The following is a 144,179-nucleotide window of genomic DNA, read 5'->3' on the forward strand; positions in this document are numbered from 1 at the left end:
AATTTATCCAGCAGATATTGCTATTTGTCTTTGGGTCAGGCTATAATCAATACAAAATTTACATTTACAGTATTTGGCAGATGTCCCAGTACAAACAGATCAGGGTCTAAGAATGCAAGCTAAATCAAGCTAAATCCCTGGTCCAGAGTAGTTGTTTTCCAATCTCCTGCTGTTTTGGGTTCTTTTTCAATTTTCACATTCTCTTTGGAGGTGACATGACACATATCTTTGTACACCTCACCTCCACAAGCTACAATACAGGGCCCTGCCATGACCACACAGGAATGAGCATGTGCACACGCTGAATACTAGAAGTGCACAGTAATACAGTAGTATGTTAACATAACATTTTATAAATAGGATTTCCTCTGAATATTTAAAAGAGCATAATAGTTCACTCATTAAGTACCACACAGAGGCATCCTAAATATTCTTTAGAATTCTGATAAAACCACACCAATAGTTCTTCACCGCCCTGAAACACTGGCACTGTGGGGTGCGATGGATTGGAACCCTATCCTGGATGACCACTGCCTTGTGCCCAAAGTCCCCTGGGATAGGCTCCAGACTCCCCCACGACCATGTGTAGGATAAGCGGTACCGAAAATGGATGGATAAATAGATGGATCGATGGATAGATGGATAGGCGGATGGATGGATGGACGGATAAACAGACGGATGGATGGATTGATGGATGGACGGATGGAGAGATGGATCTATGGACAGATGGACGGACGAATGGATGGATGGATAGATGGATGGACAGATGGATGGCTAAATCAAATAGTGGTTTTATTGGTGTGTTGCATTAATTAAAGTGGGTTGTGTAGTTTTATTAGAGATCAGGAAGTTGTTTGGGATGCTCATTAGAAATCTACTGTATATTCTGTGTATGCTTTGTGACAATGCTGCTTTTGTATTGTGTTAAAACTTCCAAACAAATGTAATTTTACTCGCTAAGCCTGTTTACAACACAATTTACAATTGTGGGTGCACTTTTCAGGCCTCTGTGATCTGAAATCAGTGCTCTTGCCATTAAAAACCATACTGCCATCTAGTGCAATTAAAATAAACCATCAAAATAACCTCAAAAACAAGAACCTATCTTGACTGTCACCCTAGATACAAGCATAAATTTAACCCTCCTGTTGTATTCTGGTAAATTTGGACAATTTGTTATTGTATTCATAACTATGGTTTCTCTCTTAATGTCTTTGTTTGAAAATCTGCATTCTCTCTCTCTCTCTCTCTCTCTCTCTCTCTCTCTCTCTCTCTCTCTCTCTCTTTCACTGGAAATAATGCTTTACAGCACAACAAGCCAATGTCAAGCCTCTCCAATTCAGAATAATGAGTGTCTATAAATTTTTTGGGACATCACACACACACACACACACACACACACACACACACACACACACACACACACACACACACACAGAGGGAAAGAGGGAAAGGAGGGGCTATGGAGTGTCCATACTAGGTGATGACAAAAGGGCCTATTGTAAACACTGCAAAAATAATAATAATAAAAAAAATGTGTGCCTCACAGTGAACTTCTTTCCCAATAGAAGACGTAACCCTCACCATTTTCAAGGCTTGGGACCGGCACTGAGAGTGCATTGGCTTGTGCAACCCCTCCAGTGGCTGGGGTTGGTTACATTTGTAACCAACAAATGGTTACAATTGTAACCAATCCATTTGTAATGCTTAAAGAGCAAGAATCTTGGCTAAGCTTTGACATAGCAGTCAAGCTATGTCAAAGTTTTTTTTTTCTGGTCTCTAGTCTACAGTACCCTCAAGTAAAATATAAACTGGGCTTATTTTACTCAAAAACGAGTTTCATAATTTCATGTAATTGAGGATTATTTAACATAAATTGCAAAAAGGAATGTAAATTTTATGATGTGATGACTAGAAAAAAGCAACAACATGTGATAATAAATATTTAACAAATGTTTCATAAAATGTTTTGAGGCTCTGTCAGTTTTTACAAAAAACACCAAAGATGGAAGAATGACTCAAACACAAGCATAGCGTTCCAAGGAAACTCCTTCTCAGTCGTCTTGTCATCTCAGAAGCCTTGCTTTTAATCGTACTTAAAAGTACAGTGAAAAAAGGGAAAACACAAAAAAGAAACATGTTTCATGTGAGGCCCTGTTTTCAAACATCTTCCAGTGAGTCCGTTTTTGTCATGCATAAGATTCTCTTGTTTGTCCCTTCCCCTGTAGTGGTTATTAGTGTGTTTGATTGCATCATTTAGCTGAAGGAAAAAGGGAGGGAAATATTATAAAACCTTAGGTCATCCAGACACAGGACTTTGGAATTGTGGTGTTGGAAACATGTCAACGGTTAAACTGTGTTATCAGTTTGGTCCACGTTGTACATTTGCACTTCCATCAAGGTTACTGTGTCCTACCAGGAACATCATCTGGTCAGTGACTACCTCAGAGCATGCAGCTGATAAGCAGACTGTCGTGTTCATATGGGGTTGGTTTACACTGAAAGTCCACTTCTTACATCAGAATTAAACTCTGGCTACTATTAGGCAACACACAGTACGTCTTATCATCCTCACCTGGTGATTAATAGGCCAGTTTATTGTAAATATGTGCCTTGTAAGCTATATAATTCTTGTAACTATAATATGAAATTGTCCATGTAAGTCTAAAAGAAACAAACAATGAATAATATTTGCATGCAGATGTCAGTTATCAATGTCATTATTCATCAGAATTATCTGGTGAATCCACATTACATAACCTTATAAATCATCATAGGAATTGGCTTTATGGTATCCATTATGTATTTCTCAACAGATTTTAGTATTAAATAAATCTGACTTTAATGTTTCCTACTGGTTCATGGAAGTTTCTATCTATTAGACATAATTTTATTTAAGTTAGATATAAGAAGTGAGATAAAGTAATGGTTAATTAAATGAATATTACAATAAACATTATTACCTCAAATTTTCATTGTAAATAAGGACAAGCAATCAGGATGCTTTGGTTTCTGCTGATTTATAGTTATTTTTACAGTTTCAATTGACATTTCAGCTAAATCTAGATTCAGTGGCTGGTAATTGTATTATGTATAGTACCAGGTTGCATTTACAGAATATCTGAATGTCCAAATAATAATATTACGGTATCTTACTGTTTTAGATTCATATTTGCTCTGAAGTTAATACTCAGTGGAGTTTGTCTGAATATCCAAAACTGTACAATGATTCGAGTCAACACAACAGCATATGATCCATTAAGTATGTATGAAATGTACAGGAGTAAAAGATTTCTCAGGGACCAATTGTACTTGGTTAGAGGAGGGATGACGATCAGGTTGGCAGGATGACTTCTAAATGTACAGCTGCCACCTGTGTTACCCATGGGACCATTATGGGAATTTGCCTATTAGTTTCTATTAAGTATTATCAAACAGATTCCAGTATTACTGATGAATGGCATGATAAGCAGATAGTCTCTGTGATAGCGTTAAGAGGAAAAAAAGAAGGAAAAAGCCAAGAATCCTCTGGAAATCCTAAATAGTTTGATATCAAATAGTCTTTATATCAGAGATACCTTTTTAAGGAAAAACAAATGTGGGTTTTGATCTTATAACAGCTGAAGGACTTTCAACCAGTGCCTTCTCATTCTTTATAGCAGGCTATTTTTAGTAAATGTGAAAAATGTCATAATCCTTTAAAGCGCACCTATTATGGTTTTGAAACATGACTAATTTTGTTTTAAAGGTCTCAGACAATAGATTTACATGCATACAAGGTCAAAAAACACTTTAATGTGCTCATAATTTAAACTGCAGCATTACCTTTTTCCCCCAGTGTCAAAAACGACTCGTTAAATGATCTGTTCTAAAGGATTCATTCTAAGCTCCTCCTTTCAGAGAGCATACTCTGCTCTGATTCATCAGATATCCCAGTCTGTTGTGATTGATCTACCTGTCAGCGGGTTTCATAAAGGAAACACCCACTACCATAACGAGTTTCAGCTCCATCTGTCAGCAAGCAGCCGATGAAGACCAGAGGCGGGGCCTTTTGTTACAAACCTATGTAGGTTAGTACAGGAAGTAAAGTCTGGCATTACTAACAACTCATTTCAGCTGTTCTGAATCGCTTCCTTCTTTTAGGGGTCAATAACGCTTTGATTTTTTTTTTAAACTTTGCAGACTTTTTACATTCACAAACAGCTCTATAACACATTACATGAAAGGTAATATTAGAAAAACCATAATAGATTCACTTTAATGCAGTAACAGCAGGACTGGATGATGAAATATTGGGCTCCATTTACATCAGCTGTTTTTGGGCTTTTTGTTGTTTTGTTTTTTTTTGACTGTATTACTGTATTAATGGGTTACATACTGTTAAATTCTGTTGAAATAATTAATATACTAACTAATTATAATATTAACTATAATAATTAATTGCTTATTTTCCGTGACCAACGGTTAAAAAAAGTTATTATTTGACAGATCGACAACTGATTTTTTCGCCTTCCTACAGCAGATGTTGCATAATCTACATGCAAGGAGTTACACGTAGCTCACAAACGGGAACTGCCTCAAGCGGAAGGGGAGTCACACACTGCCCCCTGCTCCATACTCGGGGGAGGCGGAGCGGACAAAAGAGTTATGACTGGGTTGCCAGATTGAGCTGGTTTAAAGACACTCCGATTCCTCCAAGATTGTGTATTATAGTAAATCATCTGAATTCAATCAAATACATTTCTAATACAAAGTTAAAGTATAAATGTAGACAGTGTATATATATGCTATACAGAACCATTTCTATTATAAAATATATTGCAAAGATCTGAAGAGAAAAAGGGGGATTATGGAGTGGATAATATCCTTGCATCAGAAATACGTCCGAAATAGTTGTTTCCCTACGCAAAGGCTGAGATAAAGAAGGACAATGTCTTCCTTTTGCATTACCCAATTTTCTAGGCTAGTGTCAGCTCTTTTGTGTTGTTGTTGAAGTGTAGATGGGCTGGATAATTTGCTGAAACCTGTCAATCCTGATAAACAATACCTCGAACACAGCTGAAATAAGGTATGTCTAAAACTGCTCAAAACGAGCTGCTGGACTGGATGAGTGTATTCTATGTTGAAGACTCTCAGCTGTCTATTACAGGTTTACTCTCAAACCTCACGCGCCTATAACGTATGTCAGGTGTTACAGCCTCGCGAATTAATTTTGTATGAGACTGTGTGGTTATTAATGTCGTGCTCACGAGACTTCAGACTGGGTTGTTTATTTTATTATTCTTTTCTTCTTCTGACAACACTGAGACACACTGTGCTACAGTTACACGTCTGTCTTGGGGTCTGTATTTCATCAATTTATAGTCGTCTTCTGTGGGCTGACAGAGAAAGAGGTGAAGGTTGAGCGAGATTTTCCTCTGTAACACAGCACACTGACACACAGCGGATGAATACGTCATGACACGTGACAGGCCGTCGATGTTGCGGTTTATTGTTTTCTTAGGTTTTTCGAAGTTACTCAGGTGTTATTCGGGTTATAGGACAGCGATTTTTAACGATTACAGGTTTTAAACTTATTAATAAACTACACATCGCGCTTTTTATCTGTTTATATTTACATTTAATTAAGATAGTTCTTGTTATCACTTAGCAATGTAGCGGTTATAAACAGCTGCACCCGCACCGCTCTCTCTCTCTCTCTCTCTCTCGCTGAGTTAATAAGACAAAATAACAATAAATCAAACAAATAAAAACGCATGTTGTCAAGTCACCGAGAACCGCAGTCTTCGGGAAAATTATAAGCTCAGACAACAGAGACTCCTTATATAAATATTAAAGGAACGCTCTTACACATAGAGAAATCTTCACTACATCAACTTTTATACGTTTTTCTTTGAAAACGTACAAACTTTCTTTGTTTTTCTTTAAAAAAAACAACAACATGGGTTATTCAACATGTTTATTATTAGTCTTGGATTATGTGGAGCGTCACCGTGAATGAGTTGTTGCTATAGAAACATCACTTATTTCAGTGCGGTTATACTTCAAATTAGTTCACACCTACGGACCAATCAGATTTGAGAATTCAGCCACGCTGTCTACGTTTCTTTACAGCAGGCCCGGATTGGCTGTGAGGAGATTCCAGGTGGTCTGTCCTGTCATGCGACTCCTAACCCTATGTAATTCATGCGACTCCTAACTGTATGTAATTAAGATGTATTAACGGCAGTAAGGGTAGAAGGAGGGCAGTGATGCAGTGGGTGGTGTTGCTGCATCACACCTCCGGGGCAGTGATGGGAAGTTCGGATCATTTTACTTACTCGGATCTTTGAATCTCGTTCAGGAAAACGAACGAATCTTTTTCCGAGTCATTTCGTTCATTTCAGCAGAATATAATTAAAATGTTACATGTTAAATTCCCCAACACATCTAGTACTTAATATACTATCAAATAAACTATAGGCTAATGCAACCAAGGCCGAATTATGAGAAATTATTAATTAATAGCTTAGCTGGTCTTCAGGCTATGCAGTCTTTTAGTTCACTTCACCTCCGGATATGAGTCATTCATTTTATTTGTCATGTCACATTTGTCACGTCTGAACGACTCGAACCCAAAGACTCGAGACGTGCACTAATCATTTCTGTTTCCTATACAAAACCTATATTGGGATGTTGCAGCGCATGTGCGTTTAAAAAATGAACGAATCACTCTCTAAGACAACTCGTTGTTCCCGAGTCATATTAAAGATCTGTTCAAAATGAACAAATCGTTCATGAACGACACATCACTGCTCCGGGGTCCCTGGTTCGATTCAGAACCATTCTCCTTGTGTGCACGTGGACTTCCTCTAATCTCCCGAAAACAATGCCAATAATAATTCTGAACAGCTGAAACGAATCGTTAGTAATTCCAGACTTACTTCCTTTACCAATCTACATAGGTTTGTAACAAAAAGCCCCACCTTCGGTCTGCATCGGCTGCCCACTGACAGTGGCAGACCAATCACAACAGACGGGGACATCTGACCAATCAGAGCAGAGTATGCTCTCTAAAAGGAGGAGTTTAGTTTAGTGTGAACACTTTAGAATGAATAATTTAGAACGGATCATTTAACGAGTTGTTTGTGACACTGCGGGAAAACAAGGTAATACTGCAGTTTAAATTATAAGTACATTAAAGTGTTTTTTGACCTTTGATGCATGTAAAGCTATTGTATGAGACCTTTGAAACAAAATTAGGCATGTTTCAAAACCATAATAGGTGCGCTTTAAAAAATGCCATGATTTGATGTAGTATTGTAGCCTATGGCCTTATTTGGGAAAGAGATCAATTCAGTGAGAGCTGAGATAAATACAAAGTAGTAGTTCCTGTTAGAAATGAACGCAAAAGAAGAGAGATATTACTTTCCCAACATTTGTTTTATTATTGTTAAAGGTAATGTAACTCATGCTTTTCTTTTGAGATACACACACCATACAAATTATTAGGCACTTAAAACTGTGCATTCTGAGATGCTTTTCTGCTCACAACTGTTGTACAGAGTGGTAGTTTGAGTTAAGTATTTGTAGCCTTCCTGTCAGCCTGAACCAGTCTATCAATTTTCCTCTGAACTCCATCATTAACAAGGTGTTTCCACTACTGTTTAATGCTCACTGGGTGGGTTTTTTTTCCCATTTTTTTATTATCCATGAAAATCCGCAGTTTCTTAATTATTCAAACCAGTCTGTCCGAGACCAGCAATGAGGCCAATGCCAAAATCACCCAGATCACTTTTTCCCCCATATTCTGATGTTGAAGATTAACATTAACTGAAGCTCTTGACCCATGCCTACATGATTTTATACATTGAACTCATGCCAGGGTAATTATATATTTGATCGAATGACCAGATGTACAGGTGTTCCTAATAAATTGGTCACTTGGTGTACTGGGTGGCCTGAGTTGGTGTAAGATTCTCAGCCTGATTTTTGTCCCAGTTCAAATTTGCTTTACAGCGTTATTCATTTACACACACACACACACACAAGCACACAAAGATTAACTAACTCTCTCTCTCTCTCTCTCTCTCTCTCTCTCTCTCTCTCTCTCTCTCTCTCTCTCTCTCTCTCTCTCTCTCTCTCCCCCTCCCCCTCCCCCTCCCTCCCTCCCTCCCTCCCTCCCTGTGTGTGGTTGTGTGCATATGGATTTACAACTGGGAAGTGGCAGTCAGTATTTAAAAGGGGGGTGAACGGATGACTGTCAGTCTGACAGTTTGACTATCAGATTATTACTACTTACTAATGTTTGAATAGACTTTTCAAACAATATAGCCTCTTTGTATTTTGAATCTTGTATAGTAGCACAAGTTCAAACTTTTTTTCACAAATTATGGACAAAGGTAAGAGCGCAAGAATATTTCACAAAGTGACAAACTTTATGTATAAATTTAGATTCATTTGCTTTTAAAGTTGTGGTTCGAATGACTTATAGGCAATGCGCACGTGTGCGTTATGTGAGTGCATGATTTGACTGACCGCTGTGCTTTTCAATGGTTTACCATGATTCATCAGTACTTCAGCAGCTACTGTGTTTGTGTGTGACAATGGTGGTAAAATGTGTTTACTTAGCAAACTAATGTTTTTTTTTTTGTGTGTGTGTGAGAGAGAGAGCGAAAAAGAGAGAGCATGTATGTACCCCTCACTATGTGAAATAAAAAGTTAAGTGAATTGGAGACTCTGTAAAGCATTAATTGCATTATAATTATACTAGTGCAAACTGCCAGATGCCTGTAAACAATAGCAATAATCAGATTGACTTTTGCTCATGTGTAATAAAATTAATTGTGTAAGAGCAGTATTTGGGCCCATGAAACACTTACTACACTACATATCAGGCTATATCAGCAGTAAACATTTGTATTTGGTTTGTTGTAATTCTTTCTCATTTATCCTGTGATAATTCATGGTAGTTATAAAGCACTCTGGTGCACATTTTGGAGAGTTTTGGTTTACCTTATATTCTGGAGAAAAGGCTTTGTATTAGACACAGAAAGACTCTTTAAAGGATTCTTCTTAAAGGATTGCCAATAGCAGCACCTGATCTAGAAGATTAATTATTCACAGTATATAATTACTGGGATTAAAAACAGCATGCCGGGGAACATATAATGGGCATGATATCAAATCAGTACTATGGTTGTGGCTGACAAATGTGTTTATGCAACTGCATAATTGTCCAAGCTGTACATCATCTTGATTCAAGTGTGCTTTATTACAACCCTGGCCTGTGAATCAAATATAAATACAGTGACCTTAGTCTTAGCTGGGGCAGGATAATATTAAAAACAACACAGCGAACAACAAGTGAAACTAAGTCAATTAAGCAGTTAATAATCATGCTAGACTTATAATACAGGCTACTATCTAGTGAATTTTAGAGTAACGCTGTAATAGGACATTGAGAGTTGACAATACCTGAATGAACTTGAACAAAATTTTTTTTATTTTTTTTCTAATGCACAAATTTGTCAATCATGACTTTATTTAAATCAGATCTTATAATTTAATAAGCACTTGTCACAATTATGATGGTTTCTGGTAGCTGATAACTGTGCTCCAAAGACAAATTAACAACCTAGCTAGTTGCTTAGCTAGCTATATAACTATGTAGATTAAATTTGCTGATGACCTCCTTTATAATCAGGGAAAAGACTTTTTTTTTTTTTTTTTTTTTTTTTTAAAGATGGCACTGTTCATTTTGATCATTTACATTAAAATAGATTTTTATAAAAAGAAATTAAACTCTGGTTGATGTAGCCGGTGTGTTTCCCATTGCGATTGTCACAGTGTTCTAGATGAACACAGAAGAGGTAATATTCAATTCAGTCAAATTAAATTTTACTTATATAGCACATTTAACAATGTACATTGTCACAGAGCAGCTTAACAGAAATTTGGCTATAGACTTGATCCCTAATGAGCAAAGCAAAGTTGACAGTGTCAAAGAAAATCTCCCTGAGAAAATATGAGGAAGAAGCCTTGTGAGAAACCAGACTCAGAGGGGGAGCATATCCTCTTCTTGTTGAAGAGTGCTGGACACTTGATTATGAGTCATTACTCTTTCCCAATTATGCCATAAAGTCAAACAATAGTGTTCTAAAAGGGTCCTCATTATGAGCATTTTGGTACTTTTTTTTTTTTTTATTTCAGTAGAGAATTTAACTTTAAATCTGTAGTATACAAATAAAGTTATAGACTGAAGAATGGATGAGACTTGTGCATAAATTGTTTTCAGTAAGTGCAATCTTTAGGCTAAGTGAGACCATTCACAGGAATCTTTAGGTCATCCATGTGGTACCATCCATAGCAGTCTTAAATGTGTCCATGTGGTACCATCCACAGCAATCCTCAGGGTGTCCATGTGATACAGCATTAAAACTTTCCAGTTTACCAGAACTCCCTGTGCCCAGGAATTCCCCAGATATGTGACTTTACCTAAGAGAAATGCTATCTTTAAAAAAAACTTGAGTAACCAAATGGATTTTCAACCTAGACTTATAGATTGAGGCTGTCTTTGAGTCCTAAACACTAATTGGAAGGCCATTTCATTGGTGGGGGGCTTTGTAGATAAAAGCTCTGCCCCCTGCTGTAGTTGTCATTATTCTAGTTACTAATAAAGAGACTGCCTCTTTGTCGACACATGAGGGTTATAATAGACCAAAAGTTTGCTCAGGTACTGTAGAGTGAGACCATCCAGTGCATTATATATCATTTGTAGTATTTTAAAATCAATGTGACATTTTACTGGAAGCCAATGCAGTGTGGATAAGCCAGGGATAATGTGATCAAATCTTCTGGTACTACTAAGGAAATAGCTGCTGCATTCTGGACTAACAGGAGCTTGTTTATGCACCTACTGGATCATCCAGACAGCAAGGTGTTACAATGGTCCAACCTAGAGGTAGCAAACTAGTTTTTCTGCATCATGTAGTGACATTCATTATTATTATTATTATATATATATATATATATATATATATATATATATATATATATATATATATATATTTGAGATGAAAAAAAAGACCTTCCTAGTAACAATATCTACACAAGCTTCAAATGAGAGACTGGAGTCAATAATCATACTAAGGTCTGTCACTTCTAGCTGCCTGTGACCCTAGCATAAGTTTTTCTGTCTTGTCTGAAATAAGAGGAAGTTACTCAACATCCAGTGAACTTTATACATGCCAAAACTTTACAAAGCTGGTGTATATCATCTGACTTTGCTGAAACATATTCAGTAGCTGTGTGTCATTAGCATAGCAGTGAAAGCTAATACCATGTTTATGAATAACTGTAATAATCTAGGCCCACTGCGCATGTCTCTATATGTGATACTTTTGGTTGTACCTAGAACAGAACCATGTGGAACACCCAATTTTAGTTTTGTATGCTTGGGAATTCACCATTTACGTCTTCAAACTGATAACGATCGGTCAAATAAGACCCGAGCCAGGAAAGAGGCATCTCCAGCAACACTTTCTAATGTTTATAAGAATATTGTGATCTATGTTATCAAAAGCTACACTAAGATCAAGGAACACAAGCAAGGAGACCCAGATCAGATTCCAGTAGTAGGTCATTTACCACTTTAATCAGTGCTGTCTCAATATTGTGATGAGGCATAATTCCTGACTGAACGATTTTATGAATTTGATTCCTATACAAGTATGAGCCTAACTGCTATGTTACAACCTTGATAAAGTGACGTTTTGATATTGGCCTACAGTTAGACAGCTGACGAGGGTTAAAGTTGAATTTTTAAACAGTGGTTTGATAACAGCTAATTTAAATGATTTAGGTACATAGTCTGCACTAATGGAGGAGGAGATTATTTTTAATAGAGGTTTGATTGCTTTTGGCATGTGATAACATGATATTCTTTTATGATAGTGATAGTGTATTTTTTACACTAAATTGTTCGAATTTGCACTGAGTTTTCGAACAATATTCTTGTTTGTTCACTGAAAAAAAAAGTCAACGCTACTACATATTGTTGGTATTTATGAATATGTGTTAGTCTTGTGTGAGGAATTAGCCCGGGGAAGGGCGGCGTACAGACCCACAGGAGACCAAAGGGTGGTTGCAGACGGTGCTTTATTGTGGCTAGGGTGAGGTGAACGTGTGATAAATGGAAGAGTGCGGGGGTTTGTGAAGGCGTGACGGCCGGCGGAGTCGACTCGTGGCGGAGGCGGGATTCCCGAGGCGGGGCGGGGGTTTTCCCGGGCCGGCGTCCTCCGTGGGTGCGACTCTCACTATCCGGCGGTCTCGTCCGCGCTTACGACTCCTGGAGAGAGGGAGAGAGAGAGAGAGAAGAATTTAGCGTGAGGCGTGAGGTTACCGTCGTGATCGGAGGTTGCGAATCGCTGCAAACACGCACGGAGTCCGTCTTGACGCCACGATATTCTCTTCCGCTTCCCGGCCGGAAGCGCGCTCTTTTATCCTCCTCCGTCGTCGCCTGAGTGGTGGGACTTCCCCGTTGGATCCGCCAATCGCGGGCCGGAGTCGCGTCAGCCCCGCCCTGCCGCGGCGGTCCTTCCAGCTGGCGGAATGTTCGGCAGGAAGCTGCCCACGTCGTGCCGGTGCGGCAGTCGGAGAAGGAGCGTTTTCCCTCTGGTGTGCGCCGGATCTCTGCCGGTCGCGACAGTACCCCCCCCTCAGCTCCGAGCCTACTGCCGCTCGGTGGTGGGCCCAGAGGGCGTCTCGTCGTGAGAGCCCATCCGCGTTACCATGCTGGGCCCCTGCCCGGTGCTTAACCTGAAAAGAGAAGTCTTGTAAGGCGAGGAACCAGCGGGTTACCCGGGCGTTGGTGTCCTTCGCCTTGGCCATCCACTGCAGGGGGGCGTGGTCGGTTATGAGGATGAAGTGCCTGCCCGCCAGATAGTATCGCAGCTCCTCGATGGCCCATTTTATTGCTAGTGCCTCCCGCTCGACCGCCGCATACTTCCTCTCGGCCGGGGACAGCTTCCGGCTGATGTAGAGGACTGGGTGTTCTTCCCCGTCGAAGGTCTGGGAGAGGACGGCACCCAGCCCGGTCTCGGACGCATCAGTATGTACAGTGAACGGGAGGTCAAAGTCCGGGTTGCGGAGTATCGGCGCGCTGGTGAGGGCTTCTTTTAGGGCCTGGAAGGCCCTTTCTGCATCGGCTGTCCACCTCACCTGGTCTGGCTGGCCCTTCTTTGTGAGGTCTGAGAGGGGAGAGGCTACAGCAGAAAAGTTAGGCACGAACCTGCGATAGTAGCCCGCCAATCCCAAGAAGGCACGTACCTGTTTTTTCGACGTTGGACGTGGGTAGTCCTTCACAGCCTCGATCTTTTTTTGTTGGGGCTTCAGCATCCCCCGTCCGATGCGGTATCCCAGGTACTGGGCTTCCGTCAGCCCTAGGTGGCATTTCTTTGGGTTCGCCGTCAGGCCGGCCTCCCGGAGGGCTTTCAGGATCTCCCTGAGGTGGAACAGGTGGTCGGCCCAGGTGGAGGAGTGTATGACCACGTCGTCCAGGTAGGCCGCGGCAAACTGTCGGTGGGGTCGCAGGAGGATGTCCATTAGCCGCTGGAACGTGGCGGGCGCCCCGTGCAGCCCAAAGGGGAGAACCCGGTACTGCCAGTGGCCGGTGGCCGTGCTAAAGGCTGTCTTGGGCCTTGCCTCCGGTGCGAGCGCCACTTGCCAATAGCCTTTGGTGAGGTCCAGGGTCGATATGAATCGGGCTCTCCCCAGCCTCTCAATCAGGTCGTCCACTCTGGGGAGGGGGTAGCTGTCAAACTCCGACACCTGGTTCAGCCTCCGGAAGTCATTGCATAGCCTCATGCTCCCATCCGGCTTCGGCACGACGACGATGGGGCTGGACCAGGGGCTGCTGGACTCCTCGATGATGTGGTCCCGCAGCATGCGACTGATTTCCTCCTCGATGGCCTGGCGCCGGGCCTCGGGGACACGGTATGGCCTTTGTCTCACCACTACACCGGGAGGAGTCTTGATTTCATGCTGGACCAGCTGAGTCATTCCCGGGGCAGCCGAAAACACATCTGCAAACTGGTCGGTCAGCTCGGTAAGCTCCTGTCTTTGGGTGGGGGTGAGGTCCTCCCCGAAGCCGACCAAGGTACCCTTGCCCCGGTCCGAGTCCTGAACTGCGAACGCCGACACCACCGGGGTTGGTTCCACCCACTTTTTCAGCAGGTTTATGTGGTATAGCTTCCCGTCCTTCGGCTTACCGGGTTGCTGTAGGCGGTAGTTGACTGGGCCCCGGCGCTCGAGGACAGTGTATGGACCTTGCCACCGGGCGAGGAACTTGCAGGCGCTGCTGGGCACTAACAGGAGGACCCGGTCCCCCGGCTGGAATTCCCGGGGCTGTGCGGGGCGGTTGTATACCTTCTTCTGCTCCTCCTGCGCCGCCAGCATGTGCTCCCGGACGATGGGGCCCACCCTGTCAATCCTGGCTTGCATGTCCTGCACGTACTCGACGACGGAGCGGAACGGGGATGGTTGCTCCTCCCAGGCTTCGCGGGCTACATCCAACAATCCCCGCGGCCGCCGCCCGAACAGGAGCTCGAAGGGCGTGAAGCCCGTGGACGCCTGGGGGCACTCCCGAACGGCGAAGAGTACGTAGGGGAGGAGGAGGTCCCAGTTCCTCCCCTCCTCGTCCACCACCCGGCGCAGCATCCGCTTGAGGGTCTGATTGAACCTTTCAACAAGTCCGTCGGTTTGGGGGTGGTAGACGGACGTCCGGAGGTGCTTCACCTGTAACATACGACACAAATCCGCCATTAGCTTCGAGACAAACGGCGTACCTTGGTCGGTCAACACGTCCTTGGGGATCCCCACTCGACTGAAGAGGAGTACCAGCTCCCTGGCGATGTTTTGCGAGGTGGCCTTGCGGAGCGGCACCGCCTCAGGGTACCGAGTGGCGTAGTCGACCAGGACCAGGATGTATTCATGGCCCCGGGCCGACTTGGGTAGGGGCCCCACGAGATCCATGCCCACTCGCTCAAACGGGACACCGATGATGGGCAGGGGTATCAGGGGCGCCGGCGGGGGCCTCCGCGGGGCCGTGCGTTGGCACTGCGGGCACTGTTGACAAAAGGTCCGGACCTCCGCGTCCATCCCGGGCCACACGAAGCGGTCCCGCAGTTTCTCCAGGGTATTTCGGGCCCCCAGGTGGCCGCCGAGGGGATGGGTGTGGGCTAGGTGTAATAAGATGGCTGTCTTGGCTCGGGGTACCACCAGTAGGTCCACCTGCTCCCCGCGGCGGCAGGCCCGTTGGTACAGGAGCCCCCCTCGGACGAGGAAGTACGATGTGGGGAGCCTCAGGTCTGGGCTCTGGTCGACCCCCTCTATCACCCGTACCTGGGCCCAGCAGTGCTTCAGTCGGTCGTCCTCCTTCTGTTCCCGACCGAACTTTCCCTCCCGGTTTACCTGGGGAAAGACAGATGACAGAGGGTTAGTAGTTTGGGGGGTCTTACCTTCTGAGGTGGCCTCTCCGTCGTCCTGGGCCAGGTAGGCCCGCCGGGTTGGGATCCCCTTCCCCCGCCGCCGCGGTCTCCAGGACTCGGCTCTCGGTACCACCCGGAATCCTGGCCAGTCTCGTCCCAGGAGGAGGGGCACGGGGAGTTCGGGGATGATTCCGACCTGGAGGGGCCAGGTGCTGGCTTCGCTCCGGATCTGGACCTCAGCTGAGGGGACCTCCCGGGTGTCCCCATGGACGCATGTCACGGTAAGCGTCCCGCTTGGTCGGCGCCCCTCAGGCAGGATGGAGGGTTGGGCAAGGGTCACCGTGCTCCCGGTGTCCAGTAGGGCGGTTACCGGTCTCCCTTCGACCCACACCGTCACGGAGGGCGCCTCCGGCGGTTGCTGCTGATGGAGGGCGCAGCCTGCCAGCCATGGTTTTGTAAGCAGCCGGGCGGCTTCCCTCTCCGGCTCTGTAGGCATGGGCTCGTCTCGGGGGTGTTCACAAGTGGGCGCCCTCTGTGGGTTCCTCCAGATGCGGGGCCGGGTCTGGCGGTCAGACCGGGGGCCCTGGGCACCGAGGGGCCGATCGAGGTGCTGCTGCTCCCCGGAGTCGAGCTCCAGGGTGGCCAAGGTTCGCTCCAGGGCAGTCAGGAGTTCCTGGGGCGTAGTTGGGGCGTGGGCCCCCACGGCCTGTCTCTCTGCCCGGGGTAGCGCTCTCAGGAAACGGTCGACCGCCACCTTCTCCGCCACCTCCGAGGCGGTATGCCGATCCGGTCGGAGCCATCGTTTGGTGATCCGGAGGAGGGCGTTCATCTGGCAACGTGGTCGAGCACCTGTTCGATAAACCCAACGATGGAATTCAGTAGCGGCCCGGCCAGGGGTTCGGCCACACCACGCCAGGACTCCCTCCTTAATCGCCAGGTAGTCCGTAGCCTCCTCCGGGTCGAGGGCATAGTAGGCTGTTCGGGCCTCTCCCGTGAGCAGGGGACCAAGGGCACGGGGCCAGTCGTCACGGTCCCACCCCTCCCGGCAGGCGATACTCTCGAAGGTCTCGAAGTACGCCTCAAGGTCCTCTTCGGGGCCAAGGGGGGGTAGTAGGCGGCGGATCTCGCTGGTTGCGTCGGGGAGAGGCGTGGAGGCGGCGGGGGTCTCAGTCCTCATGGCGATCAGTGTCTGTGTGGCGACCTGAAGGCTTTCGGCGAGCTGCTGCGTCACGGCGTGCTGCTGGAGGCTGGTCTCCAGCAAGTGTTGCAGGGTGGGGTCCATTTTTTTTTTTTTTTTTCCTCTCTCTCTCGCGGGTTTATTTATAAACTTTTTTTTTTTTTTTTTTTTTTTTTTTTTTTTTTTTTTTTTTTTTTTTTTTTTTTTTTGTGTGTTTTTCTTTTGATGGGTTTTTTTTTTTTTTTTTTTCTTTGCAGTAGGCGGGTCTGTACTACGCCTGCATCCTCCACCAGTTGTGAGGAATTAGCCCGGGGAAGGGCGGCGTACAGACCCACAGGAGACCAAAGGGTGGTTGCAGACGGTGCTTTATTGTGGCTAGGGTGAGGTGAACGTGTGATAAATGGAAGAGTGCGGGGGTTTGTGAAGGCGTGACGGCCGGCGGAGTCGACTCGTGGCGGAGGCGGGATTCCCGAGGCGGGGCGGGGGTTTTCCCGGGCCGGCGTCCTCCGTGGGTGCGACTCTCACTATCCGGCGGTCTCGTCCGCGCTTACGACTCCTGGAGAGAGGGAGAGAGAGAGAGAGAAGAATTTAGCGTGAGGCGTGAGGTTACCGTCGTGATCGGAGGTTGCGAATCGCTGCAAACACGCACGGAGTCCGTCTTGACGCCACGATATTCTCTTCCGCTTCCCGGCCGGAAGCGCGCTCTTTTATCCTCCTCCGTCGTCGCCTGAGTGGTGGGACTTCCCCGTTGGATCCGCCAATCGCGGGCCGGAGTCGCGTCAGCCCCGCCCTGCCGCGGCGGTCCTTCCAGCTGGCGGAATGTTCGGCAGGAAGCTGCCCACGTCGTGCCGGTGCGGCAGTCGGAGAAGGAGCGTTTTCCCTCTGGTGTGCGCCGGATCTCTGCCGGTCGCGACATCTTGTTTCTAATTTGCTTCGCTATGATATAAGATAACAACCAAAGATTATTATTGTTATCTTCTATTAGGGTGGAAAAATATACTGATCTTGCAGCAGTAATAGCCTTTCTAATAATTAAGGCTCTCCTACCATCCCATTTGGAATATTACCAATTTTGCTCGATTGCATTTGTGTTCTAACTTTCAAGTGGCTGCCTTAAAGGTGTTAATGTGATGACTATACCAGAGTCCTATTTTTTTTCTCTAATTATTTTTCTTTTAAGTCTAGAGTGTAGCAGAACTTGGACTCTAAACATTGTCACCTGATCAGGTTCTATGGGGTTAGATGATGAGCCAGTCAATAAATCTGGGAGTAGAATTCCTGTACTGTAGGTCTGTAAATATTAATTACTGGAAACATGACTTTTTTAATAAAATTTTTGTGGCTATGTTTATACTTGTAAAAGTACATATAATAAGTTATCCACAGTCAAGGGCAATGTACAGTAGCTGTATCAATGATTGTTAGCTTCAGTTACAACATACTCATTAGGTCTAGTACTTGTTTCTGTTAAACGATGTACATTTAATGCTTGTTCGGTTACAGTTTCTTTTACAATAAATGTTTTAGATATGAGATCTAATATCATTAACTAGTATCACTAATTGTCCTGTCTGCTGCATCCCCTGAACTCATGAGTAAAATAATCATAGTCTGAGCTTGGAGCAGATTGATTCTTGTTCCAATGTGCCTCTATTAGTGTTGTATTTTTGACCACTAGGTGCAATAATAACTCCCTGGAATTGAGCGTGCTGCCCCACAATGGCACAAGTGACCAAAGTACACCGGCTTATCTGTCAAATAGCAAAATTTTGTAGAAGTCATTGGTCACTTAAAAGAGGTATTTGAACAGAATTTAAAATGTATAGAGTTGTGAAGGAAGATTAGCATGAAGAATGAATGAAGAGTAATTTTGAGTATATATTTGTTTAATAACAAAATCACCTAAGGGATTTTGTCACTTTAAAGTAAGCCACATTTCATTTGTATTCAAATCTGTATGCAAAATTTCTAAAATATGTTCAATTCTGTCTCCCTGGTAAAAGAACGTACCACTATGATCGCATTCTGGAAGGAGCATTCTCAGCAGGCCACAGTGGAAGAGATGATGCTGGACTCCAACGCACAGCAGCTGACCAAGTATGAGCTGCCTGAGATTTTGGAGATGTTACCCAGCCTGGATGGCATTGATATATTGGAACTAGGTGCTGGCATTGGGTTAGTAACATTGTATTATTACTGACAGAAACAGAATTCAATTTTCATAGACCACGTGTGTCAAATCAAGGCCAGCAGAAACACATTGGGTGTTGGGAATGCAGTAACCAGGAATTACTTTTGATGTGATGAGGAAATATACAAAATAAAATGTTGATTGTTTCATAATCTGTAGAATTATATTGATAAGTACAGTAGGAGTAGTGATGACACAGATTTGTTAGGGTAAAGGGGACCTATTGTGCAAAATTCATTTTACATAGTACATACACACAAGTGTGTGTACACAACTACCCTACAATGGTAAAAATCCACCAACTCCTTTTTTTGTATTCCCCTTAAACCAGAAACAGTCTCAAAGTGAGTCATTTTCTCTCCTAAGTGATGTCACGTTGGAACAGGCCCCGCCCACGACTGGTGACAGACTCTGCCCTATTAGCATAGATCCTCCCCTGAGTGAGCTGCACACAATCCGTCGTGTTCTTCACGCTGGCGCAGTTATAGTGATAAGAAGAATGTCTCAGCTTCATAAGTGTTCTGTTGGCTGTAATAATGGACATAAGAGTCTTCGTGTACTCCCGGCATCAGAGCCACTGAAGACGCAGTGGAGTAGTTATATTTTTTAAGGAAATGTGTGCCAAAAAATAGATAAATTCATGTATGCTTGTGCGAATCAGTTTACACCAGACTGCTTTGTGAACGAGGATCAATACAGAGCATGATTTACAAAATTTTTTATTCTCAAGCATGGATCAGTACGAACTGTTCACGATCCAGCTTTATATCCAGAAGACGTAAGTATTGTGCTTTATATTTAGTGAATGATTGCAAATCGCCTTTTCGAATGTGCTCGTTAGCAGATTCCACAGCTAATGCGGCTAAAGTGACTAGAGCTATGTTGTCTTGTTTATTTTTAACCCGAAAACTCTTGTCTGTTTAATTCATAACTGCACCTTTATTACACACAATACAGTAAGGTGGTTGTCTTTTTGAAAACTGTATACATTTTGTGTGAATCATTTTACACCCGACTGCTTTGGGAATGAGCTTGTTAGCACAATCTACCATCACCATATTAATGAAATTGTCATAAAATACCCATATGCCAGTTCCAAATGATTAAAACAACATATTAGTAATAAAGGGAAATTACAGATTATTCTATCAATTCTGATCCACTTTTCCTCTTACTGCAATAAACTTCTAGCAGGCTACTTGATCAAGATTTACCTTCATATGTCTATAATAAACTATCCGGTTAGTTCTATCATTTTAATCAGTATAATAAATGTTATCACCTATAGTTTCTGTTAGCCCCTATTTTTTTCTAGAAATGGCCTTATGGCCCTTCAGGTTCTCACAAAAATTCTGATGTGGCAGAATTTAACACCCCTGCTCTAAACTTACACAATGTAATATAGCTACTGCGAACACAATCCATGAATCTATACTTACTGTCTATATTCTGTCCAAAAGCACTATTTAAATTACTACCAGAAACTGGAGCTGCACCAAACAAATGTTTCCATTATTTTTCCACAAGCATGTCAAGGGCTTTTATGTATCTGTTTCCATAAACATGCTTCATATTGCTATAATCCATGAGATAAAGCCATATTTCATGTTTTGCTGTAAAAAATAAAATGATAGGCCAAGGTCAATGAGACATCCTTTGATAAGTAGTGAAAAAAAAAACAGGAGTTAATGAGTTAATGTAGGTTTTTTTTTTCTTTTTTTTCTTTTCTTTTTTTTTTTTTTAAAGAACATGAGCTGTAGAGTAAATTTAATTATCTGGTTTTGGTCCTTGGGTATATCTTGTAAATAATTTCCTAAGTTTCGTGTTTTTTTTTTGTTGTTGTTGTTGTTTTTTGCATGTCTGTGGGAAGTTTGAGTGAGAAGGAAAGTTTGGGACATAGATATGCATAGTTTTGTCTTTCAGGAAGTATACTGACTTTACACTGACTTTGTGACATCCAAATTAGAGATCTGTTTTTAAAAATGTAGAACATGCTCTACGATCAGTGAAAGTAAAATTCATATCAAAATGTCATATCATATCATATTTACATTATATGACTTTTTAATGTCTTTTTAGAGAGGTGCTTACTGTTTGTCTTTATTACATCAATCATTTTGTTCAGAGGGATGATGCTGATAAAGCTAATTGATGAGAATATTTAGTTACACATTAATACACATGGACATGGCCTTTAACATCTGTAAGAAAACATCCAAATAGGTAATCCATCCAGAATGTTGGTAGTATATTAACACATTTGGCATACTGCAAATATGGGTAAGAAGTAAATGCAAGCAAAACAGAGTTTTTCAAGACAGTCATTGGAATAAAATGCAATGCATTTATTTTGTAAGAATTAAAATATTTCAATTCTTTAGGAACAAAACCTGTAGAGGTTTAAAATCTCAGACTAATACTGATGACACTGTTAAAGTAAGGGAAGTAAGAAATTAAAACGGCTTTAAAAAGGCAGAAAATAGCCATATTAAAAGTCTTATAATCAATGGATTTTTTGTAGATTGCTGGTTAGAACATAGTTATGACAATAACTAATTCATTACTCAAGAGCTGTTCTGCTGGTTTGTTTACCTTTATTTAAAAAAATGTGACCTTTGATCTTTCCAGACGATACACAAGTCATCTCATTGGCAAGGCACGTCATGTGACGGCCGTGGACTTTATGGAGAACTTTGTGGAAAAAAACAAGGAGAAGAACAGTCACCTTGGAAATGCAGAGTTTATCCAAGCAGATGTCACACAGTTGGAGTTTCCTGAAAAGAGGTGGGAATAGGAATGAAGTTGTGGAAACTACAGTGCTATTTTCTCATGTGTTCTCATGAATTAATGGAAAGAATAAGTGGATGAATGAGAGAATAAACCAGCAAATGAATGAATGAACTTTGTGTGGCACAGCCTTGGTGTGACAATCCACAGATATTAACTGACTAATTTAAGCCACATAACGAGTAACATTGTAGGAATTGTATTACAAAGCATCACGTTATTTTGCCATTCATCCAAAATGCTTCATCATGAAATAAACATCCAGTTACCTTGACTCGCTGTTACTAGGAGAATAGTAATGCAGGTTCATCTGGGGTCTGTGAATGAGTTTTCTGGGGTAGGTCATGGCCTTGGTCCAAACCACCCAGATCTTAATTAGATTTTAAACTGTGTTTTCACTAGTGAAGAATTTCTGCTGAATGATGTTATTGAGGGTGCTGAACTGGGTCGAGCACAGTCAGTGTAATATTTGGTACAGCACTAAAAGAATGCTGTAAATGAAGTCATGGTTGGATGGTCAAGTAGGTAAATGAGTCTTGATGCATGAATGGAATCATAGGTCTGTTCAACATTGTTTGGTTTCCTTACCACAGTTTTGACCTGATCTTTTCTAACTGGCTGCTCATGTATCTGAGTGACGAGGAGCTGTGCTCACTGGCAGAGAAGATGCTGGCCTGGCTTCGTCCAAACGGTTACCTCTTCTTCAGAGAATCCTGTTTCCACCAATCAGGTTAAATTTGAAAATACACTACACAAATTCATTTAGTGGTTGGTGAACTTTAGTCCCCTTGTCCCATTTTCCTTGTTAATTGGGGAAACTGGTCTTGCAGTGTTATAGAGATGACACTCAGATCATGCCAGTAGTAGGTCAATTATAGGTCTGCCATGCATATTGCTTAAAGCCTGTATTCATGGTATAAAAAATTATGGATGAACGTTAACCTTTTTTTAATTAAGTCCTGACAAAACTGGATTTGAAAGTACCTCAAATCTGCTATTATACGTTTCGATTCAATTTAGTAGCTTCCAATCAATATGTGACTAGCATTGTTCAGAATCTGGGCCTACCATTAATTCATAAATGATGATGATGTAGGTATTAAGTATTAGAGTTATGTCCCTCTATTGGTGAACAGTCCAATCTAGGCAAGGCAGAGAGATAAGGTCGTAGGACAGTGTGAACTGGAAGCATGAGAAGAATAATGACCAGCAGGCTTGACGAGGTGTCAGATGCATGGCTGTATGTAGGTACTCAAGGTTCTTGTGGTCTGTGCAAATGATGGAGTGTGTTGCTCCTTCCAGCCAGTGTCGCCATTCCTCCAGGGCTAGTTTGACCGCAAAGAGTTCTCAGTTTCCCACTTCATAGTTTCATTCTGCTCAAGACAATTTCTTGGAGAAGAAGGCCACAGGGTGAAGCCTTGGCTCATCCCCAAACCTCTGTCAGAGGATATGTCCCACTCCTGTCTCCAAGGCATCTACCTCCATGACAAAAGGCCTGGAAGGGTCAGGGTGCTTTAGGATGGGAGCTGTGTTGAATGCTTCCTGGAGTTGAGTTGGGTGGCTGGATTCCAGGGTAATTGTTTCGGCTTGCCTCTCAGCAGGGACATTAAGGGGTATGCAATGGAGTTGAATCCACTGATAAAACATTGATAGTATTTGGCGAAGCCCAAAAATCATTGTAATTCCTTGACCGCTTGTAGAGTAGACCAATCTGTCACCACTTTACCTTTACCCGTCCATGGTGACTCCCTCAGGGCTGATGATGTAGCCCAAGAATGAGATGGTGTGCTGGTGGAATTCACATTTCTCTACTTTGACGTAGAGCTGGTGTTGAAGGAGTCTTTGTAACACTTTACGTGCGTGGAGGACATGTTCTTCAGGGGAACCGGAATATATCAAGATTTTGTCGATGCATGTGATGACACTTCTCCCCAACAGGTCCCTAGGACGTTGTTGATGAGAGACTTGAACACTGAGAGGGTGCTAGAGAGCCCACATGGCATGACCAAGTACTCATAGTGGCCTGAGGTGGTACTGAAGGCCATTTTCCACTCATCTCCCTGCCTGCATAGCTGGTGAAGATCAACATGCATTGCAGGAGAAAACCTTTGCATCGCGTCGGATCACCTGCATACGTCTCCGGCACTGGTATCGAAAGAAACAGGGTGCGAGTCTGCATGACTGTCGGCGTGCTCTGGAAAAGACGAGTGATCTGTTCCATCAGATAGGCAGCTGTTGGAGGTGATCTACCATGAGCTGTCCGTGGGCATCAACGGCTTGTTAGCAAGCCTGCTGCTTCCATGTTATGGCGAAGTATTCTGTCACATAATGGGGTCACAGACGGAAGCAAGTGCAGGTATGGCAGTTTAATAAAACAACAAGTCCAAAGGATTAGGCAGAAATCAATAAACATACTGTAGACAAACAGAGGTCAGGCGATTAGGCGAACAGTCCAAACTAGGCTAGGCAGAGAGACAAGATCATAAACATGAACAAAGTCAAAACCAGCAGCTGGCAGCAGGCGTGTCTAATTAGAACTCAGGAGATTGTGAATGTGTCTGTGTTTGTGTGTGTGTGTGTGTGTGTGTGTGTTTGGGAGTTGTAGTTGTCTTTGGCCATGTTTGCAGTTCGTGGTGCATTCTGAGAAATGGAGTCGCTGGTTTGCTGTGATATGACACCTGTGTTCATTACAACCTTTAGATATTTCCATCGATAGTGTCACTTTTAGACCCTCTCGCTGTGATTGTTCACTATTCTTTTGATCTAAGACATTGCCTAATTTCCACCCTGGTATAATTTCTGTAATTGATTAGTTGTAAAGTACATTGTGTATTATGTAGTTTAGTCTGGGTTTTATAATGCTTAGAGTCTGACACATAGTTACAAATATTTATGAACCATTTTCTGTCATTTATAGCACAATTAATAATACATACCATGTTCCATACAAAATACCAAATATATTCATATATTTTATTACTTTGTTGTTGTTAGTGAAATATTTTGACAGTTGCAGTTTATATAATCTGTGTTAATTATATGCTGTACCGTTTGGTATCTTTAACAGACCTTAGATTTAAAAATGAACAATTACTGCTTTTTATCCTTCACAGGAGACAGTAAGAGAGATTTTAACCCGACTCACTACCGTAGTCCTGCCCATTATAACCATCTGATGACATCAGTTACTTGGGTCGAGTCAGGGGAGAAGGGTAAACAGTCCTATGGGTTTGAGATCATCCTGAGCAGAACTGTACAGACCTACATTAAGGTATAAATCATTCAGTTTCTTTTGTTAGTTTTGTTAATATACAATATTAACATTTACCTCTAGTTGCATATTTAAATCACTTCAGTGTGGGGCATAATGATAACATCTGCTCATGCTCTGAGCTGGTTATGTGTAGTTATCAAACATGACTTTTGATCTTTCTAAATGTGCACAAATCAGATCACTGGCATGCGTGGATGAATGTATTTATCATCATACTTGTTTTATATCTTCTAATATGATGTAGGTGCAGTGTATACAGAGTGTTGAATCTTAAGGCATGCTAAAAGTATTTTTATGGTAGCATGCTGTGATAATACGTAAACAGTACCACTACAGGCACTAGTTTAAATACTCTATCAGGTATACACTGATAGATGCACTGTAAACAAAATAGTTTACAGCCCATGTTCTGTGTATTTACTGTCTTGTATATCTATTGTTCTGTTTTGTGTGTTTATTGTCCTCACACTCGTCTCAGTAGTGTTCTGTGTTGCACCATGGTCCTGGAGAAACGACATTTTGTTCTGATGTATACTAGCTATCAGAGTTGGGTATAACTCTGATAGAGCCGTAATCTAATGACTTTTTCTGATAACGCAGTAATGTAATGCATTACATTTTAAATTTATGTAATTTGATTACAGTTACTCATGCCAATAAAATTGTTACTTGACTTTTTTATTAAATGTAATATTTAATAATGACTGAGGTGAGACCAATCAGACAGAAAAATACATTTAAATACTCGTGTCTTATTGGCTTATAGCTCTCAATTCTGCCAAGCGCTAGCTTATAGTCAGTGTGAGGAAAAATGGAAATATACGGCAATTTTTTTTAAACCAGTAAAGGGGTTAAAACTGAAACAGTAACATCCTCTGATGCGACAGCAACAGCATTAGTGCATGTGAATTAACTGATCACTTCTCTCTCTCTCAGATGAAGAAGAACCAGAATCAAATGTGCTGGCTGATGCAGAAAGCTTGTCGGGACTTGGTCCAGCAGCACCAAGGAGGCTTCAGCACCTTCCAGCAGTTCCTGGATAACCAGCAGTATACACACAGGGGAATTCTGCGATACGAGAAGATATTTGGCTATGGCTATGTCAGTACTGGTGGACAAAGCACCACCAAGGTAAGGGGGTAAGAAGAGGCAGCCTTGATGAGGGAAAGGGCCAAGATTAAAACACCTTTTATGAGTAAAGCTCATAAATACAATGTATGTAATGTATTTTCCATTTGGAGGCAGTAGTACTCCAAAATATTTTAAAATAAACACAAATGTTTTGTTGGGATGCATTCAGTAGGAAGAACTGAAGCATAATGTACAGCTTTTAATCAATGTATATTAAACTATATAGCTATTTAAAAAGCACATATAAAGACTGCTAAACATATTGTGTTTTGTTGGACCATTACTTGTGTGTGCCTCGAGCAGACGTTTTTATTATCCATCAACCAGATTCTGGCAGAATTCTGGTTGGATATTTGACCACTCTTCACCAGAATTGGTAAAGTTCACTGACATTTGTTAGTTTCCTGGCCCTGACTCGACTTTTAAGCACAGTAAACAAATTTTTGATAAGGTTGAGATCAGGACTTTGGGAAGGCCATTCCAAAAGCTTAATGTTAGCCTGCTTTATCCATTCCACAACCAGCTTTGATGTGTGTTTGGGGTCATTGTCCTGCTGGAACACCCAACTGTGTCCAAGTTTCAACCGTCTGTCTGATGGTTTGAGATCATGCTGAATAATTCTAATGTAGTCCTCCTTCTTCATTATTCCATCCACTTTGTGCAAAGCACCAGTTCCACTGGAAGCAAAACAGCCCCTGAGCATAATGCTACCACCACCATGCTTAACAGTTCTTTACTCCTCCAAACATACCTCTGGTCATTGTGGCCAAACACCTTCATCTTTATCTCATCTAACCATAAAACTTTCCTCCAGAAGGCTTTTTCTTTGTTCATATGGTCAGCAGCAAAATTTACATGGACTATTTTGGAGCAGGGCTTCTTTCTTGAACAGCAGCCTTTCAGTCCATGGTGATATAAAACTCGCTTGACTGTAAAAAGTGACACTGATGTTCCAGCAGCTTCCAGTTCATGGCAGGCCTGTGCCTGGGTGGTTCCTTGGTTTTTCCTGGCCATCCAAACAATTTCCTCTCAGCTGAGAGTGACAGTTTGGGTCTTCTTCCAGACCTTGGCAAAGTGGCTACACTTCCCAATAACTTGTACTTACATACAATTGTTTGGACTGATGAGCCTGGAATCTGCAATTGTTTAGAAATGGCTCCAAGAGACATTCCTGACTTGTGTAAATCCATCAACCTCTTTTTCAGATCTGCACTGTGCTTCGTGGACTTTCCCATAGTACTGTGTGTTGGTCAATCCAATGAGTGTTGTCACTCAAAGCCCAATATTGCCATGACATTCATGTCCATGATGAGTGTTTGGAAACTTCCGAGTGCAACTGTATACTGTATATGCAAGTGTCTTAAACTAAAAATACTCTTAAAATACAAAAATACACTTACCGACCACGTAATTAGGAACATATGTAGTCCTGCTAAGTTATGTAATTATCCAATTAGCCAATCATGTGGCAGCAGCGTAACGCATAAAATCAAACAGATATAGGTCATATCTGTCACTCATGTCATATAGGTCACTCATGTCTTAGTATTGTGTTAGTAAGGAAGTCCTCACTTTTTGTTTATGAAAATATTACATGAGTTTCTGGATATTTAATTTTTCTGCTGATATTTACACTGAATTAAGTACAGTTTTGGTGCCTTAGGCAAATGTTCACTGTGTTTATGAGTTTTTTTCCCTGAATTTGTGATATTTTTCTCTTGACCCCTTCAGGAGTTTGTTGACCTGCTGAACCTTAAGCCAGGAAAAAAAGTCCTTGATGTGGGCTGTGGCATTGGGGGAGGGGATTTCTACATGGCCAAGGTGAGCCGCATGGTCGCTGACTGACTGGTCAATTTAACAGCATCAGGGTGGTAGGAGGGTTATACAGTGCATCTGGAAAGTATTCACAGCGCTCCACTTTTTCCACATTTTGTCATGTTACAGCATTATTCCAAAATGGATTAAATTAATTATTTTCCTCAAAATTCTACAAACAATACCCCACTATGACAACATGAAAGAAGTTTGTTTGAAATCTTTGCAAATTTATTAAAAATAAACAAAAAAAAGCACATTTACATAAGTATTCACAGCCTTTGCTCGATACTTTGTTGAAGCACCTTTGGCACCAATTACAGCCTCCAGTCTTTTTGAGTATGATGCTACAAGCTTGGCACACCTATTTTTGGGCCGTTTCTCCCATTCTTCTTTGCAGGACTTCTCAAGCTCCATCAGGTTGGATGGGGAGCATCGGTGCACAGCCATTTTCAGATCTCTCCAGAGATGTTCAATCAGGTTCAAGTCTGGGCTCCGACTGGGCCACTCAAAGACATTCACAGAGTTGTCCTGTAGCCACTCTTTCTTTATCTTGGCTGTGTGCTTAGGGTCGTTGCCTTTGTTGGAAGATAAACCTTCGCCCCAGTCTGAGGTCCAGAGCGCTTTTGAGCAGGTTTTCATCAAGGATGTCTCTGTACATTGCTGCATTCATCATTCCCTCGAGCCTGGCTAGTTTCCCAGTTCCTGCCGCTGAAAAACATCCCCACAGCATGATGCTGCTACCACCATGCTCCACTGTAGGGATGGTATTGGCCAGGTGATGCCTGGTGCCTGGTTTCCTCCAGATATGACGTTTGTCATTCAGGCCAAAGAGTTCAATCTTTGTTTCATCATGGTCTGAGAGTCCTTCAGGTGCCTTTTGGCAAACTCCAGGCAGGCTATCATGTGCCTTTTACTGAGGAGTGGCTTCCGTCTGGCCACTCAACCATACAGGCCTGATTGGTGGAGGTCTGCAGAGATGGTTGTTCTTCTGGAAGGTTCTCCTCTCTCCACAGAGACATGCTGGAGCTCTGTCAGAGTGACCATTGGGTTTTTTTCGTCACCTCCCTGACTAAGGCCCTTCTCCCCCGATCGCTCAGTTTGGCTGGGCGGCCATCTCTAGGAAGAGTCCTGGTGGTTCCAAACTTCTTCCATTTACGGATGATGGAGGCCACTGTGCTCATTGGGACCTACAATGCTGCAGAAATGTTTCTGTACCCTTCCCCAGATCTGTGCCTCGATACAATCCTGTCTCAGAGGTCTACAGACAAGTCCTTGGACTTCATGGCTTGGCATGCTTTGTTAACTGTGAGACCTTATATAGACAGGTGTGTGCCTTTCCAAATCATGTCCAATCAACTGAATTTACCACAGGTGGACTCCAATCAAGTTGTAGAAACATCTCATGGATGATCAGTGGGTACAGGATGCACCTGAGCTTAATTTTGAGTGTCATGGCAAAGGCTGTAAATACTTATGTACATGTGCCATGTACATAATTTATTTTGAATAAATTTGCAAAGATTTCAAACAAACTTCTTTCATGTCGTCATTATGCGGTATTGTTTGTAGAATTTTGAAGAAAATAATAAATTTAATACATTTTGGAATAAGGCTGTAACATAACAAAATGTGTAAAAAGTGAAGCGCTGTGAATACTTTCCAGATGCACTGTACTGTCAACGGCCTGAGTTTTCATTTGTCTCATTGCATTACTGTGTAAAATAGATTGGTGTTCTTATCTGGATGGTTTCCTTTCCTTGCACACTTGGTTTCCTGTCTTTGTGTGGTACTTTTCCCAGAATACATAGAGTTTTTCACTATTCTGTTTTTAATGATTCAGTTTTAACTTGGCTAATGCTCAGTGAAGACAGAGGTACAAAGCCATTTCATGAGTTTCTCAGTGACCTCACTGGCTGTTTGTTTGATTGACAGACCTTTGGGGTGGATGTTTTGGGAATGGACTTGTCGTCAAACATGGTGGAGATCGCTATGGAGAGGGCTGTGGCTGAGAAACTGCCATCTGTGAGTGACACTCATTTGGATTAATATACATTGAACAATCAAAGGCCATAGGATGGATTTTTTACAGTGATGTTATTACACTTCTTTTAGACTTAAAGAAAGTGACAACTAAATGTCCACTCTGCTTCAGGTGCAGTTTGAGATGTCAGACGCCACTAAGAGGACATTTCCAGATAGCACGTTTGATGTGGTGTACAGCAGAGACAGCATTCTGCACATCAAAGATAAACTCGGACTCTTCAGAAAATTTCATGTGAGAGTGTGTGTGTGTGTGTGTGTGTGTGTGTGTGTGTGTGTGTGTGTGTGTGTGTGTGTGTGTGTGTGTGTTAGTGCTGGTCGATTGCTGCATCAACTAAAACTCTAACTATAACTCTGAATTTCCGAACTCCGACTAGGAAAAACTAAGAAAACACTCGCTCAACTCGGAATTCCTACTCGGAAACCTCAACCCTCCTGAGTTCAGCAAGTGACGTTAAATCAACATGGCTGCTCACAGAAGCAGCAGTAAACAAAGTAGCACTTCTTTATTTTTTTTAAACGAGTTATGCTGTATACAGAAGTGCTTGCTTTAGATCAGCCACCATACAGACATTAGGTTGTTAAAGCTATAAATGTATATATACAGTTTTCAGTTATGAGGAGATAAACATACATCGCTCATCACAGTTAGTTGGCGAGATTGTTGCTAACAAAAGATGAACATTCAATTCAATTCAGTTTGATTTGTTTAGCGCTTTTAACAATAGACATTGTCCCAAAGCAGCTTTTCAGAAATATGTAAATTAGGGATGAAACGGTTACCGGCTTCACGATAAACTACGATAAAATTCCCTGACGGTTAGTGGTACCGTGTCACATTTAACCATCATTAAAACCATGTGCAATTATCGTGATTCATAAAACTCGCGGTAAATGCTGTCCACACACACCCAGCATGAGTCTGACGCAAATCCTTTGGTCACATTTTCGATTTTATAAAAATGCAGGGGAAACTTTATAGAAGATGGTAACCCTGTGTCTGTAGAGCTTTCCAGAAGAAAGTTGCTGCGAAAGGGGGCTTTGGTGCTTTTTCCTCTTTTCCCCCTCGCTTTTAAATCGCTTATGTGCAGCCCTGTGCATTTCACGTTCGCTTTTGAATGAGCAGCATTTGGGGGCAGCAATTGCTTTAATAGTGGGTTCATTAAAGGGACGTGCAGAAGGGGGGTTGAGTGGGGGGTGGGTATGCTCCGGGGGCTCGAGCCCCTGCCCGTTCTCTAAATTATTTAAAAGTGTCCCCTCAGCATTAATTAATAAACAGTTATATTACATAAAAAGGATTGACTCAGATATAACAAACATATTTCGACCTGTTACCTGTTACCCAACGTGCAGTGCTTGCGACAACACGTCACAATAAGAGTCCTCATATATAAATGTATAAAAAAAATGGCAGGAAAAATGTAACTTTTACAGAATATTAAACAATTATGAAAATATAAAGTTTATAAATGGAAATATCCATAATAAACTATACACAGTCTCAAATAGAGGCAGAACTAAAGTATTACAGTAATCCAACCTAGAGGTGACAAAAGCATGAACAATTTTTCCTGCATCATGTAGTGACATTATATTTTATATCTTAGCAATATTTCTGAGATGAAAGAAGGCTATCCTAGTAATATTATCTACATGAGCGTCAAATGAAAGACTGGAGTCAATAATCACACCAAGGTCTTTTACTGAACATGATGAAACAGAAAGACCATCCAGAGTTACTATGTAATTAGAATTCTTACTTCTAGGTGCATGTGGTCCTAGTAGATGTACTTCTGTCTTGTCAGAATTAAGTAAGAGGAAGTTAATAAGCATCCAGTGTCTAATGTCCTTTACACATTCCTCAACTTTAATAAGCTGGTGTCTCTCATCTGGCTTCGCTGAAACATACAACTCTGTGTTATCAGCATAACAGTGGAAGTGAATTCCATTTGACCCAGAGGTAGCAGATATAAAGAAAAAAGCAGTGGGCCTAAAACAGAACCTTGTGGAACATCAAACACCTCAGTGCATAGAGAAATCACCATTTACATATAAGAGCCAGGAGAGGGCCGTTCCCATAATGCAAATAACGTTTTCTAGTCTATCAAGGAGAATAGTATGATCAATTGTATCAAAAGATGCACTAAGGTCAAGCAACACAAGCAAGGAGACACAACCCTGATCAGAGGCCAGTAGTAGGTCATTTACTACTTTAACCAGCGCTGTCTCTGTGCTATGATGAGGCCTAATGGAGTTGCCATTGTTTCTTCCCCCCACTTTAGTCCGACAGCACAGAGGTTGAAAACAAAATAAAAAATCTTGCTCCGATCTCTTAAATATCACTGCCCTCTACTGGTCATGTAGTTTATTTTAGGCAATAAGCTTAAGTATCAGTTGTCAGTGTTGTGTGTCTCATTCTGTTTTGTGTTTGTGTGTAGTCATGGTTGAAGCCTGGTGGACAGGTACTAATCAGTGATTACTGCTGTGGAGAGAAGCCGTGGACTCCTGCCTTTCAGGAATATGTTAACCAGAGAGGTTACATCCTTTATACACCACAGAGATATGGCAAGGTGAGCCACCATAAGCTAGAATAATTGCACTTAACTCACATGGGACAAAAGTACTGACCTCAGATCAGGTCTGTTTTATATATTATTATAAAATATAGTCCAGTAGATATCAGTGTTGTCAAGCGTGGACAGGCTTCGGATGCAGGCAAACCGAAATCAAGCCAATAGACAGGCTTGTATCAGGTGAAGTATCAGGTGATCAGCAGACTGGTTTAACTAGACTACGAAGAACTCAATAAATAGAACAGACAAGGTCACTACCGGAAAACTTAAGGACTCGAGCACTAACTCAGTGGTGAGCACTTCCTCCAAGTCATCATATGTAAGAGTGATATGAAATGTCTATGAAGGCTGAACACACACACACACACACATTATATGTCAAAATGTATCCATAACATTTTCATGTCAGAAGCTCTTCATTTTTTAAGTCACACTGACAGCAAACTGTCAAGAACAAGATCGTCTGTATCTTGGAGGCTGGTCCATTAATTTGTTGACTTTTAAAAGAGTGGAGTGTATATCAAATGGAGTTTAATGCTAAATTCTAGCTCACCTACACACACACTCTCCAATTGTAATCAGTTTTCTGTGATAAAGCATATAGTGCATTGAACTGTCATCCTGCAGCATTGAAGGCTGTTCAATGAGGTAGCTTATTAATTCTCAGTGTGTTTTTAGCTATATATAATATAGGAAGAGAAGGAAGAGAGACAAATGAAAAACAAGTACGCTTAAAGAAAGCTAGAGACGCAGCATTCTTCATCATCTATGGAAAAAAAAGATAGAAACTGTCATTTGAATGAAACAGATTTCCTGTCACTATGTTTAGACAGTCATATGATGATGTGCTTCAGATCTTAGCTGAAAAAATAGTCACTAAAACACTATATTCTAAAATAGCATCGTTTAGACTTAATGGAACACAGATCTGTATCAAACAGAGAGGAAGTAATCTCACAGTCTATCTGTATAGCAGTACTGTTTTATGTTATAAATAACTTGTTGGGTTTGACAGTTGCGATAATCATTCCTAATGACAGTGTGTGTGTGTGTGTGTGTGTGTGTGTGTGTGTGTGTGTGTGTGCGCGTGTGTGCGGCTGTCTTTTAGTACTTGGAAGAAGCAGGGTTCACTAATGTAAGAGCAGACGACAGAACTGCCCAGTTCATTCAGGTGATAAAGAGTGAGCTTAAGAGAGCAGAGGAGATTAAAGTGGAATTTATACAGGTAAAAGATCTTACACACACACACACACACACACACACACACACACACACAGAATGTATTTAAATAACAGCTACAAATGCTCATTTATAGAATGTCACAAAATAATTTCCTATGCTTCACAGTATGAGAGTTTACAAATAGATCATAAACATGATGTAAACATGTTATGAATGGGTTATAACATTGCTCTGCCTCCATGCAGGAGTTTTCCCAGGAGGACTATGATACTATTGTAAATGGCTGGACAGAAAAGTTGCAGCGCTGTGAAACTGGAGATCAACGCTGGGGTCTGTTCTGTGCCACCAGAGACTGAGAGAAATAGAGAGAGAACTCCTGTATGTTCTATAGGTGCAATAAGAGAAAGCGCACAGCTGATGAAAATTTTACTTCAAATGCCCTAAGTTGCATAATTGTACAAAATACAGTATATTTGGGTTCTGTAAATGAAACAGGCCAATGCGGCACGGTGTTAATATTTAGGAATTTTTAAGCATTGTAATATTACTTAAATAAAAAAGAAATATTTTTCCCTTGTTCTTGTTGTACTTTTTTGTGTGGCATATTCTAGGCAGATAAGTAACAAGGCTATATATTTGGAAGATTATGGGTCCACTCCAAGAAGAAGGCTATCGTGAATTCAGAGTTGAATCTGTGGATTTGTCACTTCCAAGGGAAAAAAAAGATTACAGTTAATGAACTCGACCCCGGATAGGTCGAATTGGACATGAATTAGTTTTGTTTTCCCCCTGATGTTTTCTAGCTTGTGTTTTGAATGGTTACCTCTGCTGCTTCTAAGCCATAAAGCCATCATGGGCAACTAGAAACTGGGTAATTTTGCTTTCTCTGTTGCTTCAGCGTCATGCTCAGGATCATTGTCTTGTTGAAAGGTGAAATTTCGCCCAGGTTTTAGTTTCTTAGCAAACTGAATCATGTTTTGAGCATTTCCCTGTATTTTGGTTCTAGTTATCCTTCAGTCTTAACATGCGCCATCCCCTCTGATAAAAGCATCCCTACAGCATGACTGACACCATCATACTTTACAGGAGAGATGGTATTTCTCAATAGATTGGTAGCATCCGGTTTGCACCACACTACATTTTGGCCCAAATGCTCTAGATTGGTCGCTTCTGACCACTAAACATTTTGAAACTTGGTTCATATGGTTTCTATTAAATAATAGCTTTTTTCTTGCAGGCATCTCATACAGGACAGTTTTATGTGGATATGGACCAGTGCACCTTCACCCAAATTGTATGAAATTTGTAGGTGATTATTGTTCCTCTATCTCTTAAAGTAACAGCATTTAATAGTTGAAATTTAGGGATGTTCAACATGCTTTCACCCACTCTGACGGAGTAACAGTTCCGTACATCATAGACACACTGTCTGCACTTACACTTTGCCGTTTTGCAGATAACGTTTTTAGATTTAATTGATATTATTTGCTATAAAAAAAAAGCTCTAGCAGCCACAGAGTATTAGTTAACTAGCCCAATCTGGCAAACCTTTTAATACTACGGCCTGGTCCGCTTCTCCTCCCCCGAGCATGGAGCAGCGTGAATCCTGCTCCAATGGACGTCTGTTGGATCTTGTAGTAGTTCCCATTTTTGACCACGAGGTGAAATAATAACTCTGTAGAAGGTTATCAATGGAACATCGGTTTATATCTGTCAAATAGCTACATTTTAAAAATAATTGGTCACTCAGAAGAGGTAATTGGTATTTCATTTACAGCATTTGGCAGACACCTTTATCAAGAGCAACTTATAGTTATCTCATTTACACAACTGAGCAGTTGAGGGTTAAGGGCCTTGTTCAACACCCAGCAGTGGCAGCTTGGTGGTGCTTGGAATTGAAATCATGAGGTCCAATGTTCAATGAACAGCTGATATAAACAGCGGGGATCTGCCCCAATGTATGCTATCTGTCCCACCTGCCCCCTGTATGATCCACCACAGAACAATATTGAAGACTTTCTAAACCCTATTTTTGCTGTTATTGCTTAATTACATAATGTTACTTCTTACTATGTAGTCAGTTTCACAGAGTCTACTGTGTTCATGTGATATGTGACTATATTGATGATGAATTTGGTGAAGATTTTCTTACGTCCTGTTATTGAAATCTGATTGAATGATGCCATGAATAAGTATGCTACAAATAAATCACTTTTTAAACAAATCACTGAGAATGATGAAAGTAAGGGTCATGCTTTTGAATATGATAAACATTTTCATTCATATATACACAATCACCACCTTGAGGATTTTAGACATGTATCATGTGTTTTCCTTTTTTTCATTTTTTAAATTATTGGCACGAATGCTTAGACAGTGTGGACATTCAAAAACTATCCCATCTCAATTCACTGTATGTACACTCCCCTCCGGAATTATTGGTACGGCAAGGCCAATCCAATTGTTTGAGATTATAATGTGAATTTGAGACGATAGATCAGATTTCAGCTTTCATTTCCTGATATTTATATCTAGATGTGTTAAACAACTTAGAACATGGCATGTTTTGTTTGAACCAACCAATTTTTCAAGTGATCAAAAATACTGGAACACATGACTGACAGATGTTTGTTGTTGCCCAGCTAATTAATCCTGTTAGATTAATTACAATTAATAGCTCTGAATGTCTACTCTTGGTTTGAGCCCTGGGTTTCACCTGTAAAGACGGCATTTGTTGTTAAAAAGGATAGACCTAAAACATAAAGACCAGAGAGCTATCTATAGGAAAAAGCAAGCAATTTTGAACCTGAGAAAAGAGGGAAAATCGTTGGGCACGAACATTGGGCATAGCCAACACAACAATTTGGAATGTCCTGAAAAAGAAAGAAACCACTGATGTACTAACAACGAGACATGGAACAGGTCAGACAAAGTAAACATCAGCAGTTGATGACAGAAACACAGTGAGAGCTCTGAAGAAAAACCCCAAACAACAGTTCGGGACATCACCAACAACCTCCACAAGGTACCTCAATCCACTGTTCAAAGAAGATCTTGAGAACAGAAATATAGAGGCCAAAGCACAAGATGCAAACCATTCATCAGCAGTAAGAATCAGAAAGCCAGATTGTAATTTGCAAAGAAATATAAAGATGAGCCACAAATGTTCTACAACCAAGATGAACCTCTACCAAAGTGACAGACAGGCCAAAGTGTAGAGAAAGAAAGCATCTGCTCATGACCCAGAACATACAAGCTCATCGGTCAAGTACGGTGGAGGTAGCTTCCCGGCTTGGGTTTGAATGACTGCTTCTGGAACAGACTCCATCCATCTTCTATCGCTTACTCCTTTTCAGGGTCACGGGGAACCTGGAGCCTATCCCAGGAAGCATCGGGCACAAGGCAGGGTACACCCTGGACAGGGGGAACAGACTCACTAATCTTTATTTGACGATGTAACTCACGATGGTAGCATCAGAATGAATTCAGAAGTCTTCAAAAACAATCTGTCTTCCAATTGACAGAGAAATGCATCCAAATTAACTGGGAGGAACTTTAACATGCAGCAACAGCAAAACAATGATCCAAAAAGCCCTGACAACACAACAACTGACTTTAGACATGAACCCTGAAGGAAGAACACTGACAACAACCGAAAGAAGCTGTGGTACAGTGTTATTTAGGCCAGGGGTTCCCAAACTTTTCCAGGGCAAGGACCCCCAAATGGCATAAACATTTGACTGAGGCCCCCCTTCTGCAAGATGTCTTTAAAACACATTTTTTAAAAAACAGACTTTTGAATATATCCCCGCTTTTTTTATTATTATTATTATTAATTATTACCTCTTTCATCTTTACATTACATTAGGAACTGATTATGTGTGTGTGTGGTTGTCTGAGAGTGAGAATCATGTATTTATTCATTTTTCACACCAAATTGTTGAGGCCCTCCGAGCGCCCCCAAAGGGGGCCCCAACTTTGAAAACCACTGATTTAGGCTACTTTAAGACTATCTGTTCCAATACCTTTGCTCAGCTAAAATTGGGTTCCCTGCCACCAAATGTGTCATGTTCTAATCTGTTTAACACATCTAGCTGTACATATCAGGAAATGAAGGTTGAAATTCTGGTCTATCATCTCATATCTCAAACAAAAGAACTGACCTTGCTGTTCCAATACTTTCGTAGGGGACTGTAAGCTAACTCGGCTAAAAGAAACTGAAACACCGCCTTCCAGGTGAGGTAAGCAGCTCTAGGAGGTAATGTTGTTGTCCAATCTGGCAACCCTGCACAAGTTGCACTCCACCAGCGCGCAGACAGCACGGCGCACTTTTCCGCCGCAGCCGTGTCACAGAAGTGAAAGAGGAAGGAAGAGTTCGTGCTCTGTAGAAGGAGGAAGATTGCGAGTTTTGTAATACAAGCTTTTTTATTTTTATATTTTATTCTGTTTGGCTGGACTGGAAGAAATGGCGAGGCTGAGCGAGCACGGGATCCGTCTCAGCTCTGTGCGTATTCTTAATGCACGTCTGTAGTCTTGCGAATATTACAGTGTGCTGTGTTACACGTTTTTCTTGTTCGTGTTTTGTGTGCTTGCAGATGAGCCCATCGTACCTGGACAGCAACTCCACCAGTCACACGTGGCCGTTCAGTGCCGTCGCAGAGTTAATAGGTAAGACGTCATGATGTTTGATTTTTCCCTCATAAACTCAAATGTGAACTTTTCTTGCGAGAGTGATGTTTGAGTTCAGATCGACACTCGCATGAAGGAGGGGTATTTTTCTGCACTTTCATGACTGCAGTACAGTACTACTCGATATACTGTCAAGTGCATCATCAGGGGGAATGATGGAGACCTGCTAGCCTGGTGGTGTTTTCTGGTGTGCGGTTTGGGACAGAACCTGGCATCCGCGCGGCGGAAACTGAGCACCTGTTACACATCCGGTCGGTCGATGACCTACATGTTTTAAACACAACCAAACACAGCAGCCCTTCTGCTTTTAAAACCATAAAGCAACAGTGAACTCGCACTAATTGTAAAGTAATAAGAGAGAGTCTCTCTCTCTCTCTCTCTCTCTCTCTCTCTCTCTCTCTCTCTCCTCTTTTCTATCTCACTTTTCTATCTTTTTAATTTTATATATTTCTTGTGCCAGGGTTTGCAAGGGCTTAAGCATGACTGTGTATTTTAGTACGTATAAATAAGCCAGTATTATTTGACATCTTCGTGGGAGTTTCATCCGGGTTCATACACGTAGCCACGTCGACTGGGTTTGTGTGTGAATTTTTCAACCCTCAGTTGACACCACATATAATCCTAGATATATGGATATATGCGGGGGTTTCCTCCGGGTACTCCGGTTTCCTCCCCGGAGGAAACCGGATGTGATTGCGCCCTGCGATGGATTGGCACCCTGTCCAGGGTGTACCCCGCCTTGTGCCCGATGCTCCCTGGGATAGGCTCCAGGTTTCTCCGTGACCCTGCAAAAGGATAAAGCGGTATAGAAGATGGATGGATATTATATTTTCCCTTAGCCACCATTTTCTCATCATTTTTTTTTGTTTTGCTCTGCTCCTGACACTTTGCCTTTTCCCCTGTTTATCCTTTTCCATCGTTTTCTTTGTACACTATTTTGCCCTATATCTTTCTCACCACCTGTCCTTTTCTCGGTTTATAAAATTCTCAGCTTGCTTAAATTTAAGGTTTCTCTTCTCTAACACATATATCCCTTTGTTATCATTGCATCTCCTATTGTAGAATTGGGCAATCTGATGTTATAACGTCGATATCGTGATAATGCCACTTTTCCGAGATATCGCAGGTATTGTCAGACATTTTAGAACTTTGTTTGGACGCAGCTGATTATGTGTTAAAATTTTGTGCTGAATCTTTAAAGCTACTGGATGTCAGGTTTTGGAATGTCACCCACTCTGGTAGAAAAATGCAATTGCATTTTTTTTTTTTTTAAATACAGAAAAATACAGGGAAACTCATCAACACTAATTCTGTTAGTCACTAGTCGGTTATCCTAAGTTTTCTAGCCAAAAAAACAAAACAAACAAAATTAATTCTCAACTGCATTACCATGCTAATTCCACAAGGAGAGTAAATCGTCTGACTACCATCTTTTGTTGACTAGTTTCCCACCAAATTAGAGAACAAATAAATGCCTTACCTATACCTTACCTAGAAAAACCCAATCAGTTTTACTCACGCTCTCTGACTGTCTGTTTCTCCTGTGTGGCTGCCGGCTAAGGTTAGAGTGAGATGAAACATAGTTGTCACAATTAGACCTGCATGCTTACAGTTTAAACAACAGCTAATGTCAAAAGCACATCCTTACAAGAGGTGTGCATCAGTACCCATGGGACCCAACAATAACGTTGAACAGACCGTGACATGAAGGCCACGTCCATTAACATGGGACGATGCTGGACAGGGCTACGCTCATTTATCTTCAGTAAATGCTTTATGCAGTTTAGGGTCTCTGTGGTTTAACTCACTAATAACCAAATAACCAAACCAAATGAATTCTTGAACGTGTGTGTGGGAGCAGGCAGAACTGGTAAGAATTCCTTCAGGAGCAGGTGAGTGTGTGATGAAAAACACACTCCTTATCTTCTGTAAAGATGATCTTGGTAATCCATCCATCCATCCATCTTCTATACCACTTATCCTCTTCCGGGTCATGGGGAACCCTGGAGCCTATCTCAGGGACCATCGGCCACAAGGCACCCTGCCAATCCATCGCAGGGCACAATCACATACACATTCACATGAGAACATGCAAACTCCGCACACACAGGGCCACGTGGGAATCGAACCCCCGACCCTGGAGGTATGAGGCGAACCACTAAGCCACTGTGCACGATCTTGGTAATACAGCTGTTATTTTAGTAATCCATGCCAAGCAAGAGCAACCAGATTCTCAGATCTGCTGATGTAGATTCATGATTTTACAACATTTTCCATCACATACACATTCACATACCCATTCATACACTACAGCGGACACTTCAGACATGCCAATGAGCCTACCATGCATGTCTTTGGACTGGGCGAAGAAACCGGAGTACCCGGAGGAAACCCCCGCAGAAACGGGGAGAACATGCAAACTCCGCCCACACGTCTCCGGCAGGACTCAAACCCTGGAGGTGTGAGGCGAACGTGCTAACAACTACTCCACCATGCGCTGTTATTTTAGTAATCCATGCCAAGCAAGAGCAGCCATATTCTCAGATCTGCTGATGAAGGTTCATGATTTTACAACATTTTCTCACAATATAAACAACAAAAAAATATAAACAGTCATGTAACGACTGGGCTATTTTTAGTAACAGTCTTAGTAGATATTAGTTAAGCTTGCTTATAGCATCTTTTTGGTAGCCTGAACATTGCAGTGGTTCTTGAGATTCGGTGAAATTATTTTAAATCTTCATTAGTTAACAGGTTGCTGTTGTCCGTTAGCATAATGGAGACAACAAACGCGCAAAAAAAAACAAAAAAACATAGCACATAGGCCTACATGTGACCCAGTGGAGAAGCCTGATACAGAATACTGTAACAAACAGAAGAATTCATGAGTTATTTTTGTTACAATACTGTATATGCTTGTTTAAAAAAAAAAAAAAAAAAAGGGTATTTGAATTTTCAACCAACAGCACAAGTTAGATGCCATTGGACACGTGGACCTGTTTGAGTGATTGATTACTGAAAAGCAGGTCAGCAGGACAACAGAAAAATAGCCTTTTGGTTAACTGTTTATTGTAGATTGTTTCAGTTGGAACATATAAACTCATTGCCATATGACTCACAGACTGTGTAAATATACCTCCTGTGACTCACAGTTATTTATTCCTACTTATATATTTCAGAGCGATATGTGTGGCCCACTAGTTTAGACACGTTTATTTACTCTGATCTTGTAGCATACATCTGTGTGTTTGACATGAGAAATCGTCTGATGGGTTACATCATTTATCGATAAGTGTTTGTAATAAGAGTCGGCCACTAACTTGCTGTCTCTCTGTGTGGTAGATAACGCGTCTGATCCCGGGGTCACAGCCAAGCAGATCTGGATTGATGCGGTCACTGTAAAAGAGGAGTTGTGTCTTAGCTTTATCGATAATGGCAGTGGAATGACACCAAGTAAACTGCACAAGATGCTCAGGTGAGTCAGGAATAGACTTTAAACACATGCCAAAACTCTTTCTTTAAATACTGGTGAGAGGAAATATATTCATATCATTTGACATTCCATTTGACCAAAGAATATGTAGTCCAAATTGGTCCTGTAGAAGTAGCAGAATTCCTAGTTTTCTAATTTCAGACTAATATCCTTAATAAGCATGATAAATGCTTTATTTCTTATCAATTATATATCCATATGTTATATGCTGTATCCATCAGTTCTATTATCAACCTTTATTGTTAATTTGTGACGTAAAAAGAATAAATAGCAGAATATGTCCATGGTGAACTGAGAAGATTTACTTTTTTAAATTGGAGTGTACTTTTTAATGAAAATTTCTCATGTTTAAGCTAACTGACAACAAACAGTACAGGAACAGATAAACATGATGGAGCAAATACTGCTTCAAACACAAGTCATGAAGAGTTGAAGGCTAACTTGCAATAAAATAATAAGAATGATACTAAACATCCAGTGGCAAGGGACATAAGCCATTAATCATTAGTCATTAATCAGAGGAAAGTTGCTGAGTGTCACGTAACGGAGGCACAGACAGAAGCAGATGCAGGTATGGCAGTTTAATAAAAGCACAATTCCAAAGGATCAGGAAGAAATCACTAAAAATAGACAGGCAGAGGTCAGGCGATCAGGCAAGCAGTCCAAACAAGGCAAGGCAGAGAGACGAGGTCGTAATATGAGAACAAAGTCAAAAACCAGAATAAACAAACAAGGTATCAAGGCTTGGTAATGGCAGAGACAAGATGCAACTGAGCATATACTTCGCAACTAGATGAGTGAAAGAAAGTCTCTTAAAAGGAGTAGTGCGAGTGTGTGTATGTTATTGGGATCAGGTGTCTCTAATTCGAACTCCACGGACGGTGAACATGTCATTGTGTGTATTTGGGAAGTGTCGTTGTCGTCGGCCATGTTTGTAGTTGGTGGTGCATTGGAGTTGCTGGTTTGCGGTGGGAAGGGAGTTGCGTCGGGCGGCAAGTCCATGGCTAAGGGACTGGGGTTTACTGGTTTAAGTCGGGAAACATGGAAAGAATGTGTGATGCGGCAGTGACGTGGTAATTGCTACTTGTATGTGACCTCGTTGATCTATTTAATTCAAGATGTTTGATCTTGAATGGCTCGATGTATCGTGAACTGAGATTCTTACAGGACTGTGGTTGTCTGAGGTCCTTAGTTGAGAGCCAGACTCTGTCACCTGGCTGGTAACGTGGATGCTCGCTGCGATGATGTTCAGCTTTCTGCTTGTAGATACGGGTGGCTTGTGTTAAGCGTTGCTGAGTGCTTTCCCAGATCTGCTCGTGCCGCTGGAACTAGTGGTCGACTGCTGGGGAATCTGTGGTGTTGGCGTTCCATGGGAACAGAGATGGCTGGTAGCAAAAGACACACTGGAACGGGGCGAGTTGTGTAGCTGAGTGATGTATGGAGTTCTGGGCGTATTCGGCTCAGGAGATGAATCTGGACCAGTCCTCTGGGTTAGCTGCACAGAATGTTCGGAGGAACCGCCCAATCTCTTGCTTCGCACATTCTACTTGGCCGTTGGCTTGTGGATGGTACCCTGAGGTTAGATTGTTCAAGGAACCTTGGACTGGGCACAGGTGGAACATGACGAGACCACTCTAAGCACATCCCTCAGCATGTTGGCCACCAGTAGGTCTAACGTATTAGATGGTAGGTGCACTGTGTACCTGGGTAGCTTGTGATGACCGGCGTGTGGGCCCATGAGATGAGTTCCAGCCGGTGCTCTTTAGGCACAGAGGTGAAGAGGTGTCAAACCTTTAGCGGTGCGGAGATATTCGAGGTTTTTATGGTCTGTGAAGATGATGAAGGGGTGCATGGTCCCCTCTAACCACTGTCACCATTCCTCCAGGGCTAATTTTACAACCAAGAGTTCTCTGTTCCCCACATCATAGTTCCTTTTCTGCTGTGGACAACTTCTTGGAGAAGAAGGCAACTGGGTAAAGCTTGGGTTTGTCCCCGAACCTCTGAGACAGCACACCGCCGACTCCAGTCACTGAAGCATCTACCTCCACAATGAAGGGTTTAGTAGGATCTGGGTGCTTGTGAAGGGGACCTGTGTTGAACGCCTGTTTTAGTCATTTAAATGCCGTTTCGGCGGCTGGGTTCCACGGCAGATGCTTAGGTCATCCTTTCAGCAGGGACGTCAAGGGGTGTGCTGAATCCTCTTATGAAATGCCTGTAGAAGTTGGCAAAACCCAGGAATCATTACAACTCTTTGACTGTGTGAGGAATGGGCCAATCCACCACAGCTTTCATCTTGTCTTGGTCCATGGCAACTCCCCCAGGGCTAATGATGTAGCCCAGAAACGATATGGTGTGTTGGTGGAATTCACATTTCTCTGCTTTGACATAGAGTTGATGCTGGAGAAGCTTCTTTAACACCTGGTCTATGTGGAGGATGTGTTCTTCAAGAGAACTGGAATATACTAATATGTTGTCAATATATGTAATGACACTCCTCCCCAACATGTCCGTCAGGACGTCATTGATTAGGCACTGGAACACTGAGGGGGCGCTAGAGCGCCCATATAGCATGAATAAGTACTCATAGTGGCCTGAAGTGGTACTGAAGGCTGTTTTCCACTCATCACTCTCTTGGATGTGGATCTAGCTTAGTGAACCCTTTAGCTGTTCTGAGTTGTTCCAGGGCTGCAGGAACCAATGGTAAGGCATAACGGTACTTAACTGAAACCTAGTTGAGACCTCGCTAATCTATGCATCCACCCACCTTTTTCTCCATGAAGAAGACAACCTGCTGAAACAGGATTTGTGAAGTGTCTGATGCATCCCTGTTGGAGTGCCTCCTGAATGTATTCCTCCATGGCCCTCTGCTCATCCAAAGACAGCAGATACACCCTCCCCCACAGTGGACTGGTTCCAGGAAGTAGCGTGATGGCACAGTAATAGGAGTGGTGTGATGGTAGTCTGCTTGCTCTCTCCATGATGAACACGTCTTGGAGATCCTGGTACTCAGATGGAATGTGAACCGGTGTCGGTTGGTCTGGACTTTCACTGGTGGTAGTAGCTAGAGAGATGATGGCACCTTGGAAACACTGCTCTTGACAATTCGGAGACCAGCGTGTGCTTTGTCCTTCAGTCCAGGAGACCATAGGGTTGTGTTGGTCCAGCCAGAGACCTCTCCGAACTGGAGAGAGAGAGGCTCTGTGCAATACAAGATCAATCCTCCCCCGATTGGCATGGCACAGAACACCAACCCAGCGTTTATATAATGTTATTATAAAAAAAACAATAACACTTGAATAAAATACAAACTATATGTTGTAGATAAAGTGATCACAATTTATTTGGTCATAATTAAGTAGAAAGTGCTTGCAGTGTATTTAATCACAGTTTTAACAGGTGTTTAGACAGTTTAATTTAGTCTCATATGTAAAATATTTTAGATCAGGAGCCAGAACTTATCTATACTGTTTGTTCCTCTCACGGCTGCTTGTTTGTGTCTCTGATAATGTGTCTTTGTTTACTTACCTTATGACCTTATGTATTTGTTAAAACTTGATCATGTGCATCGATGTAACGCTGTTGACATTTCTGGGGGTTTTTTGTGTACATTATTGAACACAGAAAGACTGGATGTTTTATTTGTTGCATGTTTAATTTTTTAGGTTTTGAATTACATTCGCTCTTGTCTTGTTGTCTTTGTCTCGCTCTATAGTTTTGGTTTCACAGAGAAAGGATCTGGTAAAGGCAGTCACCAGGCCATAGGGATCTACGGTAACGGCTTCAAATCAGGATCAATGCGACTGGGGCGTGATGCTCTGATCTTCACTAAGAATGGAGGATGTCAAAGTGTTGGCATGCTCTCTCAGACCTTCCTGCATGCCATCAAAGCTCAGGCTGTCATTGTACCTATAGCACCATTCAACCAACAGACTAATATCCTTTATAAACAGAATACACACTTTATACCTTGTGTGTGTGTGTATATGGGGGCTTAGTGGTTAGCACTTTTGCCTCACACCTCCAGGCTTGGGGATTCAATTCCTGCCTCCACCCTCTCTGTCTCTGTCTGTCTCTGTCTCTGTCTGTGTGTGTGTGTGTGGTTTGCATGTTCAAAACCCATGCATTGTAGGCTGATTGGCATTTCCAAATTGTATGAGTGTGTGTGCACGATTGTGCCCTACGATAGATCCATGCTCCCCATGACCCTGTGTAAGATAAGTGGTACAGAAGATGGATGGATACATACTTTATATACATTTTGTTAGATTCTTTATAATTTGCATATATTATATATCTGATCTTTTATCTATCATTAGTTTTTATGATGACATACAAGTAAATGCAGCTCAGAAGCAGCTTTTGCTATAGGCTCTCTAAAAAAAAAAAAAACTTGTATAACATTTAAGCATAACATATACATTGATATTGTAAATAAATATATTTCAATTTTGTGAATAGACGTTTGAATTAGTGAATCAGTTTTTCTACCCAAAAGAATTCCTTTCATACATGAATTTAGGTCATGGTCAATAGTAAAAGAAAAATGTGATTGGTTGCTTTGTGCTCTGTTTACTATGTATTAAATATAGTGCAGTGAAAAATTTCATTTGTAATGGTTATGGAGTGAAAACTAAATCAAGTGAAATATAAATATGCGAGGTGGAGTAGGCCTACTTGAAAAATAAACGCATATGGTTGTAGGTGATGTCTCACTTCATGCTTTTCCTTGTGCAACCCTTTATTAGCACCAGACACTTTTAGTATGAAATGAGGAACTGGTGATGGCAGGAGCAAAGAAAATAAGCAAAACCATGACCATGTCTATGGAAGAAAGAAACGCTTCACTTGCGATTACAGCAAACACGGAAGCTTGTAACTAGTCACTATTTTTATTTGGTTGATGTGTTGCTGGAAACCGATCTCGTAAAATACAGATTCAGCAAGTGGGGGTTGTGTAATTTTCATTTTGTTTAAATTTGATATAAATTAAGATGTAAGAAAACATACAAACATTAACCCAACTCCTAACTATAGCCCAAGCCTAAGTCATAACTTAATTGTGTCCTACCAACTGTTATGAATTTGCAAGCATGACTATTGTGGGGAAAATGAAAATGCTATTACTCATTGTATGAGTGGATGTTTGTTCCTCCTGCTTGCCATCCCTCCTTAACTTTGGTTCCCTCACAGTCTTTGGTAATAACAGAGGATTCAGAGGCTAGTCTGAGAGCCATCCTCACACACTCTCTCTTCAAGTCAGAGTCTGAACTCCAGGAACAGCTCGACTCCATCCCAGGCAAGAAGGGTACCAAGATACTCATCTGGAACATACGCAGGTAAACGACAAACCGGCAAATGAATGAGCTGCTAGCTACACCAGCAGAAGCTATATTACACCAACCCATACACATATCCCTGCAAAAACAAACTTTCTAATGGCAACATGTCATGTTTTAAGAGTCACGCTCTTAAGGGTCTCAGTGATCCTAAGTACAGAGTTTTGTATAATGCTTTTTGCATTATATACTGTTACTTTAAACTCATAGGCTACATATTAAAAATAGAGTCTAAACTAAAAATAATTTAAAAACAAACATTTCATGCATTATTTCATTAACATATATATATTTACACACACACATTATATATATATATATATATATTTGGTAGAAATCAAACTCTGCCCATATCTGCTTAAAATCCACATCTTCAGCACTCCTCTTATGTTTCAAATGCTTGAACTCCTAGATTATAGTCATTCTTCAGTTTCAGTATCAACATTTTCAGATTTTCAGAAAACTTAAAACCAATATAAATTCATACTTTTATACTTTTCATTCTTCCATCTTTATTTGTCTTTGAAAAATGACCAACTGCTGAAATGTATTAAAAGTTTTAAATGCAATACTGAATAAGCCATTTGTTAATTTTTCTAGAAATCACTATTATACATTTCTTTCTTTCTTTTTTCATATCTATTATTTCGTTTAAGAAATATTATGACACTATTCTTAGAGCACCCTGCAAGCACCAGTTATTACAGTCAGGAATCTTGTTTATCTCATGTCATTCATTAACATGATTTGAATATTTCCATGGACAGTACACTGTGGTTTCATGTTAACAGTGCAGCCATGGTTTGTTTTTCGAACGAAGTGTAGGGAAAAACCTGTGTACAAATGTACTGTTTGTAGCTGCAGGGCCCTCGCCAATACACTGTCTGTTATTATGTAGCATGTTCAGTCAACTCCTGAGTTTTGAGAGAAGGATATTTGTTATTACAGTATGACCAGGCTTATTTAGTGCTGTCACTGATAGGAACAAAGATGGGAAGCCCGAGTTGGACTTTGAAGTCGATGAGGAGGACATCCGCCTGCCAGAGATCCGATCTGAGGAGATGGAGGGGAAAGGGAAGCGGCGTTACTTTGGACCTCACAGAACTGACCATATCGTCCCAGAGATGGATTACTCTCTCAGAGTGAGTGAAGGGGAGATGAAATTGAGAGCGATTGAAAACAGTTGACATGAAGAAATGAGACAGGTTAACAGACACAAAAGTAAAAAAAAAAAAAAAAAAAAAAAAAAAAAAGTGTCTGTTTCTCTCTCATCCTTTTTTTCTCTCAGGCATATCTCAGCATTCTGTATCTGAAACCCAGGATTCAGATCATCCTCAGACAGAAGAAAGTTCAGACCAAACTTGTGGCAAAGAGTCTGTCTATGATTGAAAATGACGTTTACAAACCACAATTCATCGTATCCTTTTAGAGGCTTTTCATTTGGAGTATGTAAATGTGGAGGCCCTTCATAAACACTATGTGCTGGGACACATATTCGCCACTGTCCAGCAGCGTGGAGATGTGAAACACACGGACGAACTCTGATAGTTTCTCTTTAAAACTTTTCACCGTAGTTGTGATGGTTTGCTATGAGCTACATCCCAAATTGAAGACAAAGACCTTACAATCGTGACCTTACAATCGTAACCCTACAAATGTATTGATCTAAAAGATCCAGACAATTGGTATGCAAAACAGATATAAATCTACAGAAGTGTTTAAAACTCAAACACAAAGCATTTTATAGATAACACTCAAAAACCTTGTAGAATACACGCCGTTTGAGACACAGCTCTGTTGCGGATATTGCCATTTAGACGTGCACAATCGATTTGCCAAATAAATGCAGGATCCACACAGGGGTCATTGTAAATTGAGCACACGTGGAGGAAAGTGCTGTATATATACACAAACGAGACCTAAAAGGTAAAGCATGATTGATTTGCATCGCTCTGAATAAACAAAGAGAGAGGCATGGAGCCATACTTTCCACTCAATAAGAGTGTGCACACTTATATTCCTGGCCATCGAAAGGAACAATTGATACAACTGGCCAAGAAGTTTTGCAGGTTAGATGAGCCATGGCAGATGAATTTGAATTTTGCATTTTCCTTAACCATGTCCACACCAGAATGAACGAGTGAAGATTACCTTTGGCTTTAACCATAAAAACAAAGATCATTACGGCATCATGATGTACCACAACAACAGGCTGATCAAGTCTTATGAGAAAGTTGGCTGCCAGATCAAGGTACTGAATATAATTATATTAAAACCATACACAGAAATTTGATTCACTCTTTCTTGCTGAAAAGCTTTTGTGTGTCTTTTTAGTCAGTGTGTTGTTTTTTTCCTCCTGTATAACCTCCTGACTAACAAAATATTTGAACTCGAATCCTTTTCCTCTGACAGTCATCTGGTCTGAGGTCAGGAGTAGGTGTTATTGGAGTAATCGAGTGTAACTTTCTGAAACCAGCTCACAACAAGCAGGACTTTGAGTACACCAAAGAGTACAGGTAAAAAAAATTCTCACTATATCACTGTCTCTGTCTTTACTAAATACACCGGTCACTGACAAACCTGAAATCCTGCTATACAGGAATTCTGCTGCTAAAAATACACCTACAGGCCTTGATCTCACTACTAAATACCTTTGGCATAGTCTGAAGCCCTTCATCACGCTGTTGTTTTTCCCTCAGGCTCACTCTGGCCGCCCTCGGCATTAAGCTCAACGATTACTGGCGTGAGAAAAAGGAAAAGAAAGCCAAAGAAAGAGCATTCCGTGCTCTGGAGAGAAAAAGCATTGAAGGGACTACTGAGGAAAATGATGAGAGTGAGGAGGAGGAGGAGGAGGAAGAGGAAGAGGAAAAAGAAGAAGAGGAAATAGTGTAAGCTGTCCTGTCTGCCATATTATAGTCCGACGAAAGGCAGTGCTGGCGTGATCAGACCCAGTGCCCAGGAAGTCCTTAAATATAACACCATTCATGCAAGTACTATACAGCAGATGCAAAACAAGACATGATAATGATGAACCTGAAAAGGAAACAAAAGATAAATAAATTGTAAAATAGGTACATATAACATGAAATAATAGACATCTACTTTGTTTGGTTAGTAAACAGAGATGGTGAGTCTTGTGTAGTTAAGAACAGTAGCTAATTTTTCTGTTAAACCACATAGCTTACACGTCTACACAAATTGTTCCTGCTCTCTCTCTCGCTCGCTCTCTCTCTTGCTCACACATACACACACAGAAACCTGTACACACACACATACACACAAAGAGAAAACGGCAGCTCTTGAGCTGGTTTGTAGTGATAAAGAGACGGAAACAGTCAGGTCTGCAGTTGAGTTGAGACTCGAAACCGGAAGAAAGAGCAGGAACCTTGTCAGTAAAAAACTCAGAGACAGCAGCAGGTTTTACAGCACTCGCTGAAGCATGTGATGATATTTGTCTATGTTTTTTTGCCCTAACATGGAGAAAATGAGCTCATTTCTTCTCAGCTTATCTGGGAACAAATCAGTGATCAGTCCACCTGAGGTGCAGGAACAGCTCTGTCTGGTTTCGGTTGGACAGGGTTTTCTAACAAGTAAAAATGTTCATCATGATTGTTTATCACAATTATGCTAGGTTTATTTAAATCCACAGAAAATAGTCTGTGCTCTCAAATCTTTGAATGAAAATATGACTAATACTAAGTGATGTCAATTGAATGTGTCTTGTAAGTGATAGATATACAAATATAGCAGTATGCAGGCAAACAGACAAACTTATGAGAGACAATCAAACTTCCTCAGAGTCAGTGCAAATGATATCTGACGGTAGTCTATTATCTGACTTTAACTACGCTCACCAGTGTCACAGTTGGTTATGTTTACTTAATCAGTCCCTCCAGGATTTTGCAATCACAGAAATTAACACAAAATCAAGGAAACGGCGCAATATTTGGAGTAGGGCTACAATTAATGATTATTTTCATAATCAGTTAATTGGCCGTTTTTTGTTGTTGTTGTTTTAACGATTACCGGTAATCGGATGAGAGTGCAAACTTTCAATACCATTTTTTCGTATATTTAAAATAAAATCCACAAATTGAGAGTTACAAATATAAACTTCAAACTAAAACTTTACTCAACTGTTTATCCAATAAGACTGAAAAGAACCCAATACACACACACACACGCACACACCAGAATATATCTTATTCATTTAGGACTGCAGTTGAGTACAGAGCTTTTTGTGCATCCATAAAAAATAATGCATAATTATTCGTTTATATACTAGTATTTATTCAATATTTTTATGGATGCAGAAAAAGCACTGAATTAAACGACAGTGCTAAATGAATAATAAAAAACCTTGTGTTTTCTGTTACTCGCTGCCTTTAGACATATCATTTGACTTGTGATCATAGTGTTTTAACTGGACATTACAGATCTCCCACTGTTTATCACCGCGACTACACCGCGAGTGAGGAGCAACGCGGCCTCGTTACTAACACATCACTTTCGTTATAATAAATGACAGAATTTACACCGCAAGCGCCGCAAATACAACATATGATGACAAACTTAAATTAAGCTAAACCTTTTAAGCAACTCGCACCGGTTACCCAAGCCCTTACACACAGTGGAGCATTTTGGATATAAACATAAGATTGTGCTCGTGCATCACTGCCGTGTGTCCGTGCGACACAAACTCCGCTTTGTAAAGCTTGATCTTGTCTGCAGTGTTTAGTATAAAACGCTCCAATGCCTTAGAGCTCGCACACTTTCTTCCTCAGTCACTTGACAGCTACGCCTCCGTCTGATGGTGACTGAGGTCAGGTTGGGAATAAAAGGTAATGCGGACAAATAGTAAACTGAAGAAAGTCAGTTATCTGACTTCAGTTATCTGACTAGGGTATCTGCTAAAGCTAGTGGTGTCACGTTACGTGCGTATGACGTCATGCGCTACTGACCGGGAAACAGCTTATATTTCCAGTTAGTAAAAAAAACACTCGTGTTCCTTTTGAGACGATATTACCTTTCTAAAATTCATACACTAGACGGTAGAGTACGCAGTGCATGGTGTAAGTGTATAGTACATTATTTGGGACACAACTTTAGTATTTACTCCCTGAAGCATGTTTTCGGAACAGAAGTAAAGAAGTGAGTAAACGTACCCCGTGCTGCATGCAGACCAACTAATCGATAATGAGATTCGTTGACAACAAATTTCATAATCGATTATTATCGATTAGTTGTTGCAGCTCTAATTTGGAGGCGCATGCAATTTTTCAAAATTGCTGCAGATTTTTGCCAAGATGACTCATGTGACGTCATTACAACGCACATTCATCCAAAGCCCTTTTTGATTCACATGCGTCGAACACTTACCAACAAACATCACTGCGAAATACTGTGCAAAACATTTTTGTTTAATTCAAGTACTTCTCCGCAAAAAAAGCACAAAAAAGCAGTTTGGCTGCAACAATCACAAAAAAACCATAAACCTGAGGAAACCATAAATCTTGATCACAGCTCTAGGGCTGAAGTTGAATTCTGCAGAAAGGCAGATAACCACAAACACTGTTTAGACTGAAAAGCAGCACACTTGTGCACACTTTCTCTTTCTCAGGGATGTGTCATGGATTCAGTGTGAGGACTGTATGAAGTGGAGGGGCATTCCCACTCACCTGTTCAAAAACAACATACCTGAGCACTTCACCTGCAGCCAGCACCCTATCGGGCGCCTGAGGTCAGCGCTAACTCTGAATTCCTGCACAATCCTGATCAACCACTCAAACCCACAGTCAGACCACTACATACACACAGTAACAATACATTAATATCATAACATATCTTAACACTTACTGGCCATTTTAATAGGAACAACGTTTCCTCAACTCATTCATGCAATTATCAGCAAATCATGTGGCAGTAGTGCAATGCATAAAATCATGTGGATATGGGTCAAGGGCTTCAGTTAGTGTTCACATCAAACATCACAATTGGAAAAATGTGATCTCAGTGACTTTGACCATGGCATGGTTGTTAGTGTAAGACTGGCTGGTTTGAATATTTCAGAAACTGCTGATTTCCTGGGATTTTCACATACACAACGGTCTCTATATTTTACACAGAAAGGTGCAAAAAAAATCCAGGGAGCAGCAGTTCTACAGGCAGGAATGCTTTGTTGGCGAGAGAGATCAGAGGAGAATGGTCAGACTGGATTAAGCTGACAAGAATGCTACAGTAACTCAAATAACCGCTCTTTTTAAACCTTGGTGATAAGAGGAAAGTAACCCAACACAGACTCGGATGGGATGAAGGCAGAGGTGGCTCAACATTTAAGGCTCTGGGTTATTGATCATAAGGTTGGAGGTTCAAGCCACAGCACTGCCGTGCTGCCACTGTTGGGTCCCTGAGTAAGGCCCTTAACCCTAGCTACTCTGGGGCACTGTATCTTGGTTGACCCTGACTTTCTAACAAGCTGGGATATGCGTAAAAAGAACTTTGCTGTGCTGTAATGTATATGTGACAAATGAAAGCTTCTTCTTCTTGGAAAAAGATCACCAATTGTCCACGTTTGGTGAGTTTGACCTGTATCTGCATGATTTTATGCATTGTGCTGCTGATTAACATGATTAACAGACTGGGTAATTGCATGAAAGAGCAGGGGTACTCTTTACATGCTTTATAAAGTTTGCTTTTAGTTCTCTTTACCTAAAGCACTAGTTATATTTAGACCCTAACATACTTGGCTTCCAAAATGTATATGCATTTTCTGCCTTTGCATATCACAAGCAGCTGAATGGAGTGTGTTGCTTTTGCGTTGTTCTCTCGAAGGAGCTGTTTAGTGCCCGAGGAACCCGAGGAGCCGGAGGACGAGCTGACACCTAGCTATGAGAAAACACACAAAAAACAGTAATGACTTCACAACAGCCAAAGTGCATGTGTTTCTGTGTGTGTTTCTGTGTGTGAGAGAGTGTGATACAGAGAGTGTGTGTCTGTCTGTCTGTGTGTGTGTGTGTGTGTGTGTGTGAGAGAGAGAGAGAGAGAGAGAGAAAGAGAAACAGAGAGACTAAGAAGTAAGCCCTGGTCAGAGTGTGGCATAGTTGGTTACTGTTAGACCACATCCTGCACTCAACTGTGAAAACAGTGTAAAACAAACCACATGTCATTTTATACATTTAAAATGTATAAAGCAGTCTTCATGAGCTCACAAGTGTGTCACAGATCTTAACTGCAAGAATGCATGATCAGCAAGTCAATATAGCTTGACTAACTCTAGCTGCCTTGTCCCTTTATGGCAGTGCTTTGTTACATGCTTTAACCATAAAATAATTAATATGCACTCATGAAAACTGATTATTAGCACACTCCGACCGAAAAATGTCCAACTATTTATTTAAACTGTTAGTTTTAATAAGGTGTGTTCTGTTTGTATTTACAGGGACGTTTGGGGCAAACGAAGAGGAAAATCTGTGGATGTGAGTAAACTATACACACAGACATACACACGTCTTAATATCCTCATGCCTACCCTCTGTTGACATGATTACAGGAGTTAATTAATGCTATGCCTAAATCGAACACTAACCTCAGTAACGCGCGTTGGAAAAATAAACATTCACCTTATCACTGGGAGATGACACACACGAATCACGAAGATGCCACAGCTATCTGTGGACAGGATCCAAGGGAACAAAATTGACCGTACTCGCTTTCACACAGTGACAAAAGCCAGTTGTGTGTCTGTGCGGTCATGTATGTGGAAAAGGGCAGAATGTGCTTTCCTCCAAGTGTGTTATGCTATCTTGTGACGCAGCATGAGCAGCAGTTTGAAAAGATGCTGTTGGTTGGCTTCATATTTTAGTCTTCTCCCTCCCTGCTTGGTAGTTGTCATGTGATAAGGGAGAGCTGGCTGGTTGGTGGGAAATGGTAGGTGACCAAACTTATGAGAGAAAATCAGGGTAGGGAACAAAAAATGTTTTTCCTTATGGGGACCTATCAAATGTCTTCACAAGGTCAAAACTTTAATACCAAAAGAATATAAAACAAAAAAACATGCACACAAATCTCACTCTCTTTCATAAAATATAATATAATGTGTGTGTGTGTGTGTGTATATATGTATGACATATATATTGAAATGAACAAATCAAACAAAAGCAATTGACATAGTTCAGCACAGCGAATGCTTCAAGTGGTTTCCCCAAATTCAACTGAAAAGTCAACTTACAATGTCTTCAAAATTATTCAGCCCCTTGAATAGAATCCCTCACAACAGCACAAATAGGCAAAACCACTAATCAAGGGCTTCATTAATTGTACCAGGTGTGCTTCAGCTAGAACACATGAAATACTTGAACTACCCATTCCTTTTTCTGTCTGGAGGGGGCAGAAAAAGGAAGCTATCAATGGCTGCAATCAAATTTCTGAGACCACAGGTTGTGAAAAACCCTCGAGTGACTGCAAAATATCTGCAGCAAGACTTGGTGGCAACAGGCACTGAGGTTCCAGTGAGCACAGTAAGGTTCTACTAAACACAGAAGGTTTCCATGCCAGAACTCCAAGTTGTACACCACTACTGACACAAAAGCACAAGAAAAGTCGGCTCAAAATCATATAAATAAGCCACAGAAGTTTTGTGATTCTTTTCTGTGGAGCGATGAAACAAACCTGGAACTTTTCAGCATGATAGATCAGCGGTATGTCTGGAGGGAAAAGATTGAAGAAGGAACACTCTGTCCACAGTCAAGCATGGTGGTGGTTCAGTGATGCTCTGGGGCTGCTTTGCATCCTCTGGCACTCTAAACCTGCAGCGTGTGGAAGGCAAGATGGATTCATTGAAGCATCAGGAAATCCTAAGAGAAAACGTCATGCCATCTGTGAGGAAGCTGAAGCTTGGGCGTCATTGGACCTTCCAACAGGACAGTGATCCCAAGCATACCTCAAATTCCACCAAGGTGGTTGCAGAAGTCGTCCTGGAAGATTCTACAGGGCCATCACAGTCACCTGACTTGAACACCATAGAAAATCTCTGGTGGGATTTTGAAGAAGGCGGTTGCAGCACACAAACCCACAAATATTACTGAACTGGAGGCCATTGCTCATGAGGAATGGCTAAGTTTCCTCAGGAACGCTACCAGAAGCTATGCATCCCGTGTGCAGCAGGTCATAACAGAAAAAGAGTGCTCTACTAAGTACTAAAGATGTTTACCATGAAGGGGTTTAATAATTTTTAAACTGGAGAAATCAAGTTGCATTTTCAGTTGAATTTGGGGAAACCACTTGAAGCATTCGTTGTGCTGAACTATTTCAATTGCTTTTGTTTGATTTGTTCATTTCAAACAGAGGAAAGTCTGTTAATTTTGAGAATAAACCTGAATTGCAGTGGGGGTTGAATCATTTTGATTGTCCATTAGCCAACAGAAAAAGGCCCAAAAGTGGCTACACTATTCAAGAAGTCCTGATTCATCAAACATGCTAACTGGAAATGCCCCCAAACCAACATGCCCCACCCACTTCTTCAGAGGATTCAGGGACTGTGTCCGCATACTGAAACTCAAATTAAGTGATTGAAAATTAGAAATGTTATTAATGCTCGCGAAGGGCACTATTTTTGTATAACAGCACAGTCTGTAGTGTGTTATTCTGCCTATACCACAGTGATTTGCCTACAATTACAGTGATTTATTTAGAAATGAATGACACATCACACATTCTGAGGAGTGTAATCTCCTCCGTCCTGAAGACTTTCCAGTGCTGGGAAACTTTGCAAAGCACCGTGACTGTTACAAAGTGCTTACAACCAAGACTCCTTCTATAAATGTTAAACAAATATCTCCTAACAAACACATCATCACATCAATTATCATATGTTTCACTTTGTTAAACAACAAGGTTTTTTTTTTTTTATCCATTTATTTTTAGTCTTAGATTATGCGGAGCATCCGATATACAAGTCCCTGTGAATGAGCTGTTACCATAGAAACAAAAACATATTAGAACGAGTGCATGAATATTAACCTGTCGAATCATGTTACAGACGGAAGTGTCCGAACTGTGCTGTTGTACAAAAAGATAACACACACCTGCTGACAAATCAGATCCAAGCATTCGGCTGTGGTATAAAAAGGTGTTGTAGGATTAGAAGGTGTAGAATTATGCAGTGCGTGTCAGGTTGTATAGTTAGATTTTGAAGAAAATAAAACTGAATCATTAATCACTGGTGAATGTCTAGGAGTGGTGTTATACAGGTGGAGTATTACAGATGCAGTGTTCAACGGAAAATGTCTATGTAAATCTCTACACGATTGCTTTACAATAGTAAAATGAAGACTAATCTACACTTGCACACAGGTTTAACTCTACAATCGTGCTTTTGCTTTCACTCTGTCTGTAGAGGAACTACACACTCTATGAACAGCTTGAAAAGGGGAAATACAAGTACATATACAGTGTGAGAGCTGGGTGACAGTAACCACAGCATACATGTATGGATGTGTGTGAGTGTGTGTTTGCATGGGGTTAGGAGGAAAACAATCAGATGATTTAGCTCAGTTAGCTAAAAGCAGGTGAGACTCCAGGTTACTTATATAGTCAAATTTGCATATACACAATTTGTTTATAGCCAAATATCATGCTGTCATACTCCACAGTGAGCCAGGTTTTTAGTTCTCGTATTATATTTGTCATAACAGCAAAACATGTATTACGTATCAACTGATATCTAGACATCAGTATTGCTTCCATAAAGACAAACAATGATTTTGTGTCCTTTAGGACCCAGTTTGCACGTGTGCGGCGGGCTGGGAAAACCATGTAAATGCATGCAAATGTATATTTGATACAGAAATGAATTAATTAGTATTGCGGTGGCTGGTAACGTTCCATCAAATTGATTAAAGTGTGGTATTCACTGTATGAGGAAATCACACTTAGCTAGCAAGGTTTTTAGACATCTTTAGGCAGATTAACACACGTTAAACAGGTTGTTACCCAGCATGATCTCTGTAGGAAAAAAGTGGAAAAACAAAAACTTCCGCATGGTTTTGGTGGAATGAATTTATGCTTTCTTAATTAAGAGGTGTCAAATTCTGTTATAGGCAGGAAATCTCTGGTAGTTCCTGGGTGTTTTTTGGGCCGTTTGTGAAAAATCAATCCCGGTGACGTCCAGCAGGTTTTCTTAGAGTGCCACATACAGTACTGTGCAAAAGTTTTAGGCACATGCAAAGAAAAGCTGTAGAGCAAAGATGCCTTCACAATAATGAAATTAAATGTTTCTACATTAAAAAAAAAAAAAAAAAAACAGTAAAGAGCAGTAAACAGTAATAAATGAAAAAGTCAATGTTTGATGTGACAAAAAATAAAAAAAATGAAATTAGTCTCAAGTAGAATCAGTGCAGTTTTTATAAGGTAATGAGCTGTAAGTTTTACTGAGCATCTTTCAGCACCAGTCACGGCTCTTCTGGAGACTTTGACTGTCGCACTTGCTTTTTATTTTTGCAGCAAAATCCAGCAGCCTTCATTGTGTTTTTTTGTCTGAAAAGTGTCTCTTACCACTTAATATGCTGCTTTCTTTACTGACATACAAACATTTTTCTTTTCTTTTTTTTATTTTTTATTTTGTGTTGGAAAACTAATGTTTGGGAATCTAAAATGTTTTTTGTACTGACTCGATAATGAAGAAGTCATAAAATAAAAAATAAAAAAAGCTCTAACAAAGGTTGTACTAAAAACAAATAGGGTGCCTAAGACTTTTTCACAGTACTGCATATGGCAACGTACAAAGTGAAACATGTTGTGTATGTGTGTGTGCATCTGCATAGAAGTATTAACAGAAGCATTCAGTTATGGCATTGGGTTGTGTTGGTTTTTTTTGTTTGTTTGTTTCTTTTTTGACCTTTTGTTTAAGTCATGCTGGTCACTCATTTCCTCTTGTACAGATTAAAATTAGACAAGCTTGTGAAACTTTTTCAGTGTGCTCTCAGAGTTAATATTTATTTTAACTCATACTCCTGTGTGTGCATGTGTGTGTATTTTTAAGAGTGATAAAGGCCCAGCCCTTCATGACTGCAAAGAGGCATCTGAGCCCACCTCAGAAACCACACCGGATGAAACTGTTATTACCATAGAGGCAGAGACTGAGAGCAAAGCTGACGAATCCACACCATCCTCACATTCCCATCGGTCTGACACCTGCATCTCAATACTCTATCACCAGTTTACAGCTACAGTTCACATCACTGATATGAACATATACAATAATACTTAAAGGAATGTTCCAGGCTTTTTTCCACCCACAACTAATCCGTATTCATTCATATTGGAGTGTATGTGACAAACAAAATTTCGGACGCTTTGCTTTACTTGGGAAAGGAACTAGGGATGAAATGGTTACCGGTTTCATGATAAAACTCCCCGACGGCTAGTATTACAGTGTCGCATTAAAACCATGCGCGATTATCCTGATATGTAAAACTCGCGGTAAACGCTGTCCACGCACACCCAGTATGAGTCTGACCCAGGCGCAGCATTCAACGTCGTCATTTTTTTTTAGCGTGAAAACATGGCGGAAGGCAGTGACGGCGCTCGGGAGATTTCCCAACCTTCTAAGAGGGCCAAATCCGAAGTGTGGTCGTATTTTGGATTTTATAAAAATGCTGAGGGAAGCTTAATAGAAGATGGTAAGCCTGCCTGTAGAACTTTATAGTAGAAAGTCGCTTCAAAAGAGGGGCATCAGGTCCTGTTTAAATGATTTCAGTGTGTGTATCAGTACTTTTTGTACATTTTCAGCACAATTTAACAATACCGTGATAATACTGATAACCATGATAGTTTTGGTCACGATAACCATGATATGAAATGTTCATACCGTTACATCTCTAAAAGGAACACAAAACCTGTTTACTCCAAGTTCTAAGGCAATTGTTAACGTTGTTCTATTTTACATTTTATGCAATACACATATCTGATCGCTTTCAGTACAGAGATACGTGTCCAAATTCTTGTGAATGGTAGTCGCACATGCACTACATACGCAATAAATCAAGTGGAAAAATGCTGGAGTATTCCTTTAACGCGAATATATGAAGAACAAAAATGTACTATATATATATATAGATAGATAGATAGATAGATATATAGATAGATAGATAGATAGATTTACCTGAAGGACATGATTATTCACAAAATGTATCCATTATGAATTCTTCATCATTTTAACTTTCTCATCTCTAGCAACAAAAGAAAAGCGACATGGACGAACAATGAAATCGACAGCAAATCACCAAAACGCACTGACTCTGAAAAAGAGATATCAACTACTGCAACAGAGTCAGAGGAACAGGTGATGGAAAAAACTCTGGAAGTGTTGGAGACAAACAGCAATAAGGACCAGACCATGAGCAACGCTACGGAAGAGGGTAAAAGTCCTGCAGTGTCTCCTGACACAGAGAGCGCTGCTAACCCGAGTCCTTCAGAGCAGCAAGTGGCACAAGGCCCACAGACTAAAGACCAGCCAAAACTTACCATTAGCCCCCCAGGCTGGCCTCACCCCATCGCACCTCATCCCTCCATGGCGTGGTCTCACCCTCTGCCACCCGCTCAGACCGTGGTGGTTCCTCCTCTTAGCCGTACCAGCAGGCAGTCCCGCCCTTTGCTCCGGCTGGAAAGTCCAGACCGATCTGTGCTCACTAGCAGACTGGACCAACTGGAGCGGGAAGCCAAACGCCTCAGGAGGATCCTCGGCCTACGAGAAGCGGTTGTTCAAATGAATCCGTTATCAGACGGGGAGGTATCGGGGTCAGCAGGGGCTGCACAGGATGGGAGCACAGACTCAGGTGTAGAAACTGTGGCAACAGCATCTTTCTCATCCAAGGTGAGAGAACTGAATGCACTTATATCCCCCATTTCAGTGACCACTTGCTCAACAAAAGTGAGGTGGGGACAAGAAGGAGCAGATTTTGGTAGCAAACAAGCAATGAACATTAAGCAGTTTGTACAGTACATTTACTTCTGTGTCTTTGTCTGGCAGAATCATAAATATGACATAAAATAGCATAAGATATATATATATATATATATATATATATATATATATATATATATATATATATATATATAGATAGATAGATATATACACACACATATATACACATACATATACATATATATATATATATATATATACACACATACATATACACATACATATATATACATATGCACACACATTATATATATATATATATATATATATATATATATATATATATATATATATATACATACACACACACACACACATATGTACAAAATAAAGCAGTGTACTACTGAAATATCAATCACATCGGCTACTCAAATCTCAGTACAATGACATTTTCATTAAGACTGATGATTACATCTCTTTCACAAATGCGTTTGTTTACCCGTTGGCTTTTGTGGGGGTTCACCCACATGTGTAATCACTTTAGGACAGTGTTGATATCATAGTTGGTTTGTTCTTATTTGTTCAACAAAATAATACAGTCAGTTCCTTATTTGGTTAGTAGTGGGGTGAATTAGCCTACTATCTACTTATAGAAATAATTAACATTCAAAACAAATCTACAAAAATTATTTTGGGGCTTTGCATGACATCAAATACCTTTTAGCCTTGCAGCTGTGCAAAGAGGGGATTTAAGTTCGTAATTTCGAACTGAAGTTGGTTTAAAAACACTGCGCTGGTCCACCTCCAGCAGCACACTAACATACATTTCAGACCACAGAGCTAGTTTGTTCATGCATAAAAAAACACAAACGTTTTTTTCTGTCTACCTTCAGAAATCAGGATCTCAGCCAGATCAGCAAATTCTTTTAAAGAGGAACGTCAGTCCTGCCGGACAGCAGGAAGCTCCAGTAACTCCTGCAGACGACCTGCACTGGAGTAAGACATTGGCTAAATTGCAAAGTCAAAACCAAGCTCTATGTACAGAGCTGAGTAAAGTGAAGAAGGAAAATGATGAACTCCAGAGCAAAGCAAGACAAGCAGAGAGAGAGACACGGGACAGGAGAGAACAAAGCACCAATACACCTTCCAACATTTACGATAGGTGTGTTTGTGTACACATACAGTCGTTTGAAAAAATAAGTACACCCCACAGAAACTGTTGGCTTTTTTGACATATTTGGACAAGCAAACATTTGATCCAGTACCTATTAATGAAGTTGATACACTTTATCAGATGACACAAAACTGAGATTTTGTAGTAATTTTCACAATTTAAATAAACAAGAAACAGATCAGTCACATAGAAAATGTAAGTACACCCCTATTTTTATCACCCCTTCAAACCCATAATATTTGATTCAGGTGTTCAAGATTGGGTGACAGTGATTAGCCCCTGCTGTGGGAGTGTAGGTGGAACCTGTCATATTTATACCCCTCTCATATCTAGTGTCTGGTTTTCCCTTTATTGAGGTGTGTGGTGTCATCATGCCAAGAGCTAAAGAGTTCTGTAAGGCCTTCAGGAAAAAGATCGTGGATGCCTATGAGTCTGGCAAAGGATTTAAAAAGATCTCCAAATTATTTGAAATACATCATTCCACTGTAAGGAAAATGATCTACAAAAGATTTCAAACGAGTGCCAATTTGTCCAGGACTGGCTGTCCCAGTAAATTCAGCCCAAGAGCAGACCGTCTGATGCAAAAAAAAAACAAAAAAAAACACTTAAATCTTGGTGGTGGAAATGTTATGGTTTGTGGTTGCTTTGCTGCCTCAGGGACTGTACAGCTTGCATTCATTGATTCAACTATGAATTCTGAATCATATCAAAGAGTGCTTGAAGATAATGTGAGGCCATCTGTCTGAAAAAAAATTCCAGCAAGCCCGGTGGACAGTTATGCAAAACGCCTACAAGAAGTTATTTCTACTAAAAGGAGGAATACTAGCTTCTAAGGTCACGGGTGTACTTACTTCTCCCACAGAAGATAAAATCTATTGTTATTTCTGTTGAATAAATGATTGAAAAAGCTAATTTTCCTTGTGGTTTTCTTCAAGGATATCAACTATATTAAAAAGCACTGTTTCAAAGATGTCCAAATATGTATAAAAAAAAGTTTGATTTTTTTTTTTTGTTGTTTTTTTTTTAAAAAGCCAACAATTTCCATGGGGTGTATTTGTTTCACATGACTGTATATTAACATTCTGTAAATAAAAACCAAGCCATTTATTTTACCTAAAGAAAGGAATTCACCTGTGTTTCTCTCTGCAGCATTGCACTGGATCGATTACGCTCTATCCGTAGGAACGTCGTGTCTCTCCTCTCTTCCATCCTGCCCAATTTGGATATGCAGGGAATCAGTTATGACACAGGAGACGTGGACAGCATTCTGCAGCAGATCATCCAGGCCAACAACCTCTGATAAATAAGCTCCAGGACAAATGCACAGTCCAACAAGAACTGATTTCAGTGCAGCATTTATACAACCATATAGTTGTAAATGAGCTCCACAGAAAGCAAGCTTATATGCAAAAAATCCTCTGATCTTGTGCAGTGCTTCTATCTGAGCTACACAGCATAGAGCATGTCTGGGCTAGCCACCTGTACCGATAACAAGGTTTCTATAGAGCATAACGGAGGTCCTGTTCCTGTTACAAAGCCATCGTATGTAGACTACCTTATTCCTTTACAAGCATTAATTCAGAACATACCGCACTGATATTATTCTTACATATGATATTACGTGTCATGGTTAACATTTAAGAATGTTTGTTCAAGGGTTTCTTCTTAACAATGTGACTACTTTTTTATATAGATGTGAGGCAGAAGTTTGTCAAATGAAATGTTCAGGAACCTTGCATCATTTCAATGTAAATTGTTGATGTGTCTCTTTTTTTTAAATGATGCCGCAGAATTTGCTTGTTATAAAAGTAAGTAACATTGATTAGACAGTCTATGTCCAGTTTTAACGGTCAGTATGTTGGAGGTTCTACACACACACCAGCGGCTTACAGTACGGTTTGTTCTGTGCTGCCTTTAAAGTAGGTGCCTGTTTTTACAATATCCTTGTTATTAGCTCCAGTTTATACATTTTTCAGCAATAAAATCTGAGTATTTTTTGTAATTCAAAAAAGGAGAACCAATTTCAGTGTCAACTTCGAGTGGAACTGCGTGGACACAGACACACGTGTCTTCACATAACTTGTTTATTTATTACACAGTATAATACAGTACTGATCAAAGACAACAGATTTTTAAAAACAGTTTAAATGAGCAAATAACTAGTAGTATGGATTAAATACTGTAGGTATCACTGTGACAGCAATATATTTTATATACTATATTGAAGCAAATTAAAATTATCTGTGAAATCCAGGACGAGGAAGTAATCAAATCATATGAATGTGCATGAATAAGCTTTTTTTTTTTTTTTAAGCTAATGATACGGGTTACTTTCACAGTGAAGCATGAAAATTATGATGAAGCATCCGTTCAATGTGTTGAAAGCCATTTACAGTATAGTTCACACACACAGCAACGGAACAGACACGTTTCATAGTAGGGATATGACTGGACTGAACATTTACACATGCTTAGTAGAATTACAGGATTTTAGAAGACTGATTAAATGCAGTATATTGGCTGCAAATTATAGCAGGTGCTTTTTTCATTCTTGGCTCCTATTTGCCCAGATCCAGAATAACGAAACGACATCTGACCTCCCACTACCTTCTGAATCTTTTTACCATCTTATTTTGACAGAATACGACCAGTATCGTTTGCTCTGGTGAAACGTGAGTATTCCTGTCATTTCTTCTCAGCAACCTACCGGTTAAAGCTCAAACAGTACCTGAGGAATGGAAATGCAGCAGGACTAAATAACTAAACAAGCGGCTAGATCAAACTGAAGCAGGCCCAGACGTCTGGCAAAACACAAAAAAGTTTGGAAATGAGACATGTTTTTGCACTTGACATGAAGAGTCAGGAATTTAAACTAGGAGAAGTTGGAATTTGTAGGAATGAGTGTTTCGATATTGACATACACTGAAAACATTTCTGCTTAATGCTGGAAACAAAACTGGGATGTAGGCACTGCTGTTTGTAAGCTGCAATGTACATCAGGAATGCCTATTTGATGGCCTCCATTATACGAGGTTTTGGGGGTTTAAACACTAGCATAAAGTATAGCTTCCTAGAACTGAACTAATAATTGCTACAGTTAATCAGGCCTACCTTTTGGCATATAAAACACAGGTAAATTGCAGTGAGGTCTATTTAAAGCTATTTATTTTGTACAAAGGTAACAATTAAAATGATATAGGGCAAGCTATGGGTTTGGGGTAGAGTAGAGTAGAGTGACAGTAAAAACATTATTCCATTTAGATTTAGCAATAAAATATTTTATACAAGAAAATATGCGGCTATTAAACAACGAAACAAATATTAGCCAGTGCTTAACAGAAATGCTGCATATCTGGAAAGCAAATGTCTTCTCTACTAACTTATGCTAGTCAAGGATCGGAGAACAAGGGGCTGAAAGTTGATAACAGATTACTTTAGCCTGACTGAAAGGCAGATACTATAACAACATTTAGCCATTTTTGATTGTACTTGCGTGAGTGTTTTAAGAACATCAAAACTACAGTGATTCAGTCATTCCTAGCTGAAATAAAAGCTGGGAAATGGATCCTAATGTAAAAGTTCTTGCAATGTCTAAAAGAAGTCTGTTCATGTAATGATAATAAGTCGTCTCTGACTGCTGAACCACTAACAAGCGATTTCAATCAGCGCGACAGAACGACCGAGGTTTTACACAGGGCAGAGAAGCCAAACATTTTGTTGTCCCTCATTCCTTAGCCCCAATTCAGTAAAGCAGTGCAATACTTTGAATAAGAAAGCAGGGAAATAAACACACAAATACTGTACAGCAAAATGTGTAGCATAACAGAACTCTTCACGCTTCCCCCCAAAAAAAAACAAACAAAAAAAAAACCAAGGGTTTGTACTAAGTGGCTTTCAGCAAACCCTGTTATGATAAAGGACACTTCTTATTTTAAAACTACATCCTGAATATGACACTTGGTGCAAGACTACCTTTGAAGATTTCAGACTATATGTAATAAGGAATAAAGTAAAGCTTACCATTCATATTACAGATCAGAACAAGATAGTGTGCTGGTAAGGTTTTTTTTCTCCACGCTAATTTAGGTGATAATGATCCTTCAAAAAGACTCAGAATTGAAGAATTCAGGTGCAGATAATACCAGGCTACAACTCGAGTAACTGGTACAATGCTACATAGACTAGTCAGAGGTAAACAAAAATAAACTCAATGTTGGTCTACGTAAAATGTGAGTGCAGTACTGACTGAAGGCTGGACGCAGATTAAAACCAACAGGCAACATGCAAACAGCAGACAAACAGAGCTCACCTGTTCAACCTGGAAGGACAAAGGCCACATGAGCAAAAGTGCAGACGTATAGGCTTTGCTGTATGGTTTAAAAGTGGTGAGAATGAGACTGTGATCATTAATGCACTAGTGATAATTAGAGTCAGATCTCTACATAATCGTGAATGTGCCTTTATTAGTGGCAGCCATTAGCTTAAACCTCAGGTGGAGAGCTGAGCTAGCTCATGGTCGCTGGACGAACTGATCTGTCTTTCTACAGCCCTCTGAGCCTTACAGACAGCCATTTTGCTCCTGATGTCATGCTTCTTCTCAAAGTAGTTTACCAGAGCCGGTTCGGTCAGCAACGATGCGAGCACCTGCTCAAACGAGATCGACCAATCGCCATCCGGCGCGCTGCCACGCCTACTGTCACTCCCACCTCCGGCTCCACCCAACCCACATCCGATCAGAACCGTGTCGTCTGCGATGTCTTCGCACTGCAGAGAACCGGCGCTGACCACAGAGTAGGAAGAAATGGATGTGTCGTCCTTCACATCTTCGTCTGAGCCGTTGGCTGGAGGAGGCAGAGGCTCCAGTTGGGCCTCTGCCAGGGCCTTCGACACCAGGGACTGTCCACAGCCAGCCTCTCCAAAACTGTCTTCTTTTCCTGGAGTCTCTACGACTGTCTGAGCCGGTGCGTCACACTTCTTGCTGCCGTTGTTGGTGAACTTCTTGCCCACTTCTCCAATGCGCAGCAATAAGCTGGCCACCGTAGCAATGGCATGATAGAGCTCCTGCTCCAGAGGGTCCTCACTGAACATATTATAGAGTGTCTTGCACAGCTCAATAAACTGCTCCTGAACACAAAACAGAGCAATAAACATGAGGCATTGTTAGTGCACCGCAAAAAACATCGCCACACACCATCTTAGACCGCACATCCAGTTATTACATGATATATATATATATATATATATATATATATCCAAATGTATGTGGACACCTGACCATCAGTCTCATATTTATGCCCTTGGTTTTGGAATGTGATGTTCTGCAAGCATATATGGGCGTAATGGCCAGCCCAGGTGTACTTCTCAGCTATAGTTAATATCCCTGTGGTTTCGCACTGAAAAACATTTGCTGAGGGAAGGGAGTAAAAGGACGTGGCTGGAAACTTATGAAAGTCTTTCATTCATTCGTCATTTCATACAACAGGGTTGAATCAGGGGCCAAATAGCGTTCACTAGTTAACTTCTCCCAATCTTGCACACACTGTTTTAGTCTGCATGACTGCAATGATCATGATCTAATTAATTGCCGCACACAGGTTCAATTCAAAGGCACTGAATACCGCATACATATAAGTGCAAATCCAAATCTACATTAGGCATGACTCCATTCTCCTAATAACTACATTAAACTAAAGTGGAGTTTGTTCTAAAGTTTCTCTCATTTCTTTTTTTCCAAAGAGGCACAGCACTACATGCAAATTGCAGAACTAAATATTATACAGACATCTCCATGCTAAAAGAAACATAAACGAGACAGGAGATTAAGTGTTTCATTCACTTCCTTCCTGTTCAGTGGTCTGGTGATATTGTGCAGCTATCAGTGGACTCTGGACCTGTAAACATACTGAGTAACTGAGTTTACCTGGTTCATTCTGGGCAGATCTTTGATGGTCTCTTTCTTGGGCTCCCTTTCCTTAGCCCACATCCTCAAGTAATACTTATAGTCCTTTACTTTTTCATCTGAAACAAAAGAAGCAGCACAGCAGAAACCCCCATCATCAGCTGCAGTTATAACTACACACTAATGGTAGTTCTGGTTAGCATTTTAAACAAGTGAGTACTGGCTCAGGTCATGACTTTCAATACCCAGGGGCACTTATTGTTAAAGCACTGATAGTGCTTTTTCTATGCATGTCCTGAGTAAAGCTGTAATTTATTCAATACTGTGAATGTGAAAATATACATCTACAAATGCCAAAAATATACAGCATGTCTTTTCTTGAAACAAGAACAGGATCATACAGTGTATACAAGAAGTCTACTATAAATATTGCAGTTGTGACATATGGACCTAAAGGAGTTTAATATATATTTTTTTTTTTGCAAGGAAGAGTGAGAGGAATTGTTTGTGCAGTATCTTTACATCCACTGTATAAAAGGCAGCAAGGAAGTCGCGCTACCTTTCTTCTCTTCAGAATCTCCTCCTGTATCAGCCACCTCCTTCGCCTCCTCACCTGCAGCAGAAAACAGTAATAATATAATAACAGAAGAGCACGCATAAGCACGGTTATAATAACTTCAGCTAAGTATGCTTTATGATGTTGGATGTTGGTAATAAAGCTGTATGCCCAATTAATAAGAAACTCATATTATATATAGTGTGATAGGAAAGAAAGGCAAGCAGGAAATTGCATTTTAGATAACGTAACTACATAATCTTGTCTGCCAACTCTTAATCTGAAAAACAAACACAATCAAGGTCGTGCTCAGCATTTTCTGTTGTGAGATCACAGACACAAACCTGAGGTGACTTCCTGGACCAGGAAGTCTAGATGAGACAAGGAGGGAGGATCTGGAGATATTATACAAGAAAGGAGGAAGTGACAGCAGGTAATGAAGGAGAGTGAGCAAGACAGACATGATGAGAACGTGAGAGAGAGAGAGAGAGAGAGAGAGAGAGAGAGAGAGAGAGAGAGACAGATGCAAGCAAAAAAAAGAAGGAAGGAGCAGACAAAGTATGTGGGAAAAAAAATGATATTAACACTCATCACACTTGATTAGTAGGACAGGACTGTTTCATACAGAGGCACATGCAGGATTAGAGCAATACAAATTTAAACAGTATATCCGGAATGAAAAGACTTATAAAGACTTATAACTTATAAAGACTTGAAGCAAACATGGCCATTTTTATTATTAACTATCACGTAAGTATTTCTAAGGCTGCATTCAAGATATATGATATTTTTTAATAATAGCTAAAGCTCTACAGTGTGACGTCAGGGTATAAATTGAGCTTTGCCATGCTCACATTTAACTCCCTACTACTACACTGATGCATAGGCAATTCACATCTAGACATCTAATATTAGGAATTAAGATCGCATCTGCTGGTGTGATGCTGGTCAGACTCAAAGAGGCCGAGAGAGTGGGAAAGTTCACCACAGAAGCTACAGATAGTACGGAGTTGCTTATCATGAAAACAAGCTCTCAGGGGCTTTAATTCGCTTTTTCAAAAATGTTAAGTGCATTTATCACAAGGCTACATGTGAAGAGCTGGTCATAGTTTCACAACACAAATATAATATGTATGTATCATGTATGTGTATATGTAGGTGAGTATTTACCCTGCAGTGTGTCATCATCAGTAAAGAAATGAGTGGCCTCAAGTGCAGACTCTGCCTCTTCTGGGCACAAAGCTGCAGGAATACTAACAGTCAATAGCAGCTTTAAACCATCACACACATATGCAAACACACACACACACACACACACACGCATGCACGCATTGTATGTTTGTGGGTTTGTCTGCTTCTTCTTCCGTTTCAGGAACGCCAGATGATTATGGGTTAAAGTATGTTGTATGTGTGGGAGCCCTGCTCTCAGGAAAGCAGGTGGTTGTACCTTATAAAAAAAAGGCAACCAGACATCACTATCACACAGACATGCTAAAAGCAGAAGAACGCGTGCTGTGTGTGCAGACAGCAGTGAACACACGTTCTCAGCATGCGTTGCCATTTCCTGTAAAGCTAAAGAAGGCTGAGAAAGTGTGAATGCTCTCGCACACAGACTTTCCGGCTTCAACAGATCTTCACAGACCTCTCTGTGTTTGAGTAAGAATTTTCTCAGTGTGGTCACAGAGCCCTTAAGATTGTGAATAAACAAACAGCTTTCATAATGCCGATACCTCCAGCTGTCAGGTGGTCAGTCTTAATGTTTGTTGCGCGAGTGCGAGTGTTGGTACCTGGAGGCAGGTGTAATTTATACAGCAGCTTCAATTTCTCAGTCATATCGCCATGATACATCCCACCTGAGAGAGAAAATAAGCACAGCGTTTCTTCAGACGCCGCAGTAAACGTTGCTTGTTCATGTGGTCAACCTGAGTCTTCCCTTACGGTCGGAAAATATTAGGTCACCACTTCCACTCTATTAATTGTGCCACTATAAGGAACCAACTGCCAAAAGTATGTTTATCCCATTTAATACTGGGTTTTGATTTTGTGCTTGCGTTCTCAAAGCAATGTGTAATTATAAACAGATCAAATTATTATTATTATTATTACTGTATTTTCCAGAAAACAAATATCACAGGAGTATAATTATGCAGCTGCTAAGAGGAAAATAATAGCGCCACAGCACCTGCTGGAGGGCAAACATTTTTTCACATGATTCAGAAAATATAAATAGGTAACACTTTGGCTACAATACGATGATTTCTGCCATGACATCTTTTCCGTCCGTGTATGTATGATGATTAGTGAATGTTGATTTCACGTCACGTAATGGTTGATTTTAATATTTACCGTTGTGTTATTAATAAGCAGACATTAAAAAAAAAAAAAGATGTATCCTATACGCCGCTTATTCGAACACATACGACAATGAAAACGGTCACACAGTCGAAAGACACTGTTAAGATCATTAAACATTAAGATGAGGAGCGAGTCGTGTACTCACTCAGGCCTGTGACAAACTCTTTAAAGTTGATGAGGGTGTCCTTGTTGTGGTCAAGCAGGCGAAATAAGCGGGCGGAGAGTGTGGAAGTGTGCATGCCACAGCTCCAAGGTGCCAGGGCTGAAAAGAGCTGAACGAACTGCCCACAGTCGATCCGGTACTGCTCCAGGTAGGGCAAACTCGGGTCGTGACGCTCTGCAGCAGAGCTACTCGCCCCCCAGTAGCAGCTCATGATATGCTTGGCCTGGAGAGGAAACAGAGGGAGAAATTGGACACAGGGACATGTTTGGATTTGACAGGGAAAGGGGAACATCAGGTAATGCACTGTTAACTGAGCAGCCCTCTGAGCCCCCCTAGGGTCTACAAACTGCAGCTGCAATGTAAACATTGCCATAGCTGGTCTCCTTGCCTCCTGGCTGCACCAAACATTTGAAACTACAGCAAGCAATTACTATGGCAAGAAGAAGAAAAAGAAGACAATATTTACATTATATGTTAATGTCACCTCACTGTACAACTGCACTCACAGGTTCAAATAAACAATGCTCTGGCTAGCTAACTCTTCAAGCACCACAGTTCAAATGTAATATACACCCACAATCCACTTTACCAGGAACACCTGTACGCCTGCTCATTAATGCAGCTATCCGATCAGCAGCAGCAAAATGTATAAAATCATGTGGTTACAGGTCAAGAGCTTCAGTTATTGTTCACATGAAAAGTGTGAACAGTGTGATCTCAGTGAGTTTAACCATGGCATGGCTGTTCGAGCCGGATGGGCTGGTTTGAGTGTTTCAGAAACTGCTGATCTCCTAGGATTTTCACACACAACAGTCTCCAGAGTTTACACAGAATGGTACGGAAAACAAAAAACATGCCGTGAGTGGAGGGTCTGCAGGATGAAACACCTGGCTGATGAAAGCAATCAGAAGAGAATGACCAGACTGGTCTGAGCTGACAGGAAGTCTAAAGTAACTCAAATAATCACTCTTTACAACCGTAGTGAGCAGAAAGACAACTCAGAACATATTAAAAAAAAAAATGGAACCTTGATATGGATGAACTACGACAGCAGAAGACTGCATCAGGTTCCACTCCTGTCAGCCAACAACAACAACCTGAGGCTATCAAGGGCACAGGCTCAACCAAACTGGACAGTTGAAGTCTGGAAAAAGACCAGGTGATTTTTTCCTCCCTAATTTTGAACTGTGCAGTATGGAGGAGTCTGTGCCCATGATAGCCTCAGATTATTGTTCTTGGTTGACAAGAGTGGAACCTGATGTGTTCTTCCACTTCAAGGTTCGATGTTTTGTGCATGCTGAGATGCATTTCCAAGAGCCCAGTGACACCAAATGGACAGTAATATTGTCTACAATTCACCATAGTCTTTTTGAAATGAGTATTAAAATAGAATAACCTCTTGAGATTTAGGACAGCACATGCATGTATACAAGTATGCTTCCAACATAGTCATACAGGGATACCAATTTATAACAGTGTTATATACAGACTACTGGTCAAAAGTTTGGAGACACTCGACTGAAAGGTTTCTTAAAAACCTTTTGATCTGAAGGTGTATGATTAAATGTTTGAAATCAGTGTTGTAGACAAAAATATAATTGTGCCAACATATTCACCTTTCATTTGAAAACTAACATTTCCATCCACCCATCCATCTTCTACCACTTACTCACAGGGAAACCTGGAGCCTATCCCAGGGAGCATCGGGCACAAGGCGGGGTACACCCTGGACAGGGTGCCAGTCCATCACAGGGCACAATCACATACACACTCATTCATACACTACGGGCACTTTAGACACGCCAATCACCCTACCATGTCTTTGGACTGGGGGAGGAAACCGGAGTACCCAGAGGAAATCCCCGCAGCACGGGGGGAACAAACTCCGCACACACATGGCCCCAGCAGGAATCAAACCCCCGACCCTGTAGGTGTGAGGCAAACGTGCTAACCACTAAGCCACCGTGCGCCCCGTGAAAAGCAGCCAATAAGAGTTCAGCATAGGTGGGAACTCCTTTAATACTGTTTAAAAAGCATCTCAGGGGAATTCCTCAAGAAATCGGTTGAGAAAATGTCAAGAATACATTTCTGGAAATTCCAGGCAAAAAGGGGTCTACTTTGAAGATGCTAAAATACTAAATTATTTAGATTTATTTTGGATTTTTTTTATCACAACACGATTCCCATAGTTCCATTTGGGTTTTTCCAGAGTTTTGATGACTTTATTATTATTATAAAATGTGGAGAAAAAAATAAAAATAAAGAATGAGTGTATCTAAACTTTTGACTAGTAGTGTAGTGTATATATACACATAAACATATACACACGCACAGACCCTGCCTGAAGAGACAGGGAGTTCTTACCTTGAACAAAACATACAGCTCCTCCAGCTCTTCAATACTGAAGGCTGAGTCCGTCATGATGGCCCTCACCTGCATGGACACACAAGAGCAGTCTTACAACACACACATGAACTTTATTTAAATCTCTTTATATATATTATATATAAATGTGAATAAAAAATTTTTTTAAAAAAGAAGAGCACAGACACTCACCACACTCCTCTTAGCCGTATCCTCTAAAGACTGGATGACCTTTAACCGCTGTTTGAACCTCATCTGCTCAATCACATCAGCACGCAGACTTCCAAACTTCTACGTGAAGAGGAAAAGAAAAAAAATAAACCCAAACAGAAAAGTGAAAGCAAATAGAACAGAAAAGGAACACTATTAATTGAGTATTTGTTTGGAGAGAGGGGTAAACATGCATAAGTCAGACTTCCTGGGGATGATTTTCGTTGTCTTACCTCGTAGGACGTCTTAATGAGATCAAATATGTCAATCTCGGGTGGCGGCTCGTCTCCACTGGTTAACAGGGCATGCAGGTGGGGGATGGGTGGAGATACCGTCTGTTTGTTCACGACATTATCCAGATACCTGAGGGAGAAGAGGATTTCCGTTTTCTGCCCTTAGATGAATTATGCTGATTGGCTTACATGCGTTCAGCATCTTTATGATTAAGCATACAGTTCTACAGTGATTACAACTGAATTCTGCCTTCTGACCCCAGACAAACCTTCCAAGTATGGTCATAGCTTCTCCCTCATCAGTGCAGTTTAACAACTTCTCCATGTTCGCGTGTAGCACAGCCAATGACACCTAAAGTGCAGAAAAATGCAGGGCATCAGTCTGTGGCTGTCAAACCCCTTTAAAAATGCATTTGAAAACTGTATACGTCAGTGGTATTTTGAATAGATGAATATTAATGAGCCCATCATTTTAAACTGTTACAGAGCTACAGTATCACTCCTATCACATAAGCCAAGAAACACAAAAAATCCAAAAGAAGAATTACCATATTTTGATTAATTTATTTCCCGGTCATTCTCTCTTCTTGTTGCTGATACAGTGGGGGAAATAAGTATCGAACGCATCAACATTTTTTCATTAAGTATATTTCCAATGAGACTATTCACATGAAATTTTTACCAGACATCAGTATTAACTCAAGAAATCCGCACACATAAAGAAATCCAAACATTAACGTCCAAGTTTCTTTATTATGAGTAATAAAGTGGAATGACAGGAAAAAAGTATTGAACACGCTAACTGAAATTTGTTTAATACTTAATGGAGTTTCCTTCAAGATGCTTCCTGTATGAAGAAATTAATGGGCCACAGTATTCAGGTGTGATTTTGACCCATTCTTCTAAACATATTGTCTTTAAATCTTGTTCAACTGAATTCAAGTCAGGTGATTGACTGGGCCATTCTAACACCTTGATTTGTTTTTTCTCTTAAACAAATGGTGAAATCTTTAGATTTCTGGATTTCTTGGGTTGATGCTGATGTTTGGTGAAAATTTCATGTGAATAATCTCATTGGAAATATATTTACTGGGGAAAAAAATGTTGACATGACCCACTGTATATGGCTTGATTTTACAGTTTTTAAATTTCAGCAGCTTCCTCATCTTCACAGAATAATAATAATCTATTCTATTTTATGAATTTATTTATTTTATTTAACGCCTCCTAACACACAGTTAAGCAGAATACCAAAATGCTTCCTATTCACTATATATATTCACTACACAGGATATGACAAAAAGTATGACAACATTGTAGAACGCCATCCATTAAGCACCTGTTAGAAACTGTGAAGTGACAAGTAATATTTGTTCATGTTTATATTTCATTACAAAATTGGTCAATTTTAGAAATGTCTGAAAATAAAGTATATACTATAAGTGACATGACATAATTAATATCTATGTTCCTGCATGAAACAGCACAAAGGTCTGCTGGCCAAGAAGTTATGAAAGTATGTGTCTTGATTCACTTCTGTTAGGAGACCAAAAATAAGAAACTTGTGACCTTAAACACTTCTTTAAAAGCAGCTATAAGGACATCCTACTTTGACAGCAAATATTACCTGATAAATCCATAACTGTGTGTTTGGAAGCCTGTAGTACTGATTATTGCTTTTACCACAACATATTATGATCTGTGTGCTCTCACTTGAAAGATGACTTTGATTCCCTCGTAGAAGAAGCAGTCCACCAGCAACACAGCACTGTCGAATGGCATGACAGACAGGAAGAGTGTGAGGAACCAGGACAGGGAGATGGTGGAGATCACGCCCAACTCCTGCATGTGCTCATACAGCAGCGGCAAACACTCTCGAGTCAGCTCCTCAAACACACCCTGATCCACCAGTGCTCCTGACAAGACATTCATATACATTATGAATTTCTTTACAAACGTTTGTGGACACCTGACCGTCACACCCATATGTGGTTCTTCCCCAAACTGTTGCCACAAAGTTAAAATGTCTCTGTATGCTGTAGCATTAAGATTTCCCTTCACTGGAACTAAGAGGTCCAAACCTGTTCCAGCACGACAGTTCCCCTGTGCACAAAGGGAGCTCCATGAAGACATGGTTTGCCAAGGTTGGTGTGCAAGAACTTGAGCTTCCTCCACAGAGCCCTGACCTCAACCCCACTGAACATCTTTGGGACGAACCGGAAAGCCGACTGCACCCCCAGACCTGCTCACCCGACATCGGTGCCTGACATCACTAATGCTCTTGTGGCTGAATGAGCACTAATCTCCACAGCTACGCTACAAAATCTAGTGGAAAGCCTTCCCAGAAGCTTGGCGGTTATAAAAAACGTAAAGGGGGAGTAAATCTGGAATGGGATGTTCAACAAGCACATATATATGTGATGGTCAGGTATCCACAAACTTTTGGCCATATCGCGTATAAACCCACAGATGTGTGTACACAAAAATATTTGTTAAATGCGGAGTGACCCTTTGCATTGTGATTGGTCAAAAACCTCAAGAGTGTATCGGAAATGTAACGCCCCTTGGGTTAGCTTCAGCCTCCATGGCTTCTAAAGCGATTCTAAGCTCCTAAGCAACATGTTGTCGGCTTTACCGTATCAGTTCGAGCCCGAGTCAGATTCAGAAAATGCAAATGATCAAGCGGAACCGACTTTGCAAACACAAGCAGAACATTTCACAGTGGTAAGTTTTTATTTTGTAACTCTCTTACCTTGCAGATATGATGCAAATTCGGCCGGCCCACTGGTGGGCCGTCACGTAGGTACTCGTTCGATATACCATTGTAAAGCTAAGATTCCTGTGATTTGACTGATATAAACCGTTTCAAGATACAAATCACAACAGCAGCTACATTCAACAGACCACCAACATACAAACAAACTTACAATAAACACTTACAATAATGAGGCAACTTAGCAAACTTTAGCTAGCACATTAGCAGACGTCTCCAACTGAGCCACAACACAAAACTCTGCATTTGAATGGTCAATAGCAGATACTTCATAGTACAATCAAACACACTACAGGCTCTTATTCAGAAGTGCAAGATTGTCTGAGCAAAAAGGGAGTAGCCTACGAGTATGGCCTGCGTTGTACTCGCCCATGTTCAGGAAGCTGTCTTCTGTAAAATGTGCTGTGCACAAGAAAACATTTGGGTTGTACTGCTCAGGAACAGCAGTTTATTTATAAATAAACAGTAACCACTGATTACTGTTATCTCCGCCGACGCCGGTCATCTCCGCCGACGCCGGTCATCTCCGCCGACGCCGGTCATCTCCGCCGACGCCGGTTATCTCCGCCGACGCCGGTCCCAAGCCCGGGTGAAAAAGGAGGAGGGTTGGGCATCAGGCTAGCACCCTGATCCCATAAAATCTATCTTGCTACGAAAACAACAAGCAAAAACCAGTGGTCTAAACAATACCGGCGCGATGACCCTGTTTCTCCCTTGATGACGGTGCTGGAGCAAAGCCGAAAGGTCGTCCAGCGCCCGATGCAAAATGGGATACTCGACGCCAATACGATCACACGAATTGGAACCTGGAACGTGCGAACGTTGTACCAGTGTGGGAGACTGGAGCAGCTTCTGCACGAATTCGATAATTACCGGCTTGACATTCTTGGTGTCAGCGAAATGAGGTGGACGGGTAATGAAAAATGATAAGCGACGGGAAGATCGTCCTGTATTCGGGAGCCAAAGAACATCATGTGCACGGTGTCGGGATGGTCCTGAGCAAAACCGTGGCACAGGCACTCGTTGGATGGAAACCGATCAGTGATCGCATAATTACCGCCCGATTTCAGTCTCGCCATGCTAAAATTACTGTTATTCAAGTCTACGCACCGACAAATGAGGCAGATGATGAAGAGAAGGACGCCTTCTACGACCAGCTGCAAGACACAATCACGGTTATCCCCAACCATGACATAAGGATCCTCCTTGGCGACATGAATGCGCAACTCAGTAGCGACCGACAGGGCTGGGAAAACGTGATCGGACCTCATGGATCGGCAGCAGTAACAAGCGATAATGGAGAGCGTCTCCTATCCCTATGCAATCTTAACAACCTTTGCATCGGGAATACATATTTCATTCACAAACGGGTTCACAAAAAGACATGGCGGTCACCAGATGGGGCCACTCACAATGAAATCGATTATGTATGCATCCATCGACGGTGGCGCTCGGCTTTACGTGACGTACGGGTTTTTCGCGGCGCCGACGTCGGATCTGATCACCACTTGCTTGTGACTTCAATCCGACTAAAATTGAAAAGAGTGGCCGGACGCAACACCGTTCGGTCATTTGCCTCCGAGAAATTGAAGGACCGCGTGAACGCCGAGCACTTCCACATTGAACTCGCTAATCGATTCCAGATTCTTGACAACTCGGCCAGCATCGAAGAACAATGGGCGCAGATCAAGGATGCTGCCATAGAGACGGCAGAGAGAACGATTGGTCGACGGCGTGGAACGCAGCAAGAACGGTGGATTCAGGACCGGACATGGTCGTTGCTCGATGAAAGACGGGTCAAGAAACGTCAGCGCGATCAAGCAAAGACCGAAGAGGAGCGAAATGAAGCATCGCAGGCGTACCGAGAACTCGACCGCAGGGTCAAGAGGAGTTGCCGAGCAGACAAGAAGGACTGGCTGGACCGGAAGGGCACTGAAGCACAACTGGCTGCGGACCAGGGTGACAGCAGGACTCTTTTTCGTGTGGTCAGAGATCTCACTCGGGCCCGAAGCGGTTCCACTGGGCCGATAAGGGATACAACCGGCAGGATGCTAGTTAGCAAAGAAGAGCAGGACGCGCGTTGGGTGGAACATTTCAAAGACACCCTAAACCAGCCGGCTCCCGTAGCCACGCACGACTTTACAGTCTTTCCTCCTCCCTGTGAGCTGGAAGTGGACATGAGCGACATCATGGATGCTGAGGTCGCTGCAGCGATTCGTCATCTGAAAAACAACAAAGCACCTGGTCTTGACCAAATCTCGGCAGAAATGCTGAAAGCGGGTGGTGATGAAGTTGTACGGGTGCTCACTACGCTGCTCAATGACTGCTGGCACATGGAACGTGTCCCAAATGACTGGAGACAGGGTGTCATCGTCAAATTACCTAAGAAAGGTAATCTCGCAGACTGTAACAATTGGAGAGGCATCACCCTTCTGTCTGTTCCAGGCAAGGTATTTTGTCTCGTCCTCCTCAAACGGATACTGCGAGCAGTCGATCAGGCTCTACGGGACGAACAGGCCGGGTTTAGAAGCGGTCGGTCGTGCACTGAACAAATCTTTGCTCTCCGAAACATCATTGAACAAAGCTCCGAATATCAGAAACCGCTCTTGGTCAACTTTATAGACTTTAAGAAGGCGTTTGACAGCGTCCACCGGAAATCGCTTTGGAACATCGCACGGCTATATGGCATTCCACAGCGGTTTATCGCCATTTTCCAGAACTTATATCAGGATTCTAGCTGTTGCATCCGGACGGACACAGGTCATACTGCCTTTTTCACCATCGAGACTGGAGTCAGACAGGGCTGCATTCTTTCACCATTCTTTTTCCTCATGATGATGGACTTCGTCATGCGACGAGCACTAACACAGCCAGCGTCTGGAATTCCGTGGACAGGCCAGGGACGCCTGACCGACCTGGAATTCGCCGACGATATTGTGCTATTGGCGCAGAATGGGAAAGTCTTACAGGAGATGACCACTAGCCTGGAGCACGAAGCAGCCAAAGTTGGGTTACGGATCAGCACTGACAAGACCAACGTCATGGCCGTCGGCCGGATGACGCCGGTGCGGATCACGGTGAGCAACCAGCTGATCGAAGAAGTCAAACAGTTCACCTACCTTGGCAGCATTGTGGCTACGGATGGTGGGACTAACATGGATGTCAATCACAGAATCGGCAGAGCATTTGCAGTCTTCCAACAGCTACAACCGATTTGGGCTAGGCGAACTATCCACACCAACAGCAAACTTCGCCTGTTTAATAGCATCATCATCCCAACCGCCATCTATGCATCTGAAACTTGGAAGAGCTCGAGGGCAGTCATCCACAAGCTGAATGTGTTTCAACAACGATGCCTGAGAAGAATACTCGGTGTATCATACCGTGATCGTATTTCAAATGAAGAAATTCTAAGAAGAACAAACTCCCGCAGCCTGGCAGAAATGGTCGTAGAGCGAAGAATGCGCTTTGCAGGACACATTCTACAGATGTCTGACCACCGCCACGCAAAGATCGCGCTGCGCTGGACGCCGCCACGAGGGAAGAGAAGAGTAGGGCGGCCGCGGAATACTTGGCGACGAACGTTCATGGAGGATCTACGAGCGCTCGATGTCAAGTGGGAAGATGTGGAAATCGACGCTTCCGACCGAGCCCGCTGGCGAATGCTTGTTGCCCGATGCGCCCCGCTGCGCGGACGGAACTAACTAACCACTGATTCCTAATCTCATCCATTTTCGTAAGGCCAAACAAAGGGGTTTTCCTTTCACACCAAAACACACAGTCTCCACGACATGGCACCTGAATTCACTGAAGCCTCGCCTTCTTTTTTCACGCCTGCCTTTGGGCGGGATTCTGCTAATATTTCACATACTGACAGACAATTGCGGAAGGAATATCTGGACTTCGAGCGAGGCGTTTTGGGCAGGTCTGGAGCAGTGTTCTCTGTTAGACAGAATAAATCCCTTTGGGGAGACTATGAGCTTTTTAAATTTGATCTTATCCATGCACAGACAGCTACATTACACACTAAAGAAGAAGGAATATGTTAAATGCATAATATGACTCCTTTAAAACAAATTTCCACAGGGTATAATAACAGTGCAAATGAATGCAAACTGTAACTGATTAAAACATATACACATTGTTTACTGTGAGATCTTAAACATGCCACTGTGGAGCAGAGTGAACGCCACGTCCAGTGTGAACAACCTTGTTGTTGATAATAATGAGAACTAATAAAATAACACTTAGCTAATATAACACAAGGCTAACCTGTTATATTGATCGTTATGGCTAAATTGCATTGAATTAGCTAGCTAGAATATAAGTGGAGTGTTGTTAGCTGCATCATATTATCCTACCTCCTTCTGAGTACATGTTTACATTTTTTTTACTGTCCCTCTCTGACCAGCAATGCAAAATAGTCTGCAGGGCAGCGTTTCTCTTCATCTTGAAAATCTACCTGTGCCCTCTTACAGTCAAATCGCACTAATCAAGCGTAGGGTAATCAAAAGTAAGGAGTTACCAACTTGTACAATGGAGAGAGGTTCTTAGTATTTTTATCTGATTTATTATTACAAACTAACAATTTGTAATTGCTAGTTTTGATTATTATGGGGTTACCTTCCCTCGAAAACTACGCCCCTGCTGCATGCCACTGCTACTAAATCGCTGCTGTGCCAGGGAGTTCTAATACACATCACTCTGCCATCTACTGGTCATTTATGATTCAGCAACATTGATGGCTCCACTTTGTTTCTGACTCCGGTCCCCACCTCTGTTTTTAAGTCAGACCACCAAACATATAAAATACAAAAATGGAAAAAAAGTTTTATTCTTTGAAATTCTATTTAGTTCCCGTTCGTTTCGCAGATGGACGATATAGTTGCTGTTTACTTTTTGTATATTTGAAAACTCGCTCTTTTTTTTCCCCCTCAGTTAACGAAAATGTATTTTCACCAATAGTTTTAGTTTTCGTTAACGATAATACCCTTGGAGTGTGCTGCAGACTTATAGAATAGTGTTGGTCTCTCAGGTAGTATTCTCCCAAACAACAGTACCACAAAATTATTCTTTTGAAGAATGTGAGTCTGTGACTGACCTACAACCCTGGTATTGTAATAATCAGGTAGCATCCGTTCACACAAAGCCACCAGCAACCAGAACGCCTCCTCTTCAGTACAGTACAGCAGCAACACAGATGTTACTATATTCATGGCCTATGGAAAACAGACACACACACACAACAATTTGATATTGCCATAATTAAAAATAAAATACTTGTCATGGATTCGCTCTTAATGGTGCAGTTACCATGGTGACAAGCACCACATCCCTTGTTATGTGATATTACTGACCTGGAGACCATGGCTCATGAGGAATGGACTAAGATTCCTCAGGAATTCTGCAGGAAGCTATGCATCTCATTTGCAGCAGGTCATAACAGAAAAAGAGTGCTCTACTAAGTACTAAAGATGTTTACCATGAAGGGGTTGAATAATTTTGAAACTGGAGAAATCAAGTTGCATTTTCAGTTGAATTTGGGGAAACCACTTGAAGCATTCGTTGCGTTGAACTATTTCAATTGCTTTTGTTTGATTTGTTCATTGCAAACAGAGGAAAGTCTGTAAATTTTGACAATAAACCTGGTTTGTATTGGGGGTTGAATAATTTTGATTGCAGCTGTATAACGTGCCTCCTGGCCTCCTCTTTAGTGCTTTATTCCTATTATCAAGTTCTTTTTTTAATATAGATGTTAATAATGTAAATACAATATCAAGACTTTCGATACCATTTAAAGCACACCTTTTTGATTTTGTCGTCATCTTTTCAAAGGTATTTTGTGCCAAATGAGACTATCAGAGCTGCCTTCTAATATCAAACAATGAATCCATTTATTAATTTAAAACTTGGTTTATGATTTCAGAAAGCTAAATTCAAGGTCAAGTATTTCAAGCACATTGTGCAAACACTGGTTTAATGGCCACTGAGTGTGTACTCTTATGTTGTGTGTGTGTGTGTGTGTGTGTGTGTGTGTGTGTGTGTACCTGGCAGTAGCCAATGCCCGGGTTGCGATATGCGTATGCAGTGAGCACCCGTCGGAGAGCAGCGATGCCCATCTCATTCTGGAAGGCATGGTGCTCAGGCATGGAGCGATGCAAGTCTCTCTCAATCTCCTCTGTAGCTAGAGTACACTTGCCCATGGCCTGCTCCACCAGCTCCGCATAGTAACCTGGGTGAGTCACCATCTCATTCTGACTACCTACAGGGAGAGAGGAAGAGGCCGCACGAATTATATCAATTATACTATAAATATACTGTAAAAGTTAAATAATTGCTAATAATTTCAATGACAATTAAACTTAAAATTAAGCTAAGAACATTTTAGGAACAGGACAGCCCTAGGTCACACAGTAGCTGCAAACTGAATAGCAAACTAGCTCTTTCACCTCATCCCAAAGACTCGGAAAATCCTGAACTCTGGTGTGATAACTCAATCAAGCTACAAAAACATGTATGCTGCGTATAAAATGCAGTGAGTGCATTTCTAATTTCATGACAGCAGGTCATGTGATCAGGGTGAGTCACAGAACCAGGGCATAATTGTATGTGCTGGTTACCATGACACCCTGTTACTAATCCTGCTAGTGGCATGAATAACGAGCAGTGGTTCATAGAGGCCGTGTTTACATGGGATTTAAAACAGAGTATGCCCTTAGGTATGAATCACAAGCGTGATTCATACATAAGTGCTCGAAATCAGAAGTAATGCCATGACTACACATGAGTACTATCAGCCTAATGTTTAATCAAATCAGTAATAGTGTTATTTCATATTGCCTATGCCTGCTGTCAAAACATAAGTTAGAAAAGAAAGTTTGCCGTTATTCTTTTCAAAGGATAAGCAGTATAACGCAAGAGCATAACAGTGCCCCCTGCTGTTATGGAGAAGTAGTTACCTGAAAACAGCAGCCACAGCTCTCCTCTCAGACTCTCAGGAATCCCTTTCAGGACCAGGTCTCGTGTCTTAGACGTGCGGTACATGCACACACCTCGTCCAAACTCAAAGAAATGGATATTCCAAGATTCTTCCTTCATTTTCTCTTTTGTCTGAATGACAACGAATGAGAAGAGGGTTTGAATAAAGTATCAGGATGCAAAAAAAGCACATTACTAATAGGATAAGATTTAACTGAAAACTGTATCTGTGTACATGTTATATTAGTCTTGAATTAGCTGTAATATTGTATGAATGGCCATTAAACTAGGCTTTAGTGGAATCTAAAGTGGAGAAGCCCCTCAGCTTACAATAATGAATGCGTTTTTAATGTTAAATCTCATTAAGGCCTATCTTAGTGTTTAATGGCCAAATTTAGGCTTTGCCGCACATCACTAATAGTGTTTACCTTATCGACGAACACAGCGTTTGACACTGAAAACCCTACAGCATCCAATATGATCAGAAAAAAGTCAAAAGTAAGCATTTCTGCTCATTTATGCTGGGTTTGTGAAGCTCAAGGTATAAGACAGAACTACTGGTTCTCTTGATAGAACAAACAGAGCAGATTGTGTTGGTGAGATCAGGACTTTAATGGGGTACTGAGAGGCAACACTAGTCATTAAACGTAAGGTTTTATTTCTCAAAACGTGCTGATTTGTATCGCACAAACGGACTGACACATTTTTATTTGTATTCTGAAAATATCAGACATGTTGAGTTTTATAAATGTGTTGGAGAGTTTGTGAATGCAAGGTGGCTGCAAGAAAGAAGCAAATACATGTTTTACCGAGTGCAGTAGTGTGGTGTTAAATGTTTGAAATTGTTTCGTACCTTTGTTCTGTTACAGTTTCAGCTTAACAACTCTAATTCTTTCCAGTTAAAAACTGTTCATATTAGCACTGATCAGCCAGCAGGTGAATGCTGGAGTTCAGATGGCACTGATGTGGGTGTAACCTAATGAGAGCTAACCGCTTTTGGACCCAGGTCTTCAGGACGGCCCTTCTGGTAGATGTGGAGCAGACCCTGCTTGGCCGTGGGGAGGCTGGAGCTGTAGTAGCGATCCTGAGTGATCTCACTTGACCCCAGCAAAGGTGGCATTAAAGGGAGGGAAGAAGGGGTGGTGGGACTTGAACTCTCCTGTCAGAAAAGTGAAGACTAAAATAAGCATACTGCTGTACATTATAAATGAAAAGTTTTATAGAAACAAAGATTACATTTGTAATCAGAACCTGCCAATAACCTCCAGAGTGCAGGCTTTATTTTATGACAGCGTTTAACTAAAGCCGGGTTCACGCTGTACGGTTTTGGCCACGATTTGTTCGTATAAGACAGATTTTGAGAATCCTAAAAGATACCTATAATCCTACGCCAAAATCTACAGTATGTGATCGCTAGTTTGACATGTTCCCCAACAGCTAATTAATATCCATTGCGATCAGATTTTTCCCCCGATTAAATTCTGGCAGTGTCAGAATATTTGAGGCACAGTCCTGAAGTGTGGCTTCTCCTACCCGTTTTTCACGTCTTGACTGACGTACAGTCTGACATTAATGGCAACTGAGGTCCTACAGTGCGACGTGGCTTACAGCGGGGATCGTGTTCATACACTGACAAGCAACAGGCGCAAAGGACTATTAAAAACCGCACAGTGTGTACCCGGCTTTAAAAGCCTTTAACGAACACTTTTGTTTTTGCTTGACTGACTCACAGATTGTCCAGTCATGCTACAGAGCCTGTCAGGCGTTCGCTGCAGGAAGTCTGAGATACGCTGAACAAGGAAGTCACGATCTTTGAGGTTGGCAAACAGGAAGGTCATCTTGTTTTTAGTGCTGATGGAGAGAGGACTAGGCAAAACACTGCTGCTGTCAGCTTTCTCTACTATAGACACCTACAGAAGAGAGAGAGAGAGAGAAAGAGCAAAAGAGAGAGAGCAAGCGGAAGAGAGAGCGAGAGCAAGAGCGAGAACGAGAGCGAGAGAGAGAGAGAGAAGGGAGAGTTCAGGGGGGAGGCAACAGACAGTTGTTGGTGTTTTTCACTTATCTAAGCTGAAATAATATTTCACAGAGCCTGATATAGTAAAAAGGCACTGTTTATTTGAGTGAAAGAAAGTGTACATTCTCTAGGTATGAAAGAATGTAAGTATAGGTATTAAAGTATCCATGAAAAACTGACAATGTATGTTCAACTCTGATGTATGAAGTTTCTTTTAGAATACAATCATTTAAACCATTATGAATATTCTACATGAAATAATCAAAAATGTTTTGTGCGTCTTCTCAGGTGGTCAGTCGGGAATTTTTCACGGGTGCACCGGGCAACAAGAAGACATTGGAGCTAAAGCAGCAGCATCTCCGCCGGTCACCATGGCTGCGTCCGAAACCGCATACTGACCTACTATATAGTAGGCGAAATACATGTATTTCTCTCGGACGCTCGTTTTCCGCTTTCGGTGCTATCACCGCTAAGTGTGTAAAAGTCGCGCCCCTGACATTTCAGTGCGGATAGATTAACTGTGCTTTCAGAAAGAACGCTACTTACCCGCAGTATTTATTCAAGCAGGTGAGTTTAAAATGATGGAAGCGGTTGCATTATGAATGCTGTAGCATAGTTTAATCGGAGTGTATTATTACAAGAAAACGTTCTCGTTTTTGCTTACTTACTGGTTAGCATAGATGTGTTTAACGCTAATATGGTCAGGAGATCTTATTAACCATTTAATGCTTTTATTAACAACTATTATTGTGGTAACATAAATGGGAGGACATGATGGGGTTTACCAATTTTATACACCAGAGGATTTTTGATGACCGATATATCTGACATGTATGTGTTATAAAATAATAGATGTGTGGCTAGCACTGTTTATGTCTTTAATATCAGTCAGAAAAACATTTCTCCTCTTGTCTGGATAACTCTAGTAGCCTTAATAAATTAAATAATAAAATAATGCATTGTTCAATTAGCATGTTTTTGTGTTTTGGCTTGGTACCGGAATTGGTACAGAGTACCGCGGAATTTTACTGGTATGGGTACCGACTAATGAAATTTTGGTACCGTGACAACTCTACATGCTCAGCCCGCAAGGAATGGTGGGTGCTAACAGATGCCTGACTGTGGGCTAGGTATTAAGGAAGGCACCTCAGGCACACATACAATAACCGTGTATACGGGAATATTCTGATGTCTGTACGCATATAAACGTTGCACTCGGAATATGGATACAACCCGAATATAGACCTTAGACGGAACTTGATGTGTATACAAACGGCATCTCACTTGATAATAATAAAGTAAAATAAAAATTAATTCCAAATAAGTTCAATTGTTTTATTTCAATCACCGTTTTTCAGTTATACATTACTAATGTAGTTATTGGGGTCCAAGCATGTATTGCATAAACCCTGTTGTAACTGAGGATTTACTGATATTGTATAAATGACAGTTTGGTCTTCGAGTGATTGTGAGGTAATGGCTTACCTCCCGAAGTGGTATGATAAGTTGACACAGGTCCTCCTCTCTGCTGGCAAAACAGATGTAGTTGTTGGAGACAAACATCTGTCCGACCACGTGCATCTTAGCGAAGGGCGTCCACAGAGTGCAGTCTGTGTGACCGTCTAGCCGTTCATCCTTCGTCAGCCGGAACAGAGCTCGGTATCGCTCGTTTTTTGCCCGTGCGTCCAGGTCCCTAAAAACAAAACAACACACACAGTTATTTACTCCTCAAGCCAATGTAGCCATTCCCGCTTACTGCCTGTATGAGCGTGAACACTCAGAACAACAGTAAGGATCAACAACACAGAACAGAGTTCAGGGAGGTGAGAGTAACACTGGAAGTAATACTGAAGTAAACCCCCTTGGGTTAGCATTCCATACATTTGTATTTATTTTTTTTATCCTCACCTTTTGAGTGCAGAAACATTTTTGAGGGTCTTGCAGGGTTTGGGGAGCGAGTGGTCTACAGAGAAGCCCTCATTATCCAAGAGCTGCCTCATGGCGAAGTTAGCAAGCTGCTCCATCAGTTTAAACGTGTCGTTGATGTTGAGGAACATAGAGAAGTAGTGCTCTGTGTCCCGAGTGCTCACACGCACGCTCTCGGGGAATAACAGCGTGGCGTTCTTATCTAACTGAGTCACATCCGTCCACTGCACTATCAACGTTACTAAAGAGGCAGAAGGAAAGAAATAATGCATTTTTATACTATGCAGGGAACCGTTCTACATGGATCGAAATGATACATAGCTGTAAAATCAATAATATTAAGTCAAGGATAATGCTCATTTCACATTGTCCTAATTATATTCAACGCTTTTCCCTTCGTCTGTAATTCCTTTCCTCTTTCATTCCACCTCTCTCTCACTATCTCACCCTCTTTTCCAAGCAGGAAGGAGTAGAAGCACAGGTGATTGACTGAGAGGTAGAGCCAGCCCTGACGTGGCACTCTACCCTTCCAGTAGCTGCACGAGTAATAGTTCACCAGTTTCTCTTCCTCCGGCATCCCAAACAGCTTCCGCATCTTCAGCGCCGCCTCCCGAAACTTCCCACAATCCTCATCTTCTTGCGCTTGATGGCTCTTGTTCTCCTCGGCAATGATGCCCTGCACACAAACAGGCTGAATGAGCTTTGTTTACTGGAGTCTTCCCAGGTACATGAGCCTGAGGCTGAGGCTGGACTGGTGCGACGTGAACAACATTCGCCGAGAGCTCACCTGTATCTTGCCCTTGACAAAAGTAGTGATGTCTTCGTCACTGTCAAAAATGGAGAGAGTCTGCAGTAAATTAGCCTCCAGCCATTCCCAGTGTTCTGTTATCTCCTTGCGAGATGAGCCTGATGACATATAAACATACAATAATCATCAGCAATGCAAACTGATAAGTAAGGTCGGTCCATTTTGGTCACATGGTAGCTTCAACTTATCTTTTTAACCGTTTTAGTTCATGGCATTAGCTATACTATGCAGGATTCATTGGTAATAATCACTTAAAACACAACTCTTGCTTCTGCCATGACCTTCCAGACAAATGAGCCAATAAGCAGCAGTAATTACATACAAATGAAAAGGAAATGAGAGGAATACTGGGTGTCCAATTCTTTAAAAATAAATAAATAAAAGCTCATACAAGAGCTCAAACAGTACAAGGACAGGTTTCACAGTAATTCATAATGACTCATAATGATGAAGGCACAGTGCAAGTGTACCACAGTCCCTAATAGAGTATTTTGTGTGTGTGTGTGTTATTTGAAGTGTTTCTGATTCATTTTGGATGTCTCTACTTTTATTTGTTATTTGGAGTGTTACTTTTTGGTTCAGTTTGGATGTATATCTTTTGTTTACTTTAATATTTATAAATAGTTAATATATATGAATATTTAATTGATTTTTAAGAAAGTACCGAACGCGTTCGTGGTACAGTCAGTACTGTTTATTTTATAATAAGGCTATATATTTTACATTTTATATATTTATAATATTATTTTACTCTGAGTGTTATAATTTCATTCAGTATCAACTGTAAAAACTATCGGCAGGTACTGCCTAACTTAGTTATCCGATCAGTAAAATCTACTATCGGTCCCCTTCTAGTCCCTAAAAACCCAACAAGCAGATCAGCGTCAGCTCCAAGAATTATCGACTGTTCAGCCATGGCTGAGGGGTTGATTGAAGCTCTTAAAAAGACGCGTTCATCTGATCCAAATTGATAGAACACACTGAACACGCATGCAGGGAAAAAATAATAATAATCCTAACCAATGCTAACACATCTAACAAGTTTCAACCCCCTCCCTCCATACTGCTAGCTGTCATCAGGTTGCATTTTCACATGATTCATGTTACAAAATTTCCTTTGACCTATAACAACAAACCAAGCATCTTGTCCAGCTATTCAAATGTCTGTGACTGTTCCTGATGGAATGAGACTGAATACTGACCACAGGCAATGCTCCAGAAGAGCTGCGAGTCTCCTGTCTGATGAAGGATTCGGTACGGAGCCACACGAGCACTGGAGTCTAACACAACATCCAGAGTCCCAACCAGAAGACCTAAGGGAAAGGAGGACAGATGAAGCGAGAGAAAGACCATTTTACATTCTTCACAGATTCACCAAGCTGTTACCTCATACTACAGACTGAGGATCTATACTCAGCAAAAAAAAAAAATAAATAAAAAAAAAAAAAAAAAAAAAAAAAAAAAAAAATGGAGAAAGTATTTTAAAAGATAATTTTGTAAAAGCTTTACAGACCTTTATTGGAAAGGGTTTAAACAATGTTTTTCATGCTTGTTCAATGTACAATAAACAATTATTGCACATGGACCTGTGGAACAGTCCTTAAGACACAAACAGTTTACAGGCAATTAAGGTCACAGTTACAGTAACTTGGGACACTAAAGAGACCTTTCTTCTGACTCTGAAAAACACTAGAAGAAAGATGTCTAGGGTTCCTGCTCACCTGTGTGAACATGCCATAGACCTGCTGCAGGGAGGCATGAGGACTGCAGATGTGGCCTTAGCAAATAAACTGCAATGTCTTTAATGTAAGATGTCTAAGACAGGGAGACAGGAAGGACAGCTGATCGTCCTTGCAGTGGAAAATTACATGTAACCGTGTGTCCACCCAGATGTGATGGAGAACTTGCAAATGCCTTGGTGGAAGAGTGGGGTAACATCTCACAGCAAGAACTGACAAATCTGGTGCAGTCCATGAGGATGAGGCTGGAGGACACCACATACTGACTGTTCCGTTTAATACTGACCCCCCCATTATTCCATTTCTGTTCTCAAATGTCAAAATGTCTCAATTGTTGAATGTTTTTATGGTAATACAAACATTCGCATGTTAAGAAATTGGCTGGAAATAAAAGAAGTTGAATGTGAGCTAATGTTTCTTTTTATGCTGAGTGTATATAAAGAACACAGAAAGTGGTACACAGTGTGGAAAGTTCATTGCTTGGGTCAATAACCCTGTGCTAATTGCAATTTTCCTGCTTATTTTGTGGACTGAGTCAGATGTCTGCATGAATGGGTTACTTATGAGTAAGTCTCAGGAATCTTATATATTACAGTATCACCCTCCCCGTCCCTCTTTCTACCTTCTGTGGATGCACGTCAGCACTCTAATGACCAGATTAAATACATTAAAATACAGAAAATCAACACCATTTCAGCAAACCAAAAGAACATCTTCAGCAAATGTTCTGTACAAATATCAATGATAAAAAAAACACCTTTTTTTTTACTTTAATGCCTAAATCATACAGTTTTTCCATGTCTGCTTAATGACCTTCTGGTGTAATTTAACTTTATAGCATTCTTAAGGTTACAAAAGCTTTCCTATTGTGTCATATGAAGCGTTCCACACTTTAAAGAACAATTAATCAGGCTCTACAGGATTTCACAGAGTGTATTAGGAATTTTTATGGTCAAAAATGCTTAATTTTACTGTGGCTGTTGAAATAATTTGTGAGGCAATTTGCAGAGTAGTGTTGTTTTTTTTTGCAGAAAACTACTTGAATTGGTGAAATTGCATGAAATTGTTTTGCACGATCTTTTGCAGTAATGTTTGTTGGTAAATGAGCCCTTTTAGCTGTACTCATGTTCGACATGTGAATACAAGAGGGCTGAATGAACACTGATGAATTTTGAAAAACGGCAAGCTCTTCTGAATATTGCAGGGTTTGCTTGATTTTGCATTCATCTCTGCGATCGCAAAATCATTCAATCCTGCAGGGACTGAAAAATGTTATATTATATGACAGCTTGTGGGAGTCTACAAGCTAAAATCAGACAATAATTATGATCTTGCATCCAATTGTTAATTTTTATGGGTTTTTTTTTTTCCCCTTACCATCAGTTCCTTTCATACCACTTCACTCAGCAGTAAAATTCAGACCCAGCAAATTATTTTAACAGAACTGAACTGAGTACAAACAAAACAAACCACTGTAGCAAAGCTGATAAATATATACTTTTTAAAACCTGCCCGGAATACAGCAACTATTGTTTGTTTAAAACACGACCCAATGCAGATTCTGTGTTGCAACTTATCGCATGCATTTACATAAATTATTTACCCGAAGGCAGAACGTAAAGAATGGGAAGAGTTTTCACAGACTTGCTGAGATTTCCTCCCTCTCTTTCTCTCTGCTCTAATTTGTGAAGTGACTACATGAAAAAACAAAAACCTTCCAAACAAAGCAAAAAGTTCAAAATAAAGTGAAAGAAATCAATCAGTTTAAAATTTTATTTATAGCCATGAACTACTGAGTAATCTTGTGTTAAAGCAGTCTTGTCTGCTGGTTATCCACACTTTTGCAAGGAAGGAATTGCATGTAGCTGGACCTTTACGAATTTCACCCTGGCTCTACACATACATACATACATACCTAATGTATGTGTATATTTATATATATGTATATACATACACACATACATACAAACACACACGTCAAGTATCATACTGTTACCATCTCACATGAATTTAATTGAAATACTTCTATATCAAGTATATACTGCTTTATAATATCCTATAACGTTACATACTTCTATGTGCAGACATTTCCTTAAAGTAATGAGTCACAGTGAAAAGGGAAATCTGCTGGTTACTGACATCATATTTACTGTCTGTTTATTACAAATGAAGTCATGTGTCCTGTTTTTCAGACTTCCAAGGAGGAACGTTCCCATCATTTCACAAGCCTAAATCAATACACCTTTAAACATGTACATTGACCAAGGTGAGGTTTTTTTTCCTTAATAATATATTAACTAGTTTTGAATTTAAGTGACATTTTAAATATAAAACATGAGCATTCGTTGAACATCCCGGTGAAACCAGTATAATCTTCAATACTTTTATAGAAGAATAATCTGATAAAGTGTTAAAATGTGCGTATTGACGGCAAAAATAATAATAAATCAACTTGAGTGAAACACATTTCATGCTAAAGGCAAATTAGTGCGAATTGCCTCATTTGCATATGCAGTAGATTTAAATAAAGAAAGTGTATACATTTAAAATGTAACAGTTCACTCTGACGCGTGAACAGGAAAATTATTTAATAATATTAAATGAATTTATTTACATATTTATTTACCATTTATTTACATGGTAAATAAATATTCAAGGTGATGACTGTGGGAGGGGTCCCCCCCCCCCAATGTTAGCTAGCTGGAGTTAGCACAGGTCCTAGCGTTTGTGTGTCCGAAAATAAGAAAAACATATGAACGCTAAATAGATAAGACAGCGGTGTAATGTGTGAAGCACAGCAAAAATATTTACCAAATAATAATAATAATAATAATAATAATAATAATAATAATAATAATAATCATAATAATCAACATAAACACGCTGAGACTAAGTGTCAGTTGGGTAAGTCCACCACGTCAGCATCAGCTAAACAACCACAACACAACCAACTAGCTCATGTCTAACAGGAGTGAGTCAATACCATGTCACATGGTGTAATGTTCAATAAACACTGCAACTTCAAGAAGTCTTCTGCTACTGAATGGTCATTTTGTAAATGATTAGAAGAGCTGGAAATCTTTAGTGCTGTATGTGGAAAGATAACAAGCAGGACAGCCGGCTAGGTCTAAGCAGAGATACAGGACATGACGCAGAAATGCAACAGAGATAGATAGGGAGATCAAATGTAGAGAGTGTGTGCGTGTGAGAGAGAGAGAGAGAGAGCGGGGAAGAGGCCGAGTGTTTACCGGTGATGCCTCCTCCTTTGCCATGTCCCTTCCTCCGCTGCAGGATGAAGAAGGGATTGGCCCTCTCACTCACCCACAGCGCGTTAGCGAGCAGCACCTCCTCCGGACTGATCCACATATTAATGACGGATAAATTCCTCCTTTAATCGCGCCCTCCGAGTCCCTTTTACATTAGTTATACTCTACACCAGCAGCACTAATCATGCCAAAACTGTAATTATCCTGTACACAACACTGTTCCCTGCGACCTGCAGCTTCTGTTTGTGTCTCTACGGCCGAGAGCGCGAGAGGGCGGGCACTGGGTGATGACGTCATCCGGCAAAATGGAAGGCCACTAAAACAGATTTCAAAATAAATGACTTTGAATTAGACATAAACCTTCTGGAACAAACCAACAAACACAAAGCAATGAAAACATGCAATGTTTTAAACGAAAATAAATTTTATCTGGCAGCATTAACGTTGTAAATAATGACACTGTGCTCATTACCTCTTGTAAAAAAAAAAAAATTATACACACATACTCAGCAAAACAAAGTAACGTCCCTTCTTCTGGCGACTGTATTTTAAAGATAATTTTGTAAAAGCTTTACAGATCTTTATTGGAAAGGGTTTAAACAATGTTTTTCATGCTTGTTCAATGTACAATAAACAATCATTGTACATGCACCTGTGGAACAGTCCTCAAGACACGAACAGTTTACAGGCAATTAAGGTCACAATTACAATAACTTAGGACACTAAAGAGACCTTTCTTCTGACTCTGAAAAACACCAGAAGAAAGATGACTAGGGTTCCTGCTCACCTGCGTGAACATGCCATAGACCTGCTGCAGGGAGGCATGGGGACTGCAGTTGTGACCAGAGCAATAAACTGCAATGTGTGTAATGTAAGACGCCTTAGACAGCGCTACAGGGAGACAGGAAGGACAGCTGATCTTCCTTGCAGTGGCAAACCACGTGTAACCGTGTGTGTGTCCCAGACGTGATCGAGAACTTGTAAATGCCTTGGTGGAAGAGTGGGGTAACATCTCACAGCAAGAACTGATAAATCTGGTGCAGTCCAAGAGGATAAGATGCACTGTAGTACTTAAAGCAGATACTGACTGTTACTTTTAATATTGACCCCCCTTTGTTCAGGGACTCATTATTCCATTTGTGTTCTCAAATGTCTGTGAAACTTGTTCAGTTTATGTCTCAGTTGTTGAATCTTTTTATGTTAATAAAAATATTTACATGTTAATAAATTTGCTGGAAATAAAAGCAGTTGACTGTGAGAGGACGTTTCTTTTTTGCTATTGTGGTAAAGTTATTTTTTTCCCTTAATTTAATTTTAAAAAGTGGAACTTTCATATATTATAGATTCATTACACATAAATTGAAATATTTCAAGCTTTTTTTTGTGGTTGTTTTAATCTTGAGCTTTTTCTGTTGCAATAAAAAACATTGAACTAAACCAAACCTTTCAGATACATGAACTAATGTTAACTAACACTAATTAACACCTTCTTGGTGTGCGATGCTCTATATATTTGAACAGAATCTTGTGAAAAATATGGTGATAAAATATTGACTGCAACTGAAATGTAGTGCTGTTAAATGTGAACTTTGATACAGAATATGCTGTTCAAGCAGATCTGTGGCTCTGTTGACATTCATTTTTCTTCACCAGGTTTACACATTGATGAGATTGCGATTGTAACCAGTGAACTAGAAACAGCAGGTTTGAATCACATGTGATGGTGTATTTTAGACTGAATCAGAGCCCTATGTACACATGATTACTGTCTGTGACCTGTGCAGTGTGATATACAGTACAGGCTTTGTGCAGGATGAGAAAACTGCTCCTCTTAGTGGTGGGAAGTGATAAAACACTCCACTCTTATAAACACTGGTAATATTCACTCCTCGTGCTGAATGGACACCCACACACACACACACACACACACACACACCCACACACACACCCACACACACACACACAGAGACAGACATTATTCAAGCACCAGTCAGAGGAGGTTGTGACTCCTGTGGACATGCCAGATTCGTTTCTTCTTTTTTTCTGATTAAAATATCTGCACAATGAAAACAGTCTACAGTGAGCCTGATTTCATAATAGATTTCATCACAGATCATGAATTACACAAGCATCTTTAGAATATACATGCTGTTCGCATGTTCTCCCTGTGTTTCAGGGATTTCCTCCAGGCACTCCGGTTTCCTCCCCAAATTGTCCGTAGTGTGTGTGATTGTGCTCTGCAATGGGTTGGCACCCCAGGGTGTCCCCCACCTTGTGCCTCGAGTTCCCTGGGATAGGCTCCAAGCTCCCCGTGACCCTGTGTAGGATAAGTGGTACAGAAAATGGATGGATGGATGGACTTTGCTATGTATCACTGTCTTGTTGCACATTTATTTCCACACTTCATTGTGAAGATTCAGTAAAATTCAATCTTCAAATAAATAAACTGTATGTAACCGTATAAAGAGGACTATATGGCCAACAGTTTGTCACCACCTGACCATCACATTCATATGTGCTTTTTGAACATCTCATTCCAGATTTAGTCTCCCTTTGCTGTAATAATAACCTCCAATCTTCTGGGAAGGCTTTCGGCTAGAATTTGGAGCATGGCTGTGGGGATTTGTGCTCATTCAGCCACATCATGAGTGAGGTTGGGCACTGATGTTGTGTGAGGAGATCTGGGGTGCAGTCAGAATTCCAGTTCATCCAAAAGGTCTTCAGTGGAGTTGAGGGGTGTTGCCATGCTGGAACAGATTTGGGCCTCTTATTTCCAGAGAAGTGAAATTGCAATACTGCTGCATACAAAGACATTCTATATAATTGTCTACTTCCAATTGTGTGACAACAGTTTAACGGGGATGAGCTGACAGTGTCCTGTTTATCTGTCATTCTGTCATAAAACTCAAAGGCACAATGTTTCATTATTCATGATTTGTTTTTTTGTGTGAATATTTAACTTGTCATCAGCCACTGTACACACAAATAGTTAACTGCGGACTCTTGCATGATGTCATTTTTGTGAGTTTATTTTATTAGGCCAGTACCATCCTTTACTTTACTTTACAGTTATATTTATATAGAGATTTTCCAGACACTCAAAATGCTTTACCTAGTATGGGGGAGGGGGGGTCTCCTCAACCACCACTAGTGTGTAGCATCCACCTGGATGATATGACGGCAGCCATAGTGCACCAGAACTCCCACCACACGCCAGCTATTAGTGGAGAGGAGAGAGTGATGTAGCCAATTCAGAGATGGGGATTATTATGGGGCCATGATAGAGAAGGGCCAATGGGGGAATTTTTAATGACCACAGAGAGTCAGGACCTCGGTTTAACGTCTCATCCAAACGACAAATAATCAGATGTTTTATTTGAAATTGTAGTTAATGGATAGCTTTTCCATGCTGCAACCATAGTACTTACAGACATAATGATACAAGAAGAAAACTTTATTTAGAGTTCTTTGTGCAGGGAAAAAAAAGGAAAAAAAAGGTCTCAAACAAACAAAAATAATGACATCCATCAACAGCAGTGCTATACAGGAATTGTACGTTGTCAATAGGCTAAACATCTGGACAAATGTCATAAAACCAGACAGTTGTCGGCCGTGCTTGGTGCTTCATGTCCAAGCAGAACACAACACTGACACTCCAATGTTAACAACTATAGGGTACATATGGCCAAAATCTGTGCCTGACTTGTTCAACAAGCTTGATGGAACTCTGAGACACATTGACCTTGGAGAAGAATACGAAACACCAAAAGAGACAGCCATGAACTGAAATGCAGTGGGCGAGTGAAGTGGACAGTCTGCCATGAAAAGCCACTGGTGGCGTTTTTACCTGACAGGATCGGTGATGTTATTAAAGCAATGAGAGGTGTAACTGAGCTTAACAGAAGAAAGGACACTTTTTAAAAATTTTTTTAACTATATTAAAGAATTACAAAATCTCTGTATTGTCCTTCTCTGTTATTTATTCCTGTAACTATTTCAGTGTCTGTCTGAAGAATCAAAAACACCAGATCCAGAGCCCTCCTCCACACCTCGAACTTCACCGTCATATTATCATACACTCCTATTTTTATTCTTTCTCTATCCAGCATCCCCTCCTCCTCACTTTCTCCCCCTCTCTGCGTCATCTCTGAGTAGTTCTCCATTTTCAGAAGGGTTTCTTGAATCTCGTTATTCCAAGGCACTCTGTTCTCCCACTGCTTTAAATGCTGAGCTATACATGTCCATGCCTGTGTTTTAGACTTGACATGGCCAGAGTTCATCATCAGTGTGGACACATAATCCATCCAGCCTTCTGCCATCAGCCGCAGAATTACCTGCTCATACAGCGCTGCTGGTCTGACTGCATCAGGCTCGTTTCCTCTCTCCTCTTGTTGGGATACATTCCTGTGATTTTGGAGCCGATGGATACAGATCAGTTCTGTTGTTCCTGCTCCAGGCAGCAGTTTTCCGTCTTTAAGTGCATGGTGTACACGATAAGCACAGCTCCAAAACTGATCCTCCATGCTCTGGAGCTTAGCATGAACGCAGCTCGCAATGAGTGCCGTGACCAAAGCTGTGTCATCAGTAGCGACACTCGCCACAGTCCATTCTGTTCCTTCAGTGCGATACTCTCGGAGTGTGTTCACAAACACTCCGGAACCAATGCATCGCTTGCTGAGCTGTGTGATGTACGAGACTGGAAGAGAACCTGTAGCTGTAGCAAAATCATTCAAAATGGACACTCGTACATGCTCGATAATGAGGATGTGGTGATGGAAACAGTGATCTTTCAGCTGCTCAGTGACACCTCCACTCACAAGAACAATGTCTACCTTGAGGTTTAGAAGTATTCCTAGTGCCTCGTCCATCCATTCGTCCTCCCGGCTGATTCCTGTTAAATCAGAGCAATCACTAATGTACGTGACATTTTTAGGTTTGTTGAAACCTACGTGACGGTGTTTCTCACTCAGGTCACCATGAACTAGGCTGATATTTAATGTCCGTTCTTGTAAACGCTTAACTAGCAATGTCTGTTCTGCAGACAACAACACGACGTACCCATGGAGTACACTCGAGTGCTCCTCAGATAATCCTGGCAACAGGCATGTAGCCAGTTTATCAATGTCCAGTGTTTTGCTGCACTGATTTTCACGGCTGTATCTACACTGAATCCTACTGGCTTTGATCACTAAACCCATGGTCGTCTCACATCCGTGATGGACGGCTTCAGCCAGATGAGCAATGTCAAACCTTGTGTGTATCTTCCCATCGTCTGTGATATGGTTAGAATTAAAGTGCCTGCTGTGTTTGAGTTTTAAATTGTGCTTTAAAGGACTTTGGTCTTTCAGGAAACAAAGTCTAGGCACACTAGTTATGGTTTTAGCACTGTCCTGAGCTAATTCCCTCACTCCTGTATTCAGTGAAAGCTCCCAAAGTAAGCCATTCACAGCATTCATACAGTCTCTGCCACACTGTGATTTCCCCCTCAGTCGCTGTTTCTGTAAATCAGCCTTACAAACAACTGACTCCACATTCACAGCACTCAGCTTACAGGCCTCTAGACACACTTCCAACCCCTTTGACATGCTGGACATGATGTGCCGGATGGAAATGCCTTGGTGGAGACATTCCAGTGCCACCCTGCTCCAAACACCAGCCAGGAAAAGCAGCGAGGCCGTACCCGAACGCAGCGTCCCCCAATGAGCACGAGTGGTCTCACGCAGAAGCTGAGCCACAGAGCCACTGAGCTCCAGCTGCTCCAGCAGACGATAACAGGAGCATACCAGCACTGCCTCTCCACTCGTCTCGTCTTCAACCATTTTGTAGCGCTTACTAGGGCCTAAAAACATATGAGTTGCAGCTGCCACGGCCTCCAGTTGCTGGAGCCCAATATGGCGGTCCTGGTTTATCGCTGCACTTCCCAGCAGTGACATCAGTGTAGTGGAGAGACGCAATTCTACTATCTGTAACAACACCAGAGATGGAGGAGATTGAGGATTATAATGATATAACGAGTCTGCTTACAACTGGTAGTAGTAGATCAAATAAAGGCTTTCCAGCGCCACGACTATTTAATAATATCCCATTAGGTGATGAAAATTAGCTGAGCTTAAGGGGTTATTTTCTTTAAGGTGTGTCTGTGCGTTTTATATACATCATTCTGTATCTGGACAGTAACTGATACTGAAACTTGTCGAGAACACATTATAAAAACGACTTGACTGGCAATGATCCCCACGTGAAAGCTCTTCCCCCATCTAAACTCCACTTTAACCCCTGATTACAGCTCAAGACCATGATAGAATATAATAAAGATCTAAAGTTATGCATTGTTAAGCCTCAGAACAATAAGAGACAGCTTGGGTTATAAACAAGCACCATCGATATAAATATAAATAATCCTATAAACTGTTTACAACTGGGAGAAATAATTAAAAGAGTCAGTCTTTCACCACCTGCATGCGAGTCTTGTTTGTTTAAGCATTAATATTTTTATGTAGCTGAATTTAATCAAGCTTGATTAATCACCTCGTAATTAAGGTGCAAACCTTTGAACTTAGTCATCTTCGATCGAGCTAGAAACACAAACCTTTCTTTGTAGAAACATCCGGATCTCCTCTTCATCTCCACACTGCGTTCCCGTTCAGGGTTTGCGCATGCGCATTACCCCCACAGCGCCAAAATCCATGCCTGTTGCTAAGAAACTAAAGCTAAACGAACGCTCGACTGTCAATCACATGCTACATGTCCCGCCTACATCCTTACGATTGGTCAGATGTGTATTTGGTAAAGCGAGGCTAGATTTCTATTCGCCGTTTTGGTTGTCACTCAACAGATGTTCCACACCCTTTAAAAAGTTGTTTGGCACCCTTGCTTACCTAAACAACGTTACCTAGCCTTGCGTAACGGTGTAATATTTACGCTTTGTTTTGGTTCTCCGAAACTGATAGAAGGTTAGATACGTTGGGTCTGAGATGGTAAGAAGTTACTATACTATTTATTTATTTTAACATACACCAACGCATTTCAGAGAAACGTTGTTAGGTGGTTAGCTTGAAGCTAACGGCTGGCTGTTATAGAACCTTAGTAACAGGAACACCATTGTTTTCTGTGAAGGTCTATGGGTAGCTAAACGTTACATTTCCCTATTTTGCAGCAAAACCAGTCAGTTATCTGTGTAATTACATACCAAGCCGTTAAAACAACAACAACTCTGACTGCATTTTGTTGAAAGATGCGAAAGTATTCCAGACTTAGCTTCTTTGTATGCTCAAGGTTGTAAAATGCTTGAGTTTACCTTAATGTGTCCTTGTCTTTGTACACTTTATTCCGTAATTACGATAATTACGATATTTATATACCTATCAACCATAACATTAAAACCACCTGCCTGTCCGCCTTGTACCACCAAAACAGCTCTGACCCGTACACGCATGGACTCCTCAAGAACTCTAAAGGTGTGATGTGGTATCTGGCACCAAGACGTTAGCAGATTCTTTAAGTCCTGTAAGTTGTGATGTGGGGCCTCTATGGATCAGACTTGTTTGTACAGCACATCCTACAGATGCTCGATCGGATTGAGATCATTTACCATTTACTATTTATCTGGGGAATTTGGAGGGCAAGTCAACACCTTGAATTCTTTGAGATGTTCCTCAAACCGTTCCTGAACAGTTTTTTGTAGTGTCTTAGGGCGCATTATCCTGCTGAAAGAGGCTGTTGCAATGAATGGGTGAAATTGGTCTGCAGCGATGTTTAGGTAGGTGGTACGTGACAAAATAACATCCACATGAATGCCAGGACTAAGGTTTTCCAGAACAATCTTTCAGAGAGTATCACACTTTCTCCACCGGCTTGCCTTCCCATAGTGCATCCTGGTGCATCTCTTCCCCAGGTAACTGACCCACACACACACACGGCCGTTCACGACATAAAAGAAAAACGGAATTCGTCAGACCAGGCAACTTTCTTCCATTGCTGCATGGTCCAGTTCTGATGCTCACGTGCCCATTGTAGATGCTTTCCGAGGTGAACGGGGGTCAGCATGGGGACTCTGACCGGTCTGCAGCTACACAGCCTCATACTCCGCATGCTGTGATGCAATGTGTGTTCTGACACCTTTTTATCATAACCAGCGTGAACTTTTTCAGCAGTTTGTGCTACAGTAGCTCTTCTGTGAGATCAGACCAGACAGCTACTAGTCTTTGCTCCCCATATGCATCAGTGAGCCTTGGGCGTCCATGACCTTGTCACCGGTTCACCAGGTGTCCTTCCTTGGACCACTTTTGGTAGGTACTAACCACTGCATACCGAAAATACCCCACAAGACCTGGCATTTTGAAGATGCTCTGAATCAGGTCGTTTAGCCCTCACAATTTGGCCCTTGTCAAAGTCGCTCAGATCCTCATGCTTGGCCATTTTTCCGACTTCCAACACATCAACTTCAAGAACTGAAGTTTACTTGCTGCCTAGTAAACTTACTATAGTTTACTTACTATAGTATAGTTTACTTGCTGCCTAGTATATCCCACCCCTTGACAGGTGCCATTATAATGAGATAATCAATACTATTCACTTCACCTGTCAGTGGTATTAATGTCATCACTGATAAGTGTATATGCTGCTGTTGAATAATAAGCTCCTAATACAGATGTTTAAACATCCTGTCTCAGTATTTAATGTCACACAGCTGTGACTCTTTGGTTGATGAAATTTTATACATTGGCCAATTCCTCCCCTGTTTTCAGGCATCTAGCTTCAGAAAAACCAGTGCAGCTGCAGTTCAGAGGAAGAAAGCAACTGCCAAACAGGAACTGACGGAGGAACAGAAGCAGGAGATCCGAGAGGCGTTCGATCTGTTTGACACTGATGGTTCTGGCGCTATTGATGTTAAAGAGCTTAAAGTAAGACAATTCCCTGAAGGCATCAGATACAGCTGAAACCAAAAGTTTACATACGCCAAGGTTAAAGACATTCAGACTCTGTTTTTCACAACTCCGCACATTTCATGTTATTAGCTACAGCTGGATTGGCTACACTAAATTTCCCATAGGGGTGTGTGTGTCTGTGTCTGTCTGTCTGTCTGTCTGTCTGTCTGTCTGTCTGTGAGTGAGTGAGTGAGTGAGTGAGTGAGTGAGTGAGTGAGTGAGTGACAGACAGACAGACAGACAGACAGACAGACAGACTCTGGATCTATTGTGACCAGGATAAAGCAATTAATGAAGACAAATAAATGATGTGGGTCATTTATTAACCATTTCTTATCATTCATAACAAATTAAGGTATACATGTTGAGATGTACTTTAGCTGATGAGTAGTATACACACAGTTGCAGGTTAATTAGGCACTTGTAGCTACATTCGCTGCCTATTTTTATTAGTGACATTTACAGTATAATTTATAATGCAGTGAGCAGTAAGTATTTTAAAACCCCAACAATATTGCCCGATACACTCACACCAGAGTCATACGTGTCTCTGCCATGTCAGTGTTGTGCTGAGATCCACCACCCAAATAATTCCTTCTCAGCAGTAGACCCTTTATGTACAGTGTAGAGGATCTGTTAATGTAAATGTAATGTTTAAATATATATATATATATATATATATATATATATATATATATATATATATATATATATATATATATATATATATATATATATATATATCTCAATCTGAAAATAATACATGCTGTAGAAACATCAGCAGCATGGCATCACGATCATTTATGTACCAAGCTTATACATCTAAGGTGGAAATGTAATAAACCCATTCAGCTTTAATTCTAGGACAGGCAGTTATAAAATGTCCACACATCCTGCAAATATTTCACACAATGACTAGTTGCATTCTTCAGTACTTATCCCTAGTCACATTTTATTAAATGTTCATTGATTGTAATTGGTTACTTGTATCTCTTCGCTTCATTTAGGTTGCTATGCGCGCTCTCGGTTTTGAGCCAAAGAAGGAGGAAATCAAGAAGATGATTGCTGACATTGATAAAGAAGGCTCTGGCACCATTGACTTCAATGACTTTCTGTCCATGATGACGCAAAAAATGGTAAAATTGGACAGACAAATTGCAGTCATGTATCCGACCCCATCCCAGTACTTAGACTGCCCTTGTAAACGTATTATGTGGCATACGACCGATACCGATTCTGGCAAAGTTTCAATTTTGCTGTTACTGGACCTTAGTGCTGCTTTTGATACTGTAGACCACAGCACACACTCCTAGACAAACTGGAAAATTGTGTAGAGTTTTCCACGACAGTCCTGGAATGGTTCAGATAATATTTAGAAGGCTGGGATTATTTTCTTGCCATTGGCAGCTATGAATCTGAGGATCACAGTGACCTGAATCCCTCAGGGATCAATTCTTAGACCCATTTTATTCAATCTCTATAAACTCATTAGGTCAAAGCATACAGAACTACAACATTGTTTACCATAGCTATGCAGATGATACTCAAATATGCATAGCTCTCTCACCAAACGATTACAAACCAATAGCGTGTCTGTGTACGAATCAGATAAATAGTTATGAGGATAAAGTTCCATCATTTAAAGAATGACAAAACAAAGGTTATTGCGTTTGGAGGCAAAGAGGACAGACTCAGAATTAGTGCACGACTAATCTCGACTCCAGGGTTAAAGACCGCGTTTGAAATCTCATGGTCTCAGACCTTTATCAGCCATATTAAAGAAGTCACCAAAACAGCATTTTACCATCTTAAAAACACTGCCCAAATTAAAGGCTTACTGTCCCTACAAGACCTCAAGAAACAAATCCACACTTTTATTACCAGCAGGGTCGACTTCTGTAACGGTCTCCTAGTAAGAGTTCTAACCAAAACATGGAGAACAGTGCGTAGTACTCCAGGTCTAGCATCTTTACACTGGCTTCCAGTCAATTTCAAAGTGTTGCTTCTAGTCTATCAATCACAAAAGGGTCTGGATGCTGAATACACCTCTGATATGCTAAAAGAATATAAACTCAGAAGCGCTCTTAGATCCATGGGTGCAGGTCAGCTGGTAGTACCTAGAACCCAAAGTAAACACAGTGAAGAAGCATTTAGTTTTTATGCTGCCCAAAACTGGAATCAGCTCACAGAAAATGTACTGTAAATGTAGCTATTTTAAAATCTTTTTTATGTGCTTACACTTAAATAGTTAGGAATTATGTCTATTGAAATACTTATTTATTTGTAACGCTTTGAATCGACCTTCTATATGGCCAGAAGTTTCACATATGTGCTTGCTGAATGTCCTATTCCAGATTTAGTCCCCCTTTGCTGTTATAATAACCTGCACTCTTTTGGGAAGACCTTCCACTAGATTTTGGAGCGTGGATGTGGGGATTTGTGCTCATTCAGCCACAAGATTATTAGTGATGTCGGGCACTGATCACTAAGGTGTTCAGTGGGGTTGAGGTCAGAGCTTTGTGCAGATCATCCAAGTTCTTCCACTCCATCTTTGGCAAACCATGTCTTCATGTTTTCATGAAGCTTGCTTTGTGCACAGGGGTGTTGTCATGCTGGAACAGGTTTGGGCCTTTTATTTCCACTGAAGGGAAACCTTAATGCTACAGCATACAAAAACATCCTATAAAGTCGTGTGCTTCCAACTTTGTGACAACAGTGTGGAGAAGAACCACATATGGATGCGATGGTCAGGTGTCCATATACTTTTGGCAGTATAGTGTATTTAAATAAATTTGCCTTGCCTCCTAAGTGGAACAGCTATCTGAAGGTACACAGGCTCATTGAGTGTTCTGATGATCCTGATGATGTTTGCTTTTCCCTCTGTGGATTTGAAGCTGTCCAGTTACTGGAGTCGGTTTGAGTAGGTTGAGGAGGGCAGATAGAAGTCTCATCAAAATGTGTTCAACTGCCCCATGCAGTCTGATGTTATGTGTTTTAGACAAAGCAAATCTGATCCTTTGCTGTCTCAGACTGGTAGCTACTGTGTGAAAGGCGAGACTATGTGGTGAACCTACCAATTACTAAACCAAGAAAAATATTTTTTTTTAAAGAAAAACATGCAATAGGAAAAAAAAAAAAAAACCCTTGTTGAATAATACCACAGATGAAGGTCAGATGAATTTGGAAAAGAAAAAAAAGAAAAAACGAACAAAAAAAACTTTGGGGTGGTAGCAGTAACTCTAACCACTACGCTTCATGTTTGGCTGCATCATTCCACCCCAGCATTGACTATTTTCCTATAACAACACTCCCCCAAGTGTTTTATTCCTTACACACTGCGCATATCAGAATGTAAGAGATGCTATGTACAATTCTGTGTGTGTATATATAATATATGGCATTAGAAAACAGAAGGCTTTTCCTGCACATTTTTATGACCAAATTTATGATTTTTCAATACAGAGTGAAAAAGATTCAAAGGAAGAAATCCTGAAAGCTTTCAGATTGTTTGATGATGACGGAACAGGCAAAATTTCATTCAAAAATCTCAAACGAGTTGCAAAGGAGCTCGGTGAAAACCTGACAGATGAGGAATTACAGGTGTGTATGGCCATATGATCTAACCTTTTATAACCGTGTCGTTTGTGTGTGTGTGTTTTCCCACACGTGCATAGAAACAATCCCTATGTGCTCATGGTGAACTCAGTCTGTACTGCTGAGTGCTGACTCAGTGCTGTCTAGATTTTGTCCGACTGCTTTTGATCACACACATATATTCATCATGAGGAACAAACAGCTGATGGTATCAGGGAAATGTTTTTTTTGTCTGAATGTCTATGGTTTTGTTCTGTCTCGTAACCCCTGTGATCTCTCTGGCAGGAAATGATAGACGAGGCAGACAGAGACGGAGATGGAGAAATCAATGAACAGGAGTTCTTACGGATAATGAAGAAGACTAATCTATATTAAATTTCCTCTTTTTCTCTGCTCCACTTTCTTCTTGCTCTTGTTTTTTTTTTATTCAGTGTCGTTTTCAGATCATTTGATCAAAATCTGAAACAAAGAACCTGAATTTTCTGTCCTTTTTGCAGCATTTTTGAAAAATTTATATGCCTTATTTTTTTTTCATTCATAAGCCTTATAAAATAATTTAATCTATAAACATTTTGTATAATTCTGAATAAATGGTTTTGACTAAATGTAGTTTTTTGTGCTGTAAATTGTTTATATAATACGACTACTCCTACTACAGTCAAGATTTACTGGATTACTTGATACCTAATAAATACATCAAAATTATATCTTAAATTATCTTTTAACTTAAATTAAAAGCTGTAGATGTGTCAATAGCTCGCAAATACAACATTTTAGAGTTGTTGTAGTAACTACAAGCTCATTCGATACATTGTATTCAATAATTACAATAACCTCAAGAAGGATGAAATCTGACGTTTCCTGTTGCCTTTTATTTTGTAATGTGTAAAAGTAATGCATTTCAAATGTACATCGGAAGAGAGAGGTTCCAGTAATTCATAATACAATGCTAAAAGCAAACTGAATTTGCCTGGGATTAGTCATTTATCACTTCTGATCATAACAAAGTCCGTCCAGTCCTCTATTATGAGAGGGTCAGGAATCAATCAACGTCAGCATTTAATTTTATTATTATCTTTTAATCTGATGTCTAAATAAATTTTATTCACATCATGTAAATTACTTTTGAGCACTTAACCCCTTACCTGTTCAGCTTGGATTAGATTCGTCCTTTGGAGAAGTGTCTAACAAATAAGGAATAAAACAGAACAAGTCATGCTGTTATAGGAATGTAATCATTGATGGTATTTGGCAGATGCCCTCATCCAGAGCGACTTACATTTATCTCGTTTATACATCTGAGCAGTTGAGGGTCAGGGGCCCAACAGTGTCAGCTTGGCAGAGCTGGGATTTTAACTCATGACCTTTTGATCAGTAGCTCAGCGTCTTAAACTGGTGTTGAGCTCCCACTGCAACACCAGAGTTACTGCTACCACCTCAAAGATCATTATTTTCCAATAACTGCATGTCCCACGTGCTCTTTTCTTCTAACGATTAACATTTTAAACTTTATTAATGACGGTTTTAATCATTTATAGTTCCATTTACAGCACTTCTCTCACCAGCCTCTTTTTTTTGTTTCTTGAAATCAATAATAAACTTTTTTTTTTTACTGTTACAAAGCACTGACACCCACGACTTTTTCTGTAAATGTCAAATTAACATCTGATCCCAGAATTATTAGCCTTCGATTATGTGCCGTGTCCACCATACAAGTCTCTGTGAATGAGCTGTTAGTATAGAAATGATAATGACTATGACTATAGAATGAGCGCATTAATATTAACCATTTAAAACTCATTCTGAACACACATTCACGGATCTAATCATTATTCATTAATGAATAAATAAACACAGGAATAAAAAGATACTGAGTGGACTGTAATATGATCTTTTCTTTCTGGGTTCAAATAAACAAGGCCCAAAATATTATTATTATTATTATTATTATTATTATTATTATTATTATTATAAATAGTGCTTTCGAATAAGATGATGAAAGCAAATGACAGCTTTAAATGCATTTGTGTTAGAATTTTGGGTAAACCCTCAACTCTAATGATGTTATTTACAGTAAATACAAACTTGCAGAATGCAGTCACTCTTGCTTTAATGCTCTCTTGCAAAGCTAAAACGTGCTTTTGAAAATGGTTAGACCTTTACATTCGATGAAATGCATATAAGAATCCTGCAGATATGACTTTAAAGATTAGTCAGTTTACAGAAGTGCATCATGTGGCAGACCATCAGTAGTGAAAACGAGATGACTCAGTGTTTAAGTAAAATGAACTGTGAATTAATGAAATGACTCAATACAGATGACTACCATGTCAGTAAAAGTGATTTTGAACTTTAAAGGTATAAGGATGAAGCCAGTAATTACAGTGAGATGAGTTTGATCATGGCCTGCCAATATCATTATGGCTAATGAGCATTATGGTCTAACTAATAAGAAAATACACTACTCTGTTTAAAAAACAACAACAACAAAGAAACTATTTGCCCAAATCATGTGTACCCGAGTTGTAAACAGGAATTTTGTCATGGTGATTATTTTCCGAGCCCTTAGCGAAATGCTGAAGCGTTGGAGGGCTGGCGGAGTGTGGGGTGAAAGTGCCGTTTACCGGTTTCAGTAACCAAAAAAACTCAAAACGGAAAGTAGGAAACAGTGAAATGATGAAATAAAGAACGTCAACCTGTCAAAAATTTTATCACTGCCACAACATCTCAAATACGACCTCCTAATCGGCCACTTAATCTACATTACAATTAGAAAACATAGAAGAGAACAGTCTCTTAGCCATGCTTTAAATGCTGTCCAGGACATGTTTAGGAACGTGGGACAGTGAAAATGATCACATGTTGTTTACATGCACTGTGTTGTATAGGCTAGCTCTGTTCCATGCAAAATTTTTATAGGATAGCGATGTTTTCCAATATCGGTGGATTCAACATAACGTGGCAGCAGTGGGTTCAAACAAGATTCCGTTGAAAACGACATGCAAACATCCCAACTAGTACTGTGTAATGTCTCATTCACTTGCATCAGGTCTATTCAGTTCTGATTTGACCCATGATTATATCATCAGGGAACTCTTCAAACTTCTTATTAGGAAAAAAAAACAAACACAAAAAACGATCCGAGCGCTATCCTACGATGTGTATAAAGACTTCAAAGTCATCTACACATACTTTAACAAAATGGAAAAGAGCTCTTCGCAGTAAACATTAAAGCCACCTCGTTGCACTGTCAAAGCGTGCCCCAATTTAATGCCATCCCCCCCAGCTCTTAGAGGAAAATTAGCTTTGATGATGCAAATACAACTCCCACGTGCAACGATCTGGACAAGAACTGGCCTTCAGTTTCCTCTAAATCTCCCCGTTTCCACAACAACAACAACCCAAAGTGCTTTAAGCAAACGGCTGTCAGTTAACCCTTAAAGGTCAGGAATGTGTCACCATTTCACTTCAGATGTACAGAAATACTATTGATAATCCTCAGTGTACAAGACCCCTCACTGTAAACCCGTGAGCACTCCACTCACAACTGCTGAGCACTCCAAAGGGTATGTACTCCACAGACTTGACATTTTACAGGATTTGACACATATTTGTTATATAAGTCATGTATGTAGTCTATATATGATGCTCTGTATGGTCAGAATAGTCCAATAAATGCTATCTGATTCAACTGGTTTAGTTTTTATTTTTATGTTGCATGCTTGAAGTGAACTTGAACTTTCAACTCCATTGTTTATTATTTACATGTTGATCATTCAACATTATTGAGTACATACTGTGAAGCTGATAAGAGCACTATGTAGTTCTGGACCTGCTGGGAGTTTAAGGGTTAAAATGATGCTGAACATATAAATACCGTGTGCTGTATGAAGAAACAGAGTATACAGTGGATAGAGTGTGTGGCAGTGATACTCATCAACCATCTAGAGCTCAGGATGTTATTATTATTAATCATCTGTCACTTCCAGGGAACCTTTCTATAAACGTCATTAAAAAATATCTGTTCACATATAGACAAAGTGATAATGAAATGTCATTGTGTAAATCTGTGCTGTCCTGTTAGGATGTAAACAACATCTATGTAAAGATTTTTTTTTAATATGTGGATATGAAAATGGCAAATAAGCATTAGTCACACCATCCTGACTGTAAATCACTGTTGAACTCTTAACCCCTTAACTATTCAGCTGTATGCATAGACCAGAGTCAACATTTAGTCTAGTGTCAAATTGTCAAACAAATAAATAAATGTAATGAATGATAAGGGGCTTGAGGAAGCGAGATGGTTACTGTACTGTAATATGACCTTGAGACAATGAGAGCGTGTGAGCATTTAACTTTAAATATGCTTTTGTTCAATGTTTTGCAAAATGATGGTCATTTTCAATAAATGCAAATTATTATTAATATTATTATTATTATTATTATTGTTGTTATTATTATTATTTTTTATTATTATTATTATTATTATTATTATTATTATTATCACCATCACAGTAATTATAATTTATTCTATTATATTATTACTTATTAATATAATGTATTCATAATTTAGAATCACAATACTAATAATAACAATAATAATAATAATAATAATCAAAATAATGTACAATTATGTTTTTATATACAATTTATTAATTTTATTAGAGCATGTTAAATTTTAATAATACAAATTTTAACAATAATAATAATAATAATAATAATAATAATAATAATAATAATAATAATAATAATAATAATTATAATAATAAAGAGAAGCATTAAGAACTCTTGGTTTCAGTAGTTTGTTGTTTATGCAAGAAACAGACATTTTAAAAAATATATTTATTCTTTGCTTGTATTTTTCTCATTTGTAAGTCGCTTTGGATAAAAGCGTCTGCTACATGAATAAATGTAATGTAAATGAATTCATCTAAACAAGATTTTTGCCACTATTTGTAGTCCTCTGGTAATCAAAGCAGAGCGTTTTAAACCAGTGTTTCAGTGTTTAAATTTCACTATCACTCTGTACATTTTGAAATGAATAGAGACAGCTCTGTGCTATTCTTTATGCTCTCAGAGCAAATGGTCATGAGTGCAAACAAAGCGAGGCAATACAGGATATATAACATGCTTTAGGTTTCATGGGGTTTTTTTTGTTTTTGATGACGAAAGGTCTCAGGTAAAGCAAAATTTAACCACAACATTGGTTAAGCTACAAATTACTCGTGCGGAATTATAAATAAAGACCGCTGATTGAAGCGAGGGTTCCATGTCAGTAGGGCACAAACAAGCACGTAAACCAACTATTCCTAGTGTACAGAGACACCCATAGAGGCCATCCCCCACCTACACCCTGCTGCCTTCCTGCACACTTACCGTAATATCCGCAAAATCGGCCCGCTACAGGTTCTCACTCTGAATAATACTGAACCATTTGTGTTCTTTCATATTCACACCACACCAATATCACATCAATACTCACAGAATGTATGCATCTGTGTGTGTGTCTGTGTGTGTGTGTGTGTGTGTGTATGTATATATATTTCTACGGGCATAAATTTATACATATGCATAAATTTGCACCCTTACCACCTTTGGTTAAAAAAAATGTCTTTGTGGTTAAATATCTTAATCTCACACATGATATTTATGGACAAAATGTAACTGAAGCATGTTCCCATTAACATTTTACTTTTTTTAAGTTCAAAAACAGTTTAGGAACGCTTAATCAGTCATCCATGACTTCCTATTTCACTTGAGTATAGATATGAGGTAACACTGAGGCCAAATTCTCTTAATCAGCATGGAAAAGATTGGACAATACACAAATGAAATAACAGATGTGATCTTCATAAATCAGACAGTGCCTGTAAATATATAAAGCTACATGCCTAAAAACGCCCGTAACTAGTGGACATATTGGTATATGATATGTGCATAAACATGAAGAACATTTATCAATAAAAGTTTGAATCTAAAGGTACTGAGGTTCCATTATCATCATCATCATCATCATCATCATCATCATTATTATTATTATTATTATTATTATTATTATTATACATTACAATGAATGCAAGTAAACCAAATTGAAAGGGAAATTTTCTTTTTTCTCTGAATTATTTTATGTGAATCATTCTGAGTAATTTCTGAAGAATTAAGTTTAAAGAGCCACCCGGAAACACTGCAGACACTGAACTGAAAATAACACTCAAGTGTGTCGGGTTAATGAGAATCTGAGTTGACTGACTCATTGTGTTTATAGCCATCAGCCAATTTTTCTTGGCAAAATGCCATTTTTATGCAGCTGTAATTGACCACTACAAAAGCATGCACGAGTAAGGCAGCCCACACAGTAACCACAAACTCAACTAATAAACTATTTACCACAGCACAGTGAGACAGCAGGCAACAGATAGCTGAGCTGTCTGTATACATTTTTTTAATCATGTGTGCATATGTAAATGTGGGACAACATGGTGTATTAAAGTAAATAATCTGAGCTATGGTAAAATGGCTGGTTTGTTTCGACCCACAGCTCAGCTTTTCATTAAATCTTCAATTAAATGAATTAAATATACAAATCCTGTGGTTTGTAGGGTTTTTTGGGGTTTTTTAAAGAAAGAAAACTGGTGAGTAAGAATTCTATGTGAACCCAAACTTAGACTGACTGCTTATTTCTGATGGAAATATGATAAGAGAAATGAGCTCAGAAGCTGACAAATCCTGGGACATCCCATGGCACTGATCTATAACCTTATTCTGCGGGTCTTTCCCATTATGATATACCTCAAATTTAAAATATAACTCATTTAGACAAAAATGTATTCGTTTTTACTATAATTTATAGTTTTGCAAAAAATCTCAGACATTCTCGCAAGCATACATAATGCCTAAAGCACATTTTTCTTTACACTGTAAATTTTTTTGTGTCTTTTGTTTACAATAAAACAATAAAAACAACTCATAAGTCAACAAATTAAGTCAGGTATTTGCACAATGCAAATTTGCACATAGCAGATATAAAGAAAAGCGGAGTGTAAAACGATTTCATTCTATTAATAAAATAGAAAAGCGTGCTCATGAACAGTGTATGGAATAATGTGTTAACAGCTGAACATATGATTAATTGGCCATTTGATCAAGTACATGCACTTTATGGGTCATTTTGTAGACATACAATTACTGACTGTAGGGCATCTGATGCTCTTCACATTTTACTGACTCGCTCTTCCGTCTCCATCATTCGAAACAGGACCACAGCTGACCAGATTTTATTTGGGTGTTTAAGCATAAATGACAAGAACATGGTACACACTTAGGGCAGAGGGTGGGGGGGTGGTTTAGGGGAAGATTCAATCTTCAAGCTTTACGGGTTCCTTGGTTGTCCATCTGAGTTCTACTTTTTTATTTTTTATTTTTATTTTTTAAGCTACAGCAGAGTGTTTAATTGGCATGAATGGATCTGGTACAGTAACATTCAGTGTCACTGCTGGGTTAAGAAATAGTTCACCAACCAAACATATCCAGTCAGCAGCAGTGCACCACCATGACCAAATGTTTTATGCAAGTCCCGTCACTCAACAATGTTGATAAACACATTAGCGAATATGTCTGGCCTATCAGATTCATCCACTGATGATGTATGCTCAGATATAGCACTTAGCATCATTAGTTATGGAGAAACGTGTACGTGCAAATTGTTATTTGATACCTGGGGGAAAAAACTGGAAAAAAAAAAAACCTTTTATTATTCAGACAAAGACTACACATTATCCACACAATACTGACACCATTTTGTCAGATTTGATCAGCCTTTTGCAGGTCTGAAAAGTCATCATGTTTATCCAGTCCTTTTCCTGTACTGAAAAGTTTCCCTTTGTGCACACACTTTACTAGAAGGACTTTGGACAGAGGACTAACAGGAGTAGAGGATCAACACTAATTTAAATTGTTATTTTCTTTAACAACATATATTATTTGTTACTTCTAATTCCTAGAAAACGTATGTCTATATATCTAAAATGTGCTTTTTTTCTATTGACACTCTAATTTTTTGATTTGAAACATTGCTTCATTTCAGTTGATTAGGGGGGTGTTGTTCTTTATTCCCTTGGGTTATAGAGAAAATGCTGCTATTTCTTTTGTATTTCCCATGTTTCTTATCGGTTAATATTGAAGAAACATACATAAATGGTGCTTTATCTAAATACATTTTACCAAATAACTAATTTTTCAACAAGATTTCTTTTGTTTTGACCACATTTCCTTTAAGTGCAATTTTGCGTTTAACACTACCAACCACAGACAGCTCGCTCGCTCTCTCTCTCTCTCTCTCTCTTTCTCCCCCCCCCCATCTAAATAGAGGCATTAAAATTAGTTATCCAGTAGCATCATATCAATATGTAAATATTACACTTTATTACTGTCAGCTTTTTAAAATTTTATTTAGGATCTCTTAGCCTGCATATCACTTTGCTCTTAGATCTATACATTAATATTTCATGCACACACACACACTTACATACAGACATGATGACAGGAGGGAAGTTGTGAGTCATTTTGGTTGTAGCTGAATACACTCTCTTCCATGAGCTGAGACAGAGACTCCATGTATGAGGTGAGGAATCCCCGGTGCGATTAAACACGCACTAGGCCTCTCTCCAGCAGCCTGGGGGTCACCTGGGCTTTTCCCTTCAGTAATGACACTATGGGGATTTGGTGAGAACCCATCCCCCACTCACCACTTCCTGTTCACGCAAGACCAGGGATGTCAGGCTCGGCTGTGACCTCATTTCCTTTATGCTGATATGCTCTACTGATTATGTCACAAGGAACTGACCTGCCGAAACCACAACTGAAGATGACATGCTCAAATTCCTATGCAAATGTTTGCGTGCACACACACAAACACACACACACACACACACACACACACTTACATATGTCAAGCTGTCTGCTGCAGATAGATACAGACTAAATGAATGAATGCAATAAGGAAAAAGAAGAACAAATTATGGACATGTTTGCATGAACGTGAGGTTTTCAAAGATCATTCTCTCAATGTAAACTAAATAATAAATCTTCCACTTTCAGAGGAACATTTCATCACAAATACGCTATTTTTTTCAGACATAAAAAAAAAAATAAAAGAGTATTAAACGGACTTCCTGTTGTTGTCTTGAATCAACACAATGTGTGTGTGGGAAGACAACGAAAAAGCACCTTTTTACGTTGACATCCACTCAGTCGCACCTATATCTCCTATGCACACACACACGGACCTAGTGCTGATTCAGAATGAGAAGAGGAACCGAGAGCACTTCGTAGTTTCCTGCCAAGTGTGCAGAAAGTCTAGGTCAGGTTCACACACACACATACACATGCAAGTACACACAACAAGTACACACACGAAAGAAAAAAAAAAAAAACTCTCGCATCCGTACAGCCCCCGCGCAACGATCTCTCTCGATGACAGTCGTAACGGAGTCAGTGGAAAAGAAAAAGTCATTAGTCACTGTTTGTCCCTGAATTTTCCAGTATCAACCAAGACGTGGTTTTCCTGCGTCCCGAAGGATCCTATATAAAGGTAAGTGTATACCTGCAACCAGTATGAACGCAACCGTTTAAACGCATCTTTAGCCTATTCGAGCTCGGATCAGTGTAAGTGAATAGTATAGATAAACATGAGGACGACTTTCTCCTGTGTTCTGTGTGTTCTGCTCGTAGCAGCATGCTCGGCTCAAACCACGTCTCCTAAGGATTTGAAAACTGAAGGACTGCTCAAACAAGCCATCAACCACCTCAAATTCCTTATTAATAGAGAAAAGGTTAGTTGCTTATTTAACATTGTTTAATCAGTTTGCTCACTTGACCTAGTGCCCTATTTTAACATATTTTATTTGACTCCGTTTTGCAGGACAATAGCATGTTTCTCCACTCACCAACGAATGACATCAAGGTAAGAGAGGTGACTTTTGGATTGTTTATCAGCTGACATTTCATGTGGAATACCTGGGCGCAGAGTAAACATTCATTCAGTAGAAATTCATCAGGGCGCTTCTATTTTTCAGTTCTACATGTTTCATAGTATTTACATAATAGTATTTTATATTTGCACTCTTTTTGACGGAAGGAATTGATTTTAAGCAACATGGAATTCGTTACACGTTTTCTTTACTAATACGAATTCGCTGCAGCAAATCAGGCAGACTCTATGACACCACTTTGTGCAAATGAATTTTGACCATCCACTGGGAGAGAGAAGGCAGATTTGTGAGTTGAATTTAAACGTTTTTAGGTGCTTTTGGTTTCTCTCTCACCTGTGACTAAGAGTCAAACAGAAAGTAGCTCATGCGAGAGTTTGGAGAAAGTGCGCCTAATTTAGGAGAAATTTGATGAGTAATGAAAGAGCAGCACATCTGTGGGTTGCCCGAATGGCCGAGCGGTTTCGATTCATTCTGCATTTGACCTTCTGAGTTCTATAATGGCCGTCTATTGTGGTGTCAAGAGTCTCGTCTATCAGTGCAGTTTCTCTCAGGTTGAGATGAGAACAAAAGACAAATGTAATCATCTTCTGTTCAAACATGGTTGTTTTTTCGTGAATGCCTCTCTGTATTCTCACTGAAAGCTCTGAAATTACATGCTTTTGTGTGGAAAAAATGATGTTTCCCTGCCAGTTCTGTGAAATGAGCTTTAGAGTCAGCTCAGGAGGGGGAATTTAGAATAAAGAAAATCGGCAGTACTGTTTCTCTATTGCTGATAGACTTTTTCCAGTGTGTCCCGAAGCAAAAGTCGAGAGATATGCACTTACTAGTCTTATCATATTCAACATCGGTTTTTAAAAAAAAAAAAAAAGATTGTCTAAAATCAAGTGTATAATTAAATGCACTGCCATTTAAGAGACACTGGATTTCAAGAGATTTAGATGGTTAAGTAAGGATTATTCAGTTCATTTATGAAAAGTTTGTTTGTTTGTTTGTTTGTTTATTTAGGAGTGCTGCTCTCGTTCTGCTCTCGAGTGCTTCAAATCAGAGCTTAAATCCATCACCCATAAGAATCAAACGGTGATGAAACTGGCCAGAAATCTGGGCAAGGCTACCATCGTAAGTAGAACTTCACATAAATGATCCTTCTTTCTTATAAACAACTTCGTTCATAAGGTTACAAGAAAAGCATCACTAATCTATTTGCTCATGTTGTCTTCATTGTAGATGAATAGCGTGAACACCTGCACTGAGGAAGAAATAAAGGTGAGATTTTAAAACATTTTAAAAATTAAGCAGTGTGTGATTTTAGACTTTGTCCCACGATGCAGAATGCTGATCTTTATCTGATTGACGTTCCTTTTCAGAAAACCAAGTGCATGTCCTGTGACTCCTACCCGAGGGTCAGCAGCAAACAATTTCTGAGTAATTTACAGTCACGTCTGCAAATGGTTAGTTTACACAAACACACAAACACCTTACACTTAATAATACGTTCCCATTCTTACCCAGGACTCTCAGGCTTTTTGTCCATTTTGGGGTTTTTTTAAACAACGGTTCAGACTAATTAACAGGAAACGTCAAGTTGCCCATTATAAAACAGAAACTTTGAAGCATAAAGTTCACTCCCGGTGAGTAACATCCTCTTCTCTTTTTTTCTTTTTTTGCAGGCTTATAGTCGCCTTTAAATTACAAGCATGATGATGATGATGACGACGTGAATGTGTGGACGACACTACCTCATGAAACCCTGGTGTAAAGCACTGTGGATCAACCCATCTATTTATTGCTTATTTATTTGTTTGGTTGTTTTTGATTTTTATATTACAATAGACTGAGAAATGCCTTAGAATTTCGGATATGTTGGCAGTGTGTTTATCAGTTTTTTCTTACTGCTAATTTTGATTAATACTGTGTTCACATTGCAGAGAAATGTATTGTAATGTACATATATACTGCATTATATAGTATTAACAGTTATAAACCAGTACAAGAGAGAAAACTCAAGACAAGGCCTGCTGCTGCTATAGCACCTTCTAATGGATGGGCATATATAGTTATATTTTTTGCACTTGCATGATCACTTCTTTCCCAAGACAGCAGAAAAAAGTTTGGTTCACACTGTCAACTGACGTTATTTTCAAGAATGAAATAAACAATTATGTCTCATAATGAGACTTTATGGATTACATAGTTAACCAGTTGTACTTAATGCATGTATCCTATTGTTTTGTATTTATTTACTATTAAAATTAAATTCTCTCAAATCAGAACTGTGGATATTGGTGATTTCTTTCACAGAACCCCTGTTACAAGATTATTACAAGTGTATTACAAGTCAAATATTTGCACATTTTTATGAAAAACACCACCACATTCTCCACAACAAAGACTCATTAGGCATGCAGCCATTCCAACCAGTGCTGACTTTCCACATGCAAGTTTATATGCACATTTTTGCACCTCAGAAAACCTGAATAGTATTGGTACATTTTGCAGAGAAATACTTCTATACTGGACTAAGATGGACAATTTGTTATAACGATGAAGAGAAGGAAAAGGATAAAGGATGATGGAAATTATGATGTACTGAATGTTTCCATGACTGGTGCTCATTTGATTATGTGTAGTTGCTCCTCGTCATACGATTAACAAAACACTGCTAGATGGAAACACAGAACATTCACACTTTCTGTGATGGTTTTTCTGAAATTCACATAGCATTCGCTAAACATTTGTGTGGTAACGTGGGAAAACCCTTCCTATAGTGAAATTGTAACATCTTCTATTATATATAGTTCTGAAAACTAGATATCAGTTCCACTGAGAGACTCCAACACACTGACTGTCTTAAATCAACCACTATTTACTGATTTTAGTTGCATTTAAAGAATCATAAGTTTACAAAAGGAAATGAGTTATCGACTTCTTCATCTACATCATGCACATCCGTCTGGGTCTCATCATTGTCTTTTCACTCAACCGATGTCTGTTTGCTTGGTGCTGAAATAATTGCTGATTATTAATTCAGTCATTTATGTTGGCTGTCTTTATTATTATAATTATTATTTTTAAATGATCATTTAAACATTTTTAAACTGTCTGTCTGTAAACTGCACCTTCACAGAATATGGAAAAGCTCTTCTTTGTTTTGATGATGTCAATGCATCAGCATCTGATCAAAAAGTAAATCGACTAGGCTTATGTCCATTTTGGTATGGCATGTAACTATCCAACAGTTTGATCAAAGCATGACATCCATCGCGTAAGAAAAACACACTTAGCTAGCAAGATTTTAGATGTCTTGAGGCATACTGGCTGTTTTTACTACTGTGTTGTTAATCTGGCTCCTTAGACAATGTGATCTTTGCAGGCAGTAAGGTTTTAAAATACCCCAAATAAATACATTTACGCATCAGTTCAGTAAAAGGTATTCCCGTTTTCTTGAAGTAGAGGTATCAGAGTATGCTACTGTCAGAAAATCCAATGTTAATCAAAACCAGATTTTTGGTCATTTTGGCAGAATTTTGCACCTGTGACATCTATTCAATTCAATTTAATTCAATTTTATTTGTATAGCACTTTTTACAATAGACATTGTCTCAAAGCAGCTTTACAGAAATATCAACACGGTATACAGAAATTAAAGGTGTGAATTTATCCCAACTGAGCAAGCCACTGAGTGGCGACGGTGGCAAGGAAAAACTCCCTAAGATGTTTTAAGAGGAAGAAAGCTTGAGAGGAACCCGACTCAGAAGGGAACCCATCCTCATCTGGGTAACAACAGTTAGTGTGAAAAAGTTCATTATGGATTTATATGAAGTCTGTATGGCGTTAGGAGCAGCCGTAGTCCCAGCAGTCTGGAATTAGAGAAGATTTGAGCTCCATCCAGAGGCAGAAAGGATCTGGATCTCTAGTATCTCCATAAATTCGTGAGGGGCTCGGTGAAAGGAAAGCGGGAGAAAAAAGATAATTATGACTGCGAAGTAGTAGAACAGAATCTAGTCAGGGTAGGCTTGAGTAAACAAATACGTTTTAAGCCTAGACTTAAACACTGAGACTGTGTCTGAGTCCCGAACACTAATAGGAAGACTGTTCCATAACTGTGGGGCTCTATAAGAGAAAGCTCTTCCCCCTGCTGTAGCCTTCACTATTCGAGGTACCGTCAAATAGCCTGCATCTTTTGATCTAAGTAGGCGTGGCGGATCATATAAAACCAAAAGGTCGCTTAGATATTGTGGCGCGAGACCATTTAGTGCTTTATAGGTTAATAAAAGTATTTTATAGTTAATGTGAGATTTTACTGGGAGCCAATGCAGTATTGATAATATCAGTGTGATATGGTCGTATCTTCTGGTTCTAGTTAGGACTCTAGCAGCTGCATTCTGGACTAACTGGAGCTTATTTATATTCCTACTGGAACATCCAGACAGTATGGCATTACAGTAATCTAATCTAGAGGTGACAAATGCATGAACTAGTATTTCCGCATCATGTAGTGACAATATGTTTCTTATTTTAGAAATATTTCTGAGATGAAAGAAAGCTATCCTAGTAATATTATCTACATGAGCATCAAATGATAGGCTGGAGTCAATAATCACTCCAAGGTCTTTAACTGCTGCACATGATGAAACAGAAAGACCATCCAGAGTAACCATGTGATCAGAAAGAATACTTCTAGCTACACGTGGGCCTAATAAAAGTATTTCTGTTTTATCAGAATTAAGTAGAAGGAAGTTAGTTAACATCCAATGTCTAATGTCCTTTACACAATCCTCAACTTTACTAAGCTTCTGTCTGTCCTCTGGCTTCGCTGAAACATACAACTGTGTATCATCAGCATAACAGTGGAAGCTAATTCCATGTTTACGAATAATTTGACCTAGGGGTAACATATATAAAGTAAAGAGCAGTGGGCCTAAAACAGAACCCTGTGGAACTCCAAAAGTAACCTCAGTACGCATGGAGAAATCGGTTCCAAAACATCGGGTTTTCCCAGAGCACCACATAAATGGATGGAAATATACCGAGATATCGGGGTGTTAAATAAGGTGGAGGCAGGGAAAGGTTGACTAGAGTGAGGAAAACTGAAGAGCTCAGTGACTTGAAACATGGCACCTTTTCCACAAGTCAGGTGATGACATCTGCCTTTGTCAATTATTAGTGCTATTATTGTGAAATGAAAGAGTCTAGGAACTATCCTCTGTTGTATCAATCACTACAGAGTTTCAAACTGCTTCTGGAAGCAACATCAGCACAAGAACTATGCATCGGTAAATGGGTTTCCATGGCCGAGCAAATGCACACAAGCCTAAGATCATTATGCACAGTGATAAGCATCTGCGGGAGTGGTGTAAAGCACACTGCCATCAGACTCTGGAGCAGTGGAAACATTTTCTCTAGAGTGATGAATCATGCAGTCTGATGGACAAATCTGTGTTTGTCAGATCCCAGGAGAAAGTTTGGTGGAGGAGGGATGCAAAGCGAGGTCCATACAGACATGATTTGATGAGTTTGGCATGGAGGAACTCCTGTGGCCTGCACAGAGCTTTGACCTGAACCACACTGAACACCTTTGAGATGAACTGGAAAGTCGATCGTGAGCCAGAACTTCTCGTCCAATATCAGAACAGGACCTCACAAATTCTCTTGTGAGCTTCTGCTCACTTCAATAAACAACTTCTCAGACATACAATTTTGAATACCAGCTTATAAACAAGACATGGTCATTGATGTTCTACACTAAATCACCTAACGTCTGAATACAAACGCTGCACAGAACACCAGCGGCCAAGGACACCTGGCAGCGGCCCAATGCAAAAAATCATGCAGATACAGGTCAGATTCAGTTAATGTTCACATCAAAATGAAGAAAAAGTGTGTGATCTCTGTGACTCTGTGGCATGGATGTTAGTACCAGAAAGGCTGGTTTGAGTATTTGATAAACTGCTGCTCTCCTGGGAATTTCACACACAACACTCTCTAGAGTTTACACAGAATGGCGACTTTCATATTAAATTCCTATATATTATTTAAGTGGAATTTGCTGTCACAGTCTATGTTACATAAAAGTTAAATAAAATACAATGACATTCCTAAGATACAACAGCATCCACTATAGCAACACACAGTGTGTACAACATTTTATGACATAAAATACACTTCTACAAGTGAGGCGGATGCAAGGCGAAGGACAGAAGGACACTGCATATGGAACATATAACAAACAATTAAGCAAACATGGCCTGGTAATTAATTGGTTATGGCAGGGATATCTATAATAACTTATTCACATGATATATGTACAGTGCTAGAGGTAGGCCATTAATATACTTTATAGAAAATAGACCTATAGACAAAAGCTAATACAGCTGGCCAAGTTCTTTCAAATATTACAGTGTTAAGGGACTAGTTCAGCCACAAATTAAATTTACACTGTTTTCCAATTAACCCAAATACAGGCAATCAACCAAGACATGTTTGGTGTCCAACATTTGCTTCTTTATTATGGACTGGAGGGATAATGCTGCTAGCAAGTAACAGAAGTCCATCTGACCCACAATGTTTTCTATAAACTCATGTCCGCAAACTGTAAGAACCTGTTCATGTCATTTTTTAAAGCAGTAATATTTAAACATGAATAAGATTTAACAGTGTACCTGAATGTTGTAACATTACAGAGCAGTTTGGAGTCATTTCATGAACAAAAGATGAAAGAGTAATACAAAGGTGTAGGTGATGAGGATGATGAAATAGGCTGCTAGAATTTTAAACTTGCAAATATGAACTATCCCTGATGTTTTACTAAATTGTTTACAAAATATAAGATTGCAAAATTAAACAATATGATTTAAAGCAGTGTTTCTCAACCGGGGGTTTGCAGCGTAATTGCAGGGGGTCCGTGGGAAAGTTTTTAAAATGTTAAAATAAAAATTTATGTATATATATATAAAATATATAACGTTTTGTTTTGTTAAATGTATCAAAATATTTTCAAATATATCATACGCCCATCAAATGTAAGAACAATTGAAGATATGTTTTAAAATGAACCAATTTGGTTCTTCTCGTGCATTCACAAATATCACAAATATCGTCATGAGCTGACGGTCATTCATTGATGGATTTATTTTAAATTTATTTACAAATGTAATGATAATTTGCAAAAACCTATGAGGTGGTAGACAAGTTCAATTGTCGCATTGATGGATAAAATAAACAAAAGATAATTCAGAGAGTCAAATTAAATGTCACACCAACAATAAAATGTAAAAAAATATATATATCTTGAAATGTTTTGATTGAATTTTAAATGCCCAATGTTAATATTATTCATGTGATATATTAATAAAATAAAGTAGCATATATAGAAATGACTGTTAAATATATAGTCTATAATTGTTGTGGAGTGAGGGGGTCCTTGTGGATTGTTCGAAATATGTTAGGGGTCCAGAGAACCACTGATTTAAAGTAGTCTTAATGTATACAGCTAAGTATATTAGTTATTAATTAAGTACATTTGGAAACTAAATTATCAATGTAGCTCCAGTTAAAAAAAAATTACAAATGCAAACATCAGATGCAAAATATTTCAGGGCTGACTACATTTGGGAATTGGATTTTTATTTATTTATTTATTTATTTTTGCTTGCTTGCTTGCTTTGCTGTTCCTGTAGCCTGCATGTGTTTGTTTTCATTCATAGAAAATGCTCTTACTGTAACTAGCATTTCCTGCAAAAAGGCTTAAATGCTCAGTCATAATTCACACATTACATGATAACATGCTTAATTTCTTTGCATTCCGTGCGATGCATTCAGTGGAAGTTCCCTTAAAGGTATCAAATAGACTTGCTCTCTTAAGAACAGCCTTTACTAATCTCAAAGGTCTTTGAAAACATTTACATAAAAGACACCTACTCATTTCAGGAAATCTCAGCTCTAGCCAACAGTTCCCTTTTTGTTTTTGTTAAAAATATAAAAGGAAATGAATTATCTAACAAAACAACCTTAGGAGGCGAAAGTATATCTTTTTTTTTTTTTTAACTTTTTTTTTTTTTTGGGGGGGGGGGGGGGTGAAATTAAAAAAACATCAGTTGAACTACATAGAATTGCATTCATTCAAACAATTCATGCAGCTTTGGAAAGTCACACGATCAGTAGAATTTTAATTATCGTAGCCTCCTTTCAGTGTTAGATAAGATTTTTCCTGTATGCCACACAGAAACTGGAATAAAAGAGGTGCAGCACGAGGATGTCTTTTGTTATTGGGATTAAGAAGTTGGCAATAATGAAGGGCAATTCACAACTAACATTTTTTGATCTGCATGTTTGAATAGGAAAATAAGGGCAGGCCAAATCAGTTTGCAAGCATAAACGAATGGAAATGTTGCTTGTTTTTTTCCATCGCCACATCAAGTTTCATAATCTTTCCTAGTCAAGTTTATACAGTGGTTCTTGAAAGTTTCTGAACCATTTAGCATTTTCTATATGTCTGCATAAATAGGACCTAAACCTTCATCAGATTTTCACACAAGTCCTAAAATAGATAAAGAGAACCCAATCAAACAAATGAGGCACAAATATTGTACTTATTGAGGAAAATGATCCAATATTACATTTCTATGAGTGGCAAAAGTATGTGAACCTTTGCTATCAGTATCAGGTGTGACCCACTTATGCAGCAACAACTGCAACTAAACATTTCTAGTAACTGTTGATCAGTCCTGCACATCGGCTTGGAGGAATTTTAGTCCATTCCTCGGTACAGAACAGCCTCAATTCTGGGATGTTGGTGGGTTTACTCACATGAACTGCTTGCTTCAGGTCCTTCCACAACATGTCTATTGGATTAAGGTCAGGGCTTTTACTTGGCCATTCCAAAACATTAACTTTTTTATTCTTTAACCATTCTTTGCTAGAATTACTTGTGTGCTTAGGATCGTTGTCTTGCTGTATGACCCACTTTCTTTTGAGATACAGTTTATGAACAGATTTCCTGACATTGTCTTTTAGAATTTGCTGATATAATTCAGAATTCATTGTTCCATCAATGGTGGCAAGTCATTCTAGCTCAGATGCAGCAAAACAGGCCCAAAGCATGATATTACCACCAGCATGTTTCACAGAAGGTTCTTATGCTGGAACGCAGTGTTTCCCTTTCTCCAAACATAACGCTTCTCATTTAAAAATAAAAAATAAAAATAAAAAGTTTAGTCTCATTCGTCCACAAAACATTTTTCCAATAGCCTTCTGGCTTGTCTATGTGATCTTTATCAAACTGCAGAGGGGCAGCAATGTTCTTTATGGGAACAGTGGCTTTCTCCTTGCAACCCTGCCATGCATACTATTGTTGTTCAGTGTTCTCCTGATGGTGGACTCATGAACATTAACACTAGCCAATGTGAGAGAGGCCTTCAATTGCTTAGAAGTTACCCTGAGTACCACAGACTATCACACGTCCTGCTCTTGAAATGATCTTTGTTGGTCAAGGTTCACATACTTTTGTCACGTCATACAGGATTATTTTCCTCAATAAATAAATGCCCAAGTATAATATTTTGTCTCATTTTTTATTTAGGTTTTCTTTGTCTACTTTTAAGGCTTGTGTGAAAATCTGATGATGCTTTAGTTCATATTTATGCAGAAATAAAGAAAATTCTAAACAAACTATCGAGCACCACTGTATGTGGATATGGCATATGTATTTGTAGCACTTAAACTGGTTTATCATTTTCAAATGATTTAAATGAAAGTTATTTCAGAACTATAAAAATTATATAAACATGACTTGCTGTAGAGATGTGTTGCTATTGTTACAGTTTACACAATGTTATAGATGCTGCTATGAGTGATAGAAAGAAACAAATCAAGCTGTAAGTGTAAGTACTGTGCTACTAAATTGAGGGGTAAAGTCTATGACTAACTGGCAAGTTTTTGACTCAAATGACTCAACGTATGTCTATATTTATCTATACAGTCATGGTAAGAAGAATACACACCATCCTTCAGTTCTGCTTTTATTGATCCGGACTTATCAATCTTGCAAAATTCTAGAGAAATTCTGTCCCACTTACAGCACTGCAATCATCAGTGATGTTTGATGGTATTTGTTTATGCACAGCATCTCAGTGGGGTTGAGGTCTGGACTTTGACTTGCCCATTCCAGCACCTTCATTTTTGTCTTCTTTAGCCATTCAGATGTCAATTTGCTGATATGCTTGAGACCACTGTCCTGTTGTATGAGCCAATTTTGGCACGATTTAAGCTGCTGGACAGATGGTCTCAGATTTGTCTCAAGAATACTCTGGCATTCATTGTTGTCTCAATGACTGCAAGTTTCCCAGACCCTGTAGTTGCAAAACAAGTTCAAATCATCACGCCTCCATCATCATGCTTTACAATTGGTATGTGGTGTTTGTGGTGATATGCTGTGTTCGGTTTCCATCAAACATTTCTACCCTGGTCTCATCAGTCCAAATGATATTGCATCAGTTTTTCTGTTTTTTTTTTTTTCCACATGCAATTTTGCAAATCTAAATCATGCTGACGTGTTCTTTTTGAAGAGATGGGCATTTTTCCTAGCCTCCCTTCCATGAAAGCCATACTTGTTCAGTCTTTTTCTGATTGAGTTGTCATGGACATAAAACATTTAATGTGCTTACAGAGGACTGTAGGTCACTTGATGTAGCTCTTGGAGTTTCCGTTATATCTCTGGGCATTAAATGATCAGACCTTGAACTGAATTTGCTAGAATGCCCACTCCTGGGAAGTTAGGCAACTCTCTTGAAGGCTCTCCATTTGTAAACAGTCCTTCGCACTGTAAAATGGTGAATTTCAAATGGTTTGGAGATGGCCTTATAAACCTTCCCAGATTGATGAGCAGCAACAATTGCTTCACTGAGATGTCCTTTCTTCTTGGCATGACGTAGACCTGACACACCTGAGTGCTCCAGAACAACAAACTGCCAAAAATTCTGTAGTTATACTTCTTGATGATGAACTAATCTTGTGCATTTCATTAGTAATATCCTGGCTGCTAAATACTCTCTTAATGATTGTGAAACTAGGAAGAGTGTTGGACCAGATTGGAAACTTATTGTTTCCAATCTGGTTTCTGAACATTGGTTTACTTTTTGGGAAAGAAAAAATGACTGTATTTGGAAATATGTTGTTTTTTGTTGTCATCTGCCGTTATTTGTTTGTCTATAGAAGTTGGTGAGGACCACCCAATTGTTATTTAGGTGCTGATGAATAAAAATAAAGAATTGAATGAGGGTGTGCTTTCTTTTTTTCCATAACTGTATGTTGGGGCAGATCGATACAAGAGGGTAGGGGTGCCATCTAGTGGCCGTTTATTACAATTCCTCTCAAACTATTAGAAACAAGCCAGCCATTAATGCCAGTCATGTACATATATATGATGGTGAGGATGCGGCTCAGTAAATTTCAGCCCAGAATCAGATGAGTGTTGTTTCTTACAGACTTCCAAGCTTCTTTTATCCGATTCAGTCATTTGCTCCAAAAATAAGTAGTGAGAAAAAAATATTAACAGATTATAAGAACAAGGATTTTTTTTTTTACCTTCTGTGACTTCAACAGCATTTAAAACAAATATACCATGTATTTAAAGCTATTTCACAGTGTGACGAACTAAATTTATTATAATTCGAAAAAAATTTTAGACACTAGTTTTCACCCATTCAATTCTAACAAGTGAGTGATCTTTTTCATTTCTGGAGAGAGTAGGAGTAACATAAAATTTTCTCATAACAAAGATCCCATCTCTGTCGCCACTCCACTGGGAATTTTAGTAGTTAAAGGTGTATTTCTTGTCCTTTTTTATGATTAAATGTGTACCAATATACACTCACTTGCCACTTTATTAGGAACCCATGCTTATTGTTACTCAATATCTCTTTATCATCAGCTGTGCAGCTCTAGTGAGTCTGCACCCACTGTAGCCTCAGATTACTGTTCTTGGCTGACAGGAGTGGAACCTGAGGTGCTCTTCTGCCGTTGTAACCCATCCACCTCAAGATTTGACATGCTGTGCATTCTGTGATGCTTTTTGAGTTAATATATCCTTTCAGTCAGCTTAAACCAGTCTTGCCATTCTCTTCTCAACTCTCAACCCATTTCCATCTGTAGAACTGCTGCTCAGTGAATGTTCACACCATTGCGTGTAAACTCTAGAGATTGTTGTGTGTGAAAATGCCAGAAGCTCAGTAGTTTCTGAAATATTGAAACGAGCTTGTCTTGGAGTCAAACCCCCATTCTGATGTTTTATTTGAACATTAACTGAAGTTCTGCATGATTTTATGCATTGCTCTGCTGACACATGATTGGATGATTGGATAATTTAATTGGGAGCATATCTAGGTTCCCAGGGTTCTATGTTCCCCAGATATGGCACATAATGAACATATGAAAAAGGGGCCGATGTTACATTTCTAAAATTTGCCATGTTCTTAGTTCTGAATTCACTAAATATGATATGGGTTATTGTGGGAACTCATCAAAGGGGTTTTGTGTTCCCAGCACTGCCATATGGCTCTCAATATAATAGGGCTAGACATCAGGGAACTAAACAAATGGTTGGGATCATGGAATCACAAAAGGTCATAGCTTCCTTAGGTGAAAACTAGCTAGTATGTTCTTGAATCATGACTTATGTATCTAATTTAACCCGGTTTGTTTTTGCCTCCAAATATGCTATACATGTATGCATTTTTTCTGCATTTATTTTAATTAAGTTAATTTTGAACACCTTTTTTTTTTTTTTTAAATATTTGTAGCTATGACTTACATCTCAAAAATATTTATCAAAGGGATCATAAATATTGCTGGGACTTTATTTTGTTACTGATTTTACTGTCACAGTTATTCAGACCGAAACAGAAAATAAGGTTACCATTTTTAGTCAAGTTGCGTGTATATCATATATTCTCCTGTTTATGTTTTACTTTCCCAGCTGGTTAACATGGCCTTGTTTTTCCTCCTGGATTTTGTTGGGTGTTGACCTCAGCAAGTCCTGTCCTTAAATGGAGTGCAATATCTGAGACAGAATGTCTAAAGGTACTGCTAAAGAGTCCTCATTCGTACAGTCACCAATGACACAGTGTCTTCCAGTGGCCCATCAAAAAAATGCATGTATTGCCATGGGCGTATTGGATATTTTTCTCATTTTCACCGTCACCCAGGCCACCAAAATTATTAATGTACCAATGATTGTGACACATTTCCTCAGCTTGTATAAAGTATGACTAAATGCCCAAGTGGAGAATCAGTGAGGATGGAATAGAGTATTCAATGTTTGCAGTGACTGCCTTCACATTAGTCATTTCCTATTTCACATGGTGAGTTGTGACGGGTGCATTGTCCATTATTTGTTCGCACATTTGATTTTACTTGTGGAGTGCTCAAACAGTGGTATCGATCTCCTTTTCCATAAACTGCTGGTTATGTTTAATATGATCACAGAGAATTAGTCTGTATAAGCCCAGGCAAGTTTCAATTTTAAGCTCATGCATTTTTCGAAAAAATCATACATTTTGTAAACTGTCCAGACTTCCATTCGTTTTTATTTATCAGGACCACCTAAATAACAATCAGTACATATTCAACACAGTACACAAATCTGTTGTGTTTGTTGTTGTCACCTGAGGTTCACTGATGGTTTATAGTTGTTGATGACCACGTCTATAAGTTATGTCAAACCTTGGCTTGGAAAAGTGTTTTTGGCATTGCGCAGTGTGATGTGGACATGATTACCACTTTTACTCATTCCTTTGCTTCATTGACAGCTGAATATCATCAATAATACATCATTGGGAAACACTGTATGTCTAGCTTGATTTACTGCTTTTACCCCAGGACATCTGTAGACATGACAGTATTGGGTAGGTTTAGCCACTCACCTGCTGTAATGCTCTTGTAAAAAGAAAGTGATTCATTTTTTGTAGTTAAGAAACCACAAGCACCATGTCTTTATGGTCTCCAAGCTTTGCCAAGCCACAATTTCAATTTCACCACTGTACAGCTTGCATGGGAGTACAGGGCACATGGCCAATCTTAATAATTCTTGTGCAAGACTCGCTACCTATTCAAATCATGTTGAATCACTCATCTAAATTTAAAGTCTAAGTCATGGATAAAACGGATAAAAACAAAAACACAGTTCCTTTAGGAGACTACCGCGCAACATGTAGTAGACAGATATTGACGAGGACTACAGTCAACAGTAAATATGGAAAATTTACAAGTTAGGCATGGCTGTTCAGAAGTCTGACTGCTTGTGGAAAAAACAACTTGCCTGTGTACTTCTTAACCTCTTCCCCGAATAGGAGGGGCTTGAACCATTTGTAAGATGGGGTCAGAGGGGTCCTTCCTGATGGAGGTTACCTTCCTCAAACTCCTTGTGGTGTAAATGTCCTTAATGCCAAAACAGTTGGTACAAGTGATGCGCTGTGCCATCTTCACTACCCACTGCAGGGTTTTCCTGTCAGATGCTGAGCAGTTTTCATACCAGATGGTAATACAGTTGGTGAGAACACTCAATGACACACTGGTAGACACCAGTGAGGATGGAGGGGGCCATGCCAGCTCTCTTCAACCTCCTTAGAAAACACAGGTCCTGTTGGGTCTTCTTTGGTAATTGGGAAGTGTTCAGTAACCATGTCAGGTCATTGCAGATGTGTAGGCCCAGGAATCTGAAGGTCTGCGTTGTTTCAACTTCTGTGAAATTGATGAGTAGTGGTTGATGAGGAGCTTCTGTGCGTCTAAAGTCAACAATAATCTCTCTTGTCTTGTTGACACTCAGGGAGAGATTGTTGGTTCACCTCATCCCTGTATGTGGTCTCATCAATGTTGCTAATGAGCCCCACAACTGTGGTGTCACCTGCAAAATTTATGATGCTACTGCTTTCGTGTTTTGCAACACAATCATGAATCAGCACGGTGTATAACAGTGGACTCAGTACACAGCCCTGTGGTGCACCGATGCTCAGTGTGATGGGCTGGGAGGTCTGCGTGCTTGATTTTGTCAACCTGTGGTCTGTTGCACAGGAAGTCAAGTATCCAATTGCACAGTGGTGTGCTTAGTCCAAGTGTGGACAGTTTTTCACTTAAAGTCTGTGGGATGATTGTATTGAATGCTGCACTGAAGTCAATGAACATTCTAACAGATGAATCTTTGTTGAAAGGGCCAGCTGAAATGTGAATGCGATTGCATCATCTGTGGATGATGCAATATCCTGCTAATATCCTGCTATTTATTTTGTAGTATATCCCTAAAGTGCTCTATTTCAAGACATGACATGCTTGATTTCAGACTTTTTTTCACTGCAATAAAATGACAAATACCAACTATGGTTTTAAATAGTCATATTTTGTGGACAACTCATTAATCTTCAGTAACTACTTTATTTTAGTCAGGGTGGATCTGGCACATATAACTGAGGCAGAAATACATCCTGGAAGGGTCCACCACAGGGCATTATGAACGCGCGCACACACACACACACACACACACACACACACACACACACACACACACACACAACTACATTCATAACTGTCTAGGAGCAATTTAAGGTAGCCAATACACCTACTAACATGCGTTTGGAATGTGGGAGGAAAACACAGACCTGGGAGGAAAATATTTGAACTTCCACTGAGAACAACCCTAGCTCAGGATCAGATTAGCATCCATGGAGCCGTGAACTGTTTTAATTTCATCTGGGATTCTTGTTTACAATCATTTTAGACAGTTTGGCCACTTGTCACACAATGTGAGCAGTCCCAATCATCTTTTAAGTACTGTAGACAGAACTGTCTGTATCACATGCGGTGTTAATACTGATGACAATCAGACATTATTTTCCCTACAGTGTGACCATTAAAATCGTAAGCTCCAAACAAGAACCACCAGAAAAATGTTCTGGATGGTGTTTCTGACTTCATTCAACAGTTCAAATCTGTTGAACATCTGGATGCATTTCCTACATAATTGCCTAGACTTCTTGATATATGTTCTACATGTATTAAATCAGTTCCTGTCATTGAAATGATGGTCTGGTCCTCTACTACATTAATATACAGTCTTTAATTAAAAAGCACTGTTAAACCACCTGACATCAACCAGAATATACTGGGCAGCTTTGTTTGCTGAACAGGGTTGTGTTTTGTATGCTCATCTTTCAACACACACTCAAAGTTAAAAGACAATTGTCTGCAGGAACACTGGAAGAGTGACAGGCACAGACATTATATACAACTAGTGTGAACAAATAAATATTAAAGGCCTGCCTCCAAGCTCAGTAAATAAAGTGAGCTTTAAGATTCAATGGGCGCTACATCCCTTATGTAAGATCAAAGACATGAAAAGGACTAGGATTTCAGCTGGGACTTGAAATTTTCAAGGTAAAGCATTTCACTGGCTTGAGGCAATAACAGCCAAGCTAGCCTTTGAACCATAAGAAGGTATGATGAGCATACAATTACACTTTTTTTTATCATATGACCGAAGTGAACTGATATTCATATAAGAGAAGTGTAGATCTAGAATGTAAACTGCCATCGAGCTAGTCAGAGAATTACAAACACACACTAGCACCGTAAAATTAACACTACACATAAACAGGGAGCAAGTGAAGGACATATTTTGTCCCTCCTTGCAGCAGCTCCTTCTGAACCAGCTGTAGCAACAACTGGATGAGTGACTAATACAGGTATGCAATTACTAAAATAATCCAGGTCTGATTAAATAAAGATTAAGACCAGAATAGAACCAATAGATAAAGAAAGGTGTATGTTTTGACAGAGGACCAAACCTCATCTCTGTAAGCGTTCCTTTGAATAGCTTCAATTAGGCCACAGAGAAATTTTTATTTAGTATTAGAAAATTACCAAGGGTCATAAAAACTAGCAGACCACAGTCCAGATGTAGACCCAGCAAAACTATGAGACTAATGAGACTAAACTAGCTACAGGGCTGGAGACATTAAGTGGACAATTTTCAAAGCCTTTCATTCAATTGTACATTTTTTACAGGTAATTTACATTACATACAATATAATTTTACATTTCATTTGACTTTAAACATTCTGATTTTCTTGCAGCCTTTTAAGTCAAATGTACAAAGATTTGAATTTATTCTCACCATATCAAATTCAAAACACATGACTCATCTGTTCAGAGTTGATGGTCCTGCTAAAAGAAGTAGCTTAAAAACTGCCACTATGACAACAAAACAAAACAAGCACTTTGAATTTGTTTTATTTATAAACATAAAATAATCGTTAACAGTTAAGAGTAAAAAGGTAACTGTTGACATAATTTTTGATAGTTAGTTGCTTATCCTGACTTTTGTAACCAATTTTATGTAAGTGAACCTTCACGAGTTTTAGTTGAACATACCTGTTCTAAGCGCTGTAAAAGCACTGAACAAGGTTGTGGCTTGGCTTGGAACACAACAATGAGATGTTAAGGCAGATTAAAGAAGCTGGAAAGGGTGGGGTCCACTGCCTGCCACATCCGTACCCCATGCACTAGTGAGAGTGAAAGTATGCTGCAAACACTGGCATAGAGAGGCAGGGAAGCAACTACATCCTAACAGAAAAAAAGTACAAACCTTAAACTCTCCTCTCATGTTAGAAAAATGTGTGGATTTTTTTTAATCACCAACGTCTGCAGAGCCAGCAGGGGAAAGCACACACACCTTCAAAACATGTTTTTTTGGTTGTTGTTTAAAAATTTTTTTTTTTTTTTTTAATGTTTTATTGTTTGCAGATTCATGAAATGTGGTTAGCCATAGTGTCAAAACTCCACATGCTGACAAGTGCACAGGTGTGTGTACATATGCATTATGATCAAAAGTACCACAAGTGTGTGATTTCAAATTGGGGATTTCAGGTGGACTGCCACAACAGCTGCACAATCTTGAAAATGTCTGCAAAACATCCACTCACTGTTTACATTGTACTAATATACCAGCATTTACTGAACTTTCTTAGGTGTAGTATAGGCATAGGTTCACTGGTTAAATGTGAGGTCTTAGGCAAACAGATTTTCAAGGTCTGTTCACTGAGTCATTCCCAGACTACACAGATGAGCAGGTGTGTGTCATACGAGATCATAGTAAACCACCATTTTAGGCCCATGCTGATGTAGATGTAGCTGACATCCCTAAAGGGCAGTTAGTTCTGGTCCACTAATGTGATCCAATTAATCTACTAATTTGTACGAGCCGTTTTCCCAAAGTGCCGTGTGAAAAAATAAGTACACCCCTTGGAAATTGTTGGTTTTTTGACATATTTGGACAAACAAACATTTGATCCGCTTTGAAACAGTGCCTATTCATAAAGTTGATTATCAAATTACATATAAAATTTACATTTTGTAGTAAATTTCACATTTTAAATAAAAAAACAAAACAAAACAAAAAAACAACAACAGATCAGTCACATGGAAAAAGTAAATACACCTCTACATTTATCACACCTTCAAATCCATAAAATTAGAATCAGGTGTGGAAGATTGGGTGCCAGTGATTAGAACCTGCTTAGGGAGTGAAGGTGGAACTTGTCTTATTTACACCCCTCTCATATCTAGTGTCTGGTGTTCCCTTTGCTACTGAGGTGTGTGGTGTCATCATGCTAAGATCTAAAGAGTTCTGTAAGGCCTTCAAAAAAAAAAAGAAAAAGAAAAAAAAAAAAAAAAAAAAAAAAAAAAAAAAGGTTGTGCATGCCTATGAGTCTGGCAAGGAATTTAAAAAGATCTCCAAATTATTGGAAATACTTCATTCCACTGTAAGAAAAATGGTCTACAAATGGTGCAGATTTCAAACAACTCTTTGCCAATTTGTCCAGGACTGGCCATCCCAGCAAATTCAGCCCAAGAGCAGACCGTCTGATCCAAAAAGAAGTCTCCAAGAACCTCAAAATTTCATCACAGGGTCTGCATGCAAGTCTTGCACCTGGTGGTGTCAAAGTGCATGCTTCTACAATCAGAAAAAGATTTCACACATTCGACCGGCATGGGAGATGTGCCAAGAAAAAGCCTTTGCTGTCTAAAAAGAAGATTAAAGAAAGACCACAGTTTGCCAATGAGCATATAGGCAAAGACCAGGCCTTTTGAAATAATGTGTTCTGGACAGACAAATAAAGATAACAACAGTAACAGCAGACATGTTTGGCGCAGACCAAAGACAGCTTTTCAGGAGAAGCACCTCATACCAACTGTGAAGCACGGTGGTGGAAATGTTATGGTTTAGGGTTGTTTCTCTGCTTCAGGGACTGTACAGCTTGCATTCATTGATTCATCTATGAATTCTGCATCATATCAAAGAGTGCTTGAAGATAATGTAGGGCCATCTATCCAAAAGTTGAAGTTGAACTGAAAGTGGACCTTTCAACAGGATAATGATCCTAAACACACTAACAAATCCACCAAGAAATGGCTCAGAAAGAAGAAATAGAGGTTTATGGAAGGTCCTAGTCAAAGCCAGGATTTGAATCCTATTGAAATAATGTTGGGGATTTGAAACAGGCAGTACATGCAGAAAACCCTAAAACATCTTGCAACTGAAAGAATATTGCATGGACAAGTGGTCAAAAGTTCCAGCAAGCTGATGTCAGGGACTAGTGGACAATTATGCGAAGCGCCTACAAGAAATTTTTTCTGCTAAAGGGGGCAATACTAGCTTCTGAGGCAAGTGTACTTACTTTTTCCACACAAGAAAATCACATCTATTGATAATAAATGATTGAAAAAGCTATTTTTTCCTTGTGGTTTTATTCAAGGATATCAACTTCATTAATAGACACTGCTTCAAAGAATCAAATGATGGCTTATCCAAATATGATCCCGTATCATCTACACAACCTCATCCCGTATCATCTACACAACGCTCACACAACCTCATCCCGTATCATCTACACAACACTCACACAACCTCATCCCATATCATCTACACAACACTCACACAACCTCATCCCGTATCATCTACACAACGCTCACACAGCCTCATCCCGTATCATCTACACAACACTCACACAATCTCATCCCGTATCATCTACACAACGCTCACACAACCTCATCCCGTATCATCTACACAACACTCACACAGCCTCATCCCGTATCATCTACACAACACTCACACAATCTCATCCCGTATCATCTACACAACGCTCACACAGCCTCATCCCGTATCATCTACACAACACTCACACAGCCTCATCCCGTATCATCTACACAACACTCACACAATCTCATCCCGTATCATCTACACAACGCTCACACAACCTCATCCCGTATCATCTACACAACGCTCACACAACCTCATCCCGTATCATCTACACAACACTCACACAACCTCATCCCGTATCATCTACACAACACTCACACAATCTCATCCCGTATCATCTACACAACACTCACACAACCTCATCCCGTATCATCTACACAACACTCACACAACCTCATCCCGTATCATCTACACAACGCTCACACAGCCTCATCCCGTATCATCTACACAACACTCACACAACCTCATCCCGTATCATCTACACAACGCTCACACAACCTCATCCCGTATCATCTACACAACACTCACACAACCTCATCCCGTATCATCTACACAACGCTCACGCAACCTCATCCCGTATCATCTACACAATGCTCACGCAACCTCATCCCGTATCATCTACACAACCTCATCCCGTATCATCTACACAACACTCACACAACCCCATCCCGTATCATCTACACAACACTCACACAACCTCATCCCGTATCATCTACACAACGCTCACACAACCTCATCCCGTATCATCTACACAACACTCACACAACCTCATCCCATATCATCTACACAACACTCACACAACCTCATCCGGTATCATCTACACAACCTCATCCCGTATCATCTACACAACGCTCACACAACCTCATCCCGTATCATCTACACAACCTCATCCCGTATCATCTACACAACGCTCACACAGCCTCATCCCGTATCATCTACACAACGCTCACACAGCCTCATCCCGTATCATCTACACAACGCTCACACAACCTCATCCCGTATCATCTACACAACACTCACACAACCTCATCCCGTATCATCTACACAACCTCATCCCGTATCATCTACACAACCTCATCCCGTATCATCTACACAACCTCATCCCGTATCATCTACACAACGCTCACACAACCTCATCCCGTATCATCTACACAACGCTCACGCAACCTCATCCCGTATCATCTACACAACACTCACACAACCTCATCCCGTATCATCTACACAACACTCACACAACCTCATCCCATATCATCTACACAACACTCACACAACCTCATCCCGTATCATCTACACAACACTCACACAACCTCATCCCGTATCATCTACACAACGCTCACACAACCTCATCCCGTATCATCTACACAACGCTCACGCAACCTCATCCCGTATCATCTACACAACACTCACACAACCCCATCCCGTATCATCTACACAACACTCACACAACCTCATCCCGTATCATCTACACAACACTCACACAACCTCATCCCATATCATCTACACAACGCTCACGCAACCTCATCCGGTATCATCTACGCAACCTCATCCCGTATCATCTACACAACGCTCACACAACCTCATCCCGTATCATCTACACAACGCTCACACAACCTCATCCCGTATCATCTACACAACCTCATCCCGTATCATCTACACAACACTCACACAACCTCATCCCGTATCATCTACACAACGCTCACGCAACCTCATCCCGTATCATCTACACAACCTCATCCCGTATCATCTACACAACACTCACACAACCTCATCCCGTATCATCTACACAACGCTCACACAACCTCATCCCGTATCATCTACACAACGCTCACACAACCTCATCCCGTATGATCTACACAATCTCATCCCGTATCATCTACACAACACTCACACAACCTCATCCCGTATCATCTACACAACGCTCACACAGCCTCATCCCGTATCATCTACACAACACTCACACAACCTGATCCCATATCATCTACACAACACTCACACAACCTGATCCCATATCATCTACACAAACTCATCCCGTATCATCTACACAACGCTCACACAACCTCATCCCGTATCATCTACACAACCTCATCCCGTATCATCTACACAACCTCATCCCGTATCATCTACACAAACTCATCCCGTATCATCTACACAACACTCACACAACCTCATCCCGTATCATCTACACAACGCTCACGCAACCTCATCCTGTATCATCTACACAACGCTCACACAACCTCATCCCGTATCATCTACACAACCTCATCCCGTATCATCTACACAACGCTCACACAACCTCATCCCGTATCATCTACACAACGCTCACACAACCTCATCCCGTATCATCTACACAATCTCATCCCGTATCATCTACACAACGCTCACACAGCCTCATCCCGTATCATCTACACAACGCTCACACAGCCTCATCCCGTATCATCTACACAACACTCACACAACCTCATCCCGTATCATCTACACAACCTCATCCCGTATCATCTACACAACCTCATCCCGTATAATCTACACAACCTCATCCCGTATCATCTACACAACCTCATCCCGTATCATCTACACAACACTCACACAACCTCATCCCGTATCATCTACACAACGCTCACGCAACCTCATCCCGTATCATCTACACAACCTCATCCCGTATCATCTACACAACGCTCACACAACCTCATCCCGTATCATCTACACAACCTCATCCCGTATCATCTACACAACGCTCACACAACCTCATCCCGTATCATCTGCACAACCTCATCCCGTATCATCTACAAAACCTCATCCCGTATCATCTACACAACACTCACACCACCTCATCCCATATCATCTACACAACGCTCACACAACCTCATCCCGTATCATCTACACAATCTCATCCCGTATCATCTACACAGCCTCATACCTTATCATCTACACAACACTCACACAACTTGATCCCATATAATCTACACAATCTCATCCCGTATCATCTACACAACGCTCACACAACCTCATACCTTATCATCTACACAACACATACACAACCTGATACCGTATCATCTACACGACCTCATCCCGTATCATCTACACAACACTCACACAACCTCATCCCATATCATCTACACAACACTCACACAACCTGATTCCGTATCATCTACACAACACACACACAACCTCATCTCATATTTTCTACACAAAACACACACAACCTCATCCCACAGCATCTGTGGTATAATAACTTAATTATACTGTAAATATAAATATCAATGTCAAATATGGAAATATATTCACCTTTATACATCGTCTCCAGTAACATATATCTATGTATTGACACTGAGTCATTACCGCACTAGAGAGATTACTGTTCTATAGCCATAGTGATTTAAAATGTCACCAACATGCCTCAGCATCTCTACACATGTCTAAACTCTACATTTTAACACACTCTCCAGTTTATCCAGTGACTGAATCACCAATTTGTATCAATTTGATCACCACTATTATTTGGGTGGTGGACCATTCTCAGAAGATCAGGGACACTTCTAGTGTCAGTGCCATGTACAAAGCCTTAGAATGGCACTGGTGTATCAGACACAGCAGCACTGCTGCATACTCCTATAGTCACTTTATTTACAGTTAGCGCAGCTAATTTTGCCATTTAACACAGTTAGTGTAAAACAACCACTACCCTTTATCAGGGTCAATTTCTGATGACACAACACTGTCGGCTGGATATTTCAGATAGTGACCTCAGACATGCCTCAGCAGTAGCAGGAAAGCGCTTATAAACCCCAGCACTGCACCTTTTATACCCACCATAATTTCTGTCCTATTGCTGTGCTCACAATGATCCACCACCCTACTCAACAGTGGTCCTATATTAAGTCTTTCCATTAATGAGGAAGAGGTATCAACTGTATACCAATAAAGTACATTGACAAAGGTGTACTTTTAAAAAAGAAAAAAAAAAAAACAACGCAAGTATAGCTACTGACTGTGTTTGACCTGAGGAGTATGTTAGAAATTCAGCTGTTAGTTACACATACCACCACAAGTCATGTTTGTGAGGTTGTGATATTTGATGTGGCATTACATCATCATTGGTATTAAATGGTGGTTCCTGTGATCTCATGACACAGATCTGTTCATCTGTGTAGTATGGGAATGTACATACATCACAAATGGGTTTGTCCAAAACAGCACATAACCAATTTTTATTTTTCCCCTATTCAATCTTGGTTGTCCATACTGTATATCAGGACAGTCCACAAAAACACACGGAGGAACAAACTGCAGTTAGCTACCAAGCCTTATTATGTTACAATGAGTGGTGCTTACAAGTTGGGCAATAATGCAAATTATACCATAGCTTCTTCTGATGGCTGATTGATATGCACCCCTTTATACTGGGATGCTTATATAGTAGAAACAGTCGAAAATCATAGTTTTAAATGATTACCCCTTATATAAGATAAGTAAGGTCATTGAAATGCAACTATGAAAAAAAAAAACCCGTAAGTATAATTTCTAGTCAGCAATTTATGCAAAATGCCACTAATTAAAGTGAATGACATGGATTTTACCACGTATATTCATTCATCTTCAGTAAAGTACTTCATCCTGGTCAGGGTCACAGTGGTTTAAATGATTAATCTGTTTATATTAATAATGAGGGAGGCACTTAACCCAATATGTTAGTTTAAAAATTATGTTTTTTTAAAAGCATCAGTCAAATCAATAAATGTATATGTAAAATTATACACAATTGCTTAGAAATTGAATGCTGATCCAATCATATGGGTCAGTAACTTGTATTGTATGATTTCCTTGATTAATTTTCTTGTATATGTATTATGTACATGATTTTTTTTTTAAAGAAATATTTGTTTAAAATCCTAAGTATTTTTAAAGTGACTGAAAAGGGATCGTCTGAGCCAGTAAGATATCAGTTGCCATTTGGTCAACCAAACCAGTCAATCAAATTAGTGAACTTTTAAAACCAAGCTTGACTAACGTCTGGAAGATGTCTCAGCTGGCCAGAGCGAATCCACCCTTGAGTGCTAGGAAACAGGAGTAAATAATGTATTGAGTCAAGCAAGTGATATTAACTCAGACCAAGCTAATGTAAGACCAGTCAAATTAGAAACGAAAATTACGATTTACTCACATTAGTAAATAAAAATGATGTATTTTTGACATTCGGAGGAATATATCTGCTGTTATTTGGCCAGAGGCATAAGGTAGAGGTAAGCGCTGAAATGTTTTTTTAACCCGACTCAACAAATACCCTTAAGCAATCTAGCACTTTGCAGAATTTTTGCTGTCTTTTAGAAAGCTATTTATTACTAATTACAAACTTGAGGAAAAAGTGTATATGTTAGTCAGAAATAGTTGGATGTCTAGGGAAGAACATCACAGTGGAAAGCACCTAGCTCAAATGGGTGAAGACGATTTTGTTGGAAAAACCTTAATTCAAAAAGTACAATGGGGGAACAGGACATTGATTTATTTTTGGTAACACTTCATTAAAAATCTCATTCAAACCTAGATGGTGAATTAGAGTAACAAACCTGTCTACCTTCTGTTTGGGAGGAAAATACACAGACATGGGAAGAAAATCCACACAGACAATAACTCAAGCTCCAGATTGAACCCACGACGCTGGAACTGTGAGGCTGCAATGCTACGACAATGGCAGGATGATGAAAATTAAACATATGTATAATATGAATAATTTAATAGCTAGATTTATGATATCATACACTATTATAAATCAGAAAGAGTATACAATGGATACAATAAAATTTTTAAAAATAATTTTTTTTTTAAAAAGTGCTAGGATGGACCAGAAGACTACACTGAGTAATGGCTTGTAGTCAGGCACTTAAATGCTAAGGACAGAAACGTTACTAAGGCAACATCCCTATGAGACAGAGTAGGATGTTTGTTGCTCATATCTTACATCATGTAAGATGTTAATTAGATATTTTATATCCATTCAAACTGTATTTGAGAGTTAGACACAATGTTTATATATTATTAAGCCAACAAAGTTACACTAAATTAGCTTACTAATAGTTTGGGCTGGTGTTTTCTGTGTAGTTACTTCCTGGGCAATCCAGAGAAAGATCAACTGTATTCTTGCAAAAATTTGTTTTAGAAAGCTACCAATTTAATATTCTGGGGTCTTACTGTACATGTTAATAAATAACAAAAAGTGAATACTGCTAGCAGCGTTTGACGATGCCACATGTTCTTACAGTTAAGTGTATGAATATGTGGCATCTTCAAATGTTCCTTGAAAATATTTTACAACCACTGGCTAGAGATAACATATGAAGAAACCCCAAAAGATGCATAACATATTTTTCCAATGGTAAAAGTAGTCAATTTGGTCCAAAATCACACCTGTGATTCAGAAAGTACTATAGGGCTTTTCCCTGCCCATCTGCCCTCTTTCTCACTATTCTCTTTCCATCTCTCTATTTTCTTTCCACATATCAGAGACATGTCAGAGTTATGCAAAAGTCTAAAAGCTATCTAATATTATTTTTTTATGTCTATAGATAAAATATAATCACATATAAGTACAGATGCGCAAGCAAAATGCTTCTCTGGTATTGTCTAAAGTGCCCAGATCAGTACAGTAGATTTTTATAAATCTTTTATAAGATGTGTGCAGATACACATCTCAAGCAATAAAGTAGGGAATTTGAACAATGCCAATGCAAGAATGAATACTGAGGAATAACATTTTCATTCATCCGGCTGTATCTTTTGAAAGACTAACTAGGGAAATCTTGCTTTCAGCGCAATAAAATGACCATTCAGACAACATGATTAAGTCCTCTGAAAATCGTTACATTTAGATTTATTCATTTGGCTGATGCTTTTATCCAAAGCAACATTTGACAATTGAGTAGAGACAATAAAGGGCCTTGTTCAAGGAACTAAAACACATTAAAAACCTGTGTGGTGACCTGAAGAAGAGAGTCCATGAGAGAGGACCTAGGAGCCTAGAGAAATATCTTTAAATGAGGGGTAGAGTAAGATTCCTTGTTCTCATTTAGCATTATAGGAGAAAACTGGATGTGCAATGTTGGCATACTGCAGCCGCACGATGTACTAAATGCAGGGGTGCTAGTAATTGTGACAAAATGGGACTTGTTAAAAAAACTGACATATTTTTATACACACGTATGTTTTCTTGGAATAAATTTTATTCTAAGCAGTGACAGTGTGGTATGATGTGCTATAATATTTCCCTATAACCGCATGTCCTGAAGTGTTTTATTTATTTTATAGCAATATGGCAACAATTACAATTTATTAATGAACCGAAAAACACGTCATACTTTTTATGTTTGTATTTACATATAACGTTTTGGAACGTACACGAAAAACATTCGATCTCATTATCAGTTATATTATAAGGTATAAACAGTCGTTCCCGCTTTGTTTCCCTCTCCAAGTTCACAAGGTGAAGGAAAACCAAATCAACACCTTCTGACAATTCTCAAACAGATTCAAGAACGAATGTATTTCTCGGATCTTCCACGACATTAAAATAACTTTAAAGAGATCAAAAGTATGACGCGTTGTTCATCAATAAATAAAAGATGCGCCAACACTTGCAAACTACCGTAGTATGAGTGAATAAAACACGTATGAATATTCTGTTGCCAGAAAATAATCTTTGACAATATAAAAATACGTTATTGTATTTGAAAATATTCAATGAAGAAGAGACTTTCTAACTAGACACAAGGTGCTGTTTGGATTATACAAGAGACAGGTGATGTCAAAAGTTGACAGAAAAAAAAATCATAAATGTAATTCCCCTTTTTAAAAAAAAAATAAATAAATGAAGGTAAACGGTCACAATAATAAATGTAATGATCTGACTAGTGGCTTAAATATGGCTCTATTTAATCAGAGACTCTTAAAAGCATAGTGCTCAAATTTCACTGGTTTCACAGCGGAGGGTGATGGTAATCTCTCAGTTTTATGACACCAAGGTGAGATGGATAGAGATAACATGTGGGGAAAAAAAAA

General features: G+C 40.1%; 6 protein-coding genes across 11 annotated transcripts; 4 read left to right on the forward strand and 2 right to left on the reverse strand.

The window, feature by feature from the left end:
* Positions 1-4,896: 4,896 nt before the first annotated feature.
* pmt (phosphoethanolamine methyltransferase) lies at positions 4,897-34,217 on the forward strand. Of its 2 annotated transcripts, none has more exons than XM_053685571.1 (12): positions 4,897-5,068; positions 18,648-18,819; positions 21,464-21,619; positions 22,216-22,352; positions 24,736-24,893; positions 25,833-26,027; positions 27,759-27,848; positions 29,778-29,867; positions 29,998-30,120; positions 32,324-32,455; positions 33,567-33,683; positions 33,886-34,217. In XM_053685571.1, the coding sequence occupies exons 2-12, from the start codon at positions 18,659-18,661 to the stop codon at positions 33,994-33,996; spliced, it is 1,470 nt and encodes a 489-aa protein (XP_053541546.1). In that variant the 5' UTR covers positions 4,897-5,068; positions 18,648-18,658; the 3' UTR covers positions 33,997-34,217. The 2 variants fall into 2 exon arrangements, with proteins under 2 accessions (XP_053541546.1, XP_017341253.1); XM_017485764.2 differs by lacking the exon at positions 4,897-5,068 and adding an exon at positions 8,213-8,381.
* Positions 34,218-37,927: 3,710 nt separating this feature from the next.
* zgc:152774 (uncharacterized protein LOC553526 homolog) lies at positions 37,928-65,295 on the forward strand. 2 transcript variants are annotated; one of them, XM_017485429.3, is made up of 17 exons: positions 37,928-38,144; positions 38,236-38,308; positions 41,672-41,804; positions 45,535-45,755; positions 47,011-47,158; positions 48,141-48,300; positions 48,447-48,575; positions 49,290-49,409; positions 49,571-49,674; positions 49,858-50,046; positions 52,779-52,898; positions 53,990-54,067; positions 54,597-54,633; positions 59,196-59,338; positions 60,389-61,028; positions 61,973-62,241; positions 63,403-65,295. In XM_017485429.3, the coding sequence occupies exons 1-17, from the start codon at positions 38,106-38,108 to the stop codon at positions 63,551-63,553; spliced, it is 2,754 nt and encodes a 917-aa protein (XP_017340918.1). In that variant the 5' UTR covers positions 37,928-38,105; the 3' UTR covers positions 63,554-65,295. The 2 variants fall into 2 exon arrangements, with proteins under 2 accessions (XP_017340918.1, XP_017340919.1); XM_017485430.3 differs by lacking the exons at positions 52,779-52,898; positions 53,990-54,067.
* Positions 64,322-93,823, reverse strand: LOC108274963 (TBC1 domain family member 9B). Of its 2 annotated transcripts, XM_017485427.3 has the most exons (23): positions 93,520-93,823; positions 89,735-89,845; positions 88,512-88,630; positions 88,172-88,400; positions 87,707-87,965; positions 87,284-87,491; positions 85,515-85,694; positions 84,776-84,943; positions 83,766-83,916; positions 82,854-83,068; positions 81,908-82,025; positions 75,747-75,949; positions 74,303-74,385; positions 74,034-74,163; positions 73,783-73,881; positions 73,591-73,659; positions 71,209-71,449; positions 70,496-70,561; positions 69,879-69,950; positions 69,053-69,103; positions 68,712-68,765; positions 68,174-68,271; positions 64,322-67,377 (listed from the first exon to the last, which is right to left on the reverse strand). In XM_017485427.3, the coding sequence occupies exons 1-23, from the start codon at positions 93,635-93,637 to the stop codon at positions 66,742-66,744; spliced, it is 3,678 nt and encodes a 1,225-aa protein (XP_017340916.2). In that variant the 5' UTR covers positions 93,638-93,823; the 3' UTR covers positions 64,322-66,741. The 2 variants fall into 2 exon arrangements, with proteins under 2 accessions (XP_017340916.2, XP_017340917.2); XM_017485428.3 differs by lacking the exon at positions 69,053-69,103.
* Positions 93,824-96,973: 3,150 nt separating this feature from the next.
* On the reverse strand, positions 96,974-100,265 carry bbs12 (Bardet-Biedl syndrome 12). Its single transcript, XM_017484689.3, has 2 exons — positions 100,127-100,265; positions 96,974-99,500 (listed from the first exon to the last, which is right to left on the reverse strand). The coding sequence occupies exons 1-2, from the start codon at positions 100,142-100,144 to the stop codon at positions 97,476-97,478; spliced, it is 2,043 nt and encodes a 680-aa protein (XP_017340178.2). The 5' UTR covers positions 100,145-100,265; the 3' UTR covers positions 96,974-97,475.
* A 98-nt stretch (positions 100,266-100,363) lies between these two features.
* On the forward strand, positions 100,364-106,667 carry cetn4 (centrin 4). Of its 2 annotated transcripts, none has more exon segments than NM_001200537.1 (5): positions 100,364-100,514; positions 102,285-102,440; positions 103,472-103,600; positions 105,927-106,064; positions 106,344-106,663. In NM_001200537.1, coding segments are annotated over 5 exon segments (516 nt in total). In that variant the 5' UTR covers positions 100,364-100,511; the 3' UTR covers positions 106,434-106,663.
* Positions 106,668-114,938: 8,271 nt separating this feature from the next.
* il21 (interleukin 21) lies at positions 114,939-118,314 on the forward strand. 2 transcript variants are annotated; one of them, XR_006983626.2, is made up of 7 exons: positions 114,939-115,650; positions 115,791-115,891; positions 115,981-116,022; positions 117,056-117,166; positions 117,275-117,313; positions 117,415-117,498; positions 117,718-118,314. XR_006983626.2 is itself a non-coding variant. In XM_047159921.2 (6 exons), exons 1-6 carry the CDS (start codon positions 115,748-115,750, stop codon positions 117,733-117,735), a joined length of 438 nt encoding a protein of 145 aa, XP_047015877.1. In that variant the 5' UTR covers positions 115,671-115,747; the 3' UTR covers positions 117,736-118,314. The 2 variants fall into 2 exon arrangements, 1 of the variants encoding a protein (XP_047015877.1); XM_047159921.2 differs by lacking the exon at positions 114,939-115,650 and having other exon boundaries at positions 115,671-115,891.
* Positions 118,315-144,179: the final 25,865 nt, after the last annotated feature.

Source organism: Ictalurus punctatus, chromosome 14 (assembly GCF_001660625.3).
Source record: "Ictalurus punctatus breed USDA103 chromosome 14, Coco_2.0, whole genome shotgun sequence".
Lineage (NCBI taxonomy): Eukaryota > Metazoa > Chordata > Actinopteri > Siluriformes > Ictaluridae > Ictalurus > Ictalurus punctatus.

What these genes read in the sequence shown, in the direction of transcription:
- pmt (XM_017485764.2), top strand. An exon ending in GGGATTTCTACATGGCCAAG is followed by an intron (nt 27,849 to 29,777) that starts GTGAGCCGCATG and finishes TTTGATTGACAG; the next exon opens with ACCTTTGGGGTGGATGTTTT. An exon ending in TGGCTGAGAAACTGCCATCT is followed by an intron (nt 29,868 to 29,997) that starts GTGAGTGACACT and finishes ACTCTGCTTCAG; the next exon opens with GTGCAGTTTGAGATGTCAGA.
- zgc:152774 (XM_017485429.3), top strand. Translation starts at nt 38,106, where the DNA reads ATGGCGAGGCTGAGCGAGCACGGGATCCGTCTCAGCTCT. An exon ending in CCATCCTCACATTCCCATCG is followed by an intron (nt 59,339 to 60,388) that starts GTCTGACACCTG and finishes TCTCATCTCTAG; the next exon opens with CAACAAAAGAAAAGCGACAT. An exon ending in CAGCATCTTTCTCATCCAAG is followed by an intron (nt 61,029 to 61,972) that starts GTGAGAGAACTG and finishes GTCTACCTTCAG; the next exon opens with AAATCAGGATCTCAGCCAGA.
- LOC108274963 (XM_017485427.3), bottom strand. Translation starts at nt 93,637, where the DNA reads ATGTGGATCAGTCCGGAGGAGGTGCTGCTCGCTAACGCGCTGTGGGTG. An exon ending in CTTCCTGCTTGGAAAAGAGG is followed by an intron (nt 87,966 to 88,171) that starts GTGAGATAGTGA and finishes CTGCCTCTTTAG; the next exon opens with TAACGTTGATAGTGCAGTGG. An exon ending in AGCTGTATGTTTTGTTCAAG is followed by an intron (nt 71,450 to 73,590) that starts GTAAGAACTCCC and finishes TTTCCTCTCCAG; the next exon opens with GCCAAGCATATCATGAGCTG.
- cetn4 (XM_047159721.2), top strand. Translation starts at nt 101,778, where the DNA reads ATGACCTTGTCACCGGTTCACCAGGTGTCCTTCCTTGGACCACTTTTG. An exon ending in CCTTCCTTGGACCACTTTTG is followed by an intron (nt 101,826 to 102,284) that starts GTAGGTACTAAC and finishes CCCTGTTTTCAG; the next exon opens with GCATCTAGCTTCAGAAAAAC. An exon ending in TTGATGTTAAAGAGCTTAAA is followed by an intron (nt 102,441 to 103,471) that starts GTAAGACAATTC and finishes CGCTTCATTTAG; the next exon opens with GTTGCTATGCGCGCTCTCGG.
- il21 (XM_047159921.2), top strand. Translation starts at nt 115,748, where the DNA reads ATGAGGACGACTTTCTCCTGTGTTCTGTGTGTTCTGCTCGTAGCAGCA. An exon ending in TCCTTATTAATAGAGAAAAG is followed by an intron (nt 115,892 to 115,980) that starts GTTAGTTGCTTA and finishes TCCGTTTTGCAG; the next exon opens with GACAATAGCATGTTTCTCCA. An exon ending in GCACTGAGGAAGAAATAAAG is followed by an intron (nt 117,314 to 117,414) that starts GTGAGATTTTAA and finishes GTTCCTTTTCAG; the next exon opens with AAAACCAAGTGCATGTCCTG.